The sequence below is a fragment of the Monodelphis domestica genome, chromosome 2 (assembly GCF_027887165.1).
Source record: "Monodelphis domestica isolate mMonDom1 chromosome 2, mMonDom1.pri, whole genome shotgun sequence".
NCBI classification, from domain to species: Eukaryota; Metazoa; Chordata; class Mammalia; order Didelphimorphia; family Didelphidae; genus Monodelphis; species Monodelphis domestica.
This window is the reverse complement of record NC_077228.1, coordinates 506821259-506961745: the sequence shown is the minus strand read 5'-3', so window position 1 is coordinate 506961745 and position 140487 is coordinate 506821259. Positions and strand designations below refer to the sequence as shown.

The window sequence follows — 140487 nt, the reverse complement described above, 5'->3', positions numbered from 1 at the left end:
CACTACTAAAGGCTGGGCCAAAGTTTGTACCAAGGGCCACAGACCTGTCCTAGTCTGTTATGGGGACCTGTTCTAAAGTGTGACTTTCTAAACTCCGTCTTCTTGAACCTCTCACTTTGTTACTTTGCTGCTTCCCAGAAACCAGCAGCTGGCCCTACTTTAGGAAGCATCAGTGCTGGGGTTTCACAGGGGGATTACTGGACGAACTTTGGTTTAGATTTGCAGTTGCAGCTGCAGAGCCTGGCTGACACTGAGGGTCATCTAGAGAAGCTCCAGGACCAATATGACCATTGTGCCCGAGATCTGGCCTCACGAGATGAAGCCCTTGCTGAGCTCACCTTGAGTAGAGATGAACAAGTTGCCTGGTGAGTCCCTATAGGGGTTGGGAAGCCTTGGGGTTTGTCAGCCAAACAATGGAAGGCTGAAGGGAAGCCTTTGATAGGTGGCAGGAAGCAGAAGCAACCTTGAAGTCAGCTCAGCTGGAGCTACAAGAACAACGGGCAGCCCTCCTGGAGGAGGTTCGAGAACTGAGGGAGACTTTAGAGGTAAGTGCTATGGTTAATGTCAAGAAAAGCCTGGAGCTTTAACGACTGATTCTTCTCCAAACATCATTGTGCTGGGCTCTGTAGATTAATGGGACTAATGGTCAAAGGATATGAACAAGCAATTTTCAGATGAAATTATTGATATAGCTATCAATAATCATGTAAAAAAATGTTCTAAGTCACTCTTGATTAGAGAAATGCAAATTAAAACAACTCAGGTAACACCTCACACCTTCAGAATGGCTAATATGACAGTAAAAGAAAATAATAAATGTTGGAGGGGATTTGGCAAAATTGGGACACTAATACATTGCTGGTGGAGTTGTGAACTAATTCAACAATTCTGAAGGCAATTTGGAACTATGCCCAAAAGGCTACAAAACTATGCATACCCTTTGATTCTGTAATACCACTGCTAGGTCTGTATCCCGAAGAGATCATAAAAAAGGGGAAAGGACATATTTGTACACAAATAATTATAACAGCTCTTCTTGTGGTGGCAAAGAATTGGAAATTGAGAGGATGTCCATCAGTTGGGGAATGCCTGACAAATATATAGTGATATATCATAGTTTTATATGAGTACTCTCTTACAGTGATCAATATGGAAGTATTTTTTGCATGATAATGCATGTATTATCAATTTGCTTACCATGTCTGGGAGGGGAAAATGAAGAAAGAGAGGGAGATAGTTTGGATCTTATAATTTTGGGAAATGTATGTAGAAAGTTGTTATTTCATGTAATTGGGGAAATAAAATCTCTAAAAAATTAAATAAAACTTAAAAAAAAAAGATTAAATGGGGCTGAAAGAGGCTGTGTTAACCCTAGACTTTGAAACTTAATATTTTGCTTCTCAGTCCACCTCTCTCCTTTACCTCTTTCTTCTATCCTCCCAGTTTCTGGACCAAGAGAATCAGGTGGCCCACACAGAGTTGACTAGGTTGGAATCTCAGTTAAAGACCACTCTGTCAGCACTCCAGGAGCGCAATTTGCAGTGCGAGGATCTCAAAGACTCTGTGGATAGTCTTGAGTAATATCTCCCTTCACTCTCAAGTCTTTTCCTTTCTCAGAACTAGACTCGAACTTTAGTATTCCAAGGGGGCTTTGTCATCTCACCTAAAAGTTACTTGTCTGTTTTGGGATGGTCTATTGAGGAACATTGGGCTGCTTTCCCCATGGGGAAAATTCCCAGGAGGTGAGTCCTCCTGCTACTTGGCTGCCTTCTCCCATCCTCTGTACCCTCATCTAGGGCCAGGCTGGCTGACACAATAGCAGAAGCCCAGGAGCTGAAGAAGATGCACCAAAATTCCCCAGAGATGTCCATGCTTACTCAGAGCCTCCATAACCTGGTACTCTCACTCCGAACAACATTAAAGAAAGAGGTAGGACACTTACACCGTCTCCTTACCTCCAGTTCAATTTACATTTAATTGCCAGACTAATCTTTCTAATGGTATTTGGATCACCTGCTCAAACACCTTTCATGACTACATGATGCTTGTTGAGACTTCTTGGCTTGGGCTTTTACTTGGCTCCCATGTAATCTCCCTTTCTTCCTTAAAATGAATCCTCTGCTTCAGCTAGATGGGCATAGCATTGGCTTCCTGAATGTACCCTGGCACTCTTGCCTCCTTGCCTTTGCTTATGTGACTACCCCCCTTCCTTAGAAGCCTTTGTCCCTTCCCCCAAACTTGATAAATACTGCCCAACTTAAGACTGCCTCCTCCAAGGAGCTGTCCTTAACCATTCTAGTCCACAGTGATCTTTCCCTCTCTGTGCTCACAGTATTCCCCTTTGTGTTTGGCACTTGGTCACATAATGCCTTTTCTTGTGCTTTGTCTGGCCTCCTTAGCTAGTCTGTAAGCACCTTTGTCAAGAGTCATGTCTTATACTTCTTTATGTCCTGAACTGTACCTAGCACTAAATGTGCTGATAAAAAATGCCTAATTGATTGGTTCCCTGGTGCCATATCCCAGGTGAGTGAGCACCTCAAGAGCTTGGGGAAAACTGTTAGCCCCTGAGAGAGTCTGAGACTTACTGTTTCCTTTGGTTTTTGTCCACAGCCTGAGCTAGGGAGCCATCCTCTGAGCTCGGTACGGACCACTGCCCAGTGCCTCCATCCCAGTGATAACAGCTTCCTGGGCAGTGTCTTGAGAGCTATGGAAGGAGGTGAGGAAGCCCAAGTGAAGTTTTGGGTCTTGGTTAAACCATTGTGCTGTCCAGGGCTGAACATGACCGAAAAGGCTAGTCCTGACTGTTGCACTCTGATTGTTTTTCTCTTTCAGAGTTAGACCCTGACCTCAACTCTTTGCTCAGAAGTGACAGAAGTGCCTTTACTCAAGTGGAATCTAAAGCCTTCCTTTGGCCTGCAGGTCAGGGTGAGTTCTAGCTATTTAAATTCATCCATAAGAGAGCTGAGAGGCGTGGGAGGTTCCTGGGCTAGTCTCACTTGTGTCACTGTTTGCCCGGCACACTGTAGGCACTTTATCACTACTTGTGAAGTGGTGACATGAGATGCGTGCTCTTTCTGTGGATGCAGTTCCTTGTTCCCTGCATCCCCAATGGGTTCTGCTCAGGTGATGGTGCCCTTCCTCACCCTTTTCCTTTTCATATCACATATGTTCAATCCTTGGACTGTCTCAGTGGGGCTGTACTTAAGCATCCTCCTCACTTCTGGCAGTATGAAAAGGGAAGGAAGTGACCCATGTCCCACTCACCTTAGCATGATAATCTTCCCTCTGTGGGTTCCATTTTCCCAGAGGTCCACCACACTGAGAAGAGTCTGGAAGAGCTGACTTGTCTGATGCAGGAGGCTCAGAGCCTGTGCTCTCAACTTCAGGACTCAAAAGAAAAAGCTGTTGGGGCTTTGCAACAAGAAATGTGAGAAAGATCCAGGCACTGGTGGGAACTGGGAGGGGCTGGGGGTGGTGAAGGTAGGGGGTTGGGAGGGGGTGGCAATCCTTTCACCCAGTTCTCCCAGAAGTCTGAGTCTCTGTGCACATCCCAATCACTCTCTTACATCCTCCTCCCTCTTACAATAAGTGCACAGTGCCAAACTCTTTTCAACAGATGCAGTTTACAGGTCAAACTGCAGGCCCAGGAGGAACAGCATCAGGAGGCCCTGAAGATTCAAGAGGCAGAGGTGAAGAAGCTCAGCCAAGCCCTGTGTGTGCGCAATAAGGTGAGGGAGAGGCCCAGAACTGGGGCAGCCCAGAACTGGGACAGACAGATAGGCCCAAGGGGACCCATAGCTCCTCTAGGATTCTGGTTGGGTGGGGATTTTCTAGCTACTGCCCTACTTCTGCCCTGCCAAGGGTTAGAGGGATGAAGTTTGCCAACTTTGGTATCTTCTTTTCCATGTGGACCCAGGAAAAAAGAGGTCTCAACCTAGCAAAAGTCATAGAGTTGTATGAGTACTGAGGTGTTCTGACACTACTTAGGAAGAAGGTAGAGAATGTAGCTGAAATTGTGCTACTGGACATCACCATAGAATTAGCAGGGCCATGTTTTCTCGAAGGTATGAGAAGAGGTCAACTCTCCTATGGCCTGATCGAAACTTTCCCTGCCCTCTCTCCCCCACAGAGTGAGAAGGAACTCCAGGAGGTGATACAGCAGCAGGACAAGAAGATCCTAGAACAAATAGATAAGATTGGAGAATTCACAGTATGTTTCCTCTGGTCCCTGACCCCCTGCCCTCCATAGCAGCGCTGGGATCCACTTCTGTCCTGTATCCTTCTATTTGAGGCAAAAGGAGACTGTCTACCTGAGACTAAGAGTGTGATTGACTTTTACTCTCATCCCTAGAGCCTTCGAGAAGAGGTAACTCAGCTCACTAGATTGTTACAGCGGTCAGAGACTGAAGCCAAAGTGCTCCAAGAGGCTCTGGCATGCCAGCAGAATCCGAATAGTGAGCCCATGGACACTGCTTGGATTCAGGAGAAAGTGTGGCTATGCCAGGAGGTAGATTATGGGTAGTGGGCCTCAAAGGTCTCAGCAGACTTGCCATTTAGTATTGGGAATGAAACATACAGTTCAATGTGATTTAAAACAAAACATTATTCTATAGGTTGATAAACTGAGGCGATTACTTCTTGAGATGGAAAACGAGAAGGCAGCACTCTTGGTCAAATCCCAGAGCCATGTAAGTTGTATGGGTGAGCTCCCCCTTCCTGCTTGCTACTTGATAAGCCCCTGAGTTTGTTGCCAGGACATTTTTCCTCCATTTGTCCCACATACTTTGGATTAGTCTCTCAAATCTCCTTCCCCTGGGATGAGGGTTAATGTTCTCTTTTACCCTGGTAGAGGAACATTTTGGAAGAAAATCTGAGGTGTTCAGAAAAGGAACTGGAGAAGCTAGATGACCTCTTTGAACAGATCCATGAGGTAAGGGGGGAGGGGGGATGGAATGGAAAAAATAGTGCACTTTATGTGCCAAGCCCTGTACGAAATGAATGACATACAAATAGGAAGGTGAGACCATCTCTGCTCTCAAGAGTTCCTATTTTAATTGAGAGAAAAAACACATAAAGGAGAATCCTGCCACAGAATGGATGGAAAGGCCCAATGAAAAACACAATAAGGCTCAATTAGGATGAGATATGATGATCACAGCAGTGAAAATTATGGTCAGTGGTAGTTTTGATCATCTTTCCTTTTTCTAGATTAGATAATTTTTAAAAATCCTTCTCTTTGGTCTCAATATCGATACTAAGTATCAGTTTCAAGGGAAAAAAAAAGCAAGTAAGGGCTAGGCAGTTTGGGTTAAGTGATTTGCCCAGAGTCACCTAGCCAGGAAGTGTCTGAGACCATATTTGAACCCAAGTCCTTCCAAATTTAGGCCTGGCTTCCTATCCACTGAGCCACCTAGCTGCCCCTCTCTCATTAGATATCATAAATTTTAGTAATTTAAAGTTTTGCTTCAAGCAATACTTCTTAATCTGGGGTCCCCGAGGAGTCTGTGTACTTGATGGGGGCAAAATTGCATCTTTATTCGTATTCCTATGTATTTTATTTTATGCATTTAAAAGCTTTATTCTGAGAAAAGCCTCACCCAAGTTCCAAAGGCTCCATGAACCAAAAAAGGGCCCTTTCCCCTTCCATTGGTGTTGGGGCTCTTCACAGAAAAAAAGAAGAGAGAGGGGGAAGGGCTTTTGAGCCAATAGCAGCCATTTAAACTGAAGTAGATGTCTTCCCTTTTTCTTCTCTCTAGGCTTTGTTGAACATTCCTGAGGTTGTGAGCGGATGCAAGGAGTTGCAAAAAGTGATGCAATTACTGAGATAACTAACATAAAGTAATGAGAGGTTGGACCTGTTTTTTGGGATCCAGAGAAGAGAGGAGGAAAAGATGCTGTGGAGAAGACAGCAATTTGTATCTATTTAAATGTATTTAAAGTTTGAATAAATTTATTTAGGACAAATTGTCCTCCTTATGGGAATGTTGACTGAGTTTTCAAAGATTGTCAGTGACCTGTAAACTAGCAGGTCCTACTAATCTGGAAAGATTTTAATATCACACTCAAAGTGGACTGTATACAGGTCACATTAAATATAGAAGTGAAGCAAGAAAAGATTGTTACTAGGTGATTAATTGTTTTGGATTCCAAAATTTTACAGAGATAAATCTAGGTGGGGAAGAGTTTTGACCAGTAGTAGTGTTATGGGGGTGCAGATGTGGACCCCTGGGGTTTGGGAAGGATACCTTTTGCAAGAATGCAAGACTCCAAAACTTGGCTTAAAAACAAAAAAAGAGATTTATTAATTTAGAAAGTAATGTTGAGAATGGCCAGGAGGATAGCAAGGTGGAACAGCAAGAGGGGGAGCAGTTCCTTGGGAGGACAGCATGGATAGAAAAGCTGTCCCCCAGACGACCTCAGTTCTGGGGACTTTATACTCTTTACAACTGATGCTATGTCATGGTGTGGAAGAGACCTAGCGTGCTAGTCCCTCTGTATTTGGTGGGGTGGAGTGGGGTGGTCTTCAGACTGGGGTCTGCCTGGAGGCATAAAGATTCCTTAACAAACAGATACCTTGAGATGTAGCCTGATAGAATCAAGGTATAGCCTGGAGGTGCATCTCTCTGTGCATAATAGTTTGCCTGAGTTTCTGGGGATACAGTGCCCATGTCAGTAGGTGGGGTGCCAGTGAAATCCTCACTCCTTGAAATAGACAAAAACAAAGAATAAAGTGATTTTCTTTCCATAAGTTGTCATTAGTGCCTTTAGGATAAAATTCTAAATCATCAGGCTGGCATTTAAAGCCCTCTACAATCTGGCTTACACATCCCTCTGTATTAGAGGGTGGAAGAATTAGAACTAGCAGAAAGATTAGCTGAGGAAGACACAGTTCAGTACTTTGGAAGCCAGAGGAGCAGTTTCAGGAAGGATGGGGCTAGCTACAGCTTTACATAGATCAAGGAGATGAGAATCTGAGAAAAATGGATGTAGTTAATAGAAAGGCTTCTGTGGCTGTTAAGAATGGTAGGAACAAATTATAGGAAGTTTAAAAATGATTAATAAGAAAACGGAGTCTTATTTTGAGGGTGGCAGGGTGGAAGGAAGATTTTGGTTGAATGTAAGGGAAATTTATGAGCATACTTAATAGGTAATGGGGAAAAGGATTATGGAAAGGAAATTGCCAAATTTGGAGTTTAACAGACATTTTTAAGTGCCTGCTGGTTCTGGAATTAGAAATACAAAGGGAGACATTCAAATTCTAGGAGCTTTAATATTCTAGGCTAGAGGCAGTATGTTTACAAAATGAGCTGCGAGGAGGGGCTTTAACAACTGTTGTGGAATCTGTAAAAGGTCTCTTGAAAGAGGTTGTCTTAGAGCTGAATCTGAATTAAGCTGGAGTTCCCAGAAGCTGAGGTTGGGGAGATGGCTTGTTTGTGCCTAGGCACTGACAGCAATAAACATTTCTTTGGTGACTACAGAGGGCTGGGCACTGCTGAGCCCAAGGGGTACAAATGAAAAGAGAGTCCCTGCTGCATAGGAACTTGCAATCTAATGGAGGGAGAGAAAACACTAGTGGGAACTGTAAAGGAAGCAAGGAGGGGGGGAGAAGGTGCCCAATTTCTCCCGTTTGGAGAAGTTGAAGAAATTCCAAAGGAGAGCAGCCAGGTGAGGAATGAGCAGCTCTCCGTTGAAATGGAGGACTGGGGAGGCAGAGGGTAGGTAATGATGAGGCTGCAGCAGGTTTATAGACTGATGGGAATATTCCAAGAATGAACTTCAGGAGTCTGGGGGATGCTGATTGGAGCGTGTAAACCTCAAAATTCCTTAGATTTATAAATGTTGGAAATTTCACCATTGGGATATTTCATACTTGGAAAATTTCTTACTGATAGTCTATTGGAATGGGAACCCCATTGGCATGGGAGGTTCCTTTCTCTACTAATTAATATGCCTTTTTCCCCAAACAATTGTTTGTAAAGTTGATGAAAGCAAAACTTGGGAGAGTACATATTTTTTAAGTAGTCAAAAGGAAGAATATGGTGGTAGTGAATCAACTTGAACAAAGTCATTGAAATGGCTCCATCATGTTAGAAATAAAGCAGGAATTCTTTGTCAGACCTTAAAGTAAAATAATTTGAAAAAGTCTAGAAACTAGCTACAGGGGAAGGCCTGCTGATACAGAAATGGGCGTCCACAAGGAGAGGAAAGCAAAGAAGATTTCTACATAATAAATTTTTGTGTACTACTAAATGTTCTGTATATTTCTTAAGAAGCAGTGTTCCAAAAGAGAGAGCCCAATACCACCTTACCATTTTTGATAATTTGATTTTTAGCATGTACTATAGGTATGTATTAAATTCTTCACAAAATATCCTTTGTTGAGCAACAAAAAGATTGAAAAGGATTTCAGCATTGTTGCTTTATTCATACTCTATTATATAAGTCCCCTGTTTATTGCATATGTATTGCATAGAATTACTTTAAATACTAAAGAAAATTCTCACAACTATGCTATAACCAAACAAGCATAAGATGAAAACTAGGAAAGTTTTAAATTCACAGATTCATTAGGTGCTTTTTAAAAATTAACTTGTGATTGTATACAGTAAGACATCATCAGGAATTATATAGAACATTTGCATTTGAGACTTGTTATTTTTTTCTAACATGCAGATTAAGGACATACTTAGGAAATGACCTCATAAATATATTTTATTTACCAGCCCCAAACCCCCAATTTTTCTAAGTTTCTTGAGAATAATTTCTATACCCAATCTTGAACTGCCAAGTATTTTTTCAGCTCATCTCTTAGTTATGTAGTAGTCACATTTATTTAGAGGAAAATATATTTGCTTATGTAATATCTTCAATATTGCTGGTATGCCCTGACTTGACTAAAAGCACTTTGATTTTACTACAAGGTCCAAAAACAACATTTAATGCACTGTAATAGTTGACAGTTGTTGCTCCTTAGTATAAGAATTAATGTGTAGAAAAAGTACTGTTATTGTATAGTATAAGAAAATCATTTTGAGTGTATAATGTTTATATTGAGTAATAGAGCAATCTCTGAGCCAGGGAAGCCTTTTGGGGGGTTTTCTTTTGGCATGTCAGGAGTATGGTCATTTGTGGTCTGTTGCACTTCATGCTATTACAAATTTAATTAACCTTAAATAAATGAATCGAAAAAAAAAACACAATGTTACAAGGGAATCACCTTAAAAGACTGATATATATATTAATTTAAGGTCGCCAAGGAATCAGCTATGTAATTCCTAAATGAAAAACTCAAGTCAGCCGTCAGCCTTTTTTGGAGTTTAATTACAATAGGAGCAAGAAAGGAATTATATATATAGAGAGAGAGAAAGGGGAGAGAAGGGAATAGGGCTTAAATACCCCTTCTGTTTAGGCTGGGCCAAAAGGCCCAAGCCCTTAGATAGCTGGGGCAAAGAAAAGAGATCAGTCCCTATTACTCACGTGTCCAAAATGGAGAAACAGTCTCAGAGGCCCCCACCTTCAGCTTCCTTCAGAGCAAGCTTCCTCAGAGCCCAGGAACCACACCGACCCAAAAACTCAACCCCCCTCCGTCTCCAGACCCTCCTATCTTTAAGGACACCATCCAAGTTGCCTCCCCTCAGTCCTCACATCTACCAATCACTCTTCATCAATTTCCCTGTCAATGGAGGCTCTCGCTTAACCCAGGACCGCCCAGAGGTTTCTGGCTTTTGCACATGTCTGTTGAAGGTCATATTTTTCAAATGATTAAATCTTTACTCCTTTGTTACAGCCCTTTCTAAATCCTGTTAGGACTGAATAGGGTGGAGATTTATTCCAAGTATCTCCATTGTATCAATTCTAAAATCAATCAAGACTCAAAGAAATTCCTGTTCTATGCTTAAGCATAGGTCAAAGTCCTTTCCATTGTTCAGCAAAGGGTTTCTGTCCTAAAGTAATCTTAAGAAGGGAAGAGAAGGAACCTCCCATGCCAATGGGGTTCCCATTCCAATAGACTATCAGTAAGAAATTTTCCAAGTATGAAATATCCCAATGGTGAAATTACCAACATTTATAAGTCTAAGGAATTTTGAGGTTTACAATCCCCCCTGATGATCATTGGGAGACTAGTCTCCCCATTGATCATTTAACATAATAAATTTGTAGTTCTAAATTCACTTCTAACTAAAGATATACACAATATTCAATTTTCTAGGAGAAATTAGAATAGTGAGAGAGGAAATAGAAAAGAAAAGAAAGCAAAACCAATGTTTGCTAGGCGCATTGACAGAAAGCCAAATTAGGGGCAGTCCCTTTTGGCATAAATGTTACAATAAATGTTCAATCAAAAGTTCAGTCCAATCAATCACATCCAAAGTTCATTCTTGATCTTCTTGATGAAGTGTAGGTTTTCGGCATCTTTCTGCAACAGTTCATTCTCTGGATATAAAAGTTTCAAGCTTCTTTCTTGAAGATCTTTTCTCGAACAAAATCAAAATCTTTAAAATTTTTTATAACAGTAAAATCTTAAACAAAAGTCTTGGATTTTTATAAAAATACAATCTCAAACAAAAAAAATTCAAAAATTCTTAGATTTTAAATTAAAATACAAGCGGGAGACCAACTGGAGGCTAGTGTGCTGTAGTACTCAGATGAGAGGTTGGTTAGAGGGGCTGGGGTGTGAGTCAAGAAAGGAATGGATGCTTCAGCTGTTGAAAAGGCAGTCAACAAGATGGTACTAATTTGGGCTGAAATTCTGTATTGCTCATGTGACTGGGATATCAACAAACATTATTGAATTTCTGTGGTGTACCAAAGGAAAAATTAAATGTCCCTGATCCAAGGGGCTTATGTTGGTGAGTTGTTTAGCTGCTCTAGGCCTCAGTTTCCTATAAAAGGAGGGTGAGGGGACCTCCAAATGTCCCTTCCTTCTCTATCATAGTTTGTATTACTCTGATTCACACACTCCATTTGAACTGGCTTGCAAGTAGTCCCCCATGTGTGACACCTCCCTATCCAGGTGGCCTGGAATGCATTCTCTCCACATCCCCTTCAAGTTCTGGGCTCAGAAACCTCTTCAGATGGCCTCTCCAGTTAATACTCATTTTGCATTCACTTTGTATAGGTCTGTAGTGTATCCTTGCAGCAGACAGGAAGCTCCCCGAGGGAGGGCAGGGAGTAGTTAATTATGGTGCCCACCTCAGGGCCTGCCACACGATTGGCACTAATATATGGAATTGTATTATTTGTGTTGAGGCAGGAGGCTACTCCATGGGCCCCAGGAGGCCAGGCCTCCGCTGCCAGGGTGGCCTCCCCTACCCCGCGGACCTCCCCCTGGCAATGGCTTCCCGTGCAATGCCCACTTGTGCTGGGCACTGGACACTTGTTCCCGGGCTCTGGGCCTGGTGGAACAAAATGGGGCTCTTTCTCTTGCCCACTCCTTCCAGGGGGAGGAGGGGGAGGGAGGCCTCTGTCTGGTGTGGTGTGTGGGGGAAGGGCAGACGAATAGAGCATAGGGAGGCTGCTGGTACCCAGGGGCTTCTGGACAGCCCCGTCCATCCCGACCTCTAGCGCAGCGGGGAGCTGTTCAGTTCTGGCCCCGCCTCAGCGGGTCGGAGCTGGAGCGGGAGTCGGAGGCGGGCAAGGGGCGGGGCTGGCTCCTCCTCCGCTGGAGTCACGTAGCGCTGCGGCATCCGCAGCCTCTTTTACCCGGAGTCCCAGCCCGATCCTCCTCACACCCTCGGACCCCGCTTCGGAAGCACTTATCTCCTCTGGTAAGATTCGCTCCCAGGAGCCGCGCAGCTCGTGGCTCTGGCTCTCTGGTCCACTGCCGCTCCTCCCTGCCCTGGGGTCTCGGCTTGCCTGGCTTTGCGCGGTGCCTCAGCCTCCTTCCCAGCACGCGGCTTCTGACTGCTCCGTCCCTCCGTCCTCAGCCACTCACCGACCCAGCCTCTCCCCTCTCCATTGGGGTTTTCCTTTTTAGGTTTCCCACCTGCGACCCGCGGCGCCTTCGAGACGCGGGCATTCGGGCTCCCGGGGCTCCTTTCCTCCCGCTTCTGGCTTCTCCTCTCACCTTTCCTCCGGTGCCTTTTCTTCCCCTCCCTACTTCCCCGGTTTGGGCTCCCTCACTTCTGTCTCCTCCTCGTCATCTCCTCCCGGCTCCGCGGTCCACATGCTCTTTACAAGCCTTTTATCCTCCCCTCTGGCCGCCCTAACCTCCTGCCTCCCACCCTTCCTCCCTCTTTAATGTCCGCCGCCGCCGACATCTCCCAACCTCTTTCTTCCCCTGGCTCTCTCTGACCCCTCCCCATTTCTGGTATTCCCAGCATACTCAGCTCTTCTTCCCTTTTCCGATATACCTCTTGTGGCTTAATCTGCTTTATCGAAGTCTTCCTCTTCCATTTCTACTCCTTCCTTCCCCCCCCCCCCCCCCCCCAATCTATGTCTGTGTCGATGTTTATTTGAGCCACGTTGGGGCTGAGAAGGCTTGAAAGCTGCAGAGTAACACCAAGGCCCTCTCCTTCGGGGAGAAGGCTGTGTGCTTCCAGCAGAATCCTCGGGGGTCTCCCCTCAGGATCTGTTCTAATAGACCTTGACAGGCACAGTGGTCTCATTTGCTTTAAGCAAGAGAGGCAGAAGCTAGTGCCCAGCCTATGCCAAACTCAGATGCCACTGGCAGCTCTGTACCCCCTACAAGTTGTTTTTCCTTCAAGGAAAAAGGAAAGGAGACTGAGGATTTGGGATTTTTCTCAATTTATCCCTTCTGACAGCCTATGGGAGGACATCTTTTCATAGCATCATAGAACAAAGGATCTTGAAGGTCACTCCCCTTCATTTTCATTTCATTTCCTCCAAACTCTTGATTTGACAGATGAGGAAACTGAGACCCAAAGAGGTTAAATAAATGACTCCCTTAATAAGTATGCTAGTTGGAATAGCATTTCCCTTAAAGAACCCAGGCTGATGGGATAATCCTTTTCCTATCCCCCCCAGAAGCCCTCAGGTATATGCAGAGAGCAGTTTTACAAGATGGTGTGCTTTCCCACGGCTACCCATCCCCCTGTTTTTGAGGCTAGCCAGAGTGCTGGGAAGGGTGCCCACTGGGGACAGAGGGAGATGGATGTGGGATGAGGCCCCCTAGGCTGTGTACTGCCAGAGTGTGGTGCACTGCTCTGGTACCTAGGACCCAGGCCAAGGAAGGCCACTGACTCCTACACATTTGCCAACCCCTCTAGAGAGAGAAGTGATTTAATTTCATCTGGTCAAGAGGAGAGAAGGCCGCCACCATGCCTCAGACATACCCATCCTTGTCTGCCGAGCAAAAGAAGGAACTGTCCGACATTGCTCTTCGGATTGTTGCACCAGGAAAGGGCATCTTGGCAGCTGATGAGTCCGTAGGTAGGTGAGAGTATGTGTTCATGGTGGGAGAGGAGGAGCACAGTGCTGGTACAAGGATCCCAGAACAACTGGGACAATTGATCAATTTTCACCGCCTTCTTGCTCACCCATAGGCAGTATGGCCAAGCGGCTGAGCCAGATTGGGGTGGAGAATACAGAGGAGAATCGCAGACAATATCGACAGGTCCTGTTTACTGCGGATGGGAGGATCAAGAAATGCATTGGGGGTGTCATCTTCTTCCATGAGACCCTCTACCAGAAGGGTGATGATGGGGTGCCCTTTGTGCGCACCATCCAGGACAAGGGCATTGTTGTGGGCATCAAGGTATGAATGTTGGGTTCTGTGATGATGGGGTAGGATTATTCTAGATGGGGAGCACTGGGGAGATCAATTCTTCCAGGGTGACAGGTAGGTTCCTCTCTTTGGCCTCACCTCCATATCTTCTCCCCTACAATCTACAGGTTGATAAAGGTGTCGTGGCTTTGGCTGGAACTGATGGAGAAACCACCACACAAGGTAGGGAAAACTGTTACCAATGTGGGTGCCTGAGGGATAAGGGAGGGTCCTGCTGCAGGGGTGGGTGATGGGTATAGAGTGGAACATGTCCTGGAAGGTGGGTCCATGGAAGAATGGTTGGTATAATATTGGGCAAGGTTGTCAAGGTATATAGCAAGTGCTATCCTATGGCCCCAGGGCTGGATGGACTCTCTGAGCGCTGTGCTCAGTACAAGAAAGATGGGGCCGACTTTGCCAAATGGCGCTGTGTGCTGAAGATCAGTGATCACACTCCTTCTCCCTTGGCAATCCTGGAGAATGCCAACGTGCTTGCCCGCTACGCCAGCATCTGCCAGCAGGTTGTACATGCATGTGTGGAGGTTTCATTCTAGGGACCTTGGCCCCTGGGGTGGGAGGAACAGAATTCCATCTGAGGGGTTAGAACCTCATGGCTGGGCTACCATCTTGGATGGGTTGGGTGTTCTAGCATTGGCGAATGGGAAGACGGGTGTTATGGGACACTCTTTGCTCCAGCTTGAGCTGTTCTCCTTCTTCTGACCTTCAGAATGGCATTGTGCCTATTGTGGAGCCGGAAATCTTGCCAGATGGAGACCATGATCTCAAACGATGCCAGTACGTCACTGAGAAGGTAAGCCCAAACTGGGTGGTGCCACTCCAAAGGCTCTCAGACACCAGCAGACAGACAAGGGTTCCCATGCCCTTCTGTGCCCATCTGAACTCTAGGAGGCTCTGTCTGACTCTTGATAGCTTGGGCCAGAGTGGGGCACCACCCATATTCAAAAATGAGCCCTTTACAAGAGCACAACATTTATTGAGCACCTACTATATGAAGAACACTGACGGACGATTTAGATAAGATACTTTCTATCCTCAGAAGCCTACAGTACTTTAAAGGAAGGGTTAAGGCAGAAACAGTTGTTATTTCCAAGATTACACAAGAATTGCAACAAAAAGGGTGATGTGAGGAAAGTTATTACCCCTTGGGGTGATCAGGGTAGACCCTTGGAGGAAAGGGCATTTGGCAAAAGCTGAAATTTTGTTTTTAACCCTTACCTTCCATCTTGGAATCAATGCTGTGTGTTGGTTCCAAGGCAGAAGAGTGGTAAGGGCTGGGCAATGGGGGTGAAGTGATTTGCCCAGGGTCACACATTTAAGAAGTGTGGGTTTTAAAATTAATATATAATAACTCAAGTATTATATTGATAAAGTTTTATTAAAATAAAAAACTGGACTAAAACCTGCCTAACTCCACCTTGAGGAAGAAGAGGGGAGGGAGGAGTCACAGCAAACTTAAATACAATCAGGGAAATGTGAGAAGGCAGGAAAAGGAAAAAAGATTCTAGGTAATACAGAAAGGAATTTTTGGGTAATGTAGTTTTTAGGGGTTCAAGAATTTCCAACTATACAGAAGTGTCTAAGGCTAGATTTGAACCCAGGGCCCTCCTGACTCTAGGTCTGGTATTTAAACCACAGAGCCACTGTTACAAGGGAATCACTTTAAAAGACTGATATATATATTAATTTAAGGTCGCCAAGGAATCAGCTATGTAATTCCTAAATGAAAACTTAAGTCAGCCGTCAATCTTTTATGGAGTTTAATTACAATAGGAGGAAGTAATTAGAGATAGAGAGAAAGGGGAGAGAAGGAAATAGGGCTTAAATACCCCTTCTGTTTAGGCTGGGCCAAAAGGCCCAAGCCCTTAGATAGCTGAGGCAAAGAAAAGAGATCAGTCCCTATTACTCATATGACCAAAATGGAGAAAACAGTCTCAGAAACCCCCACTTTCAGCTTCCTTCAGAGCAAGCTTCTCAGAGCCCACATGAACCACACCGACCAACTTCTCCACCACCACCCCGAGTCTTCAGACTCCCCTATCTTTAAGGAAACCATCCAAGTTGCCTCCCCTCAGTCCTCACATCTACCAATCACCTGTCCATCAATTTCCCTGTGCCAATGGAGGCTCTAGCTTAAACCCAGGACCGCCCAGAGGTCTCTGGCTTTTGCACATGTCTGTTGAAGGTCATATTTTCAAATAATTAAATCTTTGATCCTTTGCTACAGCCCTTTCTAAATCCTGTTAACCTGAGTAGGGTAGAGATTGGAATAATTAAATTTTGATCTAGGCTTCAGCCCTTACTCAATCCTGTTAGGACTGAATAGGGTGGAGATTGATTCCAAGTATCTCCATTGTATCAATTCTAAAATCAATCATGACTCAAAAGAAATTCCTGTTCTATGCTTAAGCATAGGTCAAAGTCCTTTCCATTGTTCAGCAAAAGGTTTCTGTACTAAAGTAATCTTAAGAAGGTAGGAGAAGGAACCTCCCATGCCAATGGGGTTCACATTCCAATAGTCAAGACCCACTATCAATAGGAAATTTTTCAAGTATGAAATTTCCCAATGGTGAAATTTCCAACATTTATAAGTCTAAGAAATTTTGAGGTTTACACCACCAAGATGCCCCTTCAGCTAATTAAGTCAATAGAACTCAGAGGCACTGAGAATACCATGAGTGCTTAGGAGATTCCTTGGCCTTGGGACACAAGGACTTAATTTCTTCCTGGAAGAAAGATATACTCTAGACTCAGAGGGTCTGGAGAAGATCTGGAAGCAGGAGGTGAGGGGACAGAGAACATGTGACCACCCTCCCTCTCCTGTCTCTCCCAGGTCCTGGCTGCTGTCTATAAGGCCCTGAGTGATCACCATGTGTATCTGGAAGGGACACTGCTCAAACCCAACATGGTCACCCCTGGTCATGCTTGCCCCATCAAGTATACCCCCGAGGAGATTGCCATGGCCACGGTCACTGCTCTACGTCGAACTGTGCCTCCTGCTGTCCCAGGTACGCCTGCCCCAGAGCCAGTCAGGTATATCTTGGGATCCATGGGGCAGAATATCTTGAGGCCCCTTCTACTTTGGATCATGGGTTTCTGGATGGAAAGGACCCAAAAACCATCGAATCCAATTCTTTCATTTTACAGAGGAGGAAATGGGTTCAGAGTTGCAGAGGTAGTAAGTGACTGGTAGGATCTTAGCTCAGGTCCTCTGATTCCAAAGCCCAGGCTCCTTCCACTGAACTCTTCTTCCTTTCCTACCCACTTTGGGCATTGTAGTCTGTTGCCCTCTGAAGGAGTCTCTAACTTGGGGGGGGAATGAGGAAAAGTAATGTGAGAACCAGCCATGGATTCAAGAAGACTTTAGGTTCAAGTTTTGCCTCTGCTACACATTGGCTTTGTGATCCTAGAAGTGTCTGTCTGTCTGTCTGTCTGTCTAACTTTTCCATCCTGCCTACACCCACTTTCTCTGAGGTCTTTTTTCTTGTAAAAAGGACCACGGATGGGCTCCTGGGGAAAGTCCTGATTGGATTTGGAGCGCGTGGTTCAAATCCTGGACTCTTAAGTTATTTCAGGCCTGCTTTGGGCAGGACACTGAATTCTTGTGTTGTCCCAGTATACCCGGCAAGCTTTCTTTATCTGTCTGAATTCATAAAGGAAGCTCCCTACCCAAATGAGAAGAGATAGAGAGGGATGGATGGTCTAGTGTGTTCTCCTTCCTACATCGCCTTGACCTCACCCCTTCCTCTTCCAGGTGTGACATTCCTGTCTGGAGGTCAGAGTGAGGAGGAGGCCTCCATCAACCTGAATGCCATTAACCGCTGTCCTCTCCCCCGGCCATGGGCACTGACCTTCTCTTATGGACGTGCCCTACAAGCCTCTGCCCTCAGTGCCTGGCGTGGACAGAGGGACAACGAGAGTGCTGCCACTGAGGAGTTCATCAAACGGGCTGAGGTGAGGCTGCCACAAAGGGATGGGCATTTTGGTGGCAGGCCCCACTTCCTAGAGGGCAGAGCTGTAGGTGTCTTCATCCAGAAGGCACCTTGTTTTAGAAGAGGATGCTGGGTCCTGGGTGGTAGCAGTTTTGCTGATCTCCCTTTTTTTTTTAATGTTTATTTTCTTTTTTAATTTATTTAGAATATTTTTCCATGGTTACAAGATTCCTGTTCTTTCTCTGCCCTCCTCACTCCCCCTACCATAGCCGTGCAATTCCTCTGGGTTTTACATGTGTCATTTGATCTCCCTTTCCCTCTCCCTGGTTTTGCAGGTGAACGGTCTTGCTGCACAGGGCAAATATGAAGGAGGTGGAGAAGATGCAGGTGCCGCTGGGCAATCCCTCTACATCGCTAACCATGCCTACTGAGGCCGAGGACCCTGGTCACCCCTCTCCCTAGCCCATGCGACCCATACTAAGCTTTACCTATAGCCACTGCCATGAGCCAAATAGCTATGCAGAGCAGAGGGGACGACACCCTTTCCACCCCCTGCTCAAGCGCTCTAGCATCACTCCCTCCCCTGTATTCTTACACCTTAGGGAAGGGGGAAACAGAGAACCCCAGTGGGCAGAGACAGGAGAATTTGGGTGAGGAGCTGCTAGATATGAGCAGGACGGGCACCTGGGTTCCCACTCCCCCATGCTGTCTTTGTGTGACACCCCACTACTTGCTGCATCTGTGATTCTCTAGCTTCTCCCTGAACTTTCATCACTCCCAGAGTTTTGGTGTTGGACCCCAGTTCATGCCACATCTTCCACGTGGCTGTGTTGTGTAGTGCCTCAAATAAATGTTAGTGAGGTCAGAGAAATATCTGTCTGTCTGTCTGTCCAATTCCTCTATCCTGCCTTCTAGCCACTCTGAGGTCTTAGTGTTTCCTATCTTTCCCTGTAATAATAGGCAGCAGCCTGGGCTACGGGGTACCTGAATTTGGTGTCAGAGCACTGGGTTCAGATCTTGGGGTTCTCACTTAAGACATGTTGGTTCTTGGGAAGATCACCTGACCTCTGGCCTGTTTCCTCATCTTTCAAATAATGGAATTAGACTAGGTTATGTTTAAAGTGCCTCCCAGCTTCAAATTCAGGTTGGGCTCACCTCCTTTGTAAAATTTCAGCTCCTGGAAATATCCTACCTGTCATTTCTCTGAACCCTTTGAAATCTGCTCCCCAAACATCTAGGGTATGTGTTCGGACTATGGCCAAAGCCACATTGATGCATGTAGGTGAGGCTAGTTTCCCCCTGAAAAGGCATTAAACCTCTTTGAGATTTAATTGGCCAGTGGGATTAATTGAGCATTGATGTCGCTTCTGGCTAGATACACTGCCATGACAAATGGTGAAGTGAGGGCACATGTGCCCATCTCAATCCTACATCCTCGCTGAATGTCTTCGACATTATCACCAAGTTAGAACATCTACATGTGTCTCATTAAGTAACAATGATGCCTGAGCCTCCAGACTGGCTTAAGTTAGGTTTAACCCAGAACATAGACTGCACAGCTTTCTTCTCTATCACAAATCTTGAGATACAATGATCCTTATTTTTTTTTTTAACTTAAAAAAGCAAAACAAAACCCTTAGCTTCTGATATAGAATTTTTTTTTTTAGAATTTGGAATCTGCCTTTCCAATGCAGAAGAGCAGGCAATGGGAGTTAAGTGACTTGCTCAGGGTCACACAACTAGGAAGTGTCTGAAGCCAGATTTGAACCTCCTGTCCCTAGGTCTGACTCAATCCACTGAGCCACTTAGCTGCTTCTGGCGTGGTCACTTTCACTGAAGGTTACCATCATTTCAATTATGCTATCCAGTTCCTCCTTTATGAGGAGACTGAGGAATCCAGGGGACTTCATTGGTTTAGAGGAAATGTAGAGCTAGAAGGGACCAGAAAAGTCATCTAGTTCATCCATCTCATTTTATAGATGAAGATATTGAGGGCCCAGAAGCACCAAGTAACTTTTCCAAGGAAGGAAATAAGAATGTATTAAACACTTACATAGTCTATGTCAGGCACTTTACAAATATTTCATTTGGTCCTCACAATAACCCTGGGCAATGGGTACTATTATTTCCATCTTACGGTTGAGGAAACTGAGGCAGAGAAGTTAAGAGTCACCCAGCTAGTAAATGTCACAGGATTTGAATTCAAACCTCCAGCCCCAGCTTTCTATTTACTCTGATACTTAGCTGCTTCTAACTTATTCAGGTATCTTACACAGATATTAAGCATCAGATTTGAATCCAAATCCAGGACTTCACCACAAGAAGTCACCAAAAAAACCACAAAGAACATGGAGAGAAGGAATAGGGGAGAGTTGAATAAAGAGCATAACATGGATGTATGGGGAGCTCACCTAAGAACTTTTTTTAATGTGCAGAATATAGACAAAAGGTTAGAAAAATGGTGAATAAAAAAAGTGACATGGCCCTGTAGGGATCGTGCCAAGGCAGAAGAGAGTAGACAGCCAAACAGGACACTTTGGTAACAAATGGTAAGATTAAGTATGTGCATTAAAAAAACCAAGTAGTAGAGATTCATGGTTTCCCATACAAATTCTCTTCTGCTTTTTGTGTGTGGAAATGACTATGTGGGCCAAACTCGGCAATAAATAAATGGTGCCAACATCTCAGACGCAGAATGAACTAAGGCTGGAGAGGAAGCTATTGCTACACAAAGGGGGGTTTGTTTTCTGGTTCTACTAGGGAAAAGATGAGAATTAAAACAAGAACAGACCTGTAACTTGGGGTAGGTAGAAAAGCGATAACTGAAGGCAGAACTACTTGATTTTGCTTCTGTTTCTCTGCCAAGGAAAATAATTTTTAGACTGGAAAGGAGAGAAAAAAAAGTGGGTAATAAGGGTTGATGCCTAAGATAAGATGGGAAATAGAAAGAGTACCTAGCTGCCCACAATGAGTTTAGCACCAGCCCAGATGCACTGAAAGACATGGCTAAGGAGCTCCTAAGTGGCTCAGTGAAGACAGAATCAGGCCTGGAGATATGAGATCCTAGGTTCAAATCTTACCTCAGACACTTCCTAGTTATATGACCCTGGGTAAATCACTTAACCCCAATGGCCTGACCCTTTCCACTCTTTGGCTATGGAACTGATGCACAGTTATTGATATTAATACAGAAGGTAAGGGTTATTAAAAAAAAAAAAAGCACAGCCAATATTGTTGAATCTAATGGTCAGTGATCTTTGAAATACTATGGGAAATGGAGAAAGGACCATAAGACTGAAGGACAAATGTATCAGTTACCAAGGCAGAAGAGCAGTTAGGGGTAGGCAATGGGGGTTAAATGACTTGCCCAGTGTCCCACGGGTAAGAAAGATCTGAGGCTAGATTTGAACCAGGACTTCCTGTCCCTAATCTTGAGTCTCAATCCACTAAGCCACCTACTTAACCTCTTATATTCTGATTTTTCTAATTGGAAGACAATAGAATCCGTCAACCAGTGAGTTTGGTTTTGATTTTTTAAATGATATTTTTATTTTATTTTTTCAGTTTTAATTTTTTATTTTAATAGCAAGTTTCTACATAAGTTTTCCAAAGTCATATGATTCATGTTGTCTCTTTCCTTTCTGCACTCCCCCCTTCCAGAGCTGATAATCAATTCAATCTGGGTTATACATGTATTATCATACAAAATATTTCCATATTATTCATATTTGAGTGATTTGTAAAACCCAAACTCCAAATCATATATCCAAATAAACAAGGGATAAATCATATGATTTCATTTACATTTTAACTCCAACAGTTTTCTCTGGAGGTGGATGGCATTCTTTTTCATATGCCCCTTAGAATTGTCCTGGATCATTGTATTGCTGTGGTCAAAGTCTATCACATTTGATTGTTCCACAATATTGCAGTTACTGGTTACAATGTTCTCCTGGTTCTGCTAATTTCACTCTGTATCTTGACTTTGATTTCTGACAGAGTCCTGTAATGCTTTTTTAATTAATTGATTTGTTTGTTACATTAAAATATAACTACCTCCCTTCCTCCCTTCCTCCCCTCCCATTAAAGAAGGCTTCATTTGACAAAAAAGATACATGATAGATTTATATTTACACATAAGACTTTGTCCTGCTTATTTCTATTTATCAGTTTGTTCTTTGGAACATCAGTCATTCTTCAAACAATGTTTCTTTTGCTATATATGATCTCTTGGTTTTGTTCATTTCACTCTTCATAATTTCATGTAGGTACCTACTTTCCATGTTTTTCTTTCTTTTTGAAAAATTTTCTCCCCCCCCCCCCATCACATGTAAAAACAGTGTCAAACATTTTAAAAAGAATTTTGAGTGGAATTTTTTCCCTCCTTCCTTTCCCCTCCACCTCCCATGTGGTAAGCAATCATGTAAAGCATTTCCCCATGTTAATCCTTTTGTGGAAGGAAACAAAAAAAAATTAAAGTGAAACAAATTTGCTTTGGTCTGGACTCAGACTCCATCAGTTCTTTCTGTGGAAGCGCATGGCATTTTTTAGCAGGAATCCTCTTTCCAGTTTTCTAAAACGAAACTGTTCATCATTTCTTAGGGCACAGTAGTATTCCATCACAATCATATACCACAACCTGGTTAGCCTTTCCCCAATTGATGGATATCCTCTTGATTTCCAGTTCTTTGCCACCACAAAAAGAACTGCTATAAATATTTTAGGACATAAAGGTTCTTTTCCTTTTTCCCTGATCGGTTTAGGAAACAAGCCTAATAGTGGTATTGCTGAGTTGAAAATTTTACAGTTTCATAACTCTTTGAGCATAATTCTGGATTGTTCTCTAGAATGATGGGGTCAAATCACAGTTACGTTTTATTTTCATTGATACCTTTTGGTTTTACAGAATGAATTTATCAATTAATTCGACACTAGCTATGTGACCCTGGGCAAGTCACTTAACCCCATTTGCCTTAGTTTCCTCATCTATAAAGTGAGCTAGAAAAGAAAATGATAAATCCGAGTCTTTGCTGAGAAAACTTCGAGGTCACAAAGAGACATGACTGAAATGACAGAACAGGTAAAAAAGATTTCGATATGTTCCTTCCCTTTCCCTACTGTATGATTCATTCTTTGTAACAAAGATTTAAAAAGAGAGTAAGAGGGGGGAAAAAAGGAGAGCTAAGTAGCATAGTGAATAAGGGGTTGGATCTAGTGTGAAGATCAAATGAGATCATTGTAAAGTGCTTAGCTTAAAGTGTCGTATAAATGTTAGCTGTTATTATTAGGAAAAAGGCAATTAAGCAAATCTAGCTAACACATTGCCCTGTCTGACAGCATATATAATTCTCTAATCCTTCTTTCCATTGTTTTTGCAATGGAGGGGGATGTTTTTTCTCTTAATTCTAATCTGGGACCAAACTTGGTTTAATTAATTAAACAGTGTTCAATTTGGTTCTTCTCATTTCTATTGTCCTGGTGTAACTTGTTTTCTTTTTTTCCTTTAAAACCTTTACCTTCCATCTTAGAATCAATACTGGGTATTGGTTCTGAGGCAGAGGAGTGGTAAGTGATGGGCAACCTTTTGAGCTTGGTGTGTCAAAATTCCCCCCCAAAAACAAGCATAACTCTGGTGATGTGGCACTTTGAGAAAAAAACAACCCATAATTTCACAATACTTATAGTTTAAATAACAATGTATAATTATAACATGTAACTATTTAATAAACCAAAAACTAATTCTTTAACTTACCTGCTTAGTGACTTCTTTGTTCATCTGTCAGTCGGTTTCTTTTGTTGGTCTTGATATTATTTAACTTGTGTGGGGTGTGATAAGTGAGGGGAGGGGGAATTCTTGAACCTGCCTATTAGTGACTTTTTTGTTGTTGGATTTCATTGGCTAAATCTTCAATTGAAGGTTAGTATTTTGTACACTTTAAGCCCAAGCAAGTGCTGCTAACTTCATCTGTCCATCTGTTTCTTTTGTTGTTTTTATATTATTTAACGCTGAGAGTAAGGTCTCACAGAAGTAGGTAGAGGAAAAAATTGTGAGAAAAGCCATTGCTATATTTTTCAGGGTGCTAAAAGTGTCTGGTAATTGCTTTTACCTCCTCCATTGTACCTCGGCTGGAGCCATGCCCAGTCTTCCACTGGCCTCTAGAGTAGCAGCTATGGCTCACCAGCCTGCTTGCCTCCCCCTCCTGGCTACCTTGGGAGCCCAACCAGCCCTAGCCACATGGCATAAGCTGCCCAGCGCTCCTCCACCCCTGAGGCCAGCATGGAGCACTCCCCTCCCCTTCCCCCAAGCCAGGCTGGGTTGGCCATAGCTGCAGGAGGGCTGTCTCCCCAGGCAGCTCCCAGGCTCCAAGGTGTGCTGAGCCCACATGTGACCATGTGTCATTGAAAATGGTTATGCGTTTCAGTTCTGACACATGAGTCATAGGTTCACCATCACAGGGCTAGGCAATGGGGGTTAAGTGACTTGCCCAGAGTCACACAGCTAGAAAGTGTCTGAGATCAGATTCAAACCCAGAACCTCCCATCTCTGGGCCTGACTCTCAATCCACTGAGCCACCCAGATACCTCTAACTTGCTTTCTTGATCCTACTTACTCGACTAGTTTTCATCAGTTCTTTTGTCCTCCCATTCTTCCTGGAGTTCTTGATTTTCATGTTATAGCAAAGTAATGTTTTATTGTTGCATTCCACTCATATTATTTACAACCACAGTGTATTTAACCATTGTCTACTTGATGGTCATCTACTTTGTCTCCAATTTTTTGCTACCAAAAATGCTTGAATGAATACTCTGGTATGCTAGGACCTTTCTTTGCCCTCCTTGGGACATCAGCTTAGCAATGGGCTCTACTGGGAAAATGATATAGCTATTTTAATCACTTTTTAAGCACAACACTTTTCTGAATGGCCAACACAATTAATGTACCTGTCTTCCTGTGGCCCCTAAACTGACTATTTCCATCTTTACTAATTTTCAGGGACTAAAGGGAAGCCCAATTGTTTTGATTTGCTTTTCTATTAGTAATTTGAAGCAAAAATTGCATTTGTTAGCAGTATATAGTTTGTGTAAGAATTATTCATTTTTTTCTTATCCTTTGTTTAGCAATTAAAGAATTGGTCTTGGTTGTATGTATTTCTGTTAATCCTCTATATTGGATATTAGACCCTTTTGAGAAATCATTTGATTTAAACTTTTTTCTTCCAATTGAGTTTTCCTTCTTATTCTTGTTGAATTGTTTGTGCAAAAGTTTTCAAATTCACATGCTAAAGCCATTTATTTTATCTTTTATGAATTCTGGTATCCCTTAATTTTTTTTTAAATGAAAAAATTTTTTATGATGTGTCTTTTTACTGACTATCTCTTCTAGTGGAATGCTTGCCCTTCTCATCTCTAGTTCCTGGCTTCCTTCCAGTCAGGTCAAATCCCTTCTTAAGCTAGGGGCTTTTCTTGGTCCCTCCCAGTGCTAATTCCTTCCCTCTAGTATTAACTTTCTTTTACACTATATATATATGTATGTATATAAAAATTTACATATAAATATATATTTTTATTTTTCATTTTATTATATTTATTATTTATTAATTTATATTATTTATATTTATGTCTTACATGTTTTTAGATATATATATATATATATTATATGTATATAATAGTTTATGTGTTGTCTCCACCATTAGAAACTGGCTTCTTGGGGGCAGAGACTGTCTTTTGCTTTTCTTTGCATCCCTAGCACTTAGCACAGTGTGTGACTCATAATAAATACTTTTCCCCCCCTTTAAACCTTTACCTTCTGGCTTAGAATCAATACCAATACCAAGTGTTAGTTCCTCCTCTTCCTATGTAGGAGAGGGCTAGGCAGTTGGGATTAAATATCTTGCTCAGGGTCAGAGAGCTATAAGTGTTTGAGGTCAGATTTGAACCTAGGACTTCCTGTCTTTAGGCCTGGTTCTCTATTTACTGAGCCACCTAGCTGCTCCATAAATGCCTTTTCTCTTTAAAAACCCTTACCTTCTGTCTTAGAATCAGCAGTGTATATTGGTTCCAAGGCAGAAGAGCAGTAAGGGCTAGGCAATTGAGATTAAATGACTTGCCCAGGGTCACCCAGCTAGGAAGTTTCTGAGGTCAGATTTGAACCCAGGACTTCCTGCCTCCAGTCTGGCTCTCTATCCACTGAGCAACTAGCTGCCCTCCCATAAATGCTTTTTTAACTATGTGAAGATCACATATTCATTTTGAGCTTATTGTGTTATATGTTGGTCTAAACCAATTTTTAAAAATTGTTTCCCAATAATTTATGACTTCAAGTTTATTAAGCTTGGTATCACTGTGTTATTGAGTTTTGTTGTTTCTAATTCTTGTTCTTCCCTTGATCTGTATTTCTTTTTTTTTTTAATTTTAATTTTTTTGGGGAAAATTTTATTTAATTAGTTAATTTAGAATGTTTCCATGGTTACAAGAATCATGTTCTTTCCCTCCCTTCCCCCAGCCCTCTCCTGTAGCCAACTTGTAATTCCATTGGGTTTTACATGTGTCATTGATCAAGACCTATTTCTATATTATTGATAATTGATCTGCATTTCTTTTTTAAAAATCAATACCAAATAGTTTTGATGATCATTGCTTTATCATGGAATTTCATGCCAAGAAGTGCTATTTCCCCTTCATTCCTAATTTTTTATTTTTTCACAATTTCCCTTGAGGGCTACAGGAAGATAGGCACATTAGGGCATCATTAGTGAAGCTTGAATTGGTTTAAGCCATTCTGAAAAGCAGTTTAAAGCAGTATCTCAAAAATCACGCTGAAATGTGCAAATCGTTTGATCCCAGCTACCTGTGCAGGTTATGGAGTCTATTTCCCAAAGTGACCAAAGAAGGAGTAAAAAGCTCCAAATGTTCAAAAATATTTACAGACACTCTTTTTACAAAGAACTGAGCACAACGGGCGTATCTATCAGTTGGAGAAGGGCCAAATATATTACAATATAAAAATGTAACAGGATATTGTTTCTCAGGAAGAAGTGATGAGATGGTTTCAGAGAAACCTGGGAAGTCTTGGATGAATTGCATGAACTGATTTCTCACTTGGCTACACTCCTTTGAGAGTTTGACTTCTTCCCCCATGCTCTAGGAAGATCATTCTTGGGATAACCTGCGCCGTGCTATAAGATCCCAACAGCCTTAGGACTCCATCTCATTATGATCACTGTTTTTCTATTTGGAAAGTGGGGCCATGAACTCCACACCTCCATTTGAGAAGGGAACCCAGGCCAGACATCTCATTCCTCACCAGCTGAGCTTCCCTAGGACCTTTCTAATTGATTATTCCACCATGTCTCCTTGTCTACTACCATCTCTCAACTCCTGTCCATTCAGCTTCCTATTGTGTTTTGTCTTCCCTCTTTAGATTCGAGTGTAAGCTCCCTGAGGACAGACACTGTCTTTCTTTTTTTGTATTTGTATCACTAATGCTTAGTCTAATACCTGGCACACAGTAAATACTTAATAAATAATAATTATTGACTATTATTGGCTCAGAGTGAAGTGAGCAGAACTAGAGAAGAATTTTTACAGAGATAACATTGTGCAGAAAAACAACTCTCTGAAAGACTTAAGTTGTTGTTCAGTCCCATCCCACTCCTTGTGACCACATTTGGGGTTCTTGGAAAGGTTTTGGAGTTGTTTGCCATTTCTTTCTCCAGCTCATTTTACAGATGAGGAAACTAAGGCAAACAGGGCTAAATGACTTGTCCAGAGTCACACAACTAATAAATTTCTGTGGCTGGATTTGATTTCATGCCTTCTTGAGTCCTAGGCCACCCAGCTGCCCCCAAACTCAAGTACTTTTGATCAATTCAATGACCAACATAACTCCAGAACTGACAAGGAAGCCTGCCTAACTACTTCCTGATAGAAAGGGTGGTAGATTCATGGTACACGGTATGTATGTGTACATATATGTATAAATACACATGTATATATGTTGCCAAAAATAAGAAGACCAGAGGGCCAGTGGAGCCTTTTTTTTTTAAATTTTTTAAATTCAGAAAAAAACAGGATGAAGTTCAGAAGGAAACAGAAAAGCAGGACAATTTTGAAGGTAACATTTGAGCTTATTATATGCTTTAAAATTTTCATTCATTTTCAACCCTTACTTTCTATCTTAGTAATAACTCTAGGACGAGGGCCAGGCAATTTTGAGGTTAAGTGATTTGTCCAGGATCACATAGGTAGGAAGTATCTAAGACCAAAATTGAACCCAGGTCCTCCCAACTCTAGGAATGGTTCTCTATCCATTGTGCCACCTAGCTGTCCTTTTTATATTTCTTTTTTAAAAAGCAGGCTAACCTACCTCTTGGTAGGGAGGTGACCCACTCAGTGCAGATAGATTTGTGAACATTTTCCTTGACTATGCATACTTGTTCCATGGTCTTTGCTTTTTTTCTTCAGTTGGAGGAGGAGGGGGAAGGAGAGAAAGCAAATTTTTATAAATCAAAATAATTTAATTTAATTTAAAAAGTAAATAAAAGGAGACAATTAAAAGGCAAGATATATGTATTAGATTCACAGGTTCAGATTTTTTTTTCCATTTTATTTTGAATATAGAAATCTTCATTGTTAAATTGGGAATTTAAAAAATAAATAAAAATATGAAATTCTTTAAAGTTCTAAAGTGCCTCCAAATAAATGGTTAATTCTTTCACTAGCTTTATAAAGTAGGTAGCTATGTGGACCAGTGGATAGATCAAGAAGAACCAAGTTCAAATGCAACCTCAGAGACAACTAGCTGTGTGATCCTGGGCAAGTCACTTTACCTCTATCTGCCTTACTTACCCCAATTGTAAAGTGGGAATAATGATAGTATCTATCTCCCATGGTTGTTGTAAGTATCAAATGAGAAAATATTTGTAAAACACTTAACATAATGCCTTGTACATAGTAAATGCTTAGTGAATGTTTCTGTTCCCCATCAACCTTTGATTATTTGATTAGCATAGTCCTAAATTTTTAGTTAATTTTGGTAGCATCAGCATTTTAATACTATTGGCCTGGTCCAGCCATGAGCAACAAATATACCTCACACTATTTAAATCATTCTTTATGTCTTTAAAGAATTTTTTGTAATTGTATTTATATAAAGCTTTGAGAGTGGCTTGGTAGGTAGACTGATTCCCAGGTATTTTTATGCATTTTGTACATGATGATTGTCTTTTATATTATGTCTCCCAATTTTTGTTATTGTGTAAAATGTATTATTATAGGAACGATCAACGAATATTGACCTCCAAAACATACCTTGACTCTATCTGCACTCATAGCGTAATCACTGTACTTGAGGCCACCTTCACCTCTCATCTGAATTATTTCAGTAGCTGCATAACTAGTCTCACTACATCCAATCTCTCTTTCCTCCAATCTATTCAGCCATAGTCATGAAATTAACTAGTTTTGTTTTTTTTTAAACCTTTACCTTCCATCTTAGAATCAACACTATGTATTGGTTCCAAGGCAGAAGAGTGGTAAGGGCTAGGCCATGGGGGTTAAGTGACTTGTCCAGGGTCACACAGCTGGGAAGTGTCTGAGTCCATATCTAGGCCTGGCTCTTCATCTACTGAGCCACCCAACTGCCCTGCTAAAAGATATAGTTTTGCCCATATCTCTTTAGTTCAAGAAGCTTCCTATTGTTTCAATTATGATGATAATAACTTAAGTGCTTTGAGCTTTGTAAACTACTTTCCATATATTATCTCTTCTGATTTTCATAGCCACCTGAGGAGGTAAGTACTATTTTCATCCCTATTTCACCGGTAAAGTAACTGAGAGTGATGGTTTAAGTGACTGGACCATTCTTAGAATAATTCCAATCCAGCTGTATGACCCTGGGAAAGTCACTTAACTCCCATTACCTATACCTTAGCACTCTTCTGCCTTAGAAGGAATATGCAGTATTGATCCTAAGACAGAAGATAAGGGTTAAAAAAAAGAATAATTCAAACACAGATCTTCTGAAGTCAAATCCAATCTTTATCCACTACAATACCTACTTTACCTTGGCATTTAAAGAAATCTATTTTTCCAGGCTGCTACATATTATTTCCCCTTCACACAATCTAAATCTCCTCTTTAGCTCCACCAGCCTTTTTGGTGTTGTGAAAGAGAAATATTGAAGGAAATACAAAGACTGGATTTGCAGTGTTATCCCGTGAGAAAAGGAGATAGAACTCTGGCTGCCAATAGGAGATGGGAATGGAACTTCCAGCTAAGAAAAGCAGGGGGAGCAGTTGGAGACTGAGCTCTTCCCTTTTGAACTGAGAAGAGGAAGGAGCAATTTCCACTGAATCTATCTAGCTACAAATCCCTCATTCAACAGAAAAAATCCAGACTAATCATCTGTCTCATAATGATTGGATAGAGACTTTTTCCCTTCAGGGAAGCCAATAGTCTATCCTTCAGAAGACTCCTTCAAAGCTCTATCTCTGTGCCAAGAAATATAATCATCTTGAACCTACAAAGATACTAAGATCTTCTGGGATTTAGTCCCTAGACTTGAGCTTCAAACCCCTGAAAAAATTACAGGAGTGTAAAGATTAAAATTTTTGGGAAGCTGAGGCAGGTAGAAATTAGTTTCTCCCTACAAGGAGTATGATATTTTTAGAGGTTTATTAAAGATTAAGGATTAAAGAAAATACAGGATAAGAAAGCACATGTCTAGGCCCAGGGACTTAGACAACCTCACCTACATTATGAAAGAGCCATGTCTGCTTGCAAACAGAAACAAGAAAGAAAGAGTACAAAAGCCTTTCCAATCAGGTTAAATATCCCATCTCGATCTCGGCCCAGGTGAGAATTCAGTGATATTACAAAGCATTCTGGGGAAGTGGAGCAAGGACTTCTGGGGATTGAAGTCCTGGATTCAAGTCCATTTTTACAGGAGGCATATAGTTCAGGGACTTCCTGTTCTCTCTTTCCTAACCTATTATACCAAACCTTTTATCTAATAAATAGATATTTTAACTAATTGAGAAACCACATATCTTCAATGTACTAAAGGGTGTCATAGATACAATTAACTAAAGAAGAAAATAGGAACAGAGTTTGAAGGGGATTTTCTCTTACCCTTCAGCTCTGGTCACATCCAATTCCATTTATCTAGACAGCTCTGCCTGGGAGGGAAGTGGTGTTCCTCTTTATCTGTTCCCTACCTCTCAGCTACCTGTCAAACTTTAGTTCCTGATCCCCCACTAGTACAGCCCCTATACACCTCCATGTCCTTGTGCACTTTTCTCCTCTGTCTTCGGGGTGTTAGGGTCCAGGTTTTCGCCCACCACCATGGAAGACCAATAGACAATGCAATTAGCAAGAGGGTCGTTTATTGAACTGGTGTGCACCAGGAGCACACCATGGGAGCTCCACCAACAGAGTTCCAATCGTAGTCTGGGGATGCTGGGATATATATACCCTCTAGCATGCATACCCCCCAGTCCCTATCTGGTACATACCATTGTTGGAATGTTGCCAGTATTTATGGTCCCTAAGTTCTTATCTGGTACCTATTGCTGGGACCTTGACATATTAACTTCCAAGGCTGGGCAGTTTCCTGCTCAGGCCTCCCTCAGGGGCTCCTTGTTCTCTTTAAGCTTAGTCACCTTCTAGAGTCTCTAATTTTTAGCCACGCCCCCTCACCACAGTGCATTATTTTGGATCCTTTTTGTATTTAGCCTTTTTACACGTATCTCTCTAACATGTGTACTTGTGGTTTCCTTGAGAGCATATACTTTCATTGAGTGCAGAAACGATCTTTCATTTTGTTCCTAGTGACTAGAAGGTAACTCAAAGTTAGTAGGTGCTCAATAAATATTTGTTCATTCATTGGGAATGCTGTGGGATTTACTTTTCAAATATGTCTACTGAGGGCCCTTCCAAGTCTGAAATTCTGAGATCTAAGGAGATGGTGAGGAAGGGGACGAAATAAGTGTTGACAACTCTTTCCAGAAGTTTAGTAGTGAAAATAGAAGAGAGAGATGTGATAGTTTATGACAATGAGTTAGTCAGGCACCATGCTTTATAAAGTGCCTACTGTGTACCAGGCACTGTGATGAGTGCTAGGGATTCAAAGACAGGTAAAAGGCAGACCCTGCCTTTGAGAAGGAGCTCACAACCTAATGGGGAATACCCATACATACATACAAATAGCTATTTATAAGCAAGATATATAGAGGATAAATAGGAAATAAATGGAAGTAAGGCATGGGAATTAAGAGGGGTTGGGAAAAGCCCCTGTAGAAGGTGAGATTTTAGCAGGCACTTGACACAGTCCATTACAGGGTTGTTGGTTTGTTGTTGTTGTTGTTGAGAGAAGTCTGAGGGGTGTTTTTTTTAAAATTCTTACCTTTTTGTCTTAGTATCAGTTACAAGACAGAAGGGCAGCAAGGGCTAGGCAATCAGGGTTAAGTGACTTGCCCAGGTCACACCAGGTGGGAAGTGTCTGAGAGCAGATTTGATTCCAGGTCCTACCAAATTCAAGTTTGGCTCTCTATCCACAGTACTGTCTAGATGCTCCCTGAGTATGTTTTTAGGTAGCAAAGAAGATACCCACGGATGAGGAGAGACAAGAAAGAGAGAGATAGGGAATATATATTAATGGAATAAACTTCTGGAGAAAATGAAAAACAGAAGTGATCAAAGGCATAAATGGAGTAGTTTGATAAGGAGAAGGGTCACCTCATTTTTTGAAACTTGCAGAATACTAAACCTATATCCCAAAGTAATCAAAGAAAGATAATAAGGACCCTATGAACAAAAACAAAAATCATTTATAGCTTATCTTTCTGTGGTGGCAAAGAAATGGGCACTAGAGGGAGTGCTTATTAACTGGAAAATAGTCAGACAAATTGGTATATGAATGATACAAAATGGTATACAAATGTGATAGAATACTCTTGTGTTGTAAACAAATGATTAAAGGGACCATTTCCAAGAAACCTGGGAAGATTTGTTCCAACTGATACAGAGGGAAATAAAAACCAGGAACGCAATTTATAAAACATCAACATCTTAAAGAAACAACATTGAAAGACTTAAGAGCTCTGGTCAAAACAATAACCAACCATGATTCCAGAGAACCATCGATGAAACTCAGGGTGCAAATTGAGACATATTTTTTTTGGATATGGACAGCATAAGAATTTATTTTGCTTGACTGCATATTTTTAGAAAAAAACAACCAAGGACTTCTTTTTTGTTTATATATTTCTTTCACTGGATGTGGGAGGGGAATTGGGAGGGAGAGAAAGATTTTCATTAATGGGGAAAAAAAAGGAAACTGCCAGGAAGGAGGGGAATGAAGGGTAATGAAGCAGAAAGTGTTTGAGGTAGTGAATTAGGGAAATGAAAGCTCAGGATTGATGGCTGGAATTTCATGAGTAAAGGTGAGGTCAATTTGAACTAATAATAATAGTTATAACTAGTATTTTTGTGGCACCTTGAGATTTGCAAAGTACTTTACAAATATCTCATTTTACCCACACAACAACCTTGGGAGGTAGGTGCTATTATTATCCCCATTTTACAGATGAGGCAACTGAGGCAGAGAGGTTATATGCCTTGCCTAGGGTCATACAGGAAATATGTGAGACAGAGTTTTAACTCAGGTCTTCCTTAATTCTCTAAGGCAATTGCTCAATCCAATAGAACATTATATGAAGTGGCTACAAAGAAAGTTAGTGCAAGAAAGTTAGAGGTTGTTGTTGTTCAACTCTCTGGGACCCTGTGGAACATACTGTCCATAGAACTTCCTTGGCAAAAATACTGGAATGGTTCGTCATGTCCTTGTCTGGTGGATTAAGGGATATAATCTGAGGGCAGCTTTCAAACTCGTATCTTTCTGACTCTAGGCCCAGCATTTTATCCACTGAACCACCTATCTGTGTGATGAAAAACAAACTCTTTTCAACTAATGCAGATCATTTCAACTTATTGCTTGAGATATTGAAAAGTAAAATTTCCCAGGTTTACCCTTTCATGAGTCAGAGTCTGAACTTGAACTCAGTTCTTTCTAACTCAGAGGCAGGCCTTTTTTTTTTAATAGTCAAATATATTTATTTTCCCAATTATATGTAATAATAATTTTCAACATATTTTCCAAAATTATAAGATCCAAACCATCTCCCTCCTTTACTTCCCTCCCCTCACTCAGAGAGGGTAAGCAATTTGATCTGGGTCATACACATTATCATGAAAAACACACTTCCATATTGCTCACTCATGCAAAACCAAAACCCCCAAATAAAACCCTAAATAAAGTGATAGGAAAGATAGTGTGCTTTGATCTGCATCCAACTCCAACAGTTCTGAGGCAGGTTCTGTTATCCACATTCTTGGGACCAATGAACAATTAGGTATATTTTCTAGGTGATAGACAATATACCTAGAGGTATATCATTAGACATTATCTATCAGAGATAGGTTGGTGATGATGTTGGTCATACATTGGTCTCTGGAGTGCTGGGTTCAGTCCTAGGTGCCATATTTAAGCAAAGTATTGATAAGTTAGCAGGAAGAAAGTAATCAAGATGGTGAAGTCCATTTTAGTCCATGCCATATGAGATTTGATTGAAGGAACTGGGATAGTTTTACCATGGGGAAAAGAAGAGACTTGGAAAGTCTGTTCTTGAAGGGCTCTACTTGGTCCTGGAAAGGCAAAACCGAGAAGCCACCATTAGTAGTTTTGTAGTTAAGTCAAATTTCTCCAGAGACACTTGTTGGTTCTTTTACCCTGACCAAGCCACTTAGCTCCTGGGGACTTCAGTTTTCTCATCTGTAAAATGGGTCGGACAGGGTGGTTTCCAAAATTCCTTACATCTCTAAATCGTTGATTCTATGAACTAGAAGCAAGGGATGGAAAATGTAAAGCGAAAGAAGGAAACCATAAGTAAATTGGGTAAACACAGAATAGTATACATGTCAGACTTTTGGGAGGGGAAAGACTTTAAAACCAAGCAAGACATAGAGTCACAAAATGTAAAATAAATAATTTCAACTACATCAAATTAAAAAGCTTTTGTACAAACAAAACCAATGTAACTAAAATCAGAAGGGAAACAACAAATTGGGAAAAAATCTTCATAAAAACCTCTGACAAAGGTTTAATTACTCAAATTTATAAAGAGCTAAATCTATTGTACAAAAATCAAGCCATTCTCCAATTGATAAATGGGCAAGGGACATGGATAGGCAATTTTCTGATAAAGAAATCAAAACTATCAATAAGCACATGAAAAAGTGCTCTAAATCTCTTACAATCAGAGAGATGCAAAATCAAAACAACTCTGAGGTATCACCTCACACCTAGCAGATTGGCTAACATGATAGCAAAGGAAAGTAGTGAATGCTGGAGGGGATGTGGCAAAATAGGGACATTAATTCATTGCTGGTGGAGTTGTGAACTGATCCAACCATTCTGGAGGGCAATTTGGAACTATGCCCAAAGGGCGATAAAAGACTGTCTGCCTTTTGATCGAACCATATCACTGCTGGGTTTGTACCCCAAAGAGATAATAAGGAAAAAGACATGTACAAGAATATTCATAGCTGCGCTCTTTGTGGTGGCCAAAAATTGGAAAACGAGGGGATGCCCTTCAATTGGGGAATGGCTGAACAAATTGTGGTATATGTTGGTGATGGAATACTATTGTGCTAAAAGGAATAATAAAGTGGAGGAATTCCATGGAGACTGGAACGACTTCCAGGAAGTGATGCAGAGCGAGAGGAGCAGAACCAGGAGAACATTCTACACAGATACTAATATTACACTGTGGTATAATCAAACGTAATGGACTTCTTCATTAGTGGCGGTGTAATGTCCCTGAACAATCTGCAGGGATCTAGGAGAAAAAACACTATCCACAAGCAGAGGACAAACTGTGGGAGTAGAAACACCGAGGAAAAGCAACTGCCTGACTACAGCGGTTGAGGGGACATGATAGAGGAGAGACTCTAAACGAACACTCTAATGCAAATACTAACAACATGACAATGGGTTCGAATCAAGAACACATGTGATACCCAGTGGAATCACGTGTAGGCTATGGGGAGTGGGGGTGGGAGGAAAAGAAAATGATCTTTGTCTTTAATGAATAATGCTTGGAAATGATCAAATAAAATATCATTAAAAAAAATGTAAAGAGAAAAACAGGTTTGCTATCAGGGGGAACTTCCTAGCAATGAAAGCTGTCTAACAGTACCGCAGATTGATTGCTTGGGGATTCTGGGTCTATACTTGCCTTTCTTTGAGTCTGCAGCGATTAGGAAATGCTTGTTTGTGTGTGGGGTGGGGGTGGGGTTGGGAAAGCTGAGTGGCTCAATGGATTTAGAGACGGGAGGTCCTAGGTTCAAGTCTAGCCTCAGACACTTCCTAGCTGCGTGACCCTGGGCAAGCCATTTAACCCCCATTGCCTAGCCCTGACCACTCTTCGGCCTTGGAGCCAGTTGACTCCAAAATGGAAGGTAAGTGTTTAAAAAAAGAAAAAATAAATGCTGGTCGATTTGACTTGAGTAGCATTGGACCACCACAGAGGTCTTGGGATGTAGAGCTTTGGTACGACCCTTCCAAGATGACGTCTGTCAGGTCAATTCCACCGCCCTAGCAGCTCCTCCACGCCCTTAGGGGGCGTCACCCGCCAAAATTCTGACTGGGAGCCGCTAGAGCAGGTGCTTTTAACCCGATGTCGCATTTCCTCGGCCCGCCCGCCTCAAGCTTTTTGTCCCTTGCTGCATCTCGTAGTGAGGGGCGTGCTACGCTCAGTAGGCTGGCCAGAGAGTTGCCCGGGGATACTGCCCTAAGATTGGCCGACAGTAGGCGGCACGCTAGACTCTGATTGGATGATGCTGTCGTAGCCCCGCCCCAGCTCCACCAGTCTTCTGCTGCAGGGAAGGATGGCGGAAGGGATCATGGCGGAGCGAGGTCGAATGGACCGCGTACGTGGGGACAGGCACCCGGAGCGGGACCGGAACCAGGCGTTGACAGCACTGACCATGGACCCAGGTGTGGAGGTGCTGGCCCTGGAGTTGGGGTCCTAGCTGGGCGGGGCCTCAGTGGAGGAAGAGGGGGGAAACTGAGGCCCTGTGGAGGGTGGGGCCTGCCCGACTCTCAGAACTGGGGGAGGGGAAAGGCTCCCAGCTCTCCCTGTCCTGCGTGGGAGTGGGAGGGAGGGGGAAGTGCTTGCATGCGCACACTCGCGTTTCCATATGATCATGTGCATCGCTTATGGGGGTGTGTATGGGCATGTGCCCTTGGGAGTCTGCACGGGCTATATTTAATCACGGGTGGGGAGGTGTATGTGCACGTACATCTTTGCGTATGTGCACGCACATCTTTGCGTATGTGCACGCACATCTTTGCTGTGTGCATCGTGCGCAGGGGATGGCGTATTTGTATGCTTCTGTGCCTGCACCTTTGGGTGTGTGTATGGGTATGTGCGTGTTTGTGTGTTTATACGTGTGTATAGGTATTGTGTGTGGAAGGACTAGAGACTCCCCTTGGTATGTGTACATGTCGCTGTGTGTGTGGCAAAGCCAATCCTAGCATAAAATATGTGCATAGAATATTACATGGGGATTGTCATAGAACAGTTATATTGAAATATAGTTATCAGAATAGTAGTAAGGAGAAAGAAAATGAAGTCCCCAGAGGTTGAGTCCCTGGACTAGAGGCTCCCCTTAGAATTTGGATGGACACACATATATGTACGTCTTGGTAGGCTCTCCATAGTGTGTATGTGTGTGAAAGATTTATTCTCAGCATGAGGTCTTTTAAATGCACAAAATGTTACATAAGATTGCCATAGAAACCAGCTATGTTGAAACAGTTTTTAAGATAGTAAGGAGGGGGAAAAATGAAGACCTCAGATTAAGAGTCTTTCTTCTGTGTGAGAATGGAGGACTTGCAACTCCCTTTAGTGTGTGAGGTGGAAGAAATAGAAACTCCCCTTAGAGTATGTAGATTTGAAACTCTTTTGGGAGTGGAAGGTGGTAGGGTCTAATAATGGACATTGTGGGCCAGCTCCCAGATTACAGGGACATGGGCTGGCCTTTGTTCTCTTTGAAGCCCCATTGCCTAGCACAGAGTAAGCATTGACTGACAGTTGAGATGTTGAGGTTAATGGGCTTCCCTTTCCTGTTTCTTCCATGGGTGATTTTCCTTCCTTGTCTCACCTCTCTCCACTCTTTTTTTCCCCCAGAGAAGATCCGGGGCAAACATGCTGCCCTGTGCTTTGCCACCATGGCCGTCATGCTGGGGCTGCCCCTGTGGTGGAAGACAACAGAAACCTACAGGGCCTCCTTGCCTTATGCCCAGATTGGCCAGCTTGACTCCTTGTTGGTGAGGCCTTCTTAGGGGGGCTGCAAAAGCATGGTGGTGGTGGAGGGGAGGAGGAATATGTTGCCTCTGCAGGAGGCCCCAATCTTCTCTCTTCTTTTAGCTTCGGCTCAGAGTTCCAGTGTCAGTGGTGTTTATTCAGGGTTCCCTGCCTATTGTGGATCAGCAAAAACTGCCTTTCACAGTTGTCAATGAGCGAGATGTCCCACTGAAATGTGAGTCTCCTCTGCCCCCATCTCCTTGTATCTGTCTCCTCCAGCTCCTAGGGATGAACATAGGGATACCTTGACAAACTTTTTGGGGTCTGGGAAGGAATTGAACAAAGCATGTCTTGGAGCCTGGTTGTCTTGTCAAGTTGGTCAAGGGTGATTTTGTTATTACTCTGGTAAAATTAATATGTGCTTTAGAAAACACTACAAATTAATTTATAGTCTCATTTATATGCTCTCCTCATTATTGTGTATTTTTTTGGATATTAAATTTTTAGTTTTAAAAACAGCTAATCAAAAGCCTAGTGACAGATTTTTCTCAGCATTCATGGGGGAGAGGAAGTTTACCTATTAGTAATCATAACAATAGCTGACATTTATACTGTACTTACACATTTACAAAATGATGAAGTACATGAACTCATTTGTTCCCCACAACAAGCCGTTGAAGTGGGAACTACAAGTATTGTTATTCCTATTTTACATTTAAGGAAACTGAGGCTCAGTGATGCAGTGACTTGCCCAGGGTCACCCAGTTGTAAGTACCAGAAGGTGGGATTAAACCTCCTCTCTTCCTCCATGCCTTGTTCTCTATTCTTTCCACCCTGTTCTCTTGCTGCTTAAGTACCATAGTTGTTAGGACTGAACATGTTCCTTTATAAAATGGCCATCTTCCAAACTGATCTCTGCTTCTGTTTCTAAAATGTATCCTAAAATCCTCAACTCAGAAATCTTTAATGGTTCCCTTTGCCTCTAGGATATAAGTATAGCAACATCCTTCTGCCATTTTAAAGTCCTCAGCAGCCTGGCTCCCACTTTTTTTTCTTATCTTCTTTTTTTTCTTTAAACCCTTACTTTCTGTCTTAGAATTAATACAAGTATCCATCCCAAGGCAGAAGAGTGGTAAGGGTTAAGTGGTAAGTGCAACTGGGGTTAAGTGACTTGGCCAGAGTACATATAGCTTGGACATTTCTGAGGCAAGATTTGAACCCAGGATCTCTCTACTCCAAGCCTGGCTCTATCCACTGAGCCACCGAGCTGCTTCTAAGGGTTTTTTTTTTTTCTTGAAAACTATACCAAAAGTTTCACAAGAACAGTTTGTATTTTATCCATACTTGGTAACTCTTCCCATCTCCTCCCCAACTCATTTTCCTTTGTACTGAGTTTAGTGGAATGGAATTTTCCACCAGGTGCTCCTTTCTAACTCTATTAGGCTTAGACTGATGTGGGAATTAATTTGTCCTTGAGCACCCACCAAGAGACTGCAGAGAGAGGGACACTAGAGAGCAGATAATAGGTAGAGGAAATTGGCCTGTGATACCAATTTTCATTCCTTCATCTGAGTACTCAGAGTGGATAAGGATCAATGCCAGGGTGATTGGTAGTGCCCAGTCCATGCCAAACTGGGACATGCCAGTGGTTGCTATCCCTGGCCTCTACAGACCTTTTCCTCTCAAGAGAATTAGGCCTTCCACCTCATTTAACCTTTCCTTGCAGGTGACCCTCTCCTTTTTCAGGAACATTCTGCCCCCAGGAATAATGCTAGTTGAGGATGAGAACAACCACTGTACTAGACTAGTTTGGACTCCCTAACAGGGGGAGGACTGTATTAAAAAGCCTAGTGTTATTTAAGTCTTCTCATTCTTCCTTCCCTCAGCCTGCTGAGGTTCAGTGTTTTTGCAGGATGGGGGCCTAGTCCTGGGCTACCTCCTCCCCTGGGCAGGCCCGAATGCTAGGCAGAGTGATCATAGGGAACAGAGGAGGATGTGTTATCTGGGCCTCCTTGACCCATGCCAAGGAGAGCTGAGCCTGTTTCTGAAGGAAGGCCAAGAGTGGGGTGGAGGGACAGTGATACATACCAAAGGAAAGTACAATAGGAAGCTTTCAGGCTAGTAGCAGGGATATGACAGGACACATGAGGAAGTCAGACAATACTTGATAAGTATTCTCAGAATAGGAAAGCTACTGAGAGTATGAAAGGAGAGGAGGAACTTTTGAGGTGGAGGGGAGCAGAAAGGGTCCATCTTTTTGACTTATAGAAGAGGCAATATCTGACCTGATGCTGCTGTGAGAGACATTAAGAGTTGGGGGTAGGACATTACAAGGTGGAGAGACCATGTGAACAGTGATGGTGAGTGGGGGAAGTACAGGCAGATTTGGAGACAAGTGAACAGGGAGAAAATAGCCAAGGTGACAGGCAAGGCTTCTGGGTCTTTTCTTGCCTCTTTGGAATGCTTGGGATGAGTTGACAGCTTGGGAATCTCCTGAGGGCTAGCCCCTAAGCCCACACTTCCTTTTCTCTCAGGCAAAATGAAGCTGAAGTGCCGATTCCAACAGGCCTATCGGATGGCAGGGTCCCATGAGGAGCGGGCCCTGAAAATGGACACTATTCAAGGTATGAGGAGGGGAACCCAACAGGGGACCTGGGCTTTTCTTTTATGTGGCTCTGTGGATAAAGGCAGCATAAATGGGGTCACTGAGGAGGCCCTTAAGGGGAAGCAGCTTTCCCAGGGGTACCCATGAGGGATATTGGGCTCTGAGATGAGGGAAACCCCTTGGTCTGGGGGTATCTCTGTGCTTTCCAGGTGGAAGGGGATGGGGGTTTCAGGCCTCCTGCCCAACTGGCTACTCTTTTCCTTAGAGGCCGAAGCTGCATTACCTTCACCAAAGGAGGATACAGTGGGCTCACTGAACATATTTGTGATCCCTGAAAAATCCTCACTGCTCCCCCAGGTAAAGAGTCACAGAAGCTTTGTGCTTTCCTTTTGACAAGTCCTTTATAGTCCAATAGAAGTCTCCATCATAGGGGTCATCTCCATTCACCACCATCTCATGTAGGTGGGGGATGATGCCTTACTTCCTGAGCCATCCCTACGCCATCCCTACACCACCTACCCTTCTGTCCTCCCCACAGGACAAGATGAGCTATGTCGGGCCCAAGAGGACCGCATTTGTTCGGGGAGCCCAGGGTCGACAGGCCTTGACGGTGATTGGCCAGAGAGTGCTGCAGGTAGCCCAGTCCATGTCCCTGACTGATGATGTCCTTGCTGCTGCCCTGGGTGACCGCCTCCCAGAGGACAAGAGAAGTGATGACAAGAGAAGGCCCCTTAAGGCTAGCCTGGGTAGGTGGCCAAGCTCCCCCTCCTTCCTGACTGCCTGTGCAGGCCCAGAGAGGACCCTGACCTAGTCACCAAGGCTCAATGGACCTGATAGGGTCTCAGAATTGGAATTCTAAATTTGCACCTGTGCAGGTGCAATTTGGGCCTGTGCAGGGCCTGATCCACCACTTTCACCCAGAGCTTGAGGATCAGATGCACTGTTTCGCCAAGGGTTACTCAGCCTGCCAGACCTCCTAGACCAGAGCCCTTCACCTCTCTCCCCCTTCCCATGCTGGTCTATGTGAATAAAATTGGGTCTGCCTTTGGGTGGCTGCTGAGTTTCTATTTAAAAAAGAAAAAAAACAACTGTGGAGCTGCCTCCCATCTGTGGTTAGAATTGAGGCCTGGTGCTGATGGAGAACAGTCCTGCTCATTGGGAGAAGTGGGAGATCCTCTGTCTCCTCCCTTCTTTGATTCCTTTCCCCCAGTCCAGGGCTTCCTGACCTCTCTGATTCCCCTTCCTCTACAGGCTATGAAATAACCTTCAGTCTATTGAACCCCGATCCCAAGTCCCACGAGGTTCACTGGGACATCGAGGGGGCGATGGAGAGTTTTGTACAGCCCTTCCTGTCCCTGTTTGGTGCCCTGGGTAACTTCTCTATGGACTCTCAGGTGAGGGGTGCTGGGTGAGGTGCTGTGCAGCCCCAAGGCTCCCTTCCCAGAGGAGACTCGAGTCCTTTTTGTTAACCAGCTGGTCCCTCATGCCTCCCCCAGATCCTGTACTACGCCATGCTGGGTGTGACTCCTCGCTTCGACGCTGCTTCTTCCAGCTACACCCTGGCTGCACACAGCCTCCCCCACGTCATCAACCCTGTGGAGGCCCGTCTGGGTGAGCAGAATGTCTTGGTGGGGTGGGTGATGGGGAAAGACAGGGTGGTGGAGGGATTACAGAAGACCTTGTGTGTGTGTGTGTGTGTGCACATACTCAGTGCTGGGGCAGGAGGGGCTGGTGAGGCAGAGGTCATGTCCTGATAGACTGACATGGGGAGGAGGTGGTTAGTTCTTGGGAGGTTTCTGTTGTCACTCTGGTCAGTCACATATATTTGCTGTGTGTAGACTTCTCACTGTACAGAAATGAGAAGGAAATGTTCCTGTCCTCAGAGAACCAGCATTCTGTTGGGGAGAAAGTATAGACACTATGTGCAAAATAAACCAAAGGCCACCTTGCTGGGGAAACAGAGGCACTTGGAGGCTGGCGCAGGGAAACGAGCCTGGGCCTTCTGGGAGGAGGGAGGCAGGGGGATTGGAGTCCAGGCCTGGGACACAGGAGACAGAATGTTGTATGTGATGAAGAGTAAGAAGGCCTGCTTGACTAAAACACCTTGTGTGAAGGGAAGTCACGCAGAAGCCTGGAAAAGTAGGTTTGAGCCAGATTGTGAAGGACTTTAAATGCCAAATGGCAGTTTGGCTTTCATCTTAGAGACAATAGGGAGCCACTGTAGTTTATTGAGTGAGGGAATGACTGGGTGCTTTAGGAATGCTACTCCAGGAGCTTTGTGGAGGGAGGCAGGCTGGCTTGATGTAAGGATCAGATGAACGAGCTGAACTAGGGTGCGTCTGAGATGAGCAGAAAGAAGAGCAGGGGTGTGTGAGTTGGTGGAAGGAGAAACAACACAAGCTGGTAATTGGTTGTTGTAGGGATGGAAGGAGAGGTGAGATGTTGAAGACTAAGCTTATGGATTTGGTGGTGATTGACAGAAATGGGAAATGCAGAAAACAGATGGGTTTGGGGGCAAGAGAATGATTTTTGTTCTGGCTTGGTTGAGTCTGCAGGGCCTGCAGGACATCTAGCTCAGAAGGTCCAGTGGGCAGGTGGTGGTGCCAGCTTGGACTTCAATAAGGCCTACGATGAGCCCTGAAATCACCTGTATAAAGCTGTTGATGGGAGCCCATATGGGTCTCCCAAAGCCACCATTCTTTGTAGTTCAGGTGTTTAGGAGAAAGTGGTGCTTGGGCCTAATCTATACTAGGTTGAACTTGGGCTCCAGATGAGGATCCAAACACACTTGGAGAAATCACGAGCAGTAGGCATGAAAAAGGATGTCCTGGTGAGGAACATACAGGGAGGTCTTGAGCTCCCAAATGGACTCCTTGGGGAGGGGAGTTAGTGAGTCCTGGCAGCCACTTTGAGGGTAGGCACCTTCCTGTTTCATTAGTGCCTGGTGCTCCCTCAAGAGACCCAGATCACAAGCCCTTCGCGCCTTAGCAGGGGGCTTTGGTGAGTTGTTATGGATGAACATTTGGGAAAATAACCATTAAACAACTTGGGTGGAATTCTAGAGCAGGTGAGTTTTCTGCTTCTCCCAGGCCTGTGCCCCCTAGGAAGGAGCCCATGAGGCTCATGGTCACCATTTCCCTCACCAGGAAAGTATCAGATAATTTCTTTTATGTAGAGGCAGCTGTGACTTATTGGACTCCCTGTCTCTGGGAATGTCCTGAGGGCAGTGGGAAAGAAATGAATCTTGAATGGTGGCTTTGGGGGTTCAAAGAATAGAGCCATCAGAGTATTTCTATAGAGGAGGTGCTGGACATGGGCTTGTGGCCACTTTCTTCTGACTGTATGTTAGGCCCCTGCCATCCATGCAGGTTACAGGCCTAGCCTCAGCAGGACCAGGTAAGCGTTCAGCCTTACCCTACAAGAGTTTGTGGGAGAGGTGAGATGTTAGATGCTGTTTGAGTAATGGGAGGACTGGGGGAGAAAAGCAGCTTCTAGGGACCAGGTCATTGTGGCATGGCTTTAGAGCAGCCTCAGAGGTGTCCTCTTTCTCTTCCAGGATCCAGCGCTGCCTCCCTCAACCCAGTGATCAACTTCCTTCTATATGTGCCTGAGCGTGCCCATTCTCCCCTGTATATCCAGGACAAGGATGGAGCCCGGGTGGCCACCAATGCTTTCCATAGCCCCCGCTGGGGTGGCATCATGGTAAGGTCCTTAGCCCTGCTCCTCAGGAGAGCTAGCAGCTTTCTGCCCTTCTTCTAAGGCCCCACTGTTTGTCCTGGGCTTTCTTGGATGTCATCTTGTTTCAGGACGTGGGGATTCCCCGAGGCTTGGGTTTGTGACTCTTTTTAGATTGGGAGCTCCCGGAGAACAGGAGCTGTCTTCTGTTTCTTCTTTTCAAGTTTCACTGATATCTTTTTGTTCTTAATCCCTGTCATTTTGGACTCTACCTCTTTCCCACAGGGGCCCTTCCCTTGTACAGACAAGCATGGCAGTTGAATCTGAGAGCCCAGGTGGTGTTCTGCACCCACTGAAGGGTGGTGGGACCAAGATTAGTCACTGTCCTTTTTGTCATCATCTCTAACATCTAGCCCAGGGCTCTGCCTGCAGCATAGACACCCAGTCTCTGACTTTGATGTCCCCTTCTACAGGTGTATAACGTTGACCCCAAAGCCTACAATACCACCAAGTTCCCTGTGAAGGTCAATGTGGACATGGTACAAGTGATGGAAGTGTTCCTGGCCCAGATGCGGTGAGGGCCATGGATGCCTCCAGTTTGGGCTGGCAGAAGGGAGGCGTGGGGCTACTAAGTAGCTACTAAGAGAGAGGCATCAGGTCAGCTAGGCGGCACAGTGCATAGAGTGCCAGGTCTGGATTTAGGAAGACCTGGGTTCAAATCTGGCCTCAGACATTTCCTAGCTATATGACCTGTTTACCTAAGCCTTACTGCTCTTCTGCTTTGGAACCCATACTTAATGTCAATACCAAGACAGAAGGCAAGGCTTGAGAGAGAGAGAGAGAGAGAGAGAGAGAGAGAGAGAGAGAGACAGAGAGACAGAGAGAGACAGAGAGACAGAGAGACAGAGAGAGAGACAGAGGTATCAAGTGTTATAGATCCAGTGCCTCTGCCTGTCTCCTCCTGGGGAGCATTCTGTCTCTAGACCCTCACGAGCACATGGGGAGGGTCATGTTCAGTGGTAGAAGGCCTGATCTTACTCTGAAGACTTGGTGCCTTCTTTTTCCTTCCAGGAACATAAATAAAGAAATCCAGACTGACTTCAGGAAAGGCCAGGGCTAGGGCAAGGGCTGCAGGCCAGCTCTGGGATTTCATTGGTGTATGAAGCTCCCAGGGAGGATCTGCCTCTTCTCATGCAGGTCAAGGGCAGCATTCTAAGCCACTGAGAGATTTATCCCCATTGCCTAAGGCCACACCTCTAAGTCACCCAGAGGCCAGGTCTTCACCAGTACACCCCTCTCCCTTCCTGGTTCAGAAAGTTTAGATAAATTGTTGGATGATAGCACCTTAGTTTAGCAAACACATCCTGAGTGTTTATAGTATGCCTTACAGGGCTGACCACTGTGGCTGAGGGGCACAAGAGACGCATTAGACATAGTGTTTGCCTTCAGGGACCACGTGCATGCCATTGGAATAAGGCAGGACCCAGATGGCTAGTATGAGGCAGGAGAGAACTGTGTCCTGAGGAGGCTCCACAGGGCTGGGGTTGTGGGGAGAAGGCACATTTGCTGCTTGGGGGTGGGATGGTACATCAGGGGATATGTTGTGGAGAACATAGCGTGTGGTATTGGGGGCATTTGGGCACATCCATAATCTTTGGCAACCACTAATTTTCCTTTGATTCCCTCATCAGAGACCAAACCCTGCATGGATGGGACCCAGGTCTCTGCCAGTTGTACTCTTACCTGCCACTCAACTCTACCTGCTCTCTCCCCTTCCTGTTCTTCAGGTTGCTTTTTGGGATCCCTTATCCTCAGATGCCAGCAAACTTTGTCCTGGCAGGCCCTCCAAGTGAAGGGCTGAGGTCCTGGGAACTGGACAGGCTGCTGTGGGCTCGCACCGTGGAGAACTTGGCTACGGTCACAACCACTCTGACCTCCCTCGCTGAGTTGCTAGACAAGATTGGCAATATTGTTATCAAGGATGATGTGGCTTCAGAGGTGTGTGTTTTGGATGGGCAAACACTTGTGCCACTTAATTCCATTCAGTGAGCATTTGCCAAACCCCCGCTGTGCAGGCATTGTGCCAGATACAAGGCCAGAAAGGAAATGGCCCTTGCCCTCAAGAAACTAATAGTCTGCTTTTCCCTTGCTTGAATAACAATATAATAAGATTCTTGCAGACCTCAATGAGGAAGGAGCATGTGCCAGGCACGGGTGCATGGTTTGTGCAGACATGTGGAGGTGAGATCTGTATAGTCTGGTTTGGGTGAGTGTAGAGTCCTTGGTGAGGCATTGTGACACTAAAGCTGGAAAGGTAATATAAAGGCAGATGGTGAAGAGCCTCTGGGGCCAGGCTGAGGAGCTTACTTCAGAGGCCATCGAGTCCAGCTCCCTCATTTGACAGGAGGAAACTGAGGCCCAGGCAGAGGAAGTGCCCTGCCTAAGGGTAAGAGGCTGAAAATGTCAGGAAGTAGGACCTGAACCCAGGTCATCATCAGGCAGTCAGTCAATCAGTTGTGTTGCCACAATTGCCCTATCCAAATGAGCTCTCCTTTGTAACAAAGGAAATTGGATAAGCTGAGCGGACTGATGGGAACTGTATTTGCTTTCCAGTCCCGAGTACCTTCATCCCCACTGCTCTCTTGAAGCCAGTGAGTCATGGGGACTAGTTATGGTAGTGTTACAGTTAAAAGAGTGGTTGGCATAAACTGTGACCGTGGAAATATGGGGGTCTTGTTCTCTTGGGGCTCCTGAAATCACTCTCCATCACTTGGTACTCTGAGTCCTTCATGCTTCTGGTCCATGTGGTGCCGTGGAGAGTGGGTGAGACATGGACTCCAGCCTGACCTCAGACCCTGAGCAGCTGTGGGACTCTGGGCAGGTGACTTAACCTTCCTCAGCCTCAGTTTCCTCATCTGTAAAATGGAAGTAAGACTAGCACCTATTAGCACCTTAGCATCATGAGGATCAAAGGAGATTATGTTAAGTTCTTTGTAATCCTGAAACACTTTAGAAATGTCAGCTATTGTTATGGTCCTCCTCTTTTTTACAGGGTAGTACCATTCATTCCATTCAATATGCTACAGTTTGCTGGGCATCCACATTATTTCCAGGTTTTTACTACCACAAAAGATCTTATCAGAACTCTTGGCTGCTCTGGCTTTGCTGTCTGCCTGAAGCCTTCTTGGGGCATATGCCTGGGAGGGAAAACTCTGAGTCAGAGCATTAGAACAGTCATTACAGATTTTTCTTGTGCATATTCCAAAATGGAGGAACATCATTTTGGCAGCTCTCAAGCTGTCCAGGGTCAAGAGGGGAAGATGCCAGTGAGGGAGCTGTTAAGTAGTCTACCCGTGAGAGCCGGGATGAACAGGAAGGATAATGGAAGGTTAAAGTGAAGGAAGCCAAATCTACAAGGCTTATTAAATTGAGGATTTGGGGGTGGAAGAGGGGCAAAGCCAAGGGTGATGGAATTGATGAAAGAGGATGGTCATATCCTTGGTGGAAGGAGGAAAGTGTGGGGAAAACCTTTGGGAGATATTGAATTCAGGACCAGAGCTGAAAAGAGCAGTTTTGAACTCACTAAATTTGGAAAGCATTTGTGTAGGGATCTCTGAACCCATATCTGAGGAGATGGCCAAGACAAGGCTAAGAGATGCCCTTGGTTTGAGTGGGAGCTGGCTGAAGATTTGGCAAAGGAGATGTGGGAGGAGGGTTTAAAAAGGAGAAATACTGGGAGAGATGTCACAGGTGCTGAAGGAAGGGAGAGAGAATATTTAGAAGAGGGAGGATGGGACAGAAAAATGGCCATTTGATTTAGTACTTAAAAAATGGTTGATAACGTTGGAGAGAGCAGTTTGGATTGGAGTTGAGAAACCGGGGGTTAAAAGTAGATAACTAGAATCTTAGTACATTGAAAGGGAGGAGGGAGAGCTGGTAATGGCTTGAGGGGATGACAAGGCCTGATGAAGAAAGAATTTATGATGAATGGTAGAGGACCAAGCATTTTTGTCAGCTCCAGGGAAGGAGCCAGTTGAGAGACCGGACACAGGACAGTGGAGATGGGATCATCAGAGAGGCCTCGATAGAGGGAAAGGCCAGCTCTTTCACACACCGAGTTGGGGGAGAATGTGAAGATGTGTAGGAGTTTTGAGGGATGTAGGAAGGGACATGAGCTCTCAAGGTCCTCTGCTGAGGAAACTCACCCCTATTCTGTAGATGTTGAAACTGTGGCAGTCGGAGGTGAAGTGATTTGCCCAGCGTAACACAGCTATTGTCTGACATTCCATCTTTCTGATGCCAGGTCCAGTGTTCTGTGTACAGTGGCGCCACCCAGCTGCCCTGGGGAGCTGAGGAACAGCTTTGGGTGGCTGTGATTGGATCATACAGGAAGACTCAGCATTGCAGGAAGACAGAGAACATACATTTGTAGTGTTCTCTGCACACTTAGAGGACTTCTCTCCCTCCAGTCAGTAATGCCAGGGTTGGAGCAGAGAAGACAAGACGTTAGGTGTGGCCCAAATAGCAGCAGGGTCTTCAGTAGCGGATGGTGGTTCCCAGCTGAATTAGTCATCTCTAGGGGGAGGATATTAGAGAGAGAAGGGAGGTCCAAGCATGTGGGATGATGTGGAGGACAGAGACTAATGAAGGAAGATGGAAGAAAATACTTAGGAGGGTTGAAGCAGAGGGAGGTGGCAGGATCGGAAATTGTCATCAGAAATTGGAATTGGAGGGGGCAACTGGGTGGCTCAGTGGATTGAGAGTTAGGCCTAGAGATGGAGATCCTGGATTCAAATATGGCTTCAGACCCTGAGCAAGTCACTTGACCCCCATTGCCTAGCCCTTACCACTCTTCTGCCTTGGAACCAATACACAGTATTGACTCCAAGATGTAAGGTAAAGGTTAAAAGAAAAGAAATTGGAATTGGAGTTGGCACCATTATGGGGGATTGCGCAGATGAAAGTAGCCCTGACCCCTCTGAGGAGCAGAACTGAAACAAGGACTTGTATAGGGAGTTGAGACAAATTCTTAATCTTTCCCATGACTCCTTTGCCAATTCTTTAGGCAGCTCCCACCCACTAATTGTGGGCATCTCTTACCACCACTCTTGTGTCTCTTATCTGTCCTTACGTTGGGGGAATGCTAGGGGTTTGAGGGAGCATCAGTGTGTATATTAAGGTCCCCAAGTATGTGTGCAGGGTGGAGTGGGGGGTGAAGATGACTGAGGTAGGTATTGAATCCCTTGAGAAAGGAAGGATGGCAAGCTGAAGACAGGGTCAAAGTGGTTTAGAATGTTGCCAGCTATAGGACAGGGAAGGAATTGGAATCACCAACGCTTGGGTCCTGTGTCTACTGCGCAGCATCTGCAGATTCCTGTGGAAGACTTGGTGATGGGTGTCCTTTTAAGTGACTCCTGAGAAGTTGCCCAGTACATGGGTAATCTAGAAGCACCAAAGGGCCATGTCTCCCTATTTGTTAGTGCCCCCCTGCCCCCCAAATCCAACTTAGGCCCCAAAGGTGATTGGTGTCCTTTTGCCCAGGTATACCGAGCTGTGGATGCTGTCCATGATGCAATCGTGGAGCTGGCTGCTGGGAACCTGAACTCTGCTTTTCATGCCAGTCGGGAGGCAGTGACGTCCTCAGAGAAGGCCTTCTTTGACCCCTCCCTTCTTCACCTCCTCTACTTTCCTGATGACCAGAAGTTTGCCATCTACATTCCCCTCTTCCTGCCCATGGCAGTGCCCATTTTCCTCTCCATGATCAAGATCATTCTGGAGAACCAAAAAATCAGGAAGGATATTGAAAAGGTGGACTGAGTTTGAAGCAGGGAGAATGAATGGGAGGCAAAGGGAAGCTGGGATTGGGTGAAGGTGGTAACTTGGAGAGCAGATGAATTATTGCTCCTGGGAGGAGCCTGGTCCCAGTCTGGAGAGACCTAATTCTTTTGTGCATCTTTTGTGTCCTTACCCTACAGATCTTTTGGCTAGAGGCCAAACCTTTGGGTGGGTGGGTGGGTGGTTGGGCAAGTGGGCAGGGGGGCAAAGGGAAGGCCTTCCAAAAAGTCCCCTGCTCTGGGGTCTTGGGTCCCTCATAAGGGATAAGCCCAGTTGGTGGGTTGGGTGGGTTAGGGGAAAGGAGAAACAAAAGGAAATAAACGTCTTTGGGTCACCTGCATTCTGCCTGTGCTTTATTCACTCTTTGGTTTAAATTTAGGGCCCTCAGCTGAGACTTGGGGGACAAAATGGTGGGACCGATTTCTGTGACCCTGTCAAAGCCTTGGTAGAATTGGCTACCTAAAGTGTACAGAATGGGAAGACACCCCCCCCCCCCCAATGAGTTGCAGGGAGAATCCTGTAAGGGAATGTTCTAGGCTCTAGAAATCCCAGCTGAGCCCTTGCTCTCCGAATTCCCTTTGCCCTCTCAGCCTCCTCAGACAAGATGGCCCCGGGCACTGGAATTGACTGGCCTTAGCTGGGTTGGGGCTGGATGTCCTCCTTAGGGAGAATGGGAGACTTTAGATGTTCCCATCGGAAGATGGGGGGCTGCTTGGCAGCCTATTGCATTTGCCCTCCCTCAATGCTGTCCAGTGCAGCAGGTGGGCATGAGCCCCCTTAGCCTGTGAAGGGAGATTGGCAATGGGTGCCCCCGCAGCCATTGATCTCTACAGCCTTTGCAGCTTCCTTTTCTTTGCTCCCAGAGCTGGCATTGCACAAACAAAATGCCATCCGGCCCCACCTTGTTCCCTCCCCCTTCCTTCGTTTGAAGTGGGCCCTTAGAAGCCTAGTTTCTGCCCGCCCCCCCCCCCCCCCCCGCCCTTTTCCCCGAGAGGGGCATGAGGGTTCCTGGCACTCCGGGGTAACTTTCTGGGGTGGTCGGAGTAAGGGCATGAGATAAGGGGCGCCCCTTGGGCGCAGGATTTCAGGGCTCCCTTTGTTCCCCTTTAGGGAGGGGCCCTGACCAGTAGCCCTGGCCGCCGTGCCAGCTCCGAACGTGAATTGGGACCATCTGCTTTTCCAAATGGACCGTCCTTGCTCCTCCCGCTGAGCCTGGCACTGGGGAGGCGGAGAGGTGGGGGGAGCCCTGGGGGTGGGGAGAAGGGGCGGACGCAGGGCATGTGAAGGGAGGAAGGCTGAGGCCGGAGGTCCGGGGCGCGCAGCCAGGCAGGCCTGGGGGTGGAGCAGAGAGCAGGTACCTGGGGGGGCGGGGCCCGGGAGCTGCGGGGGGGTGGGGGGAAGGCTGGGGCGGGGTGGGGAAGCGGAGAGGGCCGGGCCGGCCGGACGGAGCGGGCCACAGTGTGCTGCCTCCCCTTCCCCGCCGAAGCGAGGGGCAGCCGGGGGCCCGGAGCAGGGCCATGAAGGTGAAGAAGGGCGGCGGCGGAGCCGGGGCCGCGGCTGGGTCGGACCCCGGGCCGGGGGCCACGGGCCCCAAGGACGACGACGAGCCGGAATCGGAGCTGGAGCCCCTGGCGCTGCGGAGGAAGGCGCTGATCGGGCCCGAGGATGTGTTGGGGCTACAGCGCATCACGTGCGGTGAGGGAGGCGTGGGGGGCGCCGGGGGCGCCGGGGAGTGGGCTCGGGGCTGGGGCTGGGGCCGGGGCCGAGGTGGGGAGGAGGGATGCGGCCCCAGGGCACCCTTAGGTTCGCCAGCCCCATCCTCTCCGCCGCCGCGCCCTCCATCCTCGCCCCTCCGAAACCCCCTCATCCCCCTCTCCCTTCAGAGGGCAGCCTTTGCCCAGCAGAGATAGCCTCCCCGTTACGGGGAGCCAGGGTGGGCCTCTTCCCTCGCCTCCTGTGCCCGCTGGGCTCTGGGCGGCTTAGCTGGTGCCCCAGACCGCCGGGGCTCTCCCCTCCCCTGGCAGCAGCTCCGGGTGTGCGGGGAGGCACTTTGGGGTAAGTTTGGGGCTTGGTGTTGGTGATGGCCGGGAGCATGGCTGGGGCATCCAGCTGGGGAGAGTCAGACCTGGGCCCCGAGGCCCCTCTGGGTACAGCCCCCTCCTCCCAGCCCCGGGCCAGTCTCTGATCTGCTTCTTACGGATTGAGGTCAGCAGGGTGACCCTGAGTACTAATCTCTCTTGTCTTAAGCCTCTGGCTTGCTGCCCCCAGCCCAAGAGAGCAGCTCCCTGTGGCATATCTCCTTTTTTACTCCTAAACCCTTACCTTCCATCTTGGATTGCAAGGCAGAGCAGGAAGAGCTAGGCAATGGGGGTTAAGTGACTTGCCCAGGGTCACACAGCCAGGAAGTGTCTAAGACAGATTTGAACCCAGGACCTCCCATCTTAAGTCCTGGCTCTCCATTCACTGTGGCCCTGACACATACCCTTTTTGTGGGAAGAGAGGATCTGCTTATGTCCGAGGATTTCCTGTTATCTTCTGGTCCCTAGAGGGGCACTAGGGGGTGCTTCCTCCTGACTCCGATGGAGACTCTGAAGATCCAAGGGTAGGGGTCGGACAGTGCAGCCCCCAGTGGCTGCCCCCCCCCCCCAACCTGTTGAGCTGGCTGGTTCTAGAATGCTGGGTTGTGGGGCCCCTGAAGTGATGCTCCTAGGGCCTCGGGCCCCCCAAGAACCTGGTGTCTGGAAAAGGCAGTGAGCCAGGGACCCTGGAGAGAGAGTCTACTGTGTACAGGTGCGCATGGATGGGGGATCCACCCCCAGCCTAGCTGTGGAGGCTGCTCACGGCCATCCCAAATTAGATAACGGTTGGTACAGGGCATGCCACTGGGCAGTCCGTGCTGAGAGCTCAAACCAGGGCGGGGTGAGGGCCCTGTGGGGAGGGGGAGACCTTTGAGGATGAGACAGGAAGCTCTATTGCGCCTGTCCTCCCATTCCTTTCTTCACCATCCAAGCTAACATCAGCTTTATGTGGGGGGAGGCCGGAGCTCCTGAGCTTCCTGCACAGGGCAGTGCTTCGGCCCTGGACCCCTTTGGAAGGGCCCGAGAAGAGGCAAACCCCGTCCTGACCTCCTTGACAAGGGTTTCCAGAAGGAGGACAAGCTGGGCGGGTTTTGTTGCATGTTTTGTTGCTTTGGTCACTGGTAGAGAGAGAAGTGAGCTTCCCCAAGGATTCTTCTCTCTCCTTTAATCAACCCCTTCTTCCTTCATGGCTCTGGGCATGGTGGCCCTTTCCCATTCTGGCCCTTGCCTGAGGCTTTGGGGCCTAGTTCAGAAAAGGAGAGCCCTTCCCCTGGGAGTCTGGGCATTCTGACCCAGATTGAGAAGAAACTGAAAGATGGTATATCGTGCCAGATGTGGTAGGACTAGGGAGAAAGGTCAGTCAGCCTGTGGGCATTTACTAATCACCTTTATGTGCCAGGCACTGTGCTAAGGACTGAGGATACAGAGGAAGGTAAAAAATAGCACCTGCTCTCATGGGCAGCCAAGTGGTGTGACAGATAGAACACTGGGTTTAGAAGCAGGAAGACCTGAGTTCAAATCCAGCTTCAGACACTCACCTGCTGTGTGGCCCTAGGTAAGTCACTTCATCCTATTGGTTTCAGTTTCCTCATCTGTAAAATAAGCTGGAGAAGGAAATGGCAAAACCAGTCTGTACCCTGCTAAGAAAATTCCAGACAGGGTCATGGAGTGTGAAAATGATTGAGCAAGAAGTTTTCATGGATTTCAGAGTCTAGTGTAAAGGGATGTTCTAAGAATAGGTTGAGAAGAAGCTTAAGTTGCAGTGGGCAGGATTCAGGTTAGCTTTATTTTATTTTTTAAACTCTCACCTTCCATCTTGGAATCAATACTGTGTATTGGTTCCAAGGCAGAAGAGCGGTAAGGGTGGGTTAAGTGACTTGCCCAGGGTCACACCGCTGGGAAGTGTCTGAGGTCAGATTTGAACCCAAGACCTCCCCTCTCTAGGCCTGGCTCTCCATCCACTGAACTACCCAGCTTCCCCCTCAGATTAGCTTTAAGGAGGAACTTCCCTATGGAGAAGGCCCTGAGGATCCTTGAAACAGAGGACTAAATTTATGGAGCTGACTCTAGCCCAGAAGTGTCCCATCATCACCCCATTCCTTGCTTCTCTCCTAGCTTTGTCTGGTTTGGCTTCAGCTCTGTCTTGCCTCATCAGCCCAGTCACGGATGGGGCACCAGCATCTACCTCATCCTCTGGGCCACATCAGCTTTGAGTTACCGGAAAGGGAGCCACAGCCTTCTGGCTTCCCCATTCCAAAGCCTTGTCATTCATTCATTCATTCAACATTTAATTTACTAAATGCCTCCTATGTTTCAGGCACCACCACCATGGTGGGCAATGGGGCCACAAAGACAGATCAAGCAACAGGAAATCCCTCTCTGCCTCTGACCTCAGGCCCTACTAAGTCATCTTCAGCTCCCTTCATTTTCTGCACTGCAAGCTGAAGTCAACTTCATAGAATCATAGGATTTAGAATCGTAGGAGACCTTTGGGATTGATTTCTCCAGCTCCCACCTCCATTTTACAGATGGGCCAACTGTGACCCAGAGAAATTAAGGAACTTGCCCAAAGGCACACAAGTATTAAGCAGCAGAGCTAAGATTTGAACTCAGATCAGCAAAAAGAATCCTCTCTTTCAAGAAGACTTCTTTTTTCATTTCTCTCTGTCCATTCACTTATTCCTCCTCCTTACCTAGTCTTAGCTTCACTCCATTCTCACTCCAGTCTTTCTGGAAACAAAAGAAAACAGAAATCAGCCCGAGACCCTGCTCCTGTCTTTGGCTCTCCTCTCTCTTTTGAAATCAGCCCGTTGTCTATCCATCTATCCTTCCCGAACTACTCTCCCTTCCTTCAATTCCAGGACCCCTAACCCCAATCCCGTGGGGCTCTACTCCTGTCCTTTAGCTTTGCTCCCTTGTTGCCTCCAGGCTGCCTTCTTCCCCCAATCTCTAGGAGATGGATGAGATCTTGCCCCCCTCTTCTGCTTGGCTGCTGACACCAGCTGTTCCAGAATTGTTTTGGTCTTGTTGGCTGCCATTTTGAACTGGCCCCAAGCCCTTGCCTAAATCTATCAACCCCACAGTTGCCAGTTGGTCTTCCCCCACCCAGAGAGCAGCAATAGGAGGGAGAAAGGGAAGGAGGGAGCTATACCTGGTTTACTGGACCCACCAGACCTCCTGGGGATAGTTCACTCCCTCTAAAAAGGGATCAGACTTGGAAAAGAGGGGAGGAGAAATGGTGGCATTGGAAGGCCTTTAAGCATCCTTCAAGCAAGGCTAAACTTGGAGAGAGACTGTGGGAAAGACAGAGAAAGGCTGGGGGAGAGCAGCCATTGTTGCAGAGGATGGTAGACTTGGGCATTTTGTCCTAGCCTCCTTATTTGACCAAGGAGAAAAGGGAGGCCTAGAAATAGGAAATAACTTGTCCAAGGTCACAGAGTGAGATATCAGAGGCTAGAATGTAGACTTTTTCTGATGTTGTACCCTGGCTTCTCCTTGGGAAAGAAGGGTCAGCCTTGGCCAGTTTGGCCAGGTCTAGGGGGAAAAAAAAGAGTCTCTTGTCAGAGAGAGAAGCTAAGCCTGGGAGATGGGGGCTCCAGGTCTCCTTGCTTGGTCTCACCCCCTGAGAAGGGGAGGCAGCATTTCCCTCTTATTTTCTTAAGAAGGAAAGACTTCAGGAGAGCCATGATGAGGATGGGGCAGAGAGGGATGGCAGGCCCTTTGAGAACCTGCCTTTCTAAAGGCTCTGAGGTTGGGCGACAAGTGTGAGAGTCTTAGTCTTGGTTTCTGTGGCTTCTGTCTCAGGCCTTGGCGTCAAAGTGAGATTATTTTCAGGGCCTGCTAGAAGTTTTTTCCAGCCTTCCCTTCCTTCCTGAGCAGAGCTGTGGTCCTGGGCGGCCTCTCAGGCCACTCACAAGCTTCTGGGACTTCCTGATTGCCACAAGCAGCTCCCCAGTGGCCCATCTTCCTGTTTGTCACTGAGCTTCACACTTGGGCCTTTTCCTTCCAGGCTCCCCATGGGCCTCTCAAACCCTCCAGGTCCTCTGTCCTCCCCATGGGGAAGGTGAGAACTAGGGGGCAGTTTAGGTGAGAAAAGGCCCCGTTTTGGTGGGGGCTGGTTAAAGGGACTCCCTTACCCCTCTGGCCCAGTCCCCTTCCTCAGCCTGCATAGCTGGCCAGGGAACTTGGCCACCCTAGAGCTGGAGCAAGAGGGATTAAGGCTAGACAAAACCTGACCTCAGGGGTTTGGGAGCAGAGCTGCCCCGGAAGCAGGGGCCTAGAGATTACCTTCATGCCCAGCTGGGGGTGGGGGTAGTTTCCTGGCTCCAGACACCCCCTTATCTTTGCTTCTTACTGGCAGAGAATGGATGTGGAATTGTGCTAGAGGAGAATGGAGGGTGCCTAAGGGTGGGCCTTGGGGGGGCTCCAGCTAGGCCTTCCCTGCCCCCCAGGATGTTCCTCTGTTCTAGCTACATTCAGTCAGCTGATTGCTTTGGGTAATCTGCTTATGTTGGCCCAGGGGATGGCTAAGCCTCTTATGAGGGGAGGACCAGGGACTGATGACTCAGGTGGCTGCAGAGATTTGGTGTGGGGAGGAAGGGTGGCCAGGGGGTCTGGGCTGGGGGCTTCATTCTCCTTTCCTGCTGGGATGAAGAGAGAAAGGGGGCAAGGCTGAGAGGCAGCTGCCTGGCACCGAGGGGGCGTGCCAGGAGTCCCCCTGTTCTCATGACTTATAGAATAATTTATTTACTTACACACACACACACACACACACTTTATAAGCAAATTATTTACTTGTATCAATACCTCTAAGCAGGATTTTTTAGCATTAGAAATACTTGCATGTAGAGGCAACTAAAGAGAGCCAGACCTAGACTCCAGAGGACCTGGGTTCCTATTTGACTTCAGTCATTTCCTAGCTGCATGACTGTGGGCAAGTCACTTAGCCCCATTTGCCTAGCCCTTGCCCTTCTGTCTTAGAGTGATTACTAAGATATAAAGTAAGGATTTAAAAATAAAACAAAACAAAATATTTGCATTTATATTCTCTCTCTCCTCTCTCTCTTTTTTGCTCCTTTTCTCTCTTCTCTTGCTCTCCTCTCTCCCTCTCATCTCATCTCTCTCTCTTCTCTCCCCTCTCTGTCTTACTCTTTCCTCTCTTCTTTCTCTCCCTTTCATCTCTTCTCCCTCTCTCCTCTCTTCTCTTTCCTCTCTCCCTCTCATCTCATCTCTCTTCTCTCCCCTCTCTATTTTTCTCTCTTCTTTCTCTCCCTTTCATCTCTTCTCCCTCTCTCTCTCCTCTTTCTCTCCTTTCTCTCTCCTTTCTTTCTCTTTCTCTTCCTTTCATCTCATCTCTTTCTCTCCTCTTCTCTCTCTCCCTTTCATCTCTTCTCCCTCTCTCCTCTCTTCTCTTTCCTCTCTCCCTCTCATCTCATCTCTCTTCTCTCCCTTCTCTATTTTTCTCTCTTCTTTCTCTCCCTTTCATCTCTTCTCCCTCTCTCTCTCCTCTTTCTCTCCTTTCTCTCTCCTTTCTTTCTCTTTCTCTTCCTTTCATCTCATCTCTTTCTCTCCTCTTCTCTCTCTCCCTTTCATCTCTTCTCCCTCTCTCCTCTCTTCTCTTTCCTCTCTCCCTCTCATCTCATCTCTCTTCTCTCCCCTCTCTATTTTTCTCTCTTCTTTCTCTCCCTTTCATCTCTTCTCCCTCTCTCTCCTCTCTTTCTCTCCTTTCTTTCTCTTTCTCTTCCTTTCATCTCATCTCTTTCTCTCCTCTTCTCTCTCTCTCTCCTTTTCATCTCTTCTCCCTCTCTCTCTCCTCTCTTTCTCTCCTTTCTCTCTTCTTTCTTTCTCTTTCTCTTCCTTTCATCTCATCTCTTTCTCTCCTCTTCTCTCTCTCTCTCCCTTTCATCTCTTCTCCCTCTCTCTCTCCTCTCTTTCTCTCCTTTCTTCTTTCTTTCTCTTTCTCTTCCTTTCATCTCATCTCTTTCTCTCCTCTTCTCTCTCTCTCTCCCTTTCATCTCTTCTCTCTCTCTCCTCTCTCTTTCTCTCCTCTCTCCCTCTTCTCCCTTTCTCTTTTTCTCATCTCTTCTCTCTTTCTGGCTTTCTTTCCTCTCTCCTCTCTTTCTCTCTCTTCCTTTCATTTCTTCTCTCCCTCCCTCCTTCCTTCTTTCTTTCTCTCTCTCTATATATATGCAAGTATTTGAAATGCCAGAAAATGCCTACATCTTTTGAGCAAAGGCTCGGCCCTTCAATTCCGAGCACCTTACCCCAGCCCCACAAACATTTTGTTCCTTTAAGGACTTAGCTCCCATATGTCTCCTGACCTTCACTCAGATCATGCCCTTCCCCCTCCTTCTCCTGGCCCCCTCTCTCTAAAGCTGGTTCAAATTTGGCCTCTTGAGGAGGATGGACTCAATCTCTGGCTCCTTCAAACGAGATATTTATGGAGCGCTTAGCACAATGCCTGGTACATATTAGGCCATCTATCAAGGCTCATTCCCTTCCCCTTGCTTCTAGCCACCACCCCCCACCCCTACCCCGCTAGAGCTCATCAGCTGCACAGAGCCAGAGAGGGAGGTGGTTGTCATTTGTGGGAGTTGTTTGCCCCCTTTTCTGGCATGTTTCTCTCCCCCATCAGTCTGGGGGCCCCCAAGGGCAGGTGGGCGGAATGTCTCCTCTTTGCCCCCAGAACTCCCATTGGTCAGAGCCAGGGCTCCCTGAGGATGGGGTTGTGCTTCTTAAACACAGAATTTTAGAGATTTTGGAACAGAGAATTGTAATACTGGAAGGGCCTGCAGTTCATTTTGTTGTTCAGCGTCAATCATGCCCGACTCTTCTTCTTCCTTGGGGTTTTCTTGGTGAAGAGATGAGCGTGGCTCACCATTTTCTTTTCCAGCTCATTTTCCAGATGAGGAAATCAAGGCAAGCAGGGTTAAGTGACTTGCCCAGAGTCACCCGTTCTGAAGCCAGATTTGAATTTAGTTTCTTCCCGATTTCTGACCTGGAGTTTTCTCCACTGAGCCGCCCAGCTGCCCAACCTTAGTACACAGAATGTTAGAACTAGAAGGCTCTTAAAGCACAGAGTTAGGGGCAGCAATGGATAGAGAGCCAGGTCCTGGGTTCCTAGCTGTGTGACCCTGGGCAAGTCACTTGACCCCCATTGCCTAGCCCTTCCCACTCTTCTGCCTTGAAATCGATACTTAGTGTTGGTTTTATGACAGAAGGTAAAGATAAAAAAAAAAGAACACCAGAATGTTCCTTCTCTATAAAACCAGAAGACATTGGAGTGTCCCTTTTAGCATTCTAACTGGGATCCTAAGACTCTTCATCTCCCTGGGCCTCAGCTGCCTTCTCTGTAAAATGAGAGGGTTGGATTAGGTGACCTCAGAGGGCCTTCTCGATTTGATGCCATCATCCTCCTGCTTCCTCCTCCCGTGGATTGTGGCTCCTTGGATAGATGGTGGCAGCCTCGCATCCTCCAGGGAGGGAGGTGACTTGCCCAGGGCCACCTGGGATCTCTCTCTACTTCAGACCAAAGAACTTTACACCAAAGTCTCTGATCTCGCACACCATCATCTTCTTCCTCTCCTCCCTTCCCCGCCACAGATTACCTCTGCTCTCCGGAGGAGAATGTCTACAAGATTGATTTCACCAGGTTCAAGATTCGGGACATGGAGTCAGGCACTGTCCTTTTTGAGATCAGCAAGCCCCCTGCGTCAGGTGAGTAGATGGTTGGATTGGAAAGGGTGTTCGTGGTGGTGATGGTCTAGATCATGGGAAACTGAGCCCCAATGTGGTGGATTAATTTACTCAAGGTCTCATAGCTGCTGGATGGCAGGGCTGGCTCAGACATCCTCACTGGCCATGCTCAATCAACAGACATTTCTCTCCTTTCCTACTCTTTCTTTTCTCTCTGTCTTTCTCTCCTCTCCTCTCTCTCTCCCTCCCTTTCATCTCTCTCTCTCTTTTTCTCCTCTCTCTTCTCTCTCTCTCCCTTTTATCTCTCTGTCTATCTCTCCTCTCTTTTCTCTTCCTTTCATCTCTTCTCTTTTTCTCTCCCTTTCATCTCTCTCTGTTGTCTTTCTCTCCTCTCTTTTCTCTCTCTCCCTTTCATCTCTCTCTCTGTTGTCTTTCTCTCCTCTTTTCTCTCTCTTCCTTTCATCTCTTCTCTTTTCTCTCTCTCCCTTTCTTCTCTTCTCTCTCTGTCTTTCTCTCTCTATTCTCTGTCTCTCTCTTCCTTTCATCTCTTTTCTCTCTCCCTTTCATCTCTTCTCTCTCTTTCTCTCTCTTTTCTGTCTCTATCACTCTCTGTCTCTCTTTCTCTTTGTCTCTTTCTCTCTGTCTTTCTCTCACTCTTTTCTCTCTCTCCCTTTCATCTCTTCTCTGTCTTTCTCTCCTCTCTCTCCCTTTCATCTCTTTTCTCTGTCTTTCCTCTCTTCTCTCTTTTCTGTCTGTCTGTCTGTCTCTATATGTATATATATATATATATATATATATATATATATATATATGCAAGTATTTATGTGTGCCCACCTGTGCTCACAGCAGACCTGACCACTCCAGCAGAGTAAGAATTCAGATCTAGGCCAGAGAAGACTTTGGGAAGTCACCCTGTCCATTCCCCTGCCTCTGGTAGAATAGAGATGGTTTCCTTTTGTCTTTGTATCCCATGCTCTATTGCTTTTTACCTGTGGGACCTTGGCTAAGTCACTTAATGTCTCTGTGTCTCAAGTTTCTTATTTGTGAAACGAGGGAATTGGACGAAAAGCCTTAAAAGTCTCTTCAACTTTGAAATCTTAGAAACAGATAAAATTCTATAAAACCTAGCACAGAGCTGCTAACACATGACGCACTAACATTGCTTGATCTACTCTGTTTCCACGTGTCTGTGAGCCAGGGAGAGACAGGGCTGGGGTTCCGGCCTTCCTCAAATCACTGCAGGGTGAGGAGTAAGGACAGAGCAGCTGGTCTATTTTGGAGGGTGGGGAGATTCGCCAGTGCTTTTGGGAAAAGGACAGGTGGAAGAGGGGGAGGCTTGTTTGCTTGAGAGAGAGGGAGGGAAGGGGAGAGAGAGAGAGAGAGGGAGAGAGAAAGGGGGGAGAGAGAGAAAGAGAGAGACAGAGAGGGAGGGAAGGATGAAGGGGAGAGAGAGAGAAGGAGAGAGGGAGAGAGAGAAAGGGAGAGAGAAGGAGAGAGGGGGAGAGAGAGAGACAGAGAGGGAGGGAAGGAGTGAAGGGGAGAGAGGGGAGAGAGAGAGAAGGAGAGAGGGAGAGAGAAGGAGAGAGGGAGAGAGAGAAAGGGAGAGAGAAGGAGAGAGGGGGAGAGAGAGAGGAAGGGAGAGAGAGAGACAGAGAGGGAGGGAAGGAATGAAGGGGAGAGAGGGGGGGAAGTAGAGGGAGAGAAAAAGAGGGAGGGAGAAAGAAGGAGGAGAGAGGGGGAGGGAAGGAAGGAAAGAGGGAGAGAGGGAATGAAGGAGGGGAGAGAGAGAAGAGAGAAACAAAGAGAAGCAGAGAAAGAAAGAAGGAAGGAAAGAGGGAGGGAGGAAAGGAAAGAAGGGAAGGAGGGAGAGAGTAGAAAGAGAGAGGGAGAGACTGAGGGGGAAGGAGAGAAAGGGAGAGAGGGAGGGAGAGATTTGGAGTGGAGAGAGAGGGGAAAGATAGGGTGTTGATGGGGCAGCTTAGTGGACACTTTTGAGCTATGTGACCCTGGACAAGTCACTTAACTGCCTTGGGACTGATAGTCAGTATTGATTTTAAGACAGAAGGTAAGGGTTTTAAAAAAATGACTTGCAGGAACAGCTAGGTGTCACAGTGGATAGAATGCTAGGCCTAGAGTTAAGAGGTCCTGGGTTCAACTGTGACCTCTAACACTTCCCAGCTGTGTGACCCTGGGCAAGTCATTTAACCCCATTGCCTAGTCCTTATTGCTTTTCTACCTTGGAGCCAATACACAGTATTGATTCTAAAACAGAAAGTAAGGGTTAAAAAAAAAAAGATCCGTGCTAACTACTCAGGGAGGGGAAAGAACAATGTGAGCGGAGCTTATGGAATTGTAAACAAGGGAGGGTGGCTGCAGGTTTACCAGCCATTCACCCTGGTCCCGGGGGTGGTGGGGGTCCACCATTGCAGAGAGGGACCCTAGCGACAAGCGGGATGTGGACCCCAATGCCGGCCGTTTTGTCCGCTACCAGTTCACCCCGGCCTTCCTCCGCCTGCGGCAGGTCGGAGCCACGTGAGTTTCTGGGAAATGTGGGCGTGGGCTCAGGGGTGTGGATGGGGAGACGCCTGCCATCCCGAGGACCGTCGCGTCCTTTAAAGGCTGTCCAAGAAAGTCGGGGCGGCTGGACCATGAGAGCCCCCCTCCTGGGGCCCCCTGAATTGGCCTGGGGGCGGAGAGAGCCTGAGGCTCCGAAGGCCTTCACCCCCGCTTTGGGCCCCCCCTTCCCCCTGCTTTTCTCCCCATCTCCCCATCCTTCCCCAGTGTGGAGTTCACGGTGGGAGACAAGCCCATCAACAGCTTCCGGATGATCGAGAGGCACTACTTCCGGAACCGCCTTCTCAAGAGCTTCGACTTTGAATTTGGTTTCTGCATCCCCAGAAGCAAGAACACCTGCGAACACATCTATGAATTCCCCCCACTGTCAGAGGAGCTAAGTGCGTGCGTGTGCCTGTGTGTGCGTGCACGTGCGTGTGCGTGCGTGTTTCACTCTCCCTGCTCCGACACCGGGTGGATGGGAAACTGAGCTTTCTTAAAGGGGCTGAGAGAAATGTGTGCCATTGGATGGTTAGGATCCGAGTCTTTCCTGTTTAACTCTGTACCCCTAGAGCAACGTCACTGACCTCCTCTTTAAAAAAAGGTGTTTTGGGGGGCAGCTGGGTGGCCCAGTGGATTGAGAGTCAGACCTAGAGACAGGAGGTCCTGGGTTCAAATCTGACCTCAGACACTTCCCAGCGGTGTGACCCTGGGCAAGTCACTTCACCCCCATTGCCTAGCCCTTACCACTGTTCTGCCTTGGAGCCAATACACAGTATTGACTCCAATATGGAAGGTCAGGGTTAAAAAAAAAAAGGTGTTTTGGATCTGGTCTCTGACTTCTCCTAGCTGGCCAGTCCCTTAACCCCGTGGGTCTCGATTTCCTCCTATCTGGCCTCAGACCCTTCCTAGCGGGGTAAATCACTTGCTTCTCATGGCTGGGTGACCCTGGGCAAGTCACTTGACCCCCATGGCCCAGCCTTTGCCACTCTTCTGCCCTGGAACCAGGACACAGTGTTGATTCTAAGACAGAAGGTGACGGCTTAAAAAAACAACAAACTGTGTTTAAATGGCTCTTGTTTTTTATACCACAATTATTTCTGCAAATGCCCCTCCTCCCTAAAGTCACGCCTCTGTTGGAGCAGAGGAGGCCCGTCGGGGTGTCTGGACCCCTCTGGCCCAGCAGCCCTTCCTGGTTTCTGCCCAGAGGGTTCCTGGTTTTTGCCCGGCCCCCTTCTAGCTAGCGTTACACATAACAGGCCGCGGTCTCCCCCGGGCGCTGCGCCGCCCCTGACCCCCCGTCCTGTCTTTGGTCTCTTGCAGTCAGCGAGATGATCCGCCACCCCTACGAGACGCAGTCGGACAGTTTTTACTTTGTAGACAACAAGCTGGTGATGCACAACAAGGCAGACTATTCGTACAGCGGGGGGCCGTGACCCCCCTAAAGCGAGGCTCTCCCTCCTCCCCAGCTCCTGGCCCCTCTCTCCGTGGAGCAGACGGTGTCCCTGGCTCCCTTGTCCTATGTCCCTCTTGCCGAGAGTCACGGGGGTCCCCACGGTCCCTGAGGGAGAGAAGTGGGGTCCCCTTCCCTGTCAGTGGCCTCTCTCCCCTGCTGGCCCAATGGCCGGCCTCTCCTCAGAAGCTAGCCTTCTTCGCTTGGGGACGGCACGTCCTCCTCTTCCAGGAAGGCTGTTGGCGAGGCTCTCGGACATGGAGGCGATCCCAGGCGGTAGCTGGAGGGGGGAGAGGGATAACTTCCATTCCAAGCGGGCAGGGGGAGAGGGGAGACAGTAGCGGCCAGCCCCCCTCCACTAGTGACTTCTCGGCCCACCTTTCTCGTTCTTCCCCCCGATGTCTTCCCAGGGAAGGGTCTAGACCCCGTTTGTGCTCCGTCTCTGAAGTCTCGTCTAGTTGCTTTGGGGGGCAGCGGCGCCCGTCCTGACCCCTCCATCTCCAGGGGCTCCACCTCTATCCTTGGCATTCCGCACCCAATCCGGGCGTCGTCCTCCTCTCCCTGGCACCTGGGCACCGCGGGGTGGGCAGGGGGCACTCAGGGCCCCAGTTTTGAGAGGTACCCAAGAAGGGAACCGAGTCGGGCTTTGGTGGGAGGAGGAAGACCTCGCTGATGAAGGCGAAGAGCCTCAAGACTCGCGTCTCAGGCATTTCTTCCGGGATGGGCCTGGCTGGTGGGTCTGGGCAGGGGTGGGCGGAGGCCCTGCGTCTCTGGGGACGGTATCAGGGTGGGCACCTGATCATCCGCTGCCGTAGCTTCCTGGCCTTTGGAGATGTTCCCTCTCTACAACAGGAAGGATCCCCCCTTCTTCCTGCCTTCCAGCCGGGTCACAGGATCACTGATCCCGGGCCGGAAGGAACCTCAGAAGCCACTGAATCCAATGCTTTCATTTTACAGATGAAGAAACTGAGCCACTTTCTGGACCAGCTCTTCAGGGAGGGCCATCCCTGAAGGAGGGATAGAGGGCAAAACTAGGGGGGCGGGTTGTGTGTAGCACAGCGGGGCTGCTCATCGCTTTCTGCAGGCCGCAGAGGAGTGATGAGGGTGAGGCAGGGTCTGTGCGTGCGTGATGGAAGGTGTAGACGCTCTCAGTCCCGAACTGGACGATCCTGCATTCGTTTCTGCTTCCCCTGGCCCTCCTCTTCCTACTCTGACTTGTGTTGTGAGGGTCTAGGTATAGAGAGATGGAAAAGTGGAAGGACCCTTAGAGACTGTCTAGGCAAAACCCATTCATTTTACATCTAGGGAAACTGAGGCCGGGAGAGAGGAAGTGACTCAGCCCAAGACTAGAAGATAGCCCGTTGCAGCTGTCGCCTGCTCAGCTTCTTCCTTTATGCTTCCTGCTTTGAGAGTCTCCCTGCATTGCTCGTGAGACTCTCTTCCTCTCCCCGTCTTTCTATTCATCACATCATGGTGGGGCTGGTTGGAGATTACCCTTGTGAGCCCCTTTGCCTCCTCTAGGATTCTCCCCTTACAGGACTGGCTCTGGGCACGACTGAGGAGGGTTGATTTGTCTTGTCTTTGCCTTCTTCCAAACTCCCTTCCCAGCCTCTCTTCTGGCCTCCCTGCCCATGAATTACTTAGCACTTACTAAGTGCAAAGTGCTGGAGGTACGCGTACAAGTAGACTGGACAACGTCTACCGTCATGGAACTTATCATTTAATGGGGGAAAACGACTCACCCCAGGCTTAGTCAGGAGGACTCATCTTCCCAAGTTTAAATCTGGCTTCAGACACAGCTTAGCTGTGTGACCCTGGACAAGTCACTTAACTCTGTTTGCCTCAGTTTCCTCATCTGTAAAATGAGTCGGAGAAGGAAATGGCAAAACACTCCAGCATCTTCGACAAGAAGTCCCCAAATTGGGACACAAAGCATTGGAAGTAAGGGAACTGCACAGAACACAACCCACAGAGGAGGCTAGAGAGGAGTGCTTCAGGTAGGGTTTAGTCGCAGCAAATGGTGTTTGGAGTCCTGGGGGGCATCCGTGGGATGCATCATTCCAGAAAAACATCCCTTGAAGGAGTGGTGAGGCACCTTCCTCCTCTGGAGTGGTCTGTTTGGCTTTTTTTGTTTTGGTTTTGTAGAAGACTCTCATAGACCCAAAGGTGGGGGACCCTGATTGGAGGTGGGGAAGAAGAGAAGGTCAGACACTGACCTGGGTAGGGAAATATTCTGGGGAATGAGAGCATTTCTCCATCTTTTCCACCCTTTAAAAAAAAACCAAACAAACCCATACTTTCTGTCTTAGAATTGATCCTGAGTATCTATTCCAAGCCAGAAGAGTGGTAAGGGCTAAGAAATTGGAGTTAAGTGACTTGCCCAGGGTCACCCAGCTTGGAAGTATCTGAGGCCCCCTTTGAACCCAAGACCTATTTCTGGGTCTGACTCTCAACCCACTGAGCCACCTAGCTGCCTCCTATTTTTTTTTTACCCCTTAACTTCTGTCTTAGAAGTAATACCATGTATTAGTTCCAAGGCTGAAAAGCAGTCAGGGCTAGGCAGTGGGGGTTAAGTGACTTGCCCAGGGTCACACAGCTAGGAAGTATCTGAGGCCAGATTTGAATTCCAGGCCTGGCTCTCTATCCATTGAACCACCTAGCTGCCCCTTTTCTACCTATGGTGCCACTAAGGTGGGCCCCTGTTAGCAGGATGGGCAGTCCTTGGCCCAAACAACCAGAAAACTGAGGAAGAACTTTGAGTTGATGTTATTTATCTCTACTGAGAACAGCAATGGCAGGGAAGAAGTTGGGCTGAAACTACAGCTCAGATTGAGGCTAGAGGTGGCAGGAGGATGGGAGCCTAAGGACGAATGGGGCTTATGTCTTCAGGACAATTCTTTGGCCCAGGTGGTAAGTGTCTGGACTGGCCTGATACCAAGGATGACTTTCCAAGCTCGTAGGAGAGAATCAGACAATAATGAATTTATTTGCAGAGCAGAGGTCCCTGGGGAAAGAGTGTGTGTGTGAGTGTGTGTGTGTGTGTGTGTGTGTGTGTGTGTGTGTGTGTGTGTGGAGTCAAAGATTTCGTGTTCAAACCCAACCTCTATGATGACCTGTGTGACCTCCCTAGGCCTCAGTTTCCCCATCTGTAAAACGAGGTTGGACTTGATGGCTCCTGCAGCCCCTTCCAGCTCTGGACCTATTATCCTTTTGGGCACAAAAACCAAGCCTTAGTTTCCCTCATCCCTGTATGAGTGGTGGGTGGGTGGTAAGATGTGGCCGAGTGGCTGAGCCTGTGCGTGTCTTTGGTGGGGCATCCCAGTGGAAATTACTCTGCCAGAGGGTTCAGGGTGTAGGTTGGAGTCGGAAGTATGGGCCTGAGCTGAGCTCAAGGGGCGGGAAATTGGGAAGAAGAGCCTAGGAGAAGCAAGGATGCTGTTCCCTTTCCTTGGTGCAGGAGGCATGAAGGGGGCTTGTGTGTGGCTTTATATTTCAGTTCGACATTTATTAGTAGCCTCTATGGGCGAAGGGATCTCTCTGGCCCCTTCCCTCAAGGAACTTCCTCTCTGCTGGAGAGGTAGAACAAACCCACCGAAAAGGCAATCCCAAGTTCACTGTTCCAAGGGGGGTGGATGGCTATGGTTGTAGAGAAGGAAAGTGTCTGATAACAATAATAGAGAACATCATTACGATGTCCAAAGAGCTTTATGTTGGGGTTCATTTGATCAATAGGCAGAAGGGTCCCCAATGGGGTGACACCTCTAATGGCCTGGGGATGGGAGGGAGGCAGCATCTAGCCAGGCAGGGTCCCAGGTCCTAGACTGAAGGACTTGCCCCCAGGACTGTGGGTTGAGGGCAGGATGCACTGTGGTATGGTGGGGAAATTGGATGGGGAGTCAGGACCCCCAGGTTCATATGCCAACTCTGCCAACATCTGGGGGTCCTGAAAGGGGACCCTTGAATGCTCTGGTATTTGAAGACCTTGGGTAAGTCTTTTCCCTTCTGGGTCTTAGCATCCTCTGAAAGTGAAGGGGGGCAGTGGGCTCGATGGTTTCCAGGGTCCTTTCCATTTCTAATCCAGTTGATGTTAGGCAGTTGGGTCTACGCTAGAGGTTAGGTTAGGGTGTTTGGGTCAAACTTTGACTAGGAACAGACCTTTCCCTTCCTGGCAGTCCCAGCTCCTCTTCGTGACTCCCTGTTCTGAGTTCTGCTTCTGGGTGTAGACCCTTCTCTGTGTATGAGCAGCCTGTCTGTCCCCAGCTGCTCATCCTGGCCAATATGGCGGGTTTGGCCATCTGGACTCTTGTTCTTCCGTCCACGGGACTCGGTTATGTTTCAATTTTGGAAATCGATACCTTTTCAATTCCAGATCCATTAAATTCCTTTTTGTTGCTCAGGTACCAAAGTGGCCAATGTGTGCTCTTTCCCTCAATGGGGTCTTTGACCAAGGCTGACTTCAGAAAGCAGCCTGGAGTGGCCCCTTCTTTTGGGGTGCTCAGCCCCTTTGAAGCGCCCTTCTCGGTTCATCAGGGAGGGCTTCTGCCCTTAGATGTGCCATCTGGGTGGACGCCTTGGCTAGGCAGAGGTCAGACAGCCAATCAACAAGCAGAGTTCTTCTTAAGTGCCAGATGCTGAGGATACAGGGAAAGGTGAGATACTGTCCCTGCCCTCGAGGAGCTTGGCACAACTCTAGGCATGACCGATCCACGGACTAAGCAGGAGATCCTCCATAGAGGGCAGGCACCATCTGGGGGGACTAAAGGGGAAATGGGTCCTGGAAGGGCACCCGGCGGGGGGGGGGGTACTTGTTGCCACTGGGACCACTTCATCCATCCAGGCACCTTGATCAAGCAGATCCCCACTTCTGGAGTTTGTGTGGGAGAGGGATGACCACCAGGGGGCAGCCCAGACCCAGAGATCAGCCATTCCTTCGAAGGATGCTAAAAATGGCAGCCTCAGTACACCATGGGCTTGGTCCTCTGCTTTGAAGTCATTGGGAAACTCTTCACATGTGTATGGATGCAGATGGATGTGTGTCTAAAGATACATAGACACACATGCACAGTGAATACACACTGCACAGCTGTGGGCATTTACATGCACATATACACATATAAATGCACATGTGTGTATATACTTGCACACATGATATTCAGGATACACCAATACATGTATGTGTCTATGCTTCTATACATGCATGTGTGTTTACACACAGATGTGTGCATCATATATAGTTTGTGTATACATAGAGTGTATAGTGAACTATATGAACTGTATACCACCCATTTTATATTATGTATGTGTATCTTTATGTATACAAATACATGCATGTGCCAGACACCACATTAAGTGCTAAGAACTCAGAAGGCAAAAAATAATGCCTTTCCTTTTAAGAAGCAAGGGTTTTACATACATGTGTACATGTATCCATATCCACACATGTGTGTATACATACATACACACAGATAACATGCATATAATCTATAATTTGGAGCCAATTCCCTGTGACCAGGTGAAGGTGGGAGTAAAATGTGGAAGCTAAAGAAGGCTCTGAGTTTGGAAACCATCATTGCCCAGAGATACTGTTTAAGCAGCAGTGATGGTGAACCTTTTAGAAACCTAGTGCTCAAATGGCAACCCTCACATTGCATGGGAGCCCCCTGTCTTATCCAAGACAGGGGAGGAAGGAAGTGCTCCCATTGGCTGCTGGGCAGAGGGGTAGGTCATGGAAGAAATGGTCTTCAGGCGGGGTGGAGAGGGGGAGGGGATCAATTCCCTCCGGTATATGTGCCATAGGTTCACCAACATGGGTTTAAGGTATGGGCTGACCATGCTGTCTCTCAGAACTTGGAAGCCTGACTCCACTTGGGGAACACCCTGCATTCGGACTCATCCAAAGACCCTGAATGATGGGCAGAGTATTGGAGGGATGCTGGTGGAGGACAGGAACACACACACAGAGAAATGGGGGTGAGTAAGAGAGAAAAAGTGGGGAGAAGATGGGGAGTTTTCCATTTAGGCCAAGCCTTCAGGCAGGACCTTGGGTGCCATCTTGTTAGATCTCTAACCACCTACGTACTTTACAGTTACTTTTCATTGTTGTTTTTGGACTGGGCTTGTGATTTCATTGGCATAGAGAACTCTCAGAGAGGAAACTGTTTCTTCCAATGCAGATGGGTGATGCCTGTTCTACAGCTCCCAGGCTCAGAGAGTTGCCTGGAGGTACAGAGAGTGGGGTGACTTCCCCAAGTTCACACAGTCAGAGGTGGGGCTTGATCTTCCCAATTCCCTATCCTCTATGCTAAACTGCCTTCTGGTCACTAGTGTAGTTCTATTTATCCAGGCAGGAATGGACAACCTCTTGTCCAGAGTGGACATTGGGATGGACTTCTAGACTAGAGGCTGGGGTAGCCAGGGATTCCTGTGATGTCTATAATGGAGCAAAATTCCTGCTAACTTGGGGCGGGAGGCAGGCTTCCTCTTCCTCTTGGCCATGAATAGAGTCCAAGCTGCAATGCTATCTCTGTGTGTGGCTAATGTTGGATTTAACAACAGGCTCTTTTTTTCAAACCTTTACCTTTTGTCTTAGAATCAATACTGTGTTTTGGCTCCAAAGCAGAAGAGTAATAAGGGTTAGGCCATGGGGGCTAAGTGACTTGCCCAGGGTCACACAGCTGGGAAGTATCTGAGGTCAGATTTGAACCCAGGACTTCCCGTCTCTAGCCCTGGCTCTCAATTCACTGAGCTACCCAGCTGCCTCATTGAGGAGCCTCCATCCCAATTGGCTATGATGTACATGTATAGGATATACAAAACACATAGGAAGCCGAAACAGGGTAACTTGGGGCAGGGCATGGATGCCAACTAGATGGGAACACAAAAGGCCTCCCAACAGAAGGTGGTCTGAAGTTGAGTCTTGGAGGATGTGTCATCAGACTAGTTGCGGAGAGATTGAAATGCCCAAGGAGTTTATGTTTGAACCTAAAGATGAGAAGGAAAAGAACTGATCTAAGAGATCGAGAAAGGGTTCTTGTTGGAGATGGCATCTAAGTTAGCCTGGAAGGCAACAGCAAGGAAGAGGTTGTCTTCCAGACATGGAGGACAAGGGAATCTGTAAACAGAAAAAGAAGTTCAAGGGACAGCACCCAGGGCACTTTGCCTGGCATGGGGAGTGGCAAGATATGAAACAAAGTCCAGGAATCCAAGTCAACAAGGCAGATTGTGAATTCCAAGCTGAGGATGTATCTTAAAGGCAGAGGGAGCCACTGAGTATCTTTGAGCAGAGGAGTTCTTTAGGAAGATGATTATGGTAATTGTATGGAGGATGGATTGGAAAGGGAGAGAGGAGGCAGAGACCTTTTAGGAGGCTGTTGTAATACCCATACAAGATGAGAGGTGTGGGGTTTGGTGATTCTGTCTTGGCCCCAGTGACCTTACTAAAGATGGCCGTAGACCCAGGTTAGTAGTGCTAGTCTCTCCTCTTACTTGCTCAGGACTTCACATGTTATCTCATTCCCTCCCTGGTTTAGAAGCTCCTCAGAAAAGAGATTTTTTTTTGTCTTGTATCATTAGCCCCTTGTATAGTATCTGGCACACAGTAGGTGATTATTACATCTATGGAAAATTGATTTGATTCCATAGGGTTAGGCAGAGGTTGGGAGCAGCCCTTGGAACTTGGAAGAAGAGGCCACCAATTCCATTAAGAAGATCAGTTCAGTCTTCTCTGCCCATTCCTCTCCTCTCCCCACAAGGGGCTGCCCAAGAAGTTGAGTGATCACTGTCTCTATTTGCATGTTATCTCTTCCATTGGAATGTAAACTTTTTTTTAACCCCTTACCTTCCATCTTCCATCTTAGATATATTGGTTCTAAGACATAAGAACAGTATGAGCTAGGCCAGTGATGGCGAACCTTTTAGAGACTGGGTGCCCCAACGGCAGCCCTCATGCCGCATGTGAGCTGACTCCTCACCCCAGACGAGAGAGAGAAAGTGCTCCCATTGGGCTGCTGGGCAGAGGGATGGGTGATATGAAAAAATGTCCTCAGGTAGGTAAAGAGGGAAAATGGAACAGCCATAGATTCACCAACACAAAGCTAGGCAATGGGGCTTAAGTGACTTGTCCAGGATCACACAGCTAGGAAGTGTCAGAGGCCAGATTTGAACCTAGGACCTCCCATCTCTAGGCTTGGCTCTCAATCCACTGAGCCAGAATGTAAACTTCTTGAAGGCATATAGTAAATGGGTAATACTTCCTTTGCTAGGGAAGCTAACCCCTTGTGGGGGAGTTGGAGGAATAGGTTCTTTCTACAGTTAGTCAGGTCACCTCCATCAGTTGTGCCCTGGCCATCTGCCCAGGGGAGAGTGACCAAAATGAATGGACCAAGAGCCAGTAGGACAGAGGTTTGCTTTATTTCTACAGACATGTTACATGCTGGCAGTGGATTGAGGGGGTCCAGGGGCAGGTCAACTCATGTGCTCTTCAGCCACCAGCCATCTGGGGCCTGAGTTTGAGCTCTGGCTGGCTTCCCATGGACCCAGACCCAGGACTTCTTTACTGTCTTCCCTCTCCCCACTGTGGGTTACCAAGAGATGGCTGCAGCAGAGTGCTTGGGGTTGAGGATGGACATCTCTGTAGGCGGAGGACTGTGGGACTGAGTTGGGCTGGGATCTAGGTGCCAGATATCAGACCTTAGAGTGGGGTTCTTCTAGTTCCCCCTTCTGGACTAAGCTGGCTCTGCAATACTCAGGGCCTCTCGACCAATATGGCGGCTTTGAATTGAAGCCAAGAGACTCTTCTCCACAGCCAAGAACAGAGGGCCAAGTGCCCCAGGCCCCCCAGGTCCCTCAGGTCCCTTGCTGCCCCACAGCTGCCCCAAGAGGAAAAATCACTCTAGAAGAGTGGGAAGAAGTTAGAAGAATTTCTAATCTATGTAGCTTCCTTTAAAGAGAACAAAAGAGACCCAGAGGACTTCAGTTTCCTGCTCTGTGATTCCCCAAATCCCTAAAGACATTTTCAAGTTTCCAGTGGTATTTGGTTTCTAAGCTTGCCTGCCTTTCAATTCCCTTCCCTAAGGAATCTGGTTGTGGCTGTGCTGTCCTGCTCCCCAGGAACACCACGTTGATTCTGAGGAGTCTCCTATCAAGGACTACTTTGGTGGCAAAGAGAAGAACCCAAGGGTGGGGGGACGAGGATCCTACCCTGGCACCCCTACCTCTTCCCTGGCCTGTTGGAATGAAAATTGGGGAATAAATATAGACTGTTGCCAGGAGAGAAGGTTTTGGGGGTGAGGCAGGTAGAGTAGGGGAAGCTGGCTCCACTCAGCATGGGGATCAAAAGCAGATTCCTATTAGTAACTTTGACTTGGTATATGGTATGTATGTGTTCTCTCTCTCTCTCTCTCCTCTCTCTCTCTCTCTCTCTCTCTCTCTCTCTCTCTCTCTCTCTCTCTCTCTCTCTCTCTCTCTCTCTCTCCCCCCTCTCCCTCCTCTCTCCCCCCTCTCCCCCCCCCTCTCACTTTCTCTCTCTCTCTCCCCCCTCTCCCCCCCCTCTCTCTCTCTCCCCCTCTCTCCCCCCTCTCCCTCCTCTCTCCCCCTCTCCCCCCCCCCCTCTCACTTTCTCTCTCTCTCTCTCCCCCTCTCCCCCCCTCTCTCTTTCTCTCTCTCTCTCTCCCCCTCTCTCCCCCCTCTCTCTCCTCTCTCTCTCTCTCTCTCTCTCCTCTCTCTCTCTCTCTATTTTTCCCTCTCTCTCCCTCCCTCCCTCTCTCTCTCTCTCTCTCTCTCTCTCTCTCTCTCTCTCTCTCTCTCTCTCTCTCTCTCTCTCTCTCTCTCTCTCTCTCTCTCTCTCTCTCTCTCCCTCTCTCTCTCCCTCCCTCCCTCCTTCCCTCTCTCTCTGTCTCTCTCCCCACATACATATGTGTATATGCCTATATATAACCCACATACCAAGTCAAAGCCTGCTGTATACATACACAGATGTACATGTATGTATATATCTAGTTGCTGACATATACATGTGGGTCTATATTAGTCATATACCTTGTAGATATCATGTATCCAAGAACTTGGCACAGTGCCTGGCACATAGTAGGTGCTTAATATGCTTAATGCATACCTTTATAAGGAAAAACACAAGTCTGCCTCCAGAAAACATGATACATGGATTGCATGTTACAAAGCACACACATGATATTCACATGTGCTCTCTGGCTCTGAAGAGAAGTGACAAAAGGCTTTGTCATAGGCTTCACTGGTGGACCTCTAGAGCACCGACATTGATGAAATCGCAGAGCCGTTGACTATTCAAGTATACATATATGCATGTGTATTCCATGTGAGGCAATAATGACAAAATACACACGTATGATAGGCATACATGTGTATGCCACATTGTCAGACACCATATGACATGTATGTGTGCTCCCATGGTTTTGTTAACTCTTCATGGTTAATAGAATACCTGAATGAATGAGATCATGGATCCACTGAATACTGGAACCTATATATATACATGTGTATGTGCATGTAATATCCATAGTTTTGTGTGTGTGTGTGTGTGTGTGTGTGTGTGCTTTTGACCAGAACTATGCTATGAACAGGGGGTTCAGTGAAGAAACAACCCCTCCCAGTCTTAGAAAGTTCCTTGGGGCGCCGAGAGGTGAAATAATTTTTGGAGAAGGGGGTGGGCGCTCTCAGGACCTTGAGTCAGAGGCGGGCAGAAATGTTTGAGGGTTAGGGATGGCGGCGGTGGCAGAGGAGGACCAGAGAAGGCAGGGATGGGCCCTCAGTCCCCCAGGCCTTTCTCCTAAAAATCAAGTTGGCAAAGTCATGTTTTTTTTGTTGTTTTTGGGTTATTTTAGGGTTTCCCCCCATTTTTGAGAGGAGGGAGGAGCCTTTTTCCCTTCCTTCCTTGGGGGGTCCATCCGTGGTCGCTGGTCGCTCCTTCTCTTCAGACAGAGAGGAGGAGACTCGGGACCTAGCTCCTGGGGCATGCTGGCAATCTGGAGGATGGGCCATGGCCTCTGCATGGCTCACACTAGTCCCATGGGCTTGGAGCTGGAGTTCAGATACGCTGGAGCCACTGGGTCCAGGTCCATTAAGGCTGAGTAGAAGGTAGTGAGGTGCAGGTCACTCAGTCCGCTGGAGGTGCCATTGCCCGGTAGGCTTAGCTCGCTGGTATTGCCTCCGGACCCCGCCAGGCAGTGGGATGGGTAGCAGTGGGATGGCGCTGGGGATGATGTGACCAGCACCAGGGGGTCTAGGGCCAAGCTATCATCCTTCAATTCTTCCCAGAGGTTTCCTAGGAAGGAGGAATCACAAAATGCTGTATTAACAGAGCTGTTTGGGAAAGGAAATTCCTCACGGGGGGCTCCCTATACCAGGGCAATGGAGGTCCAGTCAAAAAATTGGGGAGGGGGAAAAACCCTCATTAGCTTCTTGTCCTTACTTGCTGCCTTCCCCACCCCCCATCCATACTCTGTATTCTCTAAATCTAACAATAACTAGGTGACCTTGAGCAAGTCACTGTCTTCCTGAAGCTTACTCCTCTGGAAAATGGGGATGATATTAGCACCGATCTCCCAGGGTTGTTGTGAGTATTACATGACCGTATATCTGCATGGTGCTTTTCTGACCTGAGAGCCCTGTATAAATATTAACTAAGTGTTCTAGAGAGATTTCTACTGGGTTCCATTGGCCAAGAAGCTTTAACTCATTTGGAGTAGTGATTATCTTGTGGGTTACCTTGTTTTTTTTCTCTTTTTTGGGGGGGGGGAAAGAGTGTTTAGAGCTGTGATTTCATGGATTAGGGGAACTCCAGGTGTGAAAACTCCCCCTAGCAGAGCCTGTCACCAACTGGATTACATAACTTTAAATGTTGGAGAAAGTTACAGTACATGGACACTGAAAAGTAAGTGACTTGTCTAGGGTCACACAGATTAAGTGCCAAAATCTTTCTGATTACACAAAAGACCCTCTAACTTGAAGTACAAAAATACTTCAAGGCTAGGTAGCTCTGGATTTTGAGCCAGACCTAGAGACATGAGGTCCTAGGTTCGAATCTGGCCTTAACTCCCCCTTTCCCACCATTAACGAACCCCCATTGACCAGCCCTTACCACTCTTATGCCTTGGAACTAATACGTAGTATTAATTCTAAGGCAGAAGGTAAGGGTTATTAAAAAAAAAAGTCTCAGCGCAGGTATTATCCCCACTTTACTACTAAGGAAACTGAGTCTCAATGACTTGACTAGGGTTACATAATTGATATGAGAGACAGAATTCAACCCCAGTTTTACTGCTCCAAATCCAGTCCTCTATCCATTACATTTGAGGCATCAAATATTTGTCCACAGACTATATTTCTGCCTATACCTCTGAGTACAGCAAGAATCAGAGTAAATTGTAATTGGGAAGTATTATAATAAATCCAATAAAACAGAAATGATATTACTATGTGGTTTTCTAAGTGAATATGCCCCAACCTTTTATATGGTTTTTCATCCAACCCTTTGCCCTATAATTCTTGATCCTATTTGGGGCTTTCTTGGCAAAGATACTTGAGTGGTTTGTCCATTTCCTTCGCTGGATCATTTGACAAATGAGGAAACTGAGGCAAACAGGGATAAGTGACTTGCTCAGAATCACATGGCTAGTAAGTGTCTGAGGCCAGATTTGAACCTAGGAAGATGCGCCTTCCTGGTTCCAAACCCATTGCTCTTTCTAGTTCTATCCACTGTCACCTGGCTGCCCATTTTATATGGTTTAATGGTCCTCTTTTCCATTTGAATTTGATATCTCTGACTAAGCCAAGATGTCCCTCTTTGCAGACTATCCCGAGTGAATTCTAAAGCCCAGTTCCCTCACCTCTTAGATCTCAAACAAGTTTCTGACTTTCTTCCATAATCCTGTGGGCTAAGAGACCCCAATAGAGATACTCTATGAATTTCATCCATGTGGAAATGAACTCCCTTAGGAGGCAGAACTTCCTGGGTTTTAGACAATTCCCACAGCAGAGCAGGCTGATGAGAGTTATCCCTGCTTAGCTATTGTCCCTCATTCAATCCTTGCCCCCTGTCTGGGGGCTTGTGTGCGAGTCCTGTTTGTCTGTTAAAAACAGAGCATCTGGAAGGCTATTTTTGAAGTTTTGAAGACTTTCCCTACTATTTCCTATTCTAATGGAAAGACAAAGGATTATTGAATGTCATAGCTAGAAGGGAGTGCCTTTTAGAGATGAAGAAACTGAAGCCCCAATATGGGAGTAGAGGGAAAATTGAGGTCTACAGTGATTTGCTCAAAGTCACATGGGGATTTGAACCCAGGTCCTCTGGATTTCAAATCCAGTTTTCTGGAATATAGGAGTCTTGTCTCATCTCTTGGGTTTCCTGAGGGCAGGAAAAGAATCTCTTTATCATATAGGGAAATTGTGTGACAGCAGGGACTATGCCCCCACCTGAGAGGGAGAGTTTTCTGAAGCTTCTCAGACTTTCTTCAAGGATGACAACCATGGCAATATGTATTATATGATAATATATTACAGTCCAAATCACATTACCTACCTTCTTGGGACAGGTGGGAAGGAGGAAGAGAATATGGACTGTAAAATGCCAGAAAACAAATATTTAAAAATTATATTGACCCATGACAGGGGAATAACAAAAATTAAAAATTAAAAAAAAAAAAAGATTCCATTCAAGAGAAGCTAGGTGGTACAGTGAATAGAGTGCCAGGCATATATCTATATCATCTATATCTATATCTATGTCATCTATATATCTATCTATCAATATCATCTATATCTATATCTATGTCATCTATATCTATATCATCTATATCTATATCTATGTCATCTATATCTATATCATCTATATCTATATCTATGTCATCTATATCTATATCATCTATATCTATATCTATGTCATCTATATCTATATCATCTACATCTACATCTATGTCATCTATATCTATATCATCTATATCTATAGCTATGTCATCTATATCTATATCATCTATATCTATATCTATGTCTATATCTATATCTATATCATCTATATCTATAGCTATGTCATCTATATCATCTATATCTATATCTATGTCATCTATATCTATATCATCTATATCTATATCTATATCATCTATATTTATAGCTATGTCATCTATATCATCTATATCTATATCTATGTCATCTATATCTATATCATCTACATCTACATCTATGTCATCTATATCTATATCATCTATATCTATATCTATGTCATCTATATCTATATCTATATCATCTATATCTATAGCTATGTCATCTATATCATCTATATCTATAGCTATGTCATCTATATCTATATCATCTATATCTATAGCTATGTCATCTATATCTATATCATCTATATCTATATCTATGTCATCTATATCTATATCTATATAATCTATATCTATAGCTATGTCATCTATATCTATATCTATGTCATCTATATCATCTATAGCTATAGCTATGTCATCTATATCTATGTCATCTATATCATCTATATCTATAGCTATGTCATCTATATCTATATCACCTATATCTATAGCTATGTCATCTATATCTATATCTATGTCATCTATATCATCTATAGCTATAGCTATGTCATCTAATATCTATATCTATCATCTATATCTATATCTATGTCATCTATATCGATGTCATCTATATCGATGTCATCTATATATGTATCATCTATATCTATATTTATGTCATCGATATCTATATCATCTATATCTATATCTATGTCATCTATATCTGTATCATCTATATCTGTATCATCTATATCTCTATTTATGTCATCTATATCTACGTCATCTATATCATCTACATCTATATCTATGTCATCTATATCTGTATCATCTATATACATATCATCTATATCTATATCTATATCATCTATATCTATATCTATGTCATCTATATCTATATCATCTATATCTATATCATCTACATCTATATCTATGTCATCTATATCTATATCATCTATGTTTATATCTATATCATCTATATCTATATTTATGTCATCTATAGCTATATCATCTATATCTATATCTATGTCATCTATAGCTATATCATCTATAGCTATATCTATATCATCTATATCTATGTCATCTATAGCTATATCATTTATATCTATATCCTCTATATCTATGTCATCTATATCTATGTCATCTATATCATCTACATCTATATCTATGTCATCTATATCTGTATCATCTATATCCATATCATCTATATCTATATCATCTATATCTATATTTATGTCATCTATATCTATATCATCTATATCTATATCATCTACATCTATATCTATGTCATCTATATCCATATCATCTATATTTATATCTATATCATCTACATCTATATCTATGTCATCTATATCCATATCATCTATATTTATATCTATATCATCTATATCTATATTTATGTCATCTATAGCTATATCATCTATAGCTATATCTATATCATCTATATCTATATCTATGTCATCTATATCTATATCCTCTATATCTATATCTATGTCATCTATATCTATATCTATGTCATCTATATCTATATCATCTATATCTATATCCTCTATATCTATGTCATCTATATCTATATCATCTATATCTATGTCATTTATATCTACATCTATATCTATGTCATCTATATCTGTATCATCCATATCTATGTCATCTATATCTATATCTATGTCTATGTCTATATCTATATCTCTGTCTCTGTCTATATCTATATCTATATCTATATCTATCTATATCTATATCTATATCTATATCTATATCTATGTCTATGTCTATGTCTATGTCTATATCTATATCTATATCTATGTCTATATATTTTTCCTACTAAGGAGAGTAGGATCATAAGACTAGGAAAGGTCCACAAGACTTTTGAAAACCAATAGAAATAAAAAGATGGCTTTAACCTCCCCCAATTTCCATCTTAGAATCAATAAATATTGGTTCCAAAGCAGAAGAATGGTAAGGTGATGGCAGTTGGAGTTTTTTACACAGCCAAGAAAAATCTGAGATCAGATTTGAACCCAAGACCTCCTGTCTCCAGGCCTGGCTCTCTGTCCACTGAGCCACTTAATTTACTCCTCCAATTACTTTTCACCACCAGGTCTGGGCAAACTGCCTTGTACAAGACTGAAAGAATTAGTGGATATGATTCTTGAACCACTGTTGGTGATCTTTGAAAAATTATGGCCATCCCTCTGGTCTTTGCAGAAGCCGGGCGTTACAAATAGAGGATATTGTATATATGATTAGCTACAGTGTCTGTGCAGGTACCTACCGCCTGCCCCCAGAAGCCTACCGAGACAAGGGACTCCTCTCTGCCTCTGTGGAATTTGTGCCAGCTCTTTAGGGTTCAGCTCAAACTCTCTGCCTCCAGGGAAACCTTCCCTCAGCAGCAGTGAGGACCTTTGCTCCCTGGGCCCTCCCCTAGCCCTCTCTTGGCTCCTCTCTCCTCTTCCTTTGCTCTCTTTCACACTGAAGTGGAGCCTGGCTCCCTTTGAACCTGAGTGCCGCCATCTTGGTATTAAGCAATCCTAGGACTGCTGGGAAAGTGAAGCACATAACAATCCCTTTCTGTGGGAAAACTCTCTGGACTCTGGATCAGGTTTGTTTCTTAACTATAATTAATTACCTCTATTATCTCTCACCTCTCTCCTTGCTTTAATTGTTTCAGCCTTATAGCTTAGTAAAGATCTAATGATATTTCTTTAACTGAAGATATAAGTGCGTGTAAATATTATATATATTTATGGGGTAGATACATATAGTTATACGGATATACAATATACACGCCTCCAGATAAACACATGTGTGTACATGTACACATATGTACAAATACACGCATGTTTGCACAGGTGTGCACAACACATGTTTATGCAATGCAATCATGTTTATGTATATAATACACATCTTATAAACACATGCATATGCATATAGGTACAAACGCATGTGCACAACACATGTTTATGTGCATGTAAATAAATATACATATATTTTGTGTATATGATGCATGCATCTTCATATAAACATGTATGCATATACACATTTATATATGCATATATGTATGGATATCTATAAATGTGTACTTATAAGATATTCACATATATTTTTATGGATATGTAATACACACACATCTTCAGAATAGAATATATGTATATACATATATGTGTAGGCATCTATATCTATATTCATATATATTCACATAGCCAGGTGGCACAGTGGATAGAGAAAAAGGTCTAGAATCAGGAAGACTCATCCTCATGAATTAAAACACAGCCTCAAGGGTCAGCTGGGTGACTTAGTGGATTGAGAGCCAAGCCCAGAGACAGAAGGGTCCTGGGTTCAAATTTGACCTCAGACACTTCCTAGCTCTGTGACCTTGGACAAGTCACTTAACCCCCATTGTCTAGTTCTTCACCACTCTTCTATCTTGGAACCTATACTCAGTATTGATTCTGAGACAGGAGTTAAGAGTTTTTGTTTTTTTAATTAATTATTATTTGAAAAACTTAATGATTATTATTTTTAAACCCTTAACTAATTTAATACTAAATATGGATTCCAAGATGGAAGAGTGGTAAAGGATAGGCAATTGGGGTTAAGTAACTTATCTTGGGTCACCGAGCTAACAAGTATCTGGGGTCAAATTTGAACCCAGGACCCTCCTGTCTTTGGGCTTGGCTCTCAATCCACTGAGCCACCTAGCTGCCCTGGGAGGTAAAAGTTTAAAAGAAAAAAAAAGGAAAAGAAAAAATGAGTTGAGCTTATTTAAACTCAGAGATGTCACTCTCTGAGCATTTCTCTTGTGTTGCAAGTAGAACAATCTTTTAGTAGTGACTGTCTTGGAGTCTTTCTTTTAGGCACCACAATAGTATTGTGGTTATTTGTGTGCATGTGTCCTGGCCTCCCACTAGACTCCAGCACCTTCCCAGCACATAGTAGGAAGCTTGTAAATATTTGTTAAATAGCTGTGCTTTGCCCAGAGAACCCCTGGGAAAAAATCTCATTTGGAGATCCCTGAACCTTCGCCTCTTCTAGCAGCAGAGCCCTCCCCTCTCCACTCTTGGCTCCCCAATCATGGTTTCTTTGGGGAAGGGGTGATGCTTACCCTGGAAGTCAAAGTCAGTGAGGGAGGGATTGATGGTGTCAATGTCGGTGCTGAGGTCTCCCTCTGGCATGAGTGTGTCCTGCATTGTTCTGGCTGGGGAGGGTTCGGATAACATCTTCATGCCATGGCTGGGTGGAGTGTGAGCAGGCAAGGGAGAGTCCTGAGGTGTGCCTGACTGAGCCTGGAGCTCGCCGTGCCCATCTGAAGGTGGGAAGAGGGTTTGGGGGACCCCCGGTTGAGCCAGTGCTGGTGAGAGGTGTGGATAACTCTGCGGATAGCAGGAGGGAGGGTGTCCTCCAAGTAGGCCTGTCATGGGGTTCTTGGCGTGGATGGGGCCTGGTGCCGGATGGAGTGAGTGGAGGGACTGGGGGACAGCAGTGGGGTTGGCTGGGTCACACAATGCCATTGGCCTGGCAGGACCTGAGCTGGGCAGCCCCTGGGGTGGGCAGGGCATTAAAGGAGACCGAAGTTTCTCACTCTTGTCACCGATGAGTGTGTCTAGTTCTTCTGGAGAGACCAACATAAAGAGAGAAACCCATTAAGCCCTGACCCGGCAATCCCTAAGCTCCATTCATGTCTGCCACTGAGCCCCCGTGTCTAACCTTGAACTCTGGTTCCTGGAATTTAGCTATCAGCTCCTCCCACTTCATCCTTATTCCTTAGCCTCCATTACCTTTACTTTCTCTAAGCCTTCATTGCATAGCCCTCATACCTAGTGCTCAACCCTCATCCCCATCACGGGATCCCTACTCCCATTATTTTTCCTCCATTCTCATCTCTTAGCCTCCATTCTCATCATTAAACCTCCATCACTCCAGCTTCGTTCAGTTGCTCAACACACATTCCCATTACTTTTCCTGGTCCTCATACCTTAGCCTCTATCCCCATCCTTAAGCTTCTATCATCTTTATCATCCAGCCTTCACTTCCATCACTTAGCCCTTACTCCATTCTCATGAATTCCCTCCCATCTTTAAACTTTAGCTTCCAATCCCATCAATCAAGTCCCAAATGCCTCAGCATTCAGCCTCCAACTCACCACTTATCCTCCATTTTCATCACTCAGCCTCCAGGATCTCCATCACTCAGCCTCCATCTCCATCACTCAGCCTCCCTCTCCATCACTTGGCCTTCATTTACATCACTCAGACTCTCCTATTCCCATCATTCAGTCTCTATTCCCACCACTCAGCCTCCATTCCCATCACTCAGTCTCCATTTTCATCAGACTCTTGTATAATTGAAAATCCGTCACCCTAAACAAGAGCTACATATCCTGAGAGCCCACTGACTTCCTGTCATTACGTACTTCCTGTAGACAGAGGATAAAGGGAGTGGGCGTTGAGGCTCTTCCTGCTCTTTGGCATGATGTAGCATCAGCGGTGATGGTGGTAAGGTGGGGAAATTTGAAAATGGCTAACCAGCCATGGGCATGTGGTTTTTATTTTTATTTTGTATCCTCTTTATTCCTTGATTTCTAGTGATCTCAAATAATAAAAACATTCTATTTTATGAAGTTTAGTTCTTTTTTTTATTTTTTATTTTTTTTTAGAACCCTTACCTTCCATCTTGGAGTCAATACTGTGTATTGGCTCCAAGGCAGAAGAGTGGTAAGGGCTAGGTAACTGGAGTTAAGTGACTTGCCCAGGGTCACACAGCTGGGAAGTGTCTGAGGCCAGATTTGAACCTAGGACCTCCCATCTCTAGGCCTAGCTCTCAGTTCACTGAGCTACCCAGCTGCCCCCGTTTAGTTCTTTTTTAAGGTAATAGATTTTCAATTATACACTCTCCACCCCATCACTCAGCCTCCATCTCCACTCCTCACTCCTCAGCCCCTTCCAGCTGCTGCTGCTGTGCCCCAGGTTCACCTGGCTTGGCCATGCTCTTCCGCACTGCAATGGGGTCTTTCCTTTTCCACTTCTGGAGTTCCTCCTGCATCTTGTCGATCTTGGCTGGATTGAGGGCCCACAGGCAGCCCTTGCGGGATGAGCTGCCCGATTTGTTCTCTACCTTCTCAAAGCACTTGTTGAGGGACAGGTTGTGGCGGACAGAATTCTTCCAGCCATCTGGGGCTGTCTGTTAAAGCCAAGGGGAAGGAACAGATGAGAAATCACTGCACCCAGACTTCCCAGCCATACCCCTTCTGGGGCCTGAAGATACCCCAGAAAAGTCACCATGGGCAGCTCCCTCCTCTTCCTTCTCCTCCTCCTCCTCCTCTGCCTCAGCCTAATGCCGAACTTCCTGGTTTTTTTTACTGTTTCAATCATGTCTGAATCTTCCTGACTCCATTTGGGGTTTTCTTGGTGAAGATATTCGAGTGGTTTGCCATCTCCTTCTCCACCTTATTTTACATCTCCTTCTACACCTTATATGAGGAAATGGATGCAGACAGGGTTAAGGGACTTGCCCAAGGTCATACAGTCAGTAAGTGTCTGAGGCCAGATTTGAACTTGGGAAGATGAGTCTCTCTGACTCCAGATTGGGTGCCATCGAATTGCCCCAGGGAAAGTATGTGCAAGAGATAATCTACTCTAGCTGGAGTCCTAGTCAATCCCAATTTCACAGGGCTAGAACTGGAGGGGATTTCAGAGGCTGTCTTGCTTTTATTTTATTTTATTTTATTTTTATTTTATTTATTTATTCATTCATTTAGTTAGTTAGTTATTCATTCATTCATTCATTTATTTATTTATTTAAACCCTCACCTCCCATCTTAGAATCAAGACCATGTACTGGTTCCAAGGCAGAAAAATGGTAAGGGGTAGGAAATGATAGTTAAGTGACTTGTCCAGGGTAACACAGCTAGGAAGTGTCTGAGACCAGATCTGAACACAGGACCCCCTGTCTATGGGGCTGGCTCTCCATCCCCTGAGCCACCTAGCTGTCCCCTTGCTTTTATTTTACAGAGGAGGAAACTGAGGCCCACAGAGGTAGAGGTGACTTGTTCCAAGTCTTGCAGCTAAGGAATGACAGAACTGGAATCCGGGACATCAGAATCCCGATACGGTGCCCTTTTTTCACCCCATGCAATACACTATGGAAGAGTTTGTGCGAATCTGTTTTCGTGTCCTCCCCCAGCTTCTCTGAGTATCTGTGAGCCAGTGTGTGTGTGTGTGTGTGTGTGTGTGTGTGTGTGTGTGTGTGTGTGTTTCCCCTCTCCCAAACCGAGGCAAACAAGGAGGCCGGTGCCCCTGCCAGCAGAATAAACACCCATTATGTCTTGTCATGTCACCAGAGTCATAATTGGGCACACGGGGGCCTGTAAAAACCATTAGGCTGACTCATTGTGGGGAGAGGGAGAGGGAGAGGTGGGTGTGTGTGTTGGGGGGGCTGGGAGGGGCCAGGGCTTCCTGGCCTCGGTTTCCCTTTCTTGGCTCAGGCGCTCCCTGGGAGGAAGGGGGCTGCCTGGGTAGGGTCCCCAGAGAGCAGCCTCAGAGAGAGGGCCCTGGAGGTTGGGCGGCCTCCCGTCTCCCCAGGCCTCCTCTAGCCTGGGTCCCGCCCCCCACTTTGTCCTCACCCTCAGTAGTTTCTGCTTAATGAGGACTCACCACTCCCTCCTTGCTCCAGGGGAGAACATGAGGGCTTAATCATTCCCAATCAAAGCAAGAGTGAACCAGGCCAGCAGCCTCCTTTGCTACATGCTCCAGGTTGGCACAGTCGCTCTGGGCTGCCTTCCTGGGCCAGTTGAGGCGGGGGTGTTGTTAGGGCTCGGCCTTTCCTGGTTCCTCAACCAGTTGCAAGCGTTGGATGGGAGTCCTGGCTCGGTCTGTCCTTGGAGGCACAGGGCCGGCCCAGAGGAACCCCAGAAGGCCCAGGGGGAGCTCTAGGATCCTTTGGGGGGCCCCGATGGCATTTAGGAAAGGAGATAAGAATTGGTCCACGAACCTACCCAGCAGGGGCAGGGTTCTGGCTGAGACGCTGTTCAGAAGTCCTTAGGGAAAGGGGAAGAGGTGCTGGGAAGCTGATGGAGCTACCAGGTACTTATCCTCAGCCCCCATATGACTGGCCCCTTGTAGAATCATCAATTAGCCATCCGGAAGGTGGTTAGTGTGTTAATGGGCATTGTGCCCTTTTACAGTCCCATAAACTGGTGACGAGGGGGATGCCTGGGCGGTTTTCCACCCCCAGTCCCTTTGCTGGGGGCCCTGGCTCTTCCTGTTTGGAGAAGGGATGGTTGGAGCCAACAATTATGTCGAGTGACCTGCCGAGGCCCTGTCATGAAGAGAGACGTATCTATCCCCTGGCATCTTCCGCTCAGGGCATCCCTGATTCATGTGTGCTTTTTAAACTCTTGGAATCAATACTGTGTATTGGTTCCAAGGCAGAAGAGCGGTGAGGACTAGGGAATGGGGGTTAAGTGACTTGCCCAGGGTCACACAGCTAGGAAGTGTCTGAGACCAGATTTGAACCCAGGATCTCCCATCTTTAGGCCTGGCTCTCAAACCTAGCTTCCCCCATCTGGTTCACTTTCTCCTCTTGCCACCCCCTGCCTCCAGAGATAGACCATCTAGAAAACAACCACAGGGTAAATAGCATCTCCCTGGCTGGTTAGTCTGTCCTCCCAACCTGCCTCCCTTGCATGAATTCACCCCCTCCCCAACCTAACAAGCTCTCTGTGTCTTATCTCATTGTTCCACCACATCCTCTTGTCCCTTTCCCCTCTGACCTACCCCAGTGGGTCCAGAAAAATCCCTGTCGTGGGGAACCATAGTCTACCAAAAATCCTGGTGGTGAGGATGGAATTGGGGTCGACCAGTGGGCTACCCTTGGGCTGACTTTGGATGGAGCCATTTCTCTGGGAGGGGAAGGGTGGATGTGGGGAGAAAAGGAACATGAAGGAAATTTCTTAGAGCTGGTAAGGGGTCTGAGAGGGTATCTAGGGCAGAAGTCCTACACCTGGGACCTTCCCCCATGGAAGGTTCATGAATTATTTTCGGGGGTCTCTGAAATTGGATGGGAAAGAAGTTATCTTTATTTCCCCTAACCTCTAAGTGAGCTTTATTATTTTATTTAATTACACTTAAAATTATTCTGGAAAGGGGATTCCTAGGCTTCACCAGATTGCCCAAGGGACCCATGGCATCCCCAAAGGTAAAGGACTTGTGACTTAGACCAACCATGCCATGTTATGTATTGTAAAATCGTGGGATCATACATCTAGATCAAGAAGGAACCTTAGAGGTCATCTAGCCATTTTATAGCTGGGAAAACTGAATCTAGAGAGGGGAGAGTTATTTGGTCTCACAAATTCAGTAATCAGTAGAGCCAGAATTCACACTCAGGTCCTTTGACTCCCCTCCCTCCCCTTCTAATTCTTGTTTCTATAGCATCATGTTTTCCCTCAAGGCATTTTGGCTAGGAATATGGAAGTCTTTTTCTCCCAGACATTTGCTCACCCTCTTTTGCCCCTGTCTTCATTTGGTCCTTCAGAAGGAACCTGAAGTCCTATGGAGAACTCATACCAGTGTACCCTCTATCCCAGCTAGTAGGACTGATGTAGAAGGGAATGCTTGGCTTCTTGAACTGATGAGGCATTTGCCCAAAATGTCTTCCTTGACAAGGTTATCCTGTGGAAATGGACCTGAATATCCTTGGTCTGCCCCCACCTTCCACCATCTTGCTCTGCCTTTGCCCATCTGGACTGGGGACTCGTATGAGGCAGGAGAATGAACTGGAGTCAGAGGGCTTGGGTTCAAATTTTGCCTCTGAGACTTATTACCCATATGACCTTCAGTTGGTCCCTGGACCTCATTTTTCTCCTTTGTAAATTAAGAGAGCATGTCTAGATGGCTCCTGAAATTCACTGCCTGTTTGGGCCTTGGTTTCCTCCTCTGTAAACTGAAGGGGGCTGGACTAGACGGCCTCGGAGGCCCCTTGCAGCTCTGGAGCTAGAGTGCTCTGATTTTCCCATCCCCAGCCTGAAAGATGTTTTCTCTCTTAAGTCAAAGGTAAACCATAGCCGAGAGTGATGTAACTGGCTAAGAACAACAACTGGAATGAAAAAAAAAAGCCGTCTAACCTCTTCTATTTCCAACCCTATAAAACAGGGATTACATGTCTCCTAGTAAAAATAATTAAGCCAGGAAGATGGGCTGGGAGGGAAGGGCTGGGGGAAGGAGGGGAGGAGGAGGAGGAGGAGGAGGAGGAGGAGGAGGAGGGGAGAAGGAAGAGGAGGAAGAGACAGGATGGGAGTCTGGATGGGGAGCTAGCTCTGGGCTGCCTGGAGGAGGCTTGATGGACATGTGGTAGGGTTGGAAGGGAGGCGATTTGCACCTCTCTCTGAATGGCCTGGCTTCTGGAGGGCCAAGTTCAAGACTGCCTCTAGGGAGTGGGTAGGGAGTGAAGAAGATCGGGAAGCCCCCTGGAAAGATAGAGAAGGACAGCAGAGAAGTGCTGGGCTGCAGACAGCCCCGTTGCTCCTCAAACCCTGCTCCTGGAATGGCCTTTGAGAGAAGAAATGGATGGGGACCGGACTTGTGATTTCCTTGGTATAACAAACTCCTGTTGAGAAAACTCCATCGATGCAAGTCATCGTCTTTTCCTCAAAGATAGCTTAGATTGCTGAGCTATTAAGTGATGTATGTAGGGCCACCCAGAATTGAGTCTTCCTGGCCCCTTTCTATTCACTACACCACTGAGGCATAAGGGATTTTGGGGGGGCAGTGGATAGAGAACCCCACTTATCATGCAGGTGAATGTGGACTGGCCAGCTCCGGGGAATTTTCTGGCATCATGTCTGCAGGACTCCCTTCAAGATAATTGGGATTATTTGTGGCTCTAGAATGTTTTTGTTCATTTTCCCCTTCTCTCACCCCTTAGCCAACAGGTGCTTATTTGAACATTTACTTGAAAACGTTAGAAAAGCAAATGTCTTGCAGGGGGTAGAAACTGCACAATCGCACATGGAAAGGTGTCTTTGGTCATTACCCAGGCCACACTTTCCCCTTTATCGAGGAAAGAATCAAGAATAATCTGTACCTAAATGGGCTGAGGCTTAGCAAGTACTCCTGGCTGGGTGTTGACTCCCTAGAGAAAGGAATTTTCCCCTTGTGGAACAGGAAAGAGCAGAGGGAGTGTGAGGATGGGGGCATCTGGTCTAGGGGTGGGAAGGGCATTTCTGCCTTGACTTATGGGACAGCTCCCTAGTTCTAGCTGAGGTGCAGGTCTTTGGGGGGCAGGGAGGGAACATGTGTGGCATGAGGGAGAAGGAAACCAGGAAGGACTCTGGAAAGAGGAACTTGGACTATTAGCCTCTTAAGATGGGCGATAGAGAGCAGCAAAGAGCTCTGAGCCCCCCAGACACTACTCTGCTTTAGTGTGGGTAGGAGATGGGGTTGAGGATGGTCCCCTCTGGGAGAAACTAGGGACTACCTGGATCAGAGAGACAGGTGGCTGGATGGTACGGAGGGGTTGTGGATTTGAGCTGGTGGGAAGGGAAGCTTGTCCATCAAAGCAGCTCATGGGCTTGACCCTGGTCCTAAATTCGAGTCCAGTTTCTATTCAACTTGCTGTTTGATTCAGAGCAAGTGACTTGTCCTATCTGTTCTCTGCTTTCCCATCTTGTCCATCTAACAAAATAAAAACTGGGTTTTGTTTTGTTTTTCCCCAAAGCCCCTTTGCTAATAGTAGGAGCTCAGTTCTCCATGTATCTGGTAGGGTAGGCGCGATTCCTGGTCTTGGAAGAGCCACTAGAGACATTAATTCCATGCCCCAGCCTTCAGGCAGGACTGCACCCTTGCCACCCACAAGAGATCTTTATCTGTTTCCAGAAAAAAGAGGTTGGTGCTACTAACCTGGCGCCCCATGGCATCTTTCACAACTGTCTCCCAACCAAATTCCTTAAGCTTTTAATGACCTTCCCTACCAAGTTGCTAGGGTCCTGTGTGCAGGGAGGGTGAAGATTGAGAGCTGAGAGAAAAACCTTCCCTTTCTTGGGCCTCTTCTCCCTGTCCTGGAAGAAGGTGGAGGTCTGATCTAGATGTTGTCCTGTCTGAGTGTCTCATCCTCTCTGTCCTCTTCATTTGGGAAAGCCTGGAGCTTTCTTGTCTCTCTTTGGAACAAGACCTAGTAGAGGCATCTTTGATGACATCAGGAATCTGATCATCATCCAGCAGATAAGGAGGAAGAGGATGGAAATGGAAAATAATAAACCTCCTTCATATCTCAGCTCCTGGTTCTGGCAAAGTTGGATAATTGAGGCGAGGTGCTGGGTTTCTTACCTCCTGGTTCAGGGGAGGAAACTCATAGAACTCATGGAGGTCTGGGCTTGGGGAATGCCAAAGACAAGCAAATGCATGGTTGGGCTTACCTTGAAATAAGGGAAGTGTTCTGTCATAAAGTTGTAGATCTCGCTGACTGGAAGGCTGCCTGTTTTGCTGTTCTTGAGGGCCATGAAGATAAGGATGCTAAAGGAAGAGAGAGACCTCTAAAATTTTACTACTTTGACACCGTCCTCTTTCCCCCAGCCTTCTTGAGCCCTACTTAATAGTAAGTATTCTCTTGGAATATAAGCTCCTTGAAGCGGGCACTGTTTCATTTTTACCTCTCTAGTCCCAGTGCTTACCCTAACCAGTTAGTCAACCAGCATACATTAAACATTTACTATGTGTTAGGCATTGTGCTAAATGCTTTGGATACAAAGAGAGGTAAAAATATGGTTCTTGTCTTTAAGGAATCCCATTCTAAAAGGGATACAACATGAAAACAACTATGAATATGTAGAGATAGATAGATAGATAGATAGATAGATAGATAGATAGATAGATAGATAGATAGATAGAGGGTAAATGGGAAGGAATCTCAGAGGAAAAGCACTAGTGGTGTTGGGAACCAGAAGAGTAAGTGCTCAATTAATGTTTGTCTAATGAAGAGAATTGAATTGAGTTGTGATTTGACATGTTAGGCTTGCTTGAAGGCATTGAAATCTGAAGATTTGGGAATCTAGGGGCCATTCGGTGACTTAGTGGATAGAGGGCCAGACCTAGAGATGGGAGGTCTTGGATTTGAATCTCACCTCAGATACTTTCTAGATGTGTGACCCTGGGAAAGTCACTTAATCCCATTTGCCTAGCCCTTGCCCTTCTGTTCTAGAGTTGTCACTAAGACAGAAAATTAAGTTTTTTTTTTTTTAAGATTTGGAAATCTATCCCAGTTCTGTGGTTTTGATGTTGTGTTCCCTTGGGCAAGTCACAACCTCTCTGGGTTTCATCTATCTTATCTGGAGAACAGAGAGAAACATCCCTTGACATTCACTCCCTCATAAGGATAAAGTGAAAGGAGAAAATTATTTATTATAAGAGAGGTAGGGAGGGATAAAGTGAAAAATCTGGGCAATGTCAAAATACAAGAAATCAATAAAACCCTTCTCTGAGTCTTTTTGGAGGTTAGAAATCTGAGGGATTCCTGCAGTTATTAAATGATGAACCAGCTTTCGATCATTTGCACCAATGGGAGAGTGCCAGGACAAGCTCGAAATAATGCTAAAGCAATTTTTATTTTAGAGAGCATTCCATGATCTTTGGGCATCAGATGGTCTTCCTAGCCATCTGTCTTAGGCTGTTATTAATAAAAGCAGTAATAATAGCTTGCATTTTTAAACACTTTACTATTTACTATCCCATGATATAAGGAGAGCAAGTATTATTATTATCATCCTCTCTACTTGGTAGAGGATGAAACTGAAGCTTAGAGAGGTGGAGTGAATTGCCCAAGGTCAAGGCCATACAGCTAGTTAATGCAAAATTGGAATTAGATCCAAGATTTCCTGGGTCTTTCTTCTATACCACCTTTCATTAGGGTAGAGCTGAGTTCAAGTTGATTGCCAGAGGGAAGAAAGTATCAGAAATGTAATCAATGGGGCCAGCTAAGTGGCTCAAGATTGAGAGCCAGGCCTAGAGACAGGAGGCTCCAGGCTCAAATCTGACCTCAGACACTTCCTAGCTGTGTGACCCTGGGCAAGTCACTTGAACCCCATTGCCTAGCCCTTACTGCTCTTCTGCGTTGGAACCAATACAAAATATTGATTCTAAGATGGAAGGGAAGGTTTTTTTTTTAAAGAAATGTAATGATTGTTAAGAGAACCAGTCTATACCCTTCTTCCATCACCCATACCCAATAGCCACCAAAAGTAGAGCTTGTATCCATAAGAAGTATCAATTAATGCCTATCATGTGGGGATTGATAACAATCCATTATCCCTTGGGCACTTGTCCACAGGGTCCAGCCAGGACTCTTGGGCTAGTCTTTGGGTCCTTTCTAATTCTGAGATTCCAGGAAATCTAATTTATTCCTCCTCCCAAGTTGTCCTTTTAGGTAGCTGTACATCGTTTGAGTACTGAAGCCAGTATTAGAGGTAGGAGGTTGAAGAGGGGAGGGGACAAAGGTAGGGTAGCTATTATAGGTTTGTGGGTTTTTTTAGGAGAGAGAGAAAGTGGGAAAGAAAAATGGCAGAATAAGAAAGAAGGAAAAGAAGAAAGAAAGAAAAAGAAAGAGGGAGAAGGAGAGAGAAAATAAGAAAGGAAAAAACCAAGAGTCAGAAGAAAGAAAGAAGAAAGAGGGAAAGGAAGGAAGGAAAAAAGGAAGAAAAGAAGGAAGAAAGGAAGGAAGGAAAGAGAAAGAGAACAAAAGAAGGAAAGGAGAAAGAAAAAGAAAGAACAAGAGAGGACAAGGACACATTCTATTGTAGGTTCTTACAAGGCATCAGAGCTGAACGAGAGCTCAGTCATAGATATAGTTCAGGGGTCATCTGGGCAAACCTCAGCATTTTCCAGATGAGGACCCAAGACCTGGAAAAGTGAGGTAACTTGGCTAAAGGCACACATGTATGCAGTATTACAGGTTAGGCCCTCTCATTCTAAATTCAGCACTCCCCACTATCCGACACTACCCCTGCTTTTACAGAGTAGGAAAACTGGAAACCATTGAGGGGACGGGACTTGTCCAGCTTCACCGAGGGAGCCAGGGATGGAAGGGATCTGAGTCCCATCCAGCTCTCAAATTTAACCAAGGGGCAAGATGAGGCTCGAAATGCTGAAATGGGTTGCTGATGGTCCCGTAAGCTGTTAAGTGTCAAAGCCAGGTCCTCAGAGTACAGATCTAGTGCATATTCTTGCCAGTCCTGATTCCCAGTCTAGGGCTCTTTCCATCCCACCTTTCTGCATCTTCAGGGCAGCGGAGTTGGATGGAGATGAGGATGGGTGGTCGTGGAGAGACAAGAAGAGAGAGGGCAGTATTTGAGTCGGGGAGGAATTGAGAGAGAAGGCCCTTTGCCTAGGCCAGAGAGGAATCCCAGTGGGCTTACCTGTATGAGTAGATGGGCTTGGGGAACAGTGGTTGCTGAGATTCCACGCTGGCTTGAGGGACGATTCTCTGGTAAGCATAGTGTGGGGATGGGAGGTAGGTCATAGGATAATTGCCATTGCCAGAGGAGTACTGTGGAGAAAAAGGAAGTCAGCATGGTGGGGTTTAAGGTGAGTGTGCACCTATCCATTAGGATAATGGCCCTTCCACTTGATTCTCCCTTAATATAGAGACACATCCCCAGAAGCCCTTTAGCCTGACCTCTGAAGGAAGATTTAGGCAGGAATAAAATTTAGAGAAAATGACATCAGATAGGCAGGATGGTATAGTGAATAGAGCACTGGACTACAAATCAAGAAGACACGGGTTCAAATCCCACCTCAGATACTTGTTATCTATGTGATGCGATCCTGGGCAAGTCTTAACCACCCAGTGCCTCAGTTTCTCCATTTGTAAAGTTAGGAAGTTCTGCCTCTAAGGAACTTCCCAACTCTAAATCTATGACTCTATGACTGAGACTTGGGGGGATGTATGTGTGGGTTCTTTATATCCTTGTTGTGTTATTTGATTCACACGTTCTCCCCCCAAAATTCATCTACTTTCACTAACTTGATGCCCTCTGATCACAAACTGGCTAAATTTTATGGGGAGTGTTTAGATGGGTTTAGAGGTTTAGATGGGAAGGGACCTTAGAGGACTTCTAATCCAACCTCCTCATTCCATAGATGAAGAAACTGAGATCCAGACAAGGGGGAGCATTTTCCCCAGAATTTTACTCCAGGTTCTGATGCCAAATCCAGCACTCTTCTGTTCCACCAGGGATAGAGACGGACCCTCTTCTACTGGGCATGTTGGGGTCCAATTCTAGATCCCCAGCTCGATCGCAGTCCCTTTCTCCCTATAGCTGATCTGACTTCACATGTTCTTTGGTGGCTATGACCACACAGCCAGGAAGGACATCGTCCATCCTTGGCCTGGTGGATGGCAAGGAGCATCCTGAGAACTGCTCCCTTCTCTATTGGGTAGGCTATTCAATTCTCTTCTCTGTCCTTCAGTGGTCTGAGCCATTGCTCACATCTCTCTGGCCTTGGGGGAACCTGGGTGAGGGGGCCAGTAGCTCCTGATCTTCGGCCATCGCCATTAGCAATGGCAGGGCCTGGGCATTCATCAGTTTCTTAGCCCTTTTATGAGTTTCAGCGGCTCCTTGGAAGGGCAGGAGGTGGTGGCAGGGATGGGGTGGGGATGGAGGGGGCTGGTTTTATGCAGCGTGCGAGGGCTGTGAAGTGTCAGGGACGGGCCTTTTATGGGGGGGTGGGAGACTTCAACTCCCGGAGGAGCTCCCTGTCTCTCGAGCTTTTCAGGTCACCTGGAAGGAACTTGGGGCTGAGTCACCCTCTACCCCAGGCCCCATAAAGCCCAGGGAGGGGCCACCTGGTTCAAGGGGTGGAATCAAAGCAGACACTGGACCTTCTGAGGCATCTTGATAGAGGCCCAATTAGGATGGTGCCTGGCTCTTGCTGAACCCTTGTTAAAGACTTAATCCCAATCCCAGACATATGAGACCCCTTATGCCCCCAAATTCCTTCTTCCAACTAAAAAGCTGTTTAGCAGCTCTTTGTCTTCTCCACCGTCTTTTCTCCATGTAGATTAGATGCCATCCAAACCTTCTTTCCAGCTCAAACATTCTGTGGTCTGAGGCTTCTCTCAGTCCCTTTCTCTCTTGGTTGGGGATGGCTCTACTTGTCTATACCTGGCACTATTGCTTTCACTGCAAACGGGGCAAATGTTGCTGGAGAACTGGGGAATGAAACCTGCTCTACAGGCAAGTCTTGTCCTTGTGCCAGTCTGCAGGTGGATGGAGATGGGTGCAGGCTACATCACTTGCTCTGTCTTGCCCGGCTACTCCCGGGAAGCGTTTGAGCTCCTCCGATGTGGGGATTTTTAAAAACTTTTTTTTTTCTGCATCCAGACGATGCCAGTGTGGGGAAATCACTTGGCATCCTTGGCATCAGGGGTGGAGCTTGAGACAAGAGAGAAGGGAGATGGGCCAAGGGAAAAACTGGGAAAGGAGGATGGATTGGAAGGAACTTGAGCAATGAAGAAAGAGATCAGAAATTTGGATTGGAAGGGGCCAAAGAGGTCAAGTTTCATCCCTTCATTTTATGAGGAAGCAGAGGACCAAGGAGGTTGACTGACATGTCCCAGGTCCCATAGGGAGTAATAATGAGAGGACCCTCTCTCATATAATCAGCTGGGAGGCACACTAGAAATCATCTCACTAAACCTGTTCATTTTACAGGGGACAAAACAGGCCCAGAGAGAAGGGACTTGCCTGAGACTCCACAGTAAATAAATAGTATATTTCAAATAAAAACACAAATATTGACCACATTAGTGTATAGCATTATTTTTATCATACCATGTGGCTCCCCTAACTTCACTAATCTCTCTTTCTCATCTCTTCTCTTTTCATCCTACTGTTTGCCAACCCTCAATTTTAGGTAATAAAAATTGTCCATTTTACCTTTTATCATTATCACTATGCTTTACTTGATCAAGAACTTTTCTCCTGTCCATAGCTATGAGAAGTAAGTCCTTTCCTTTTTATCTAATTTGTTTATAGCATGACTTTTTACATTTAGACCAGGTATACAATTGTAGCTCATTGTGGCATATGGTGTAAGATGCTGGTCTAAACCTAATTTCTGCCGGACTGCTTTCCAGTTTTCCTAATAGTTTCTGTTTTTTTTTTTAAGGGTATAGTTTGTTCCTTTGCATTTATTGAACACTAAGCTCCTGATCTTGTTTTTTCCTTTCCCTCTCCTACTTTCCCCTAAGACTGTCTCTATTTTTACCTTTTCCTTTCCTGGAATGCATGCCCCAGGCCCCTGGTTCTATTGGTTTGGCTTCTCCTGAGGCTGAGACTGTAGCTGAGATTTCATAATTGGATAAGATCCCCCCTCCCCGGATTAAAATTCCCTTCCCCAAATGACTATGTGGGCTGTGCATGCCTCTGGCGGCTGAGGGTTGGGACTCTAGCTGCTTTCTTTGTTGCCCTGAGAAAGGACCAAGAGGCCAGTTGTCCAGCAGTGTGTCCAGGACCATGTGTGTTGTCGCCTCCTGGATAAATCATCTAACCTCCCTAGAGCATCTCAAGAGAGTGAAACTCCTTATTAGCCCATATATTGAGATTCCATGTTCATATTGTTTCCCAGTCCCCCGATGAGACCCCTCTGCTCTCCCCCTGCCCTTTATACTTACCTGGTGGAAGGGCTGTGAGGAGCAGTACATGTGCTGGGGCTGGTAACAATACAGTCCAGGTGGGCCCTCCATAGGGGCTGGCTTGAGTTTGACCTCTGACCCATGCTGGAAGAAGAAACAACAACTATTTGGGTCGAAGCATGGATTAGTGGACGGGGCACCAGTCAGAGTGAGAAAGATCTAGGTTCAGATCCTACCTCAGATACTTAGGGTAATTCTGGATAAGTCAATCTTTCTGAGATTTTGTTTTCTCATCTATAAAATGGGGTTGGACTTGATGGCTTCTAAAGTCTCTTCTAAGTCTAAATCTATGATCCTATGATGACCGAAGCTTCATGGCTCCCTCTCCATCCCCAGGAGCACCTGAAGAAGGTTCCATGGCCAGTGAGGAGTGCTTTACCCCCAAGCCAAACTGGATCAAGTCCTTTATCTCTTGTGGCTCTGACTTTGCTTCTGTTGGCTGTCAGGGAATTGAGAGACGGTGAGGATGGAGCCTTTGAGAATCATGGAACCAAAGAATAGTAGAGCTGTATTGAACCAAAGGCATAATTCAGTGCAACCCCCTCATTTTACATAGGAAGACATGGAGGGCCAGGGGAGGAAGGTAGCTTACCTAAAGTCATGCAGCTAGGGGAAATAGAGTAACTCCTAGTCCCTGGCTCTTTTCACTACATCATGAAGCCTTCCTTACTGTCTACCCCTACCCTAGATGGGAGGCTACAGTGTCAGGCATGGCCACGGATGCCCCAAGATGCTCACCGACTTGGTGAGTGAGACAAAATCTCTGAGGAAGGGCCAACGAGGTCTCTGGAACCAGGACAAAGGCACCATTTCTTAGATCCCAAAGGAGAACTGGATTCAGGAGGCCCTAACCCTAGCTCTCTAGCAGAGATTCAAGAAATCTCAAACCCTTAAATGGAAATTTCCAGAGAGTAGGACATCAAAGGGTAGCCAGAGGGGTACTATTTCCAGGATTCTAACAGAGAAGTTGGGAACTGCTTAGAAGAATATAGAGAGGGAGCAGCTAGTTGGCCTAAAGATGAGAGGTCCTAGTTTCGAATCTGGATCAGCTGCTTCCTAGCTATGTGACCCTGGGCGAGTCACTTAACTCCTTTTACCTAGCTCTTGCCTTTCAGTCTTAGAGGGGAAAAAAGTACACAGGACTAGATTTGGCATCAGGTGGACCTGGGTTCCCAACCTGATTTGTGTGACTAGGCAAGTAACTTAGTTAAACTTTCCAAACCTCAGTTTCCTCATTGGTAACATGGGGACAATACTAGCTAGAGGACCTACAGTGCAATCTGTCATGGGGTCCTTGTGAGGCTCAAACAACATAGAGTGTACATGAAGAGCTCTGTATACTCGAAAGAAGTCTATAAATGGTAGTCACAGTTTTGGAAGGTGGGAGGAATTAGATGGGTGATTTAATTGGCAAAAGGAATTCCCTTTCCCAAAGCAGGCCAGCATCCTCTTAGCTACTTAATGTCCAAGAGAGCTGCTTAGAACATCTGGAATTTAGGTGATTTGCCTAGGATCCTGCTGCCAATAAGTGTCAAGGGTCAGACTTGAATCTGAGGCTGGCTCTCTCTTGATTAGACCAGGCTGCCCACTGACTGAAATGGGCAGAAGGGCTGATCCAATGTTAGCTCTCCTCCCCATGAACTTCACCACCTCCATAAATGATCCCAGGAAGGTTGAAGCGGAAACTTCCAAATCATTACACCCTGCTTGCCTTGCTTGTCCTCTTCAAACCCAATGGAAGCATCACTTCCTACATGAACTCTAACTACCTTGGTGCTCAGGGAATTCTGCCTCTACCATCTTCCATAGACTTTATTTATTATTATTATTTTAAATCATTTCTGTGTATTGGTTCCAAGGCAGAAGAGTGGTAAGGGCTAGGCAATGGAGGTTAAGTGACTTGCCCAGGGTCTGAGGCCAAATTTGAACCCAGGACCTCCCGTCTCTGGGCCTGACTCTCAGTCCACTGAGCTAACCAGTTGCCCCCTTCTATCGCCTTTAGGTCACTTATTGGGTCCTTAATTCTCAGGATATGGCCAAGGACTCTTATTTGCTCCTTGGAAACATGGAACATAGTATTTGCTATTTAGTCATTTATGTCATGTCTGACTCTTTGTGACCCCATTTGGGCTTTTCTTGGCAAAGATACTAGAGTGCTTTGCCATTTCCTTCTCCAGCTCATTTGACAGATGAGGAAACTGAGACAAACAGGGTGAAGTGACTTGCCCAAGATCATACAGCTAGGAAGTGTCTGAGGCCAGATTTGAACTCAGGAAGACAAGTCTTCTTGACTCCAGGCCCAGCACTCTATCCACTGCACCACCTAGCTGCCAGAGAACATTGTAGGAGGTCAATGAATGTACATAGATGATGATCTCAAAATGAGAGGAAGCATAGGATGGTGGACAGAACTCTGGATTTAGAGATCATGGGTTCAAATTCTACCCCAATGCTTACGTATCCTTGGGCAAGTGACTTGACAATAATAGCTAGCATTTATATAGCATCTACTATGTGCCAGGCACTGTGCTAAGCATTTGGCCAATTTTATCTTAATGAATACCAAGTGCCATTATTATCCCCATTTTATAGAAGAGGAAAATGAGGCAAACAGGAATTAAATGACTTGCCCAAGGTCACACGATAAATGTTGGAGAGCAGAGTTGAGCTCAGGTCTTCTTGACTTTAGCATTTCTGTTCTTATTTACTATAATTTAACCTAGCTTAAATTCCCTGGGCCTCAGTTTCCTTATCTGAAAAATGAGGGGTCTAGACTAGATGGCCTCTGAGGTACCTTCTACTTTTAGATCTATGATCCTATAAGTCCCTTTATCTCCCTTGGGCCTCAGTTTGCTCCTCTGAGGTTCCTTCCAGCTTCTGATCTATGATACTATGGTCCCATGAGGCCTCTTGACAGGAGGAAAGACTAGTTCTGTGTCCTATTTATTCTGTATATGTTTATATGTACATATGTTATATATATATTAAAATGTATGTATATATCATATGTGTTTTCCCATTAAAATGGGAAATCCTTATGAACAGGCATTATTTCATCCTTTGGTATTGCCACAGTGCATAGTACCTGCTACAAAGTAGGAATTTAATGAATGATACTTACTGATTCTTTGGTTGATTGATTCCCAGAGGTGGGGAGAGGAGCCTAGAGCTCTAGTGGGGCCCTGACTGTTGGGCCTCTGGCCCTTCTGGCCAGCTATATCCATGGGGGAGAAAGCCATCCAGATCCCCATCCCTGTTCCCAGCTCACTGCGACTAGGGGTTTGCTGGTGGACAGATCATCTCCATAAGACGTGGGATGGTAGGCAATCCGCTATGGAGAGTGATGCTTCAGATACATGGATGGGATGATGGAAAAGGAGCTGGTTTTGAGTCAGAAAACTTGAGTTTGAATCCTGCCTTTCATAGGAACTTGGGTAATCTTTTTATCTCCCTGGGTCTAAAATGAAATTAGATTCAATGGCCTTTGAGGTTCCTTCTGGCTCTAGAGCTATGGTTTCATTTGGGACATCTTGGCGATCCAAGAAGGAGTGAATGTCTAGGACCATAGTTTGTTTTGTGTAAGTCCTTACCTTCCATCTTATTAAGTATTGGTTCCAAGGGCAGAAGACCATGGGCAGAAGAAGGCTAGACCATGGGAGTTTGATGATCACACCGCTGGGATGTGTCTGAGGTCAGATTTGAACCTGGGACCTGGCTCTCTATCCACTGAGCCACCTAATCACCCCTACAGTTTGCTTTTGCTCCTCTTGACTTTGATAGAGAGGAATGGTATGGGTTGGAGGACAGGAAGATTCTTCTGGATGCCTTCAGTGGTCTGGGGTGGCTTATGAGAAATCATTCCTAGAAAAAGGGGGATGGCCAGGCTGATCTCCCCTGTTCTCTTTCCAGGCAGGTCTGAATGCACCTGAAACCTGAGCAGGACAATTAGGTGGCTGAAGTCAGTTCCCAGTTCTATAGATCTGCTCTTGTATAATCCTTTTGGTTGGTGGGACAAAAAGAGTTTGGGTTTGGAAGCTGGAAGGCCACTCATTAGAGATCATGGAGGCCAACGTCTCCATTTGCCAGATGGGAAAATGTGGCCCAGAGGATCTGGGTTTGAATCCCAATTCTACCTTGGATAAATTACTTTTCAGGGCTTTCTGTTTCCCTGGTGAAACAGAGGATGATACGATCCTAGAACCCCCCCCCCCCCTCTCTCTCTCTCTCTCTCCAATCCTTACTTTCCATCTTGAATAGTTTTTAAGGCAGAAGAGTGGTAAGGGCTAGGCAATGGGAATTAAGTGACTTGCCCAGGGTCACACAGCTAGGAAGTGTCTGAGTCAAGATTTGAACCCAGGACCTCCCATCTCTAGGCCTGGCTCTCAACCCACTGGGCTATCCAGCTGCCCCCTAGAACTCCTTCTCTTGCACATCAACATGTCCATAGATAGGTGAACTCCTTGATGTGGTTGCTTCCTCCTTGGGTGCTGATTGCGACCCATTCATGACCAAAACAAATAGATGTGGATCACCTAAAAATGGTTTCTTCTGGGCTCGAGGAATGTGTTTTTGTACTGACATTTGCATAAGGGTGTGTCAGACATGCTAGAGATTCATGACACTTCAGACAAAAAAATAATGAAACCACACCACAGAGACCTGACTCAGGAGTAGCTGGGAAGCTGTCCAGCTTCCCTACCCTGCCAGCCCCCACCTTCCTGGACCCAGGAAGCCAGGGCCTTCCTCCCTTCCTTTCCCTTCCCTTCCCTTCCTCCTTGAGCTCTGCTGATGGGCAGTCCAAAGCAGGACTGCCTCCCTCCTCAGGGACCCCGTTCCTGGCTCACACTTGCCCTGGAGGGATGGGGCAGGAGGTGTAGACCAGAGAGGTTGGGTTTTGTGAAGGAGAAAATTGGAGAAAACCTGCAAAAGAGCCGAAGGAGTAAGATGTGCAGAAAGCTGTCCATCAAGAAGCCTTCTGGAATGGAATGGAATGGGGAGGGGGGGGAGCAGTTGAAAGGAACAGCCAGACTTGAGAAGGGGTCTCTTGCTCTTGAGACAGGAAGGAGTCAGGACCCAGAAGATCCTTCTCTTACGGATTTCTCCCTACTGGACAAAGCGACTAAAAATCCTCAGCCTGCTCCCCACATCCCTCAATTCAAGACTCGGTTCTACTATTCTTCAGTTTAGGAGTATTTTAAGATTAGGGAAACCCTCACTCTCTCGCGTCAAATTTCCCCGTCCTCCCTTTTCCCTAAATAAGCCCCTTGTTTAAGCTATCCAAGAGTTATCTAGTAGATTTCTCAGGAAACTCACTCGGGTTAGTTGTCTTCCAGTGTCACCAGCTGAAGGAAGCAACTGATGGGGGTGGGAAGTGGGGGGTGGGGGTGGGGGTGAGTGGGCTGGGGGGAGGGGAGGGGTGGGGGAGGGAGCAGGAAAGGGGGGAGGGTGGCAGCCCTGATTTTTCAAGCATCATAACGCTTAAATCAATGACCTCGTACAGTTTCCAAGGGCTCTGGGTGGGCTGCTGCCCGGGAGGAGGCGGAGGCTGGCGGGAGGCTCTCGCTCACCATGATCTGGGCGCTGTGCTCCTGGCTTGGGTAGTGGGGCCCGTGGCACCAGGCAGCGGCCTCTGCCGAGAAGCTGGGGGCGAAGGGCTCCGCGTCTCCGGCGCTGGCCACATCCTCGAAGGTCTCCAGGCACGCCGGGCTCTTGAAGGAGGGTCCGTCCAGGCCCAGGGCCGGATGCGCCTCCAGGAAAACGTCCTCGTTGAACTGCCGCTTGTAGGGGTGGAAGGGGGCGCGGCTGCCCTTGAGGAAGCGTCCGGGGCTCCCGGCCACGGCTCCGTCCTCGTAGGCAAAGCCCTGGTACTTCTCCGTCGGGGACAGCCCGAATGCCGCCTGGCCTGGGCCGGCCGGGAAGTGACTCTGCAGCTGCTCAGGGCACGGGGAGGAAGGGCTGGGGCTGTGGGAGGAGATGGAGGGCTCCGGCTCCGGCTGGACATCACCTGGGTACGGTGGGCAGCTGAAGCCAGGGTTCTCCTGGAAAAGGAAGGAGATGATGGAAGAGGCCTCCTGCTCTGGAGGCCAGCCTGGAGGGGGCAGCTTTAGGGTGGGAATCACTGAGGACCCTGAAGATGGAGGAGGTGTAGCCCCTGCCCTTGGGGCACTCAGAGGTGGATAGAGGAGGCACGATGACTTCTACTTTTTTTTTAAACCCTTCCCATCTGTCTTAGAATCAATAGCAGTGGGGGTAAAGTGACTTACCCAGGGTCACACAGATAGGAAGTGTCTGAGGTCAGATTAGAACCTGTCTCTAGGCCTGAATGATGACTACTCTTTATTTTTTTTTTAATAAACCCTTCCCTTTTGTCTTAAAATTAATACTGTGTATTGGCTCCAAGGCAGAAGAATGGGGGTGAAATGACTTGCCCAGGGTCACACAGCTGGGAAGTGTCTGAGGCCAGTTTTGAACCCAGGACCTCCCGTCTCTAGACCTGGCTCTCAATCCACTGAGCCACCCAGCTGCCCCTGATGACTACCCTTTAGAAGCTTTTGGTCTAAGAGGTTAGGGTTCAGAAGACCTGGATTCCAGTCCTGCCACGGACTCTCTGGGCCTCTGCACCCTAATGTAGGGTTTAGACAGGATGGCATCTAAGGTACCTTCCAGGTCTGACATCTGGGATCTATAATTATGTGATTATAATTGCTAACATTTGTATCAGGCTCTGCTTTGCTAAGTGCTGCCCAGATGGTCACCTCTGATCCTCACGAAATTACTGACTGCCATCATGGAAAGGACCCCTCGGGCCATGGAGGCCCACCCTCTCATTTTACAGACGAGGAAACTGAGGTTAAGTGGCTCATAGGGTCAGAGAGTCAGAGCCGTCGTCGAGCCCCATCTCCTTATTCCACTTAAGGAGTCTACAGAGAGCAAAGGACTCAGCCAAGCTCCTACAGGAACAGAGCTGGCATTTGGTCTCAAGCCCTTCTGACTGCAAATTTAGAGCTCTTCCCAGACAGGCACAGAGCCCCAGGCCCTCCAGGACTCACACTTTGTGGGGTTGGGGAACCCGTGGCCCTTCGGGTCTGCATGAGGTCTCCTCGGTGCTCTCCCTCGAGGCTCTCTGGAGGGGTCAGTGGGATTTCAGACGCTTGCTGGAGCAGAGAGACCATCACCCAATCCTGGCTCCGGAGAAAGTCGGCTGCAATGAAACCCAAATGCCCCCCAGCTGTAACTATGGGGAAGGCTGGGCGCTCTCACCCGCCTTCATCCCACCATGGAGCCAGGTGACTCCTCATCATGGCCCTGCCATGGCTCGTGGTCTTCTCGGAGGACCTGATTCTTGAGCACTTGGCTGGAACCTCTCTGACCGCCCAGATCCAGAGCTCAGCTCACAAGCATCTCCTTCTAGTGAGGCTTTCCCTTGGTCTCCCCATCTGCTGGTAACCTCCTCCCAGTTATCCGGGTTTTTGTATTTATCTTGTATTTATTTTCTCTCTCTCTGTCTCTGTCTCCGTCTAACTCCCTGTCTGTCTCTGTCCGTCTCTCTGTCTGTCTCTCTCTCTCTGTTTCTGTCTCTCTGTCTCTGTCCATCTCTGTTTCTCTCTGCCTCTTTTTCTGTCTGGCTCTGTCTATTTCTGTCTCTCTGTCTATCTCCCTGTCTGTCTCTGTCTGTCTCTGTCTCTTTGCTTGTCTGTCTGGCTCTGTTTATCTCCCTGTCTGTCTCTTTCTGTCTTTGTCTCTGTCTCTCCATCTCTCTCTTTGTCTCTCTGTCTGTCTCTGTCTCTCTGTTTCTGTCTGTCTGTCTCTGTCCATCTCTGTTTCTCTCTGCCTCTTTTTCTGTCTGGCTCTATCTCTTTCTGTCTCTGTCTCTCTGTTTGTCTCTCTGTCTGTCTCTGTCTGTCTGTCTGGCTCTGTTTATCTCCCTGTCTGTCTCTTTCTGTCTTTGTCTCTGTCTCTCTGTCTGTCTCTTTGTCTCTCTGTCTGTCTCTGTCTGTCTGTCTTTGTCCATCTCTGTTTCTCTCTGCCTCTTTTTCTGTCTGGCTCTGTCTATCTCTGTCTCTCTATCTCCCTGTCTGTCTCTGTCTCTCTCTTTGTCTCTCTGTCTCTGTCTGTCTCTATCTCTGTTTCTGCCTCTTTTTCTGTCTGGCTCTGTCTATCTCTGTCTCTCTGTCTGTCTCTGTCTATTTCTGTGTCTCTGTTTCTTGCTCTGCCTCTGTTTGTCTCTGGCTCTTTGTCTCTCTGTCTGTCAGTCTTTACACACACACACACACACACACACACACACACACACACACACACACACACACACACAGATGTCTGTAAGAATGCCAGCTCCCTGAGGACAGAGACTATTTCTTCTCAGCAGGTAACTTAGTGCTTGGCACTGTCTCTGAAATAAATCCTTCCTACTGTTGGAAAGAAACACCTGTCGATCAGCTGGTTGAAATGAGATTTATTTTGCTCTCACGACCCCCCTCAGACCCCCAATAACGATCATGGAGTGGATGAGACAGAGAAGGAAAAAAGGAAATCCTTGAGAGCAGGGAAAGTTTCCGCTCTTCCTTGCTCCCCTACCAAGAGCCTAGATACTGCTTGGTATCTAGTAAATAATTCATACCAATCAATGGAGCATATGGCGATGGACGAGCCTGCCTCATTTCCTTTGTCAGACTGGAAGCTCTTGGTGGACAGGGGCTGCCTAGTTCTTTCTATCTTCAATTAACATCAGGAGTAGATGCTTATTCAATGAAATGCTTAAGAAAAATCTGTCCAATTGCGACAAATGGGTGCTGATCGATGCCCTCAGTTTTCTTATCTATGAAATGGGAGCTTGAACTACATGAATTCCTTTCATCTCCACAGTCTTATGATCCTCTAAACCCACGTGGAGAAAAATCAGTGGGTGAAAGAAATGGGATGAGATGGCATGATAAAGAAAAGGCTTCAATGATCTTGTTGCTGCAACTCATCCAAGTGACAGAGCATGGAATGGAGTGTCAAGACACCTGGGTTCTCATCCTAGCTGTTGATAACAAGCTCTTTAACCCTGGGCAAATCACTTTCTTTGTCTGGGCCTCAGTTTCCTCTTGTGTAAAATGATAGGATTTGAGTAGGTAATCTGTAAGGTTTTTTCCAGCTTGAACAACATGACTATAACATAAGTTGTCAGCCAAGAATCTAGGCTGAAGGGGGTTTGTGCATCTGTGTGCGTGTATTGTTGAGTCATTTCAATCCTGTCCTGTTATTTGTTATCCCATTTGGAGTTTTCTTGGCAAAGACATTGGAATGGTCTGCCATTTCCTTTTCCAGCTCATTTTACAGTTGAGGAAACTGAGATAAAGTGGGTTAAATGCCTTCCCCAAAGTCTCACAGTTAGGAAGTGTCTGAGACTGGATTTGAACTCAGGAAGTTGAGTCTTCCTGACTCTAAGTCCAGTGCTCTATCTATTGTACTACCGAAGAGTATTATAATCAATTCTATTTAAGAACAGAGAATTAGGGTGACCACTTGAGGTCCTCTCTTTGGGGAATGCAGAAATTGGTTTCAGATTTCAGATGGTTAAAAAACAAAATTAAACCCAACCCAACCCAAGGCTCATACACAGTCTGAATGGAATAGGACTGACTTATCTCTTTTCCATGTCCTATTCCTTCAGGCTGCCCTTTGACAGTCTCTCTTCCCTTTTAAGGTTATCTTTCATGCATAGACAAGAGGCTGTTAGGAATCATCTAGTCCTATTCCAATTGTAAAATTCTCAATCTGAGACCCAGGAGGTTGGAAAGTGACTAGTCCAAGGTCTCCATGATTTACAGGAGTAAATTCAATTGAATTTGAATTTGAATTCAGGTCCTTTGACTCCAAATCCAGTTCTCTGTCATGTGGGGCATAAAATATATCTGAGACAGAGGTGCAGAGGAAGGTCAAAAGGACAGTAAGGGGGGTACAGCTAGGAGGCTCAGTGGACTGAAAACCAGGTCTAGATGGGAGAACCTAGGTTCAAATCCAGCCTCAGATAACTGTGTAGCTTTGTGACCCTGGGCAAATCACTTAACCCCCATTGCCTAGCCCTTACCCTTCTTCTGCCTTGGAACTTATATGCATTATTGATTCTAAGATGGCGTGTTTAAAGAAAAAAAAAGGACAGTAAGATGGACTATATGGGGGGCACAGTTACTCTGGGAGAAAGGGTAGTTGAATCCTCTCCTCCACCGAATCTTGGGGATTGGGCAAGATAGAGGAGTTCTGGAGATGGGCATTACAGCAGTGAGATCCTGAGGGTGGCATGGTCTGGAGGAAGACCAAGGTTATCTCTCACTCAGTATTGGCTGTCTGGGGCGAAACCCTGTCCACCCCCTCCAAGTTATGGCCTTGGACAGCACCAAGGGGTCCAGAGATGCCTGGGGGGTTCGGGTGGCCCATGAATAAATTAACTGACTGCTTGTGTAGACTGAGTAATGTCTCCCAGGTCAATGTGGCTTTTTTTGGACAGGCCCTGGGTTCCCCCTGGCCGAAGGAACTCTCGGTGTAGAAATTCCTTCTGCCAATGCAAAATGGCACCTGATGTACAACTTCTAGGATTAGGAAGTTGATTGGTGGCAAAGACAGATGTGGGTCACATGGCCAAGGTATGTCAGGAGGAAGAGGAGGAGGAGGAGGAGGGAGAGGAAGAGAAGCCCTAGAGGTCAGTTCCCTATTCATTAAACCAGGTGTTTTACTCATTATCAGATCTATGTATATTCTGCTGTGAATAATAAAATAACAAATTTCTTTAAAAGGGTTATTCTTCTCACTTCTTAGAATCCTTAGGGTTCTCCTCTTCCCTCTCAAGCCCCCGAAGTCTCAGGTGACACTTATATGAAACTTTTATGATCTTCCTAGCCAGGAGGAGGCTGAAGCCAGCTTGAACCAGTTTTCTTAGAGCTGATAGTCAAATTTTTAGTATGAAAATTTATGTCTTTGGAATCAGCAAACTACAAAACAAGGGATTGATTTATTGTCTTGTTGATTGCCTAGACTTAAGAAAGTGATGGAGAAAATGTTAATAATGAAGATTAGAATTAAAAAGTGTGTCCTGCATACATTTCTGGAGAACTAGTTGTTAAACATTTATCAGAACACTCCTGCTTTCTACTGAGGAGGGAGAGACGGACAGACAAAGAGGGAGGGAGAAAGGGAGAATGAACAAAGAGAAAGAGAATGGGGACAGGGAGGAGAAAAAGAAAGGTGGAGGGAGAGAGGGGAAGAGAGGGAGGGGGAGAGAGAGAGAAGAGGGGGAGGGGGAGAGAGGAAGAGAGAGAGGTGAGAGGGAGAGGGAGAAGAAGAGGGGGAGGGGGAGAGAGGAAAAGGGGGAGGAGGAGATAGAAGGAGAATGGGAGGGGGAGAAAGGAGAGAGGGAGAGAAAGAGAGAGGGAGAGGGAGAGAGAGAGAGAGAGAGAGAGAGGGAGAGAGAGGGAGAGGGAGAGAGAGAGAGAGAGAGAGAGAGAGAGAGAGAGAGAGAGAGAGAGGGAGAGAGAGGGAGAGGGAGAGAGAGAGAGAGAGAGAGAGAGAGAGAGAGAGAGAGAGAGAGAGAGAGAGAGAGAGAGAGAGAGAGAGAGAGAGAGAGAGAACTGGAAAAGGAGGTTAGGGATAACTATGATTCCCATGGTCCCTCCTTTTATCCTGAATATGTCGGAAGGGCAAAAAGGTTAAATAAAGGAGGATCGAGTAGTGTGATCTGCCTGGGGCCCCTGTCACTTGACCATGGCCTGACTGTCCTGTCCTGACCAGCTCAGGCAGCCAGAAGTACACTCTTATGATGAGCAGGCTATGATTGACTGCCTCCTAAGGGCAAGGTACCAGCCTAAAAATATGAAAGGAAAGGCTCAGTGTTGAGGTGAGACAGGAGGGCTGAGAAAAGAAGTATAGGATGTTAGAGAAGAGAATCTAGTTCAACTCCTTTCATTTTACAGAGGAGGAAACTGAGGCACAGAGTAGGCAGAAAGTGCCTGAATGCCTTTGGAGGGCTAGAGTTGGAATCCTAACTTACTGCCTCAGTGTCTTCATCTGTAAACAGAACTTGGGGGACTAGACACCTTCAGTTTTCCTGCCAGAGTTTTTTATCCTGATGAAAGGCTTTCTCAGAGGACTCCTGGCTGCCTAAAGTCTCTTATAACCAACAAGCAGATTCTGGGTTTATGCTCCTCCCACTGTCCCTCCTCCCCTGAGGGCTCAAAGCCTGTCAAGTTTGGGTCCTGGAGGTGGGGCTGGGTGCAAGATGGAGCTCTGGGCCCTACCAAGTTCCCTCCTCCCCCTCCTGGAGTCCCCCTCAGTCCCTTCTCCAAATCCCAGCCTCCTGGCCCAGCCTGCTCCAAATGGAGTGTGACCATCCAGGGGAAGCATCCTGGGGAAGCAGGGGTGTCCACCCAGGTAAAACTACACCTGCCACTGGAGCTCATCTCGCTCCTGGGGTCAGTGGATTCCAGCTCTGCTCCCCATGACGACAGGGCCCCCATTCTCTCTGAGGCACTGGCCCAGATTCTAGGCTCAGCCTCCTGCTGCAGGGAAGAGAGGGGGGTTGGCACCCACCGACCTGAGGCGAAGATCAGCTTTCCAGGAGGAGGGGGGACGACAGAGGGGACTTGGCTGCTCACCAAGGTATAATTCATCCTTGGGGAAGAATGACACCATCTTTGGCTCCTTCCTCTCTCCCCCTCTCCCACTCCATTCCTCAAGTGATCATTAAAGCTGGGAGTGTAGGCCAACTCCTTCATTTTACTGAGGAGGAAAGATGGTAGGATGGCCAAGACTGTCCCATCTGGGATCAAACCAAAGCCTTCCCGCTTCTAATTCAGCTTTTTTTTCCCCAGTCAGGTTATCTAATCCAACAACCTCATTAAACAGTGGGGGACAGAGTCTCAGAGTGGTAGAAATGAAATTTGAACCCAAGTCTTTTGATTCTAAACCCAGCATTCTTTCTCTTGGATGCAGCTGCTTCCATAACAATACAGTTAAAAAAAAAACCAACCCATTACTTTCTGTCTTAAAATGAATACTGTGTATTGGTTCCAAGACAGAAGAGCAGTAAGGGCTAGGCAATAGGGGTTAAGTGACCTACCCAGGGTCACACAGCTAGGAAGAGTCGGAGACCAGATTTGAACCCAGGACTCCCCTCTCTAGGCCTGGCTCTCAATCCCCAAGCCACCTAGCTGCTATTGACCTATGATAATACATGATATGACATTATCATCAATGGGAGAAATAGGGATTTAGCTTGGCAAAATGGAATGAACCTCAGATTTGGAATCGGGGAGCCCAAGTTCAGATCCTGGTTCTTACTCCTTATGTTGCATAAATCACTTCATCTCTCTTGGCCTCAGTTTCCCCAACTGTAAAATGAGGGAGTTGGACTCAGTGATCTCTAAAGTTCCTTCCTGCTCTAAGTCTACTGATCCTCTGTATAATGGAATGGCCCAGGTCCCTTTCTGTCACTCACTTACTGGATAACCTTGAGCATCCCACCCTGGCAGGGGACCAAGCTTACCAGTTGGAGAAAGATGAAAGGAAGGACTCAGAACAGAAGGAGGAGGAAAGGAGTGGAGGGGGTGTCCCAAGTGGAATCCAGGAACTTTAAGATTATTTAATCAAGCCCCATTATTTTATAGAGGTCGAAGCCCAGCGAAAGGAGGTCGTTCATCTGCCCACGATCATAAATCTCAGTTTCTTTCTCTGTAATAATATTAGCTCACTTGCATATAAGCTCACAGGCAACTAGATGGCTCAGTAGATAGAGCACTGGGCCTGGAGTCAGGAAGACCTGAGTTCAAATCCAGTTTCAGATACTTACTAGTTATGTGACCTTGGGCAAATCATCTAATCTATGCTTTCATCCATTAGAGAAGGAAATGGCCAACCAATCCAGTATCTTTGCCAAGAAAATTCCTTCAGTAATATGGTTCATGAGATCAGGAAAAGCTATACACACTAAGGTTACAGATTTAAATCTGGAAGTGATCTTAAAGAAATTTAGTACTAACTCCCCCATTTTATAGATAAACAAACTAAGTCCAAGAAAAGAGAAGAGTCTCACCTAAGGTTACACAGAAAGTGTTGAGCCAGGACTCATACTCATCTCTTCTGACCCCAAATTGAGCCCTCAGTCCAATGTTGCTTTACAATAACCATATAAGTTAGGTATTGACAGTATTTTCATCCCTATTTTTCAGATGAAGAAACTGAGTCTCAGAGGCTTGCCCAGGATCACAGAACTAATGTCAGAGACAGCACTTGAAGTCATTAAGGTCTTCTGACTCCAATGAAGAGAGATGCTTCCTAAGGTCCCTTCTGGCTCTTACAATTATACAACTTTTATCAATTCATCCCATAACCTTTCTGTAGGCAACAGCTTAGCAGTAGTAGTTATTGTTATTGTTGTATGTGTATTCCCTTCATATCACAGTCTCATGGAACCATCAAATAGAATGGTTAGAAAGAGGGACCTTAGGAATCATTTAGCCTGACTTTCTCCTTTTGCAGATGAGGAAACTGAGGCCAAGAGAGAAAGTAATTTGTCTAAGCACAATAAGTTAGTGAGGGCCAGTCCTTGCATAAAATAAGAATTGAATCATACGATTTCTCAGTGGACTCAGGGGCTCTCATGGCCAAAGTGACTACTTCATCCCCACCTAGCTCTTTTTTGATCTTCTAGACTTCTAACTCTGATTCATGATAGGGGTGGGGAGGAGGAGAAGCCACCAAGCAGCCTGACTCTTTAAATCTCCCTGTAGGAAGCTTGTTTTAGACTAAGTCTGGAATGGTGGGAATGGGATATGGAATGGAGACCCTGGACAGGAAGGAGATACTCCAGAGAATCTTCTCTTTCCTTCCATATGTTAATAGGGCTGGGATGATCCAGAAGGGCCATAAAATTTGAGGAAAGACTAGAAAAAAGGAAGAGAGAACCCTATGAGATTTGGTCAGCTTCTTTGCTTCCCTGGGAACCTATTTCCTCAGTGATTCTCCATGCATACATGCATTTGTCTTCTCTCCCCTTCTTTTCATTCTCTCTCTCTTCCTCTCTCTTCTTGTATTCTTACCCCTCTTCATTCTCTCTTCACACTCTTCCTTTCTCTTTTCCCCTCTCTTTTAATTTTCTCTTGATTCTCCCTCTCCTTTTTCCTCTCTCTCCCTTTCTCTTCATTCTCTCTCATTCTTTCTCCCTCTGTCATCCTCTTCCTATGTCTGTCTGCTGCTTTTCCCCTTCTCCTCATTCTCTCTTCTCTCTTTGTCTCTTTTATTTTCTTTGTTTTGGTCTCTCTCCACTTCTCTTGTTGTCTTCCTTTTGTTGTGTCTTTCATTCTTTCCTTCTTTTCTCTTCCCTTTAAGCTTTCATTTTTCTCTCTGACATCTACCTCCCAGATGGAAGGAAAGGGAAGAGGAAAAAAGATGTTCCCACTAACCCAGGTTTCCAGAGATATATTTTCTTGGGTTCTAGATATCATAGTGGAAAAACTACAACCAGTTGTCAAACCCAGAAAATCCAAGAGACCAGAGTCCCTTTCTCCTGAAACGCTTTTCAGGCCATCAAACCTGGAAGGCTATGATGGCCAAGTCATCTCCAAGTGGAATAACTGACTTGTGGAATCTCACTAAAAAAGGTTTAATCTGAGGCTGGTTTGTTCCCAATTCCATTAAGTAGAGTGTGAGTTTCTTGCCATGCATGTGCACGTGTATGTGTGTATGTGTGCTACTGAGGGTTCACTAAATATATTGATGCTTACTCAATCTAAAATGCAATCCTTGGGGGCAGCTGGGTAGCTCAGTAGATTGAGAGACAGGCCTAGAGAGGGGAGGTCCTAGGTTCAAATCTGACCTCAGAAACTTCCCAGCTGTGTGACCCTGAGCAAGTCACTTAATCTCCATTGCCTAGCCCTTACCACTCTTCTGCCTTGGAACCAATACACAGTATTGATCCCAAGAGTAAGGGTTTAAAAAACAAAAATAAATAAAATGGAATTTTTAGTTTTAGTCTCACAATCACTGTTATTAATATGCGAATAAAACTGATGCTAATAACAATAATTTGCATTTCTATAGTACTTTAGGATTTACAAAATGATTTGCTGTTCCTTGCTGTCCCTGCTGTTTTGTGGGACTGCAGAGAGAGATTCAGAGGGTGGGTGGGATCATGGGAGTAGCTTTCAAGCCTATTATTTGACTCAGGGGGAAAGGGATTTAGCAGTATTTTGAGGCTAAACCTAGAGAGATCCTAGAGAGCTAATTAATAGCTGAAGATTTTCCATCTTCTCAGTGATGGCTCTCTCTCTCTCTCTCTCTCTCTCTTCTCTCTCTCTCTCTCTCTCTCTCTCTCTCTCTCTCTCTCTCTCTCTGTGTGTGTGTGTGTAAAGCCCCAAAAGTTTTTTCTTCCTTAGTCAGAGGGAACCACCTTTATCATCACTCCATCCTCACCTTTCCTCTGATCAGCTCTCTCTGATTCCACATCCCTGAGTCCTACTTAGACAACTACTTTCTTGGGGAAGTTGAGTCAGGAAGGAAGTCTTCATACTTGCCCAAGTCATAACCCTCACTGTTACAGAGCTCCTTTAAAATATCATTTCATCTGTGCCCCTGCAGCAGAATCCATGCCCTCCCAGACTTATCTCAGAAGTAGAGAGAGGTATCTCCTACTGTTCCTTTAGTTCCCCCAGGAAGGATGAATATAATCACTTCATATCCTTAAGTTCCCATGGCTGGTGTCTTTCAATTCCAGGCATTATCTTTCTTTATTTGGTATCTATTTGCACACCATGCCTCCTTGATCTAATGTAAGCTTCCTGAGGGCAAGTATTATTTTATTTTTGTTGTAGTATCTCTAGTACCTTGGACAGTTCCTATAACACAGTAGGTGCTTAATATGTTTTTGTTGATTGATTAGAAATCTAACTCCTAAACCATTTCTGCAAGGATGGTGGGAAGAGGAGGCTGAAGACAACATAGGTCTGAAAGGGAGGAAATCTCATTTTAAGCCCAGAGGTCTTCACCTTCCTATCTCCACCCCAACCTAAACTATCATGACCTACCTTTTTTTTGGGGGGGGGGGGGCTTCCAACTTCAATACTGAGAGAGGGAATTCCAGGACAGACTTGCAACTTAGATCTGTAACCTACAGACTTAGATCCTTGCCTAAGGCATTAAGAGGATTCACGTATGGTCAGTATGTGTCAGAGGTGGGACTTGAACTCTGGTCTTCCTGATTTTTAGACCAGTCTTATATCTACTCTGAAACACTGCCATTCATGCTCATATAAGGCTTTCTTTAGAACAACCCAATGAGTAGTGGGTCTTGTCTAACACAAAATCAATCTTGTTCAACACAAAAGGTCCTTGCCCTTAATGATTCCTCTTCTACTGGTGCAAAACAATTTATAACCAGAGAAGCAAATTCCAAAAATTGTAAAGACAGGTTGAAACATTGCTGTTCATAGAAACAAAGTGACTTGCCTAAGGTCACACAGCTAGTTAGTGACAGATTTTAATCTAGGTCCCAATGCTTCTTCCATTAAAGCATTATTGAGTCCAACCATCTCATTTTTACAGATGAGGAAACTGAGCTTCTGACAGGTATTCATGACTTGTCCAGACTTGTCCAACTGCTTACTGGTAGAATTGAAACTGGAACTTTTGTCCCCTGACTCCAAGTCCTGTGTTTCTCTACTGTCCTATGCTGCCTCCCCAAATAATACTTGACATTGATGTCATTCTTTACGGTTTGCTAAGAGCTTCCACTGCTATTATCTCCTTTGATCCTTACCATTGTCCCATGAAGGAGGCTGGGCAATTATCATCTCCATTTTATAGATGAGGAAGCCAGGGCTCTGGGAGATGAAGTGATTTGCCCCAGGTTACATGGCTAGGGACCTTTGAGGTTATCTATATCAATCCCCTCCTTTTGTAGTTAAGGAAATTAAGGCTCAGAGATTGCCCCTAGGCCACAAAGTGCCAGAGCCTGGATTTAAGTGAATTCCAGATCTGTTTTTTTTTTTTCCCTTTCTCTTAATTTAGAATCCTTAATCCTTTTTTCCTTTCTCTGAAGATTCCCACTTCTCCTAAGTGAAATTGATACTGGAATTTTAAGGAGTTTGGATTCTGGGGAGAAGAAATAGGAATTATAAGGAGGAAGAGGAAAAAGAAGGAGAGAAAGAGGAAGAGAAAGAAAAGAAGAAAAGATAAGGAAGAGGAGGGGAAGAAGAAAGAGGAGAAAGAGAAGAAAGAAGTTGAGGAGGAAGAGAAGAAAGAGGAGGAGGAGGAAGAAGAGGAGAATGTCATAGTAGATAGGGTGCTTGATTTAGAGCAAGGAAAGCCGAATTCAAGTACCTACTCTACTATGTATTAGCTATGTGACCCTGGGTGGACCATAGAAACTTTCTGGACCTCAGACAGTAAGTAGTTTGGCTGTGATGCGCTGAATTCATATGAAGATGAAGTCACAGGTCCTGCCATGCTGTGATTGTTGATAACCACATTTGAGAGAGGCAGCCCCAGGGACAGGAACATCAGGTTCAAGTTCAGGTGCTGACTCATCTCATTTTGTGATCCTGGGCAAGTCACCTACCTTCTGGCTACCACAGACAACACTTTAAGACTACAAGTTGTTCTGCACTGGTAGGGGGTGTTGCCTCACTGCTATCGGTAATTTCCTGAAATCAGATCTGAACCAAATGAGTTTGTAGGGTATCTTTAGGATGATTAAGTGCTCCATGTATAACGGGCACCATATTGTTTTCCTTCTCAATGGGTGGGAGAGGGTCTGGAGAAAGGGAAAGAACTTAAAATAATAAAAATAAATAAATAAAAATTTTAAATATTTAGTGCTTTCCATCATCTCATTTGATTCATGGTACAACCCTACAAGTGGCCAGGTTTTGTGTCTTTAACTACATTTCCTCCCTCGAAAGTATGGAAAATAAGAGAAATAAAGGAAATTGACTTGTTCTGGGTCACATAGATAGTAGAGAAGCTAGGATTTGAACCAAGGCCCTTTAATTCTAATGTTAATGACCAATTCACTAATCCAATGACTTTTTTTTTTTTAATTGAAGAAATGGAGATTGCTAGGTGGCATAGTGTATAGAACACCATACCTGGAGTCAGGAGGATCTGGGTTCAAATCTAGCCTCAGACATGTCCTAATTGCTTAACTCTTGCCCTTTCTGCCTTAGTTTTTACTAGGACAGAAAGTAAGCATTAAAAAAAAAAGAAATTAAGAAACTGAGCCTCAGAAAGTATGTGACTTACTCAGGATCACACAACTGGAAAGTGACAGAGCTGAGATTTAAACCCAGGTCCATTGTGTTCAAGCCTTGATTTTCTAACACCTAGTTCAAAGCCCTTTCCATTCCTAACTTCCATCCTAACACTGTCATTTCTGTCCCGACCATCCTTTCTGTTCCCCATCATACTCACTGCTTAGAAGAAACAAAAGATGAGTAGGAACAGCCTAGTTTCTTCTGACATTTCAGTACCACTGCTGATGAACTCCTCTACCTATGGTGGGCACTGGGCCTCCCTAAACATCCCAAATTCCTAGAGACACCCCAGGTCAAAGCCAGCCTTAGTGTGGATCGTCTACCTCTAGCTTTAGATATCTTTACACTAATTTTAAGATAAGGGTCTTTCAGGCAACTCCCCTGCCTTTATGATCAGGATGTTATAAACGATGTATACTTGTGCTTATGCCCCCCAAGGCACCTTATTATATCACCTATTTCCCCATGATTGTCCCCCTGGTTGTTCCCATTGTTCATCCCCCTCCCCACCATAGACTCCATCCCTTTAGGATATAAAGATTCTGATCTTTTCTCTGTTCAGGGAGGCAACTTGGTCCTGTGCTCTGCCTCCCGACCATTCAACCTAAATCAATCCCTCTGTCTTTAAAGGGTATCTATCCATGGGAGTCTGTCATTCTTGAAAGGGCACCTTCCCTGACAGAGGTTAATCTCCAGTTCTCCCTCAACATACCTGAATTTTTAATGCAAATGATATTCAAATTACATGCACTATGGGGGAAGGATCCCTTTGATGGACAATCAACCACCCTTTCTGTCTCCAGCTTGGCTGGAAACCTAGATTCAGAGACCTAGATGTGGAAGGGAACTTAGAAGGCTTCTAGTCCAAGACCCTCTTTTACAGATGAAGAAACTGAGAGTCATAAAGATAGAAGGAAATCAAAGGCTCATGGACCTAGAACTTGAAACCTCAGAGGCCATTTCGCCGAAATGTCTCATTCTTCAATTTGGAAAGCTGAAATGAAGTGTCATCTCTAGGGTCTTTCAAGTAGTAAGTGGCAGGGCTAGGATCAGAGTCCAGGTCCTCTGATATAGTTCACTCTAAGTTGTGGGTTCTGATCACCTTTGTCTAGTATGACTTTGGATAAATCCTCTGGGCCTCCATGTCCTTTCTGGACACTTTCTGGAAAGCTGGAAAACTTTTCAGAAGATCTGAGACTTTCCCTGGGTCCTGATTCCCTGATTCTTTGGTAGAGGATTAGGGACTATTCCCAGATGCTTTTCCTATGATCAAGGACACCTAGGAAATAGGAGGAAGCATCTCACAATGCCTAGCACACAGTAAGTACTAGTAAAGTACTACTTTACCTAATCTAATCTCACCTCTCAGTTTTCTTCTTCATCTGTAAAATGGGAGTAATAATTCTTGTGCTTCCTACTTGACAGGATTGTGGTAAAGAAAGCATTTGTGAGCTATACATACATTTATGTGATTATTGCTATTATTCATGATAATAATAGATACAGGTGAATGCTTTGCATACATTCCCCTTTTGTGTAATTCAAGTTAGTTTAATTCATTTCTCCACTGGGATCCCTGGATTTTTCAGAAAATGGTGTAGGAGGGAACCTTAGGAAAAGGACAATGGGGGGGGGGCAGCTAGGTGACTCAGGACATTGAGAGCCAGGCCTAGAGAAGGGATGTCCTGGGTTCAAATCTATTCTCAGATACTTCCTAGCTGTGTGATCCTGGGCAAGTCACTTAACCTCCATTGCCTAGCCCTTACCATTCTTCTGCCTTGGAATCAAAACGTTGTATTGATACTAAGATAGAAGGTAAGACTTGTTTTTGTTTGTTGGTTTTGCTTTTTAAAGGAAAAAAAAGAATTGGAATTGGGGAAGACTGATAAAGAATCTCACTGGGTTTGGGGCTGAATGGGACAGGATGACACTGTTGCTCTTTCAGACTCACATACTTCAGGAAGAAGAACCAAGTGAAAGACTGTCCATTTTGAAATCAGAGACTACCCAGCTAAGCAGCTTTATCAAGAGCCCAGTAAGTATCTGAGCCCTCTTTTTAGCTTTCCCCCAACAACGTCCACATAGAACAAAGCTTCCAGAAGAGCAGGTCACTGAGACCAGAATACCAAGAAACTGACCAAGGAGGGAATTTAGCACTAGAGGCAGACCCTATAGTGACTCGGAGCTGGCAAAACCATCTCCATCCTTTAATTGGTTTATGGCTTCTCCTTCAAGAATAGGGGCTGTTTGCAGTGAGACAAAAATTAACTGGGCTATTAGGGAGAACATCGCCCCTCCACCCCCCCCCCCAATAAATCAGGGAGGATACAAGTCCATTCAGGACCAAATTTCTTTTTTTGAGGGTTTGGAAGAACCATGGTAAGCCCCCAGGGTTGCCTAGAGGCAGGAGAATGGAGCAATTGGGTCCTTTGGGGGAAACTGATTTTCTACAATACCCACTTTGTAGGGAAAGGAACTAAATGCAGGCAATTGGCTAGATGTCCTTTCAGGGTCCCTTAGACCCTCATCTCTAGCCTTAGATCCAGGAAGCTGGATGAGGGAGTCACTTTCCAGTCATCGGAAAGGGCAGGTCCCTAGGAATCCAGACTCCCCGGCAGTGTCTTGGGGCTCAGACTGACTGCCCCACCCTTAATCCACCCAGCTAGGGCATGAAGGTCCCAAGGTCCTTGAAGCCTTGAAGTTGGAAAGGAGGCTGAATGCACCCCTTCCTCAGCCACTCCATCCCTATTTCTCTCCCTTAACTCCTGAGAGGATGAGTCATGCCTAAGGTGATCCTCCGGGAGCTGCTGAGTTCACCTTGGGATCCCAGACCGGCTCCTTTTCTTTATGAGTGAGGTGGAGACCCTGTTCCACCTTAATGGTTTCTGTTGCCGGCTGCGGGAGCATGTTTTACGAGGGGTGGGGCCCTTGCTGCCCAGTTCTCCCTGTGGCCCCACCCTGGGGCCGCACCCGCCTTGCTGCTGGGAGGGGTCCCCTTAGGGAGCTCTGTAATTAACTGACTAGGGGAGGAGGTGGAAAGGAGGAGTTTAGGGGGTGGTCATCAAGGACCAGGATGGGATGAGTGGAGAGAGAGGATACTAAAGAGGTGGAAAAGTCCGGTCTCTCCACTTCTTGGCCAGAGCCCAGATGCTTCCAGCCTTGGCTCAGTGCCTCAGTTTTCCCATCCTATCAACTGATGTTCTAAGTTCCCAGACTTATCCTGATTGGTTAAGTGCTTTGAGGGGCAGGTGGATGAGGCCAGGGGAAGAAAGCTGTGAGAAAGAGAAAGAGGAAGAAACAAAGGAAGACAAAATCACATCCCTCCCTTCCCAGATCCCTGTCAGCTCACTAGCAGACCCCAAATTCTTGCTCTTTGCCCTACCCATCCCTGGGAGGACTAATGTAGACCACAGATACAGAGTATTCCATGATCAAGATTTGTTGTTGACAATTTCTTCAAATTTTAGATGCCAATATCTTACTCTTACCTCTCCACCTCCTCACCTCCTTCCAAAGTTCAGTGGAAAGAAACTCAATTGTTCTACCTTTCTGGACAGGATGGCCCTAAAGCATTCCAGACACCCAAGAAAGCAAATCAGCCAGCTCCCTAAAGCTCACACCCTTTGACAGTTAGGAAGTCTTTCCTGACATCCTGCTGCAATTTCATCCTTTTGGTCCTGTTCTAGGAAGCAAAGATTGGCCACTCCCTGACATTTATCCACTAATCCTCCAGAGAATAGGCAAAGGTTATGAAAACTCTAGACCTTCCTTTCTCCATTTGTGGCCTCCTAACTGAGCCTCAAAAATGTCAATTCCAAACCTGTTTCATCCTTCTCTTGCTCCCAACCACTCCTACCATCTCTTTTACTTTTCTTAAGACAATTCCTTCTCCTGCCTCATCTCTAGGTACTCTAAGAGCCTCCCAGAGTAGCTTGACTTCAGACCCAACCAGCCAAAGCAGCCATTGTACATTCCCACCAAATCCCCATAGGAAATATCTCTAAGCACCTACTGGAGGCTCCAGGCCATGACCATCCGTCTTGGTCTTCGTGGTGTCTATGCTGCCCAGGAGCCTTCCCTGTAGCCTCCATTGCCATATAAATACTCCCACATGTTTTAGATCAGCCCCCTCCCTGAGGGGTGGAGCTCTGGACTGGTTCCCCCAGGCCGGGTGGGTCACATGCCCCATAAATGCCATGGGCAACCACAGCCTCTTTCCAGCAGCTGGGATGGCTTTTTTACTTGGCCAACCAGGAGGCCACCTCTGGGGCAATGAACTTCCTTCTAAGGATAGATGGATAGATAGACCCCCAAATACTTAGCTGACAGATGAGGAGGAAGGCTTGGGTCTTAAAGGACCAAGATATATTAACTCATCCAGACCAATCCTCTCTGGTAAAATCCCTTTCCCTTGGGATCTATAGTCCTCTTGAATCCACTCTTCTGGAATCTCCTATTATTTTAACATTCCTACTTCCGAGGTCTCTCATTCCCTGGAATCTACTTGTTCTTATGTCTCTTCTAGCTTCTATTCTTTTGAGACTTTATACTCCCTATGAATTCTATTCTGTTGCTCCCCTGGCCCTATCACAGTAATCTAGGATCTACTCCCTACCCTGGGAGAAGCATGGCTATGGCTAATTAAAATTAATTTCTCCAAGATATCTCATGCACTAGTGGTATTTCCTAGCCTACTAGGGATCTTCTGTCCCTGGGATTCCATTTTCTCTTGGTCCCTACTCCTGTACTTACAGCTCCTAAGGAGAGATCTGGCTCTCATTATCTGCCCCTCCTATCTTTCCCATTCCTAGTCTTATGTGTCCCTCCTCTGAAGTTATGAGATGATCATCAACTATCTTCATTCTGGGAGGCATGGAAACATGGTAACTGTCGAAGTAGGAATTCATTTCTGACATCAATAAGACTTTTTCTCATATGAAAGAGATGTACAATCAGGATGGAGTCTGGTCTGTTATATATGTTATCCTAGTCCCAAAGGCCTTTGGTATGGTACTGTCCTCATTGATGGAGATGAATATCTGTGCAGGAGCTTCTCTACCAATGAACAGTCCTATACCTATGGCTTTTGGGACTGGGGTTACATAAATGTATGAAGAATCATAGAATCAAAGATTTCTATGTGGAATCAATCTTGGAGGCCATCAACTCCAATCCTCTCATTTTTCAAGTGAGGAAACAAAGGCACAAAAGTGTGAGGTTCAAAGAATCATAGAAGAAGAGCCGGTAGAGATCTCAGTGACCACCTAATCTAATCCCCTTAGTTTATAAGATTAATAAATTGAGGAATGGGGAGGGGAAGGGCCTTGACCAAGGAAGTAGGTTGCCTAGTTGGTCTTCAAATCTATGTCCTCTGACTAGATTCAAGACTCTTTTTACCACAATGGGTGAATGGGTTCCTTTAAAATCAGGAAAATTGATATGATGAACTTTTATTCTACTTCCCATCCAAGGCTTTTGCTAACTTTGAGTGATAAGTTAATAGGGGTTAAAATGGGGGCAATATCCTCAGAAGAGGTCCTGAACAATGGAAAATTACTCCCAGATGTACATTAATACTGAGCCAATATCTGTCTTCTTAGGGACAGAACTATCTCAGTGCTCCTTAAAGATAAGTTGCCTCTCAGGATCAGTATACTTGGCTATGAAATGGGCTGAGTTGGGTGAGTGTTTGGGGAGTGATGGAATGTGATAGAGTTGATAGCTTGGAGTGAGATTAAGTAAGGCTAAAGTAAAATAGAGGTTGTCTCATGAATTATCATCCTTATCATATTACACTTTCTGCTAAAATGTGCTGAGGGTAGGGCTAGGGAGAACATTTCAGTGGGACAGGGGGCCTGTTGGGAGGGCAGAATTTGCTGCAGGTCTTTGGATTTCCCCAGCTTGAGGACCTCCCCACCTCCAATGACATCACAAAACAAGTACCAAGCCCTCTCCCTCCATATCCCACTCCCCCAGCTCTCTGAAAGCTCATGGTATGGGTCCTAAATCATGTCCCATAAGACCTCTGCTATTTAACTTTGAATTGAATCCTCCATTTAGCCCTGCCCCCACCCTGCCATGAGGATTTGGGGGATTCTCTTTCTTTTCTCCCTTCCTCATGTATCACTAGCCAATCCCCCTCCTCCTAGGCCCCACACCTGTCCAGCCCAGGCTTGCACTGCAAGAAAAAGTCAATAATGTATGCGTTACCATGGAAAAAAGTATTGGATTTGGGAGGGGTATCAGGAAAACCTTGGTTTTTCCAGTTACTAGTTATGTTACCTTGGTCAAGGTATTCTACATCTTTGGGCCTCAGTTTCTCCTCTCTAAAATAATAATAATAATAGTAATAATAATAATAATAATTCTCTCTTTACCTACCTCAGAACCCCTAGTGTTGTCCTAACAGATATGAAAGCCTGTTAAAAACTATGCTCATATTTTTCATGTTATGTCATCTTTCCTCCCTGTGAGGCAGTCTCTAGGCAAGAGCGAAGTGCCTATCTGGGTACAAACAGCAATGGATATTACCCTCTAAGGCCCTTCCTGGCCATGCTCCTTTAATTCTCTCTGTAAGACCTGGCTGACCTCTTCTCTTCCAGGCTGCCCATCTCATTTATAGGATAGGGACAGGAGAGATTGCCTATAGTCCCATTTTTTAACTGAAACAGATTTGTGCCTGACAGCACCAAATCAAACAATCAAAAAACATTTATGAAGTCCTTATTTTATGTCAGGCACTGTGCTAAATGTTTAGTGATCAAAGAAAGGAAAGAGAGAGAGAAAAAGAGAGAGAGATAAAGAGAGAGAGAGAGAGAGAGAGAGAGAGAGAGAGAGAGAGAGAGAGAGAGAGAGAGAGAGAGAGAGAGAGAGAGAATATATTCTAGTTCTTGACCTCAAGGAGCTCATAATTCTAGCTCCAATCTTGCTTTGCTTCCCCATTCTCCACAAATGCTCTAGAGAAGGTAGGGTTTCTTAATCTTAGGTCTACCCACCCCAAGGGGTCCATGGATAGATTTCAGTGGGTCTGTGAACTTGATTAGGAAAAAAATGACATCTATATTTTCACTGACTTCTAATAGAAATTCAACTTTTCCTTCAATTATTTAAAAACATGATTCTGAGACAAGTCCATAAGCTTTACAAGACTTTAGCTAAGGGTTTGTGATACAAAAAAAGTTAAGAATTCCTATTCTAGGATCTAGGATGAGGTCTACTACCCAAATGATGTTGGGTACATATGATTATCAGAAGAGTACTCATTATTAACCATACTATTATTAGAGCTATTATTAATGGTCCTGCCAATAACACTGATGGAAGGCTACAATAACAAATGCTCTCAGTCCCACCCTTGCTCTATCCTCCAAAACTGACCCTTCATTTGATCTTCCAGTCCAAATGCAGATCCCAATGACTTAATAGTCTGGTCACCCATGACTACGAATTTAGAACTGGAAGACTTTAGGGGCCATGATCAAAGGTATTTCTGGGGCTGGTTGTCAAATGAAGATCATAAGCACTGGTCCCTGCTTGCAAAAGTTATTTCCTTCTCTCTGGGCTTAAGTTTCCTTATTTATAAAATGAGAGCATTGGGCTATAAGGCCTGGAAGATGTCTTTCCATCTCAGAAGTTTGTGGTCCTATGAAGTTATGGTGCTTAGGGAGCCCTCCATGATCTCTTTCTTGTGGTGTTTTCTTTCTTCCACTTTCCTCTCTCCCCCTCTAGTAACAGTTAGATGAACTCCTATTATCATCTGGCCTTTATTATCTGGGGGGGGGGCTTTGACTTTTTCTGTTCCTCCCTTTCTTACTCTTTGACTCAACTTTCCTGCCCACGATCATTCAGATACTTACTACTCGTGTGACCCTGGCCAAGTAACTTAGTCTCTGTCTCAGTTTTCTCATCTGTAAAATGGAGATAATAATAGCATTGACCTCCTAAGGTTGTTGTAAGGATCAAATGAAATAATATTTGTAAAGTGCTTAGTACAGTGCCTGGTACATAGCAGGTGCTATATAAATGCTATTATAGTCTAGCATCTTCATCCCAAACCTCTGTCTCTCCAGTATTCATTTTAGCTCCAAACTGTTTAGAAGGCACAGAGAAGTCAAAAATCTTCTTGGGGGTCACATAGCATCCATGTTTTAAACCTGAGAACTTAGTCCCTAAAAAGCACTTATTTCTGTGTCCCTCAAAAGGAGATGACAGACAAGCATAAAGCAGAGGAAAGAACACTGTTATTGGAGTCAAGAGATTTGAATTCAAATTCTAACCCTGTCATTTATGAACAAAACACATCTCTCAGAGCTCCAGTTTTTTCCTCACTAAAAAGATAAGTTTGAATAGATGCCCTCCAAGGTCCCTTTTGCCCCTGATGTTTTGGGCTTCTATAACTTCTATAAAAACAGCAATACCAAACTACTCTAAGGGTAGTCTGAGCTTCTGTTTTCATGAAGACAGAGTTGAGCAGAGCTTGAAAATGGTGTTTTGGGAAATTAGAGGAGGGTGATGATGGTGTTTCCCCTTCTCCTTATGCCGACACTGCTCTCCCTGTTTTATACCCACCCCATCCCTTCTGAAGATGATTTGGCTGATGAAGGACTGGTACATGGCTGTGGAATTTACAAGGGTAGGTGGTGTGGCCAACAGTCTCAGGGTGATCTAGTTCCAAGGACACACCCCATTCAGGGTGTGTGTGTGTGTGTGTGTGTGTGTGTGTGTGTGTGCCCCCCCCCCACAATCAAGCACCCAGGACAGGGGAATCTCTTGCCAACCATTTTGGTGCTTTACCAGGGAGCCAGGAAAGCCTGGTGGAGTGGTCCTATAGCTATACCCTTTTACTTACCCACCAGGTCCTTAACATGGGGCAGAATGAGCCAGTCCTGGATTTCTGGTGCAGAATGCCAACCCACATTCTTACTGATTAAGAGAGCAAGGTACCTAGGGGAGCTGGGAGCCTGCCTGGAGGCAGTGGGGTGGGGCAGGGGGTGGGGATGAAGTACTCCATCCTAAGTCCCTCTTCCTTAGCAGTTTGGCCTTCTCCAAAAAGCCTACCATCATCTCCCAGAATCCTTATTGCTCCACCTCCCCATTAGCAGCATCCCTCAAAGACCCTTCCATCAAAAAAAACCCTAGATCACAGAATTAAAGCTAGCAGGAACCTTAGAAGGCCCTTTCAGTTTTCCAGATGAAGAAAATAAGACCTAGAGAGAGTAAATGACTTGCCCAATATTACACAGGTGACTTAGCTGAAGTTCCAGAATTGGAACTCAAGTCCTTTGACCAATATCTCTGTATACTCTGTTCCTACTTTTTGTTAGCTCTTCTGGCAGGTTGGCAGTATTGGTGGGAGCAGGTTCTGTGACTCACGGCCTGTCTCTCTAGTTAACTTCTTCCAAGAGAGCACGATTCAGCTAATTCACTCGCCAGCCCCATTAATCTGAGCTGACTAAGCAGGACTTTCGGGTGGGGTAGAGACCCAAGGATGTTCAGGACCTCAGTCATCCTTAAAAGGTTCAGTAAGTCACCTTCTCTCCCTGATCTTTGGTTGGGAGGAGGGGGAGGAAGAAGGAAACTTTGTGGTTTGGGAGTGAGTATCATTTGGACCAGATCCTTACCTCTCTTGAGATTGGACCACATTTAAATCCAACTGGTCAATCCTTCTTAGATACTAGAGCATCCCTTTTGGGACCCAGGAACTCATAGAATCATAGATTTAGAGCAGGAAGGAACTTTAGGTCTAGTTCAAACCCTTCATTTTATAGATGAAGAAAATGAGGCCCATAAAGATGAAGAACTATGATTAGGATCATAGTTCTAGAACTAGAAGGGACATCAAGAGCCATCTAGTCCAACCCCCTCATTTTTACAGATGAGGAAAATGAGTCCCAATATCATACAGATAATAAGTGGCAGAACTGGGATTTAAACTTAGGTTCTTTGACTCCAAAGCCAACATTCTTTCTACTATTCTACTCCCTTTGCATCCCTTTCCACTTATTTTTGTCTCTTGAAACAAGAGGAACTCTTCCAGAGTTCTGAGCTCAGTCTACCTTTCTCCAGTGTAAATTTTCTTGTGGTTGGGCTCAACAACTCAACAGCTCAATCCCCAGGCAGCTCGGGACTTCCCTAGGTGTGATCCATTCCAAACCTTTGGTTCTCCATGACTGGAGAAAATCTTGGTATTCATTAAGGGGGCTGAAGTTCAGAAGAGAGTTCTAAGAATGGGGAAGTAGAGTTTAGGAGGGTAGATCTGATAAAGGAAGATAAGAAGACCATAAAGCAATTGTTAAAAAATGTTTCTACATGTAATTGAAAAAGTAATAAAAGGAATGAGATAGTAAAAAAATAAATAAATAAAAAAGGAAGATAGAAGGGAGACAGAGGATAAAAGTATAGGGGAATGAAGGAAAGCTAGATAGGGGGTAGCTAGATATTTAGCTAGATAGATAGATTTAGGGGATAAAGAAGAGTCAGTGAGCTAAGGAAATATGAAGGTCACGAATTAAGGAAACTAGATTTAAATAAGAAATGGACTAAAGAGATGGGTGATTGAGCTGATGAGGCTGAAGAAATGGGAGCTGCAGATGCAGTAGGATGATGAGGTCTGAACTAAGGAGAAAGGACTAGGGAGGTAGATATGAAGAAATGGAACCAAGGAGAAAGGAGCCTGAGGAGACTGAGCTGAGGATCTGGGAAATAGATAGGAGATGGAGCTGTTGAGATAGGATCCTCCTATGACACTGAGAAGAAGGGGACCTTAGAGGTAGAGAGGAAATGGGAGACAAAAGAGATGTAGTTGCAACTGAAAAGGGGCTGAGGATGTTGAAGACTAGGGTGTTGGGAGATAAAGGGAAAGGGTTGAGGAGATGAAAGTGAAAGAACAGATGTGGAATTCTGAGGATGAGAGACTGAGAAAATGAAATGAATGGTAGAGATGGAGATAGGAGATGGGATAAAGATAAGAGACTGATGAGATATTCTGAAGAGAAAGGGCCTGAGGAGATGGGATACAGGGGCAAATGGTGCTGAGTAGTTAAGAACCCAAGGAACTTCATACATTAAACATTCATTAACAACAAATACTTATTGGGAGCTTTAATATGTATGAAGGAATAGGGCAGAGGAGCTGAGTGCCAAGGAAGTGAAGTTCTAAGGAGATAGACTCTTCTCTCACTTGAACCAGTAACAGTTGTTACAAGTAAACACTTCAACAGACCCTTGGAGACCCCCCAAACTGGGTCTGGTTTCCCAAAAAGTGAGAGATCCTTGGGGGATTTGGGTGGAAGATTGGATAGAACCCTTCCAGGATGTTGTCTTCTACTGTGCCTTGCCCCTGGGTGCAGGAAGAGTCTTCTCCCAGGATAAATAGGAGTCTTTCCATTTTGGAAACCACCTTCTCTGGTAACATCACCTCATCTGTTTGAAATGATGAAAAGCCCTTCCTGAAATCCAACCGTTGTCCCTATTGCTACAAAGCCAGCCTTCCTTGCCTTCTAAATGCTTTGCTTCCTTATCTCAGGGATTGGGGAGGATGAAACTGTGGTTTTGAAAGTCACTAGAGGAGAGGGGAATGAGCTAAGAAATGATGCCATTTTTCTAGAAAAGAAGGAAGGGATAATTTTAAGTCTCTCTCCTTTCTCCAATTCCATCCCCATACCTACTCTTTCTGTTTTAAGAGGATCAGGTAAAGTAGGGGAAATCTCCTAAAAGTCCCTAAAAGAGTTTGGGGAGTGGCAAGAGGAGAGGGGAGATAAGGAAGATAATTTACCACTTTACCACTCTAGATCCAGCATATAACTGTAGGTCCAGATCTGACATTAGAGATAGATGTTAACTGTGATCTGTAGGGATATTTCTTAGATAGTTACCTGCTAATCCTTGAAGAAAATGCTTAAAAATAGACTTTGACTCAAGCCAGAAGGATGGAAGTTAGACATTAGGTAGGACTTGCCAGCAGAAAGGGGTGGGAAGGCTGAGAAAGGGGATGACATCACCTTTCCAAAAGCAAAACATTGTTAGTTTTAGAGAGGTGTTCTGCCCAAAGGCAGGGGAATAGACAAAATGGCTTTGAAAGTGACCTTCATTTCTTAGTTTGAACTTTACTCATTACAGCATTCATTTCCATGAATGAGCTGAGTTGGAGAGGGGCCTTGAGGGATGAGAATGAATGAAAGATTGGGAAAAGAGTTCAAGGAAAGGGAAGGAGTGCTGGAAAATGGGAGTTAAAAGATGGGAAGAAGGACTAAGATATGGGATTGGAAATTAAACCTAGGAATAGGGGTTAAGGAATAGGGATGAAGCCTACATTTTAGGCATAGGGATTGAAGGGTGGTAATGGGTACTTGAAGGATAGGGATGAGTGAATGATCTGGATTCAGAATGTGAATGAAGGGCATGGAAAATGATGGATGAGGATTATTAGAACACTGAATGGCTGAAGAAGACCTTGGCAGATGAGAACTTGGGACTAAATCTAATAAAATTAAATGTAATCAAGAGAAATATAAAATCCTTTTCTTGGGCTCAAAAAATCAACCCAGCAAGTATAGGACAGAGGAGAGTTGTAACTACTATGAAAAAAGATCTGAGGTTTTCAGGGGACTGCATTGGGTCCACAAAGCAAATAGCAGCCTCAGAAGGCTAATGTATTTTAAGCTGCATTAAGAGTGCACATTGTCCCAAACAAGAACAAGTGGAGTGAGTTACCCTAATCAGACCCTATCTGGGAAACTGTGCTCAGATCTCAGGTGCCACATTTTAGGAAGGGCAGTGACAGATTGGAACTCATCCAAAGGCAGGGAACCAGGATGGTGAGGGGACTTGAAACAATGCCATTCAAGACTGGTTGGAAGAGCTGGAAGTGTTTAACCTAGAGTTGAGAAGACTTAGGGAATGGGGACCATGTAAAAAAGGCATCAGATTTATTCCAGTTGGCCCCAGAAGGCAGAACTAGGAGCAGTCTCTGATTTTGATTTGACATAAGGAAAGATTCCCTAATGATTTGAGAATGCCTAGGTGGTACAGTGGATAGAGTGCTGGGCCTGGATTCAGGAAGATCTGAAATGAAATCTGACCTCCTACATTTACTAGCTGTGTGACCTTAGGCAAATCACTTAACTCTGCCTCAGTTTCCTCATCTGTAAAATGATCTGGAGAAGGAAATGGCAAACAACTCTCATATTTTTGCCAAGAAAACCTCAAATAGGGTCATGAAGAGTCAGTGAAATGACTGAAAAACCACAACTATGAGTATTCCCTCCCCTACAAGTATTCAAGGGAATGTTCACTTCTGGGAGCTTTCTAAAGAAGTCTCCCTTGTAGGTAATATTTGAAATAGATAGCTTCTGAAATCCCTCCTGTTGCAGATTTTGTGATTCTATTGATGATTTCTGAAGAATTCAATAGGGGCTGAGTGTAGTAAGGAAAGATGAAAGGTCAGGAATAAAGCTTAAATTCTGGTGATAGTAGGAGTCAAATGGATGTTGATAGAGCTAAGGGGTGGGTACTGAAGGTTTTCTCTCCAGAATATAAGCTCCTTGAGGGCAGGAGTTTGTTATTACTCATCTTTGTATCTCTAGTTTACAATTGCATATGGTGGGTGTTTTTCATAGACGATTGTTGAGTTGCTTATTGTTTTTAGGGAGGAGGGGATTGAATGTTATAAATGAGTTGAGTGCCAAGGGGTGTGTGTGTGTGTGTGTGTGTGTGTGTGTGTGTGTGTGTGTGTGTGTGTGTGTGTGTGTGTGTGTGTGTGTGTGTGTGTATGTGGTAACTGTTTAAAATACCCTGTATTCTGTCACCTCCCTCAGATTCTCTACCCCCAAAGGATTCTGGGGATCCCTGAGCCCCTGGGAAATAACGTCCTTTAAGAACTCTCTGGCATTCCCAGGAGAACAGGTTCCTGGCTCACCAAACTGGCAAGGGACCACGGCCAGGGGGGTCGGCATGCCCTGGCAGGCCCCAGGAGCCTGGAGCTGAGCTATGTAGAGACAGTGGGAGGGGAGGGGCAGGTAAGGCAGGGCAGGGGCTGGGAGCTCTGAGGGGGCCACACCCCCTTCCTCCGACAGCCCCCTCTCTAGGACCCCTTGGGATTCCCAAGCCTGGGGCAAGACTGGATTCCTCAGCCTGAAACCTGGGCCACTACTGGCCCTTTCCCATACCTTGCTCAGAATTTGGAGTCAGGAGGCCTAGTTTCAAACCCTGAACTTTGATGCTTATTAGCTGTAAAATCACCAGAAATCACTTCCCCATTCTAGGCTTTGACCTTATCTGTAAAAGGAGGCTTTAGTCCCCTAGCAGCTCTGAATCTGTGATACTATCCTATGGATCAGTGTAGCTCCACAGGCCACAGATGCTGAGGATCCCATCTCCTCACACCCAAATCATTAACCTGCTTCCCATGTTCCTCTTCACAAAAGAAAGTTCCATTTGAAAAAAGCCAGGATAGACATTATCCAGTTTAACCTTTTCATTTGACAGTGGAGGAAACTGAGGCCCAGAGAGAATGGACTGACTAGGTTACACCATGAGTTAGAAGACCACGAGCCTTCTCTAAGTCAGGGAGAGATGAAGAAATGCCTTGAGATGGGTTCCGAACAGGAAGGTGAAGGAGAGGTGAAGAGGGAATGATGGTTTCAAGAGGTATTTATTGAGGTAGCTAGGTGGCTCAGTGGATTGAGAGTAAGACCCAAAGATGGAGATCTGGGGTTCAAATTTGCCCTCAGATACTTTCTGAGGGCAAAGAGGTATTTAGGTACCTTCCCCTTTCCCAAGACTTTCAGAATCTCCTTCTGTATTAAAGGGACTGGGATTACTCAGCAAACTTGGAAGAGAAGGTTGGGAGTTGCAGCAGTAGACTGGCCAGTTATTGGGAAGGTCCCAGGGTCCTAGATCTAAAGCTAGAAGAATCTCAGAGGATTTCTAGCCTCACTTTCTTATTTTGCTGATGAAGAAACCAAGGCCCAGGGAAGTTAGGGGATTTACCCAAGGTCACTCAAGGAGTAAATGGAAAATGTAGGATTGAAAATCAGCTCCTGTGATTCCTGTCACTTTCCCCATTCTGCTAGTTTTCTATCTCCGGATGTGTCCTCAGGGGAGCCATCCTCTTCTTTCAGGTTTACACAAGGGAGAGGACAATTCTGCTTGGAATGAGGGACAGCTAGTACCGAAAGCAAACCCCACAGCCCAATGGAATCGAGGACTCCTACTGAGCCAGGACACTTTTTTGCTCTCCTCCCCAGCTCATACCCTCTGAAAGTGAAAAGGGACCCTCCCGGCTTTTATTCCAGCCCTTAGAGATTTACCCTCAGTCTTTCCTGCTCTTTCCCTTGGCAACATCAGGAAACCAGAAGAGCTAGGATAGATTTTCTTGGGAATGAGGACAGTTTCTGAGGGGGGAGGGAAGGGTTGGAGAATGCCTAGGCTTTATGAGAGAGGGTAAAGGACAGGGGCATAGGTGGAAGACTCTCTGACTGTCTCTGCCCCCCTTCCCCATACCCTGCCTCTCAAGGAGTCTAGAACCCACAATCTCAAATTCGTTCTCACTTTCAGGTTCTCAATGGCATGGTGAAAACTCAACCTGAATTCTCCCCTTCCAGCCTTTCCCCACATGTATCTGGTTCCTTTTGTGCTCTCTTCCCAAGCTACTGGAGCTTCAGAGACTCCTGGCACTGCCTCTTGTTGGTCATTCTCCCAAACAATGGGTCTCCATCATTCTGTTCTACTTGCTTCCACGGTCCCCTAGGCAGGGAAGGGGCATGCATGATCCGAGGTAATGGCCCGTCTTCCACTTGCCTTCACAGCAAGGCGCTGCCCTCATCTCCCACTCACCCACCCATGCCCCTAGGGACTTAGATGTCCAGAGCCTCTTGCTAGCCTGGGCCGGGGATTTCCAGTGCCTTGTGGGATCCTCACTCGGGGTTGGCACATCTTCCCAGATGTCCCAGAGTTGTCCCCTTCGATTTCACGATCTCTCCTCCCCCTCCACCTTGCTGCCGGGTATTCCTCTGGTCCCACTCCTTCTCAAATTTTCTCTCTCCCCTCTCAGGTAAACTTTGTCAGTTCCCCCCAGTCGTGGAGTGAGAAATGCTCCTCCACCTCGACTTTTCCTCCCTCCCCTTCCAGCTAGCAATAGATTCCGATTCCCAATTTATTTCATCAAGGACTAGGTAAGACAGGCTGGGATAGGAATGAGAGGAAGAAGGAAGGATGAGATGGAAAGGACCCTTCTGTAGCAACACCTCTTCCTTCCCCTCCAGTAGCCCTGGGGGCACTTACCTGACCCCGACAGCAACCCGAAGACCTGTTCCTTTTGGCAGGTGGGGGGAGGTTTGGATGGGAGTTTGGGGCGAATGCTAGGACCTCTCTGAGGTTACCGGCTCCCTAGGAGCAGCACCCTCAGCCGTGGTTAAGTAGCCTGCTTCTCTTCCCACCCCCTGGGCCCCAGCCCCCGTTGGCTTCCACGGCTGAGTTGGGCCGGGTCTCCTCTTACCTTCTCAGCGAAGCAGGTCGGCTTGGGGCGCGCCAGGCTCAGGGGGCTGGGCGGCAGGGGGCCGGGTTTTGGGGGGGCAGAAGCCGTGCGCAGGCCTTGGGGAGCTCCGGGGTTCTGCGCTGACATCAGGTGAGGGGAGGCAGCTGCCAGGGTGAGCCAATAATTATGATATCAGCTTCCCCTCGCCCTGGGGGCCAGCCTGCCAAAATGGGAAAAGAAAAAAAAATGACTAAGCAGCCCGTTTGCTCTTTCACTCTTGTTTGACAGGTACTGGCCTCCCGTGCAGCCCTGGCCTCGCCCTCTTTCCCCCCCTCCACACACCCCACCCCCCAAACCCCACCCCTGCCCCTCCCAGTGCCAGGCGGTACCCCCTGCCCCAGACCCAGTAGGTCTCCCCACTGATGCCCAGTGCTCAGGGAAATAATAAATGAAGCCTCCCCCTACCCACAATATCCCTTAGCCCTCCCTCATCACCTTCACCTGTACCCCGCCAGTCCCAACTCCTGGGGTGCCAGCCCCACGGGTGGGGCGAGGGCCTGCCAGGGCCTGCACATGTGTGTTGGAAGAACCAGGGCCTGGCACATGTGTATTCAAGGAGACCCTAGGAAAAGGGGAAAGGGATGGGGACCTCGTAGTGGCATTAACCTAGGAACCACGGGAAAGTTTGTAGGGTGGAGGTGTGGGGTCATGGGGGAAGCTAGATAGAGGACAGGATTGAGAGAGCCCTGTAAGCACAGCTCTCTTGGGTCTGGGACATCCCCCTCTCCTCCAAGTCAGAGAATCAATTCCTGTAAGTGCCTCTATCTCCAGGTTTCTCTTTGTCTCTGGGTTGAAAATACTTAGCCTGAGCAATCTATTTTTTTTTTTTCCTGTCCTAGTAACAATTCTAAGACAGAAGGGCAAGGGCTAGGCAAACAAGATTAGGTGACTTGCCCAGGGTCACACAGCTAGGTAGTTCTGATGCCTCATTTGAACCTAGATCCTTCCCACTCTAGGCCAGGTGCTCTATCTACTGTGCCACTTAGTTGCCTCTTGAGCAACTATTTGAGAAGAACCCTGATTTAGTATGGTGAGGGGGCTGGCACTAGGGAAATTAGAGTCCAGGTCAGAAGATGGAATCTCATGGGGGGATATATATATATTTTGAGGATCAGTCTTCTCTCCCCAAGGCTCAGGTCTCTCTCCTTTATTCCCAGCTCCAAGCCGGACTGTCTCCCTGCCCCATCTGTCTAGATTTCTTTTCTCTCTGATCATCCCCTTTTCTCTATTCAGCCTCCCATGTTGTTCCCCATCCCATCCTCTTTTTGGCTCCTTGCCCTGGTCTCCTTGTTCCCATACTCCTCTCCAGTCCAGTGGTAAGCATTGCAGAGAGATGAGGTCTCTCCCCAGGTGGGGGGCTTGAGGGTTGCTTTGCCATCTCCAGGGGTCTTCAGGGCAGATTTCTTCCATATGTGATCATAGAGCTGAAAGGGATCTCAAACGTCATCTCATTCAACTCCCTTATTTTGTGGATGAGGTTTAGTAAGTAATCTGCTCAGGTATACAGAGGGAGAGATGGAATTTGAACCCAGTTCTTCCTGACTCCAGGGCCAGCACTTTATCTACTATGCTACATGAATATCCATAATCTATAGAGTTGTTTCATCTTGTCTCATGGGAAGGATTCTTTCAGAAGCTGCTTTTTGAGGGGAAGGAATTATTGGGAGTGAGTAAGGAGCGGCCATTCAATTAATGGTGGGAGGGTGGGAGGTGAGGACTGAAACAGCTGGAGAGTCCTTGGTCTGGATGGCCTTCAGGTCACGCTAAAGAGTGACCTTGAGTAAATCACTTCATTTTTTCTGGCCTCTGTTTTCCCAACTGTAAGACGAAGGGGTTGGATGGGCTAGTGGGTCCCATCTAACTCAGAACAGTGTGACCCCGAGATCCTATGATATTCTCTACAGCAGAGAGGGTCCATTCACGAGTGGGAATATTCTGTTTATACACTTCTGTGGTCCCAGAAAAAATATTTGATAGTCTGAGTTAACCTCTGCTGTCTAGGTAAAAGCCCACTGAGGATGGTTAAGAAATGAAAGTCTGAATTCTCACTGGTAGGTTTGGGTAGGACAAGTACCGACCTTCTAAATATGTACCAAGAGACAGGTCTGTGTCCTGAGGACAAACCTGACTAAATTTAGAGCTAATTGAGGAATTGTCCACAGGGGGGTCAATTTTTCAACTTCAGAAGTTCTAGAAGACAGCTTCTCAAGGCATGGGGGATGGATGTGTGGGTATGTTGGGAGACGGAGGATCATACCTGAGTAGGGTCAGGCAAAACTGAATTGGGTCCTTGAAGTAATTAAATTGAATTAAGTGGGAACTGAATTGAGAAGACTCTGGGACTGACTCCAGAATTGAAAACTCCTGGTTCCATCTTTCTATCTTTCTATCTATCTATCTATCTATCTATCTATCTATCTATCTATCTATCTATCTATCTGTCTGTCTGTCTGTCTGTCTGTCTGTCTGTCTGTCTGTCTGTCTGTCTGTCTGTCTGTCTGTCTGTTTAAAGCCTTAGGGGGCAGCTAGGTGGCTCAGTGGATGGAGAACCAAACCCAGAGATGGGAGGTCCAGGATTCAAATCTATTCTGGTCTCAAAAACTTCCCACTTGTGTGACCCTGGACAAGTCACTTACCCCCCATTGCCCAACCCTTACCACTTTTCTGCCTTAGAACCAATACACAATACTGATTCTAAGATGGAAGATAGGGTTAAAAAAAAAAAGCCTCACCTTCTGTCTTAGTATTAATCCTAAAACAGAAGTGACTTGCTCTGGGTCACACAGTTAGGAAGTATCTGAAGCCAGACTCCAGGCTTGGTGTTCTATCTACAGTGCCTTCTAGCTGCCCCTCTGGCTTCCCTTTTAAACTGACAGTCATTCACAATGTAAATATAAACAAATGTGTTTATTGTTTTTATCTTCCTTATTTATTTGCTACTTGCTTTATTCATTCCTTTATCCAATAAAGTTCACGGACTGTGTATTGAGCACCCCACTAGGCTGGAGGAGGGTGGTGGGAGAAATAGAAAGTTTAGATAAGGCTTGATCTGGCCCTCAGGGAGCATAGAGTCTAGTAGGGTGTTAAGGAGCCCATAAAGATAACTAGAACAAGTTGGTCAGTTAATCAGCTCAGTTTGTGAAGGATTCTTTAAGTACCTACTGTTTATACAAAGACAAAAGGGAAAGCAGTCCCTGGCTTGGAGGAGCTACATTTTAATCCGGGCATAGAACAAGTAGCCAGATAAGTAAATAGAGGGCTATTTACAAAGTAATCATTAGGCGAGAATATTGACAGCTGCAGCCCACAGTCCATGGAAATGTTACAGACAAGTGGGGAGGTTCCCTGTGCAGAAGAGAGGAGCCCCGAGGGATACAGGTGCAAAAATGTGTCGTTGTCCCGTCTGCTTATCTGTCTGTTTGTCTGTCTGTCTGTCAGTCAGGCTAAGGTTCCTGATGTACTTCTCTCAAATTAGGACTCCGCCTCTGCCGGGGGAATGGAGAGCTCTGTTCTTTCTTCCTTCTGGAAGGCGTGACTTCCTTCCCATGCTCGCCATGGAGGAGTTGAGCCTTTGGAGCTTTGGAAAGCCCAGTCTTGAAGCTGAAAGGACCCTGCAGAAGTTATTTGGGGCTACATCCTCTCGTCTCCCTTAAGACCTCACCTTGCTTCTCCAAATCCAAAGCATTAGCCTTTCCTTGACCACCATTTTAGTGTCCCCAGGAAGACCTGGGCTGGAAAACTGCCTCACGATTGGGCAAATCAGTCTCTCTGGGCCTCAGTTTCCCCATCTGTAAAATGAGTCATCCCTTCCAGCTCTGAGGTTCAGATCATATAAGCATTAACAACTGAAAGGCTCTAATAGGCATTTCGTAAGGAGTTCGTATTTGAGCTAAACCTTGAGGGAAACTGGAGATTCTGAGAGACAGCAGTGAGGGAGTAAAGGATTCCAGGCTTGGAGGACCGGGGGCAAAGACTCCTGAAGGAGGAGATGAGATGGTCTTGTATTGGGGGCTAGCAAATAGGACAGTCTCATTTTGGGGAAGGAAGGAGTGGGGATACATAAGCCTCCCGGACATATAGATTCGAGCCAGTTTGTGTGCTAACCAGAAGAGTTCATCTCTGAGGAAATAAGAGAGCCACTGAAGATTTTAGAGCAGCAGAGAGACAGGGCTAGCTTTGCGTTTTAGGAATAGCCATTTGGTAGCCACGAGCAAGATGGTTTGGGGGAAGGGATGCAGGCAGACCAATTAGAAGAGAGTTATACCAGAGCATGAGAGTCTGGACTAAAATGGTACAGGAGACTGGAATTGGTGATGGTGGTCAGGGAGGGCATGTCTCAACTCCATCCCTCCTGCTGTTGCTAATTTTCTTTTAGTGTGGGAGAACTTTTCCCACAACCATGGAATTCAGAGCTGGAGGGAGACTGAGATACTATCTAGGTTTGGCCAAACTTGTCACTTTACAAGGTGGGAAACTGAGGCTCTGTTTCTTTATCTGTAGCATGGCTTTGATAACCAGGGAGCTGCCTGCCTCACAGGCTAGTGAGAGGGAAGTGGTTTGTGACTTTCAGAACCTATAGACAATTTAGCTCTAAATTTGTGCAGGACTGATCTCTCTGATTAGACTATGCTTTTCTTATGAGCATGATCAATCAGCATTTATTAAGCGCCTACAATGTGCCAGGCACTATGCTTAGATACTCGGGATACAAAAAAGAGACCAAAGACAATCCCTCAAGGAGTTTACATGTGTGAATACAGAGTTAGACCTGGAGTCAAGGAGACCCAGATTCCAGTCTTGCCTTGGACACTAGGGAAGGCACTTAGCCTCTCTGAGCCTCACCATTCTCATCTGCAATATGGACATAATAATAGCACTTACAGGATAGCAAGATATTACATAGAAGGACCTTTGCAAATCCTCAAACACTATAAAAGTCAGTTATGATTATTATCCCTTTATAGCTCTTATTGCATGCTGGATACAGACAACAACAACAAAAACAAAACAACCCTTCTTTGTCTTAGAATCAATACTAAATATCTAGTAATACTAAATACTAGACACTTTGTCTTAGAATCAATACTAAGTATCTAGTAATACTAAATACTAGATACTAAAAAACCAGGCAATGAGAATTAAGTGACTTGCTCCAATTCACAAATATTGGAAGTGCCTCAGGTCAAATTTGAACCCAGGATCTCCTGCCTCCAAGCCTGGCTCTCAATCCACTGATCTACCTAGCTGTCTCTCAAATAACCTTTTAAATGAGTTGAGAGGGTTCTGAGAGTATTGCCCAAGACAAATGACCAGCAACTACACACATACATATATACTCCAATCAACAAAGCACTCACTATGTGCCGGGCACCAAGACAAAGGTGAAATGATACCTGTCCTCAAGGGGTTTCCAATTTAGCCAAGGGAGACAATATAGAGGCAGCTGGGGGTGAACCCTTCATGGGGAAGGGAGAGCTTGAGCCTTGAAGGAAATTAGGGATTTTAAGACCCAGAGGTGAAAAGGGAGACCATGCCAGACATAAGTAGAGCTAGTGGAAAGATAGGGTGACTGGAGGCAGGGAGAGTAGAGGGATGAGGAACAACAAAACAACGATTGAGTAACAGTAAGGTACCAGCTTAGCACAAAAGGGACACCCAGTAAAGACAAGATCAGAGTGGAGCTGAGGTTAATACAGGTAGACTTCTTGGAGGCGGTGAGTCAGGCATGAGCCAAGCTAGACAGGACATAAGAGATGGGGTTTATTAGAGAGGATTTCTTCAAAGGAATAGAGAAGAACAAGGTTGAGGATCAGGTGTCTCATGGAACAAAAGGGGGCCAATGGGTCAGATCCCTTAGATACTTCTAAGGTAATGGTCAACTTTTTTTTTTAACCTTAACTTTCTATCTTAGAATTCACATTAAGTATCAGAACAGTAAAAGCTAAGCAATGGGGCTTAAGTGACTTGCCCAAGGTCACATAGTTGGGAAAGTGTCTGAGGTCAAATTTGAACCCAGATCTGGTACCACTGACCCACTTAACTGGACCCCCCCCATCAACTCTTGAACCCAAGGCTGGTGGGATCCATGTATTTGAGAACCAGGGGAGACATTTCCCTAGGTTTCAAATTGTGATTCTTGTCTGAAGCAATTGTCTTGGAATCATAGGCATGAACTAGTATGGAGGAGAGGGGAGGAGACCAGCTAGAGCATGAGGGAGAGCTGGGCCTGGAGTCCAGAGCTGGTTCTGGTTGGGTGACCCTAGGCTGCCTGGGGAAATCCAGGGAGTTTCCAAGCTGTTAGCTGGAGGGGGTCTGGTAGGGAGGGGCAAGGTTAGGAGGCTGGAGGGGGTTCCTGAAGTCTGACCTCAACCCCTCTGGCTGCAAAGGCCTTCTTTGGGGGAGGAGGTAACATATATGAGCTAGAAAGAGCCCTCCTGAGTCAGGCAAGCAGACAATGAGCCGTAGAGTCTCAGCACTTCTAAAGGACTGGCCAGAGGCCAGGAGGGTTCTTTTAATCTCAAAGTGTCACCCCTTCTTTTCCCAGCTTCCCATTCTCTGTCCCGTGTGTTAGTGGCCCAGAAGGGGGATTCAGGTCCCTGTCCTTTCCTCTCCCAATTCCCCATTGGTCTTAAAGGGAACCTCAGTTCTAGCCTCTCCAGCCCTTGCTCCACCCCCAAGGAAGTCCTTGTGACTCTTCTATAGAACAGAGCAGAGGCTCTAATGATCCACCTCTGAGCCTTGGAGGAAATGGCTAGGGCTTCTATTACTGCCTAATAATAACTAATCCTTAGAGGATTAATAGATACCTCCAGCCTGGGCCAGCCTATTAATAGGGAGAGGGGATGGGGGACAATCCCTGGGAATTGGGGGGCACACCCATCTTGATATAGGAGGCTTGGGGCCCTAGCCACCCGAGGCAAGGGACTGGTTTGCAAGGAGCCCTGATGGCTTCCTGGAGGGCTGAGGTTGGGCAGACTGGAGAGAAAATGGAGAAAAAGGGAGGGGCATGGAGTCAAGTTGGGGGGCTCCTTCCAGCTTAATTTCCTCACCCCAGTAGGATCATCCCCTCTAGTCAAGCAGATCTATCTCTCCTATTCTTTTTATATTCAAGAAGCTTTAATAGAGAGATTGATCTCTCATTTCCCTTTCCTTCCTTCCAAACTAGCTCAAACTAGCATTTCAGGGGCAACTAGGTGGCTTAGTGGATAGAGAGCCAGGCCTGGAGTCTGGAGGTCCTGGGTTCAAATATGGCCTCAGACACTTCCTAGCTGTATGACCTTGGGCAGGTCACTTAATCCCAGATGTCTTGCCCTTACTGCTCTTCAGCCTTGGAACTGATACTTAGTATTGATTCTAAGACAGAAAGTAAAGCTTTTTTTAAATTAACTTTTCAATTAGACTCAATTTTCAGATTCCTTCTTGAGTCCTTCTATTCCAGGTTCCCCTCAATCCATGGAAATAGCAACAGAAAGATCACCAAACTCAAACACAATAGATCTCAGGGTCAAATCCCACTTCTAACCCTTATTTTACATGTGGGCTTGGAAAAGTCTCTCCTATTCTGGGTTTTAGTCTCCCTATCTACAAAATGGTAGGAACTGATATATGTGTGTGTGTGTGTGTGTGTGTGTGTGTGTGTGTGTGTGTGTATACACATATATATATATAAAATGTATATATATATCACCTCCTTTCCCTATGTTATATATATGTATGTATATATATATAATAGAAGAGCTCCATTTTTCTTTTCTTTGTTTGGGGAGGAAGAGGGGAATTGGTGAAAAGAATACCCCCCCCCAAAAAAGAAAAGGAGTAGAGCCGCTAGGTGTCTCAGTGGATTGAGAGCCAAGTCTAGAGATGGGAGGTCCTGGGTTCAAATATGACCTTAGAAACTTCCTGTGTGACCCTGGACAAGTCACTTGACCCCACTTAACTAGCCCTTACCACTTTTCTGCCTTGGAACCAATACAAAGTATTGCTTCTTATATGGAAGGTAAGGTTTAAA

The 140487-nt window shown here is 45.8% G+C and overlaps 5 protein-coding genes and 1 long non-coding RNA gene across 11 annotated transcripts in view; 5 read left to right on the top strand and 1 right to left on the bottom strand.

The window, feature by feature from the left end:
* SPAG5 (sperm associated antigen 5) overlaps nt 1–6097 on the top strand; it is a 21735-nt gene extending 15638 nt beyond the window's left edge. For both annotated transcript variants that reach the window (XM_007485596.3, XM_007485595.3), the window contains exons 12-24: nt 218–365; nt 443–545; nt 1444–1577; nt 1797–1929; nt 2611–2716; nt 2833–2925; nt 3307–3427; nt 3617–3728; nt 4130–4210; nt 4352–4507; nt 4614–4688; nt 4850–4930; nt 5757–6097. In XM_007485596.3, coding sequence (XP_007485658.1) covers nt 218–365; nt 443–545; nt 1444–1577; nt 1797–1929; nt 2611–2716; nt 2833–2925; nt 3307–3427; nt 3617–3728; nt 4130–4210; nt 4352–4507; nt 4614–4688; nt 4850–4930; nt 5757–5828 — 1415 coding nt within the window. In that variant the 3' untranslated portion in view covers nt 5829–6097. The remainder of the gene's footprint in view (nt 1–217; nt 366–442; nt 546–1443; nt 1578–1796; nt 1930–2610; nt 2717–2832; nt 2926–3306; nt 3428–3616; nt 3729–4129; nt 4211–4351; nt 4508–4613; nt 4689–4849; nt 4931–5756) is intronic.
* Nucleotides 6098–11471: 5374 nt separating this feature from the next.
* ALDOC (aldolase, fructose-bisphosphate C) lies at nt 11472–18547 on the top strand. Its single transcript, XM_001368654.4, has 9 exons — nt 11472–11768; nt 13230–13392; nt 13506–13717; nt 13855–13909; nt 14087–14247; nt 14454–14537; nt 16578–16752; nt 17499–17698; nt 18012–18547. Exons 2-9 carry the CDS (start codon nt 13281–13283, stop codon nt 18105–18107), a joined length of 1095 nt encoding a protein of 364 aa, XP_001368691.1. The 5' UTR covers nt 11472–11768; nt 13230–13280; the 3' UTR covers nt 18108–18547.
* Nucleotides 18548–36535: 17988 nt separating this feature from the next.
* Nucleotides 36536–50500, top strand: PIGS (phosphatidylinositol glycan anchor biosynthesis class S). 2 transcript variants are annotated; one of them, XM_001375823.4, is made up of 12 exons: nt 36536–36733; nt 37929–38068; nt 38169–38280; nt 40580–40669; nt 40916–41007; nt 41189–41396; nt 41902–42044; nt 42147–42261; nt 44207–44352; nt 44799–44899; nt 46113–46323; nt 49867–50500. In XM_001375823.4, exons 1-12 carry the CDS (start codon nt 36625–36627, stop codon nt 50140–50142), a joined length of 1743 nt encoding a protein of 580 aa, XP_001375860.1. In that variant the 5' UTR covers nt 36536–36624; the 3' UTR covers nt 50143–50500. The 2 variants fall into 2 exon arrangements, with proteins under 2 accessions (XP_001375860.1, XP_056675487.1); XM_056819509.1 differs by lacking the exons at nt 36536–36733; nt 37929–38068 and adding an exon at nt 38766–38812.
* A 791-nt stretch (nt 50501–51291) lies between these two features.
* UNC119 (unc-119 lipid binding chaperone) lies at nt 51292–68339 on the top strand. Of its 4 annotated transcripts, none has more exons than XM_056819505.1 (6): nt 51292–51394; nt 51647–51855; nt 59841–59954; nt 62363–62465; nt 62715–62887; nt 63810–68339. In XM_056819505.1, exons 2-6 carry the CDS (start codon nt 51678–51680, stop codon nt 63920–63922), a joined length of 681 nt encoding a protein of 226 aa, XP_056675483.1. In that variant the 5' UTR covers nt 51292–51394; nt 51647–51677; the 3' UTR covers nt 63923–68339. The 4 variants fall into 4 exon arrangements, with proteins under 4 accessions (XP_056675483.1, XP_056675482.1, XP_056675484.1 ...); XM_056819504.1 differs by lacking the exon at nt 51292–51394 and adding an exon at nt 51417–51514; XM_056819506.1 differs by lacking the exons at nt 51292–51394; nt 51647–51855 and adding an exon at nt 51495–51514.
* Nucleotides 68340–73810: 5471 nt separating this feature from the next.
* FOXN1 (forkhead box N1) lies at nt 73811–103856 on the bottom strand. Its single transcript, XM_001375795.4, has 8 exons — nt 103712–103856; nt 102230–102700; nt 96642–96746; nt 93382–93512; nt 90391–90487; nt 83951–84158; nt 82084–82590; nt 73811–75235 (listed from the first exon to the last, which is right to left on the bottom strand). The coding sequence occupies exons 1-8, from the start codon at nt 103832–103834 to the stop codon at nt 74967–74969; spliced, it is 1911 nt and encodes a 636-aa protein (XP_001375832.1). The 5' UTR covers nt 103835–103856; the 3' UTR covers nt 73811–74966.
* Nucleotides 85370–95963, top strand: LOC130457538 (uncharacterized). The gene is made up of 3 exons (XR_008916827.1): nt 85370–86059; nt 90422–90569; nt 95680–95963. It is a non-coding gene; the product is annotated as an uncharacterized LOC130457538 (long non-coding RNA).
* Nucleotides 103857–140487: the final 36631 nt, after the last annotated feature.

Coding starts and splice junctions, on each gene's coding strand:
- ALDOC (XM_001368654.4), top strand. CDS start 13,281: ATGCCTCAGACATACCCATCCTTGTCTGCCGAGCAAAAGAAGGAACTG. Junction 13,393..13,505: donor GGCAGCTGATGAGTCCGTAG/GTAGGTGAGAGT, acceptor GCTCACCCATAG/GCAGTATGGCCAAGCGGCTG. Junction 14,248..14,453: donor ACGCCAGCATCTGCCAGCAG/GTTGTACATGCA, acceptor TCTGACCTTCAG/AATGGCATTGTGCCTATTGT.
- PIGS (XM_001375823.4), top strand. CDS start 36,625: ATGGCGGAAGGGATCATGGCGGAGCGAGGTCGAATGGACCGCGTACGT. Junction 40,670..40,915: donor GAAAATGGACACTATTCAAG/GTATGAGGAGGG, acceptor TCTTTTCCTTAG/AGGCCGAAGCTGCATTACCT. Junction 42,262..44,206: donor CCCTGTGGAGGCCCGTCTGG/GTGAGCAGAATG, acceptor TTTCTCTTCCAG/GATCCAGCGCTGCCTCCCTC.
- UNC119 (XM_056819505.1), top strand. CDS start 51,678: ATGAAGGTGAAGAAGGGCGGCGGCGGAGCCGGGGCCGCGGCTGGGTCG. Junction 59,955..62,362: donor CAGCAAGCCCCCTGCGTCAG/GTGAGTAGATGG, acceptor CCACCATTGCAG/AGAGGGACCCTAGCGACAAG. Junction 62,466..62,714: donor CTGCGGCAGGTCGGAGCCAC/GTGAGTTTCTGG, acceptor ATCCTTCCCCAG/TGTGGAGTTCACGGTGGGAG.
- FOXN1 (XM_001375795.4), bottom strand. CDS start 103,834: ATGGTCTCTCTGCTCCAGCAAGCGTCTGAAATCCCACTGACCCCTCCA. Junction 82,591..83,950: donor GAAGAGCATGGCCAAGCCAG/GTGAACCTGGGG, acceptor TGGTCTCTCCAG/AAGAACTAGACACACTCATC. Junction 75,236..82,083: donor CACTGACTTTGACTTCCAGG/GTAAGCATCACC, acceptor CCTCCTTCCTAG/GAAACCTCTGGGAAGAATTG.